Raw genomic sequence first — 144,179 nt, forward strand, 5'->3', positions numbered from 1 at the left:
CATATATAACTTATTAAGGTAAAATTGATATTAAAATATGCTCTTTCAAAATCCATTTTCCCACTCATAATCAAACATTTTCAGGAAGGATATGATAGCCCCCCAACTCCAAACTCATGGGGTCCATGAGAAGATCATTGCCTCATACACTCAGTCCCAGGAGCATTTGCTGGGTCTTAGGAGCAAACTTTAGTTTGAATTTAAGAAGTTTCAATCGTGATTTGTAGGCCCTAAGAAATATCTGGTGGAGAGCAATAAGGATTTCCTAAGAATTTAGCTTTAAAACCATCAGAAGAAAATTAAGATGAAGAGATGAATAAAACCAAGTCTTCTGAGAAGACCAAGCAGAGCTCTGTGTTTGTTACTGCCAGGTCACAGCCGAAGCTCAATTATCCAAGGGTGACAGCACCATACAGAGGCTGTCCACTGGGTCCCTGGCAGCTTTCAGTGGTCTGCTCCCTAGGCCAGCACTTCAGTCATATCACTTCTCCTAAACATTTATCAAAAGAATGAAGTGGAAGCCAATGAGAAGGAACTAATTACTAACTGTAATAATTACAGCTAATCTTTATAGAACACCTACCATAAGTTAGATGTTGTAACTGCTTTGCATATATTAATTTATTTCATCATTACAGCAGCCCTATGAAGTAAATGGTATTATCATTATTTTCTGTTTTATAGATAAATTGATCAAATGCTGAGACTTTAAATCACTTGCCCAAGATCACACAGAAAGTGATGGTGTGCTAAGTGATGGTGTTGAAATTGGGATACAAATCTTCCTCCACTGCTTGATATTCCTAAAGCAGGTAAATGATAGGTAACTATCATCTGGAATCTATTCCCTTAATGCTTCAGGAGGGATGCTGAAAGTAAACTAACAGTCATTTCTGGTGTCTCAACCTGAAGCAGTGGGCAGCAGGACATCCGTTTTGATTCCCCATTGTCCAGGATATGTTCAAAAGAATTGTGTTTTGCTCACAGTATACTTGCCTGAAATATAATTTCAGGACTTACCACTACAACTGATAATGCAATATGAGGAGATGGTAGCTTCTTGGTCCCCAGAAGTTCCTGTGCTAGGAACTTCTTACTCATCTAGCCTTCCCCGAATCTCATGCTCTGAGACAGTATTTTATGAATTCAGAACAGAAAGAATAACCCTTCTTCTGAAAATAAAACAGAAGGCCTTTCAGGACTTAAGCCTAACAGTGTTGAAAGATCTTTGTGGGAGCTAGCTGTTCTCCAGCCTGAGATTCACCTTCCAGGTGGTGTTTTTCCTTTCTGTCACTAATTTTAATGGAACAAAAATATCCAAGAATTCAAGAATCATCCATATAACCCAGTTCACAAGCTCTGGTGTTCTGCTTCTACAACAAATGATTTTTCAACCACAAGGGTCTGGTTGAACTTCTCACTTTTCCCTTCTCCCTGCTCTGCCATTCTTTCAGCTAGAACTTAATTTCTAGATACTTTAACTCCTGGTATGAGCTAGGAAAGCAGAGAATACAAAGCTACACGAGCCCTTTGGGATTCAAAGGTGAATATTTTAAGGTACCAGAATTATACTGTGGGGAAAGGAAGAGGAATCTGACATTGGCAGTGTCTATACCATCAGTAGTCTGCATAAATCATCTCCTTTAGAAACACAGCCAGCATTGTCTGAATATTTATATTGAGTTGGGAGCTTTACTTAATGTTACTTCATTTCATTGTCACAACAACTCTTTGGGATGGTACTAGTAGTATCACCTTTTTTAACAGATAAAAAAAAATGAGGTTCACTAATTCATACATGCAATAAATATTTAATTGCTTTTTATGTGCAATAGACACTGGGGATATACCAGCGAGCAAAACAGAAAGAACAAGAAAGTTGTCCAAGATCACACAGCCAGGAAATTAATGCTGTACTTTGAAAGCCTGCTTATTGTTATGTCCTTTTTATTTATTTGGATTATTATTCTATTCTTTTCATCCTTCAGCACTTGGAGGTTACATTCAAATGAAAATGAAACAAATTAATACCCCACCTCCTCCAATAAGTCACATTAGTTAAATAAAGAGAAGTAATGATTCTAGACAGTCACCATGAAAGATGGATTCTCTATAGCAGGTTGAACAGTTTCCACATCCTACCCCTTTCCCAATCCCCTCAAACAAGCGAGTGTATACACACACACTCACACAGAGACAATGTACAACTACAGGTTACATGCCAACTTACACATATCAAGGGTGACCCTAGGATCTGGTTTGCTTAGTGCACTCACGGTTTGCACCTGCTAATTATTTTGAGAGCCCCTTTCACTGGTAAAAACTACCGCAGCCCTGTTGCACATTGTATGGTCACCCTCCTCACACTCTCCAGTGAAGTTCCAGACTTGTTCATTCCTGGATGTTGGGACCTTAGCTCTTCCACATTCATATTAGTTTACTCTACTATTAAAAGGGGAAGAGCTACCATGCCTCCCCAGATTGAAAAAGATCATGATGTAGGGAGTTGGAGGGATCTAGAGATATTGTAGGGTGGGGGCTTTATAAATAAAAGATGATTAAAGCAGAATTGGGAAAAGTAAGGTGAGTGAGGAGAGGTTGAAAAAAGAGACTAACACAGAACCTCTCTTTACCCCATCCTGAGACCCCGTGAAAAAATATCCTCAGGCTCAGCCCCCTGACATTCAGCCCCCACTCCTTCCACCTCCCCCAGCTGAATCCAGAATTGAGGAGCTCAAATCTAGCTTTAAGGGTGGAAGCTGTTTATTCCCCCAGGCTAGAAAGGATTTAATGTCTTTAAAGGCTAAATTAAGGTTCTGAATATTTTCTGTGGATACCAGCTGAGGCCAGGCTAAAACCTCTGCACTATCCGCTAGGACCCTTCTATGGTAATTTGTGGGGAGAGTTGCCACCTATTAAGTGTTCTGGTGAAGTCTTTTCCTAGATTTATTTCCCTCTGCAGACAGGTACTTACCTGTGGTATGAGAATTTAGTCTTGCTTAGATTTGAAAAAAATTGAAAGGCCCATCCAAGTTCCCTGAGGTCTTGGGATATTATGACTCTCTGACCCTCCCAGCCCATATCATCCCCTCACTCCCTGACTGTTCCAGAAAAATGCCAGCCCCCCAAAAGGTGGCTTCCTTTTCCGTTTTCTCTCCATAACTCCCTGTGGTCTCTCTTCTTTAGGCTCTAAGGGGTTTCCATCTCATCTCTCAGCCCCCTCCCCGCTTCCCCTCCCACTTTCCCCTTCTTTAGTGCACATGTTCCTCGATTTGATTTACTTCTGTACATTGTGTAGCTTTGCAACGGTTGGTCCTTAGAGAGCCCTCAAAGGGAGCACTCCATCTGTCAGCCTTTCTCCATCCCTTTCTGGCCTCCAGCCATCGCCCCTCCCTTTCCCTTCCTGTGGGCAGTTGCTGCAGGAGCTGTGGGAGATTTAGGCAAACTCCTCTTATCCCACTTCTTCCCACCTCAGCCCTCCCTTGAGGGTTTTCTTTTTTCTGCTTTCCCCACCCTCACTCAACTTCATTCCTGCCACCCCTCAAGAAAAACCTTTGAAGTCACAGAAGTCAGCGGGAGTGTGCAGTCCGGGGAAGGCGCTGTATGCCCGCTCTCCTCCTGGGATGCCCGATGTAATATAATTAAGACTTGCTGATCTAACAGTATATTGGGTTATCAGTAAATTCAGGATTAGGCACACCAACGATAGGGAGCAATGGTGCAGAAAATCGCAAACTGCAGATAATCCAAAATTATACCCCATTCAACAACTATCTATTTGTTCAAATTCTATGAGGTGCTGGAGACACAAACATGAATAAAATAGGAAGCACTCCAGGGATTACAGGGACGCACAGTTTGATGGAGGCTATTCACACATATGAATGATTTTAATCAGGAAAACGGTGATGAGTGCGAAGTGTGCTCCAGGACTCCAGCCGAAAATATCTCGTCGCTCAGGGAATGGTTCCAGTAGGAGATGGAATTTGAGCTGCACCTCGAGACAAGTGTGGCTGTTCAGTGTATTCCTATTAACTCATCACCAAATAGAAACTGGGCATTTTGGGGCATTTTTCTCTAAAGTTTCACAATAATCCATTTTATATACTGTGTATAAGTGAACTCACGGGGTTTTCTGTGTTTAAGGTGAAAACACAAGGGTGTCTTGTTTCTTTGTTTTGTTTGTAAGTGCTAAAGAGAATCAGCAGATTCACTCATCATCTTGACTGGTCGGGGTGGGTAACTCAGTAACTCTTTTCTGGGAGATGTGTCACATGACAGTCCCAGTTTTTAAGATTCTGACAGTTTAGAGCCATAGAGAATAGCAAGCCCGTATTTGCAGAGTGCTCTAAAAACCTGCCTTGTTTTTATTCCCTTAGGCAGAAAGTATGAATTATTTTGTGCATGGGGGAAAGACAAGATAAAATACCCATAGGGAGAGTGACTTGAATGCGGTTACCAACCAAGATGGCTTGACTTACGTGACTGGAGCTTATCTGGAAATGACCGAAAAAAAATCAAAAAGCAATTACCACCACTTCAGTGTTAAGATGTAACCCCAATCCTTTGATCACATCATTTCACCTCAAATGATCTATCTAAAGGAAACCACGCCAAATTCATCCCTCTGTTATTTATATAAGTTAAGAGGAAATAACTGAAATGGACTCAGTAGAATAATTAATTCAATGTCAGTGAGCTCCTGAGATAAAACTGCAGCTTTTACATTTACAGAAGATTTCTAAGACATTAAAAAATGATGTAAAGTAAATTTAGAAAACAATATACAAAATTCTGTGTATAATGTGATCTCAATTACCTACAATGTAGTCTAAGAACTGAATTATTCTATACCCATACAGCTTACTGTCCACAGTAACCTAGCTTCCCTACTCAGGAAACTTTTGCCCAGGAAAAACTTTACTGTTTATTTCAGGAATTTTTATTTTTTAAAAAATCAAACAAAAAACATTTAAATATACATTGAATGATAGAATGAATCAAATGACTGTTTATCATCCAAAACTCAAAATCTCTCACCTCATGACCCTTTTCCTGCTTTCTTTCCCAGTCTTAAATTATTATACCATTATTTTTAATCTATTTCTCTTCACTCCTCACATTGAAAGATCCTTCTTACACTATATGCACTATAGCTCCACTTTATAAATACCCTACAACCAATCCTCCAAAAAAAAAAACTTCTCACAACTGTAGGAATACAGTGATGTCCCTTGCCATGAAAAACAAGAACTAAGTTTTGTCTTATAAACAGGTTATATGAGTAGAATTTTTTAGGAATCCAGCATTTTCAAATATTTAAAGAAACAAGGCAGAAAAGAAATAAAATGACTTTTTTATTATTAATTTATTTTTTTACAAATGTTTCTCCTTTTTTGCCCCATTGACACCCTCCTCCCCATCACCCCCACCCCGTCCCCAGCTTTGTTGTCCAAGTCCATCGGTTATGCATACGTGCATGTAAGTTCTGTGGTTAATCTCTTCCCTCCTCACAGAACCCCTCCTCTGCGGGTTGTCAGTCTGTACCCTACTTCTACATCTCTGGGTCTACCCTGTTCCTCAGACTATTATGTTCATTATATTCCACAAATAAGTGAGATCATGTAATATTTGTCTTTCTCTGCTTGGCTTGTTTCACTTAGGATAATACTCTCCAGGTCCCTTCATGTCATCTCAAAAAATAAGAGATCTTTCTTTCTTAGGGCTGCATAGTATTCCATTGTGTATATGTACCACTGCTTTTTTATCCATTCATCTACTGATGGACACTTGGGCTGTTTCCAGATCTTAGCTATTATATAGTGCTGCTATGAACATGGGGGTACATATATTCTTTATGATTGCTGTTTCAGGCTTCTTAGGGTATATTTCTAGAAGTGGGATCACCGGGTGAAATAGCAGTTCAATTTTTAACTTTTTGAGGTAACACCATACTGTTTTTAATAGTGGCCACACAAGTCTGCATTCCCACCAGCAGTGCACTAGAGTCCCCTTTTCTCCACACCCTCACCAACACTTGTTATTTGATGATTTGTTGATGGCGGTCATTCTACAAGTGTGAAGTGATACCTCATTGTTGTTTAATTTGCATCTCTCTGATGATTAATGATGTTGAGCATTTCTTCATATGTCTCTTAGCCATTTGTATGTCTTGTTTGGAGAGGTGTCTATTTAGCTCCTCTGCCCATTTTTTAATTGGGTTCCTTGTCTTCCTTTTGTTGAGTTGTATGAGTACTCTATATGTTTTGGAAATTAACCCCTTATCTGATGTATCATTGGCAATTATGGTCACCCATACAGTGGATTGCCTTTCCATTTTGATGGTTGTTTCTTTTGCTGTGCAGAGCTTTTGAGGTTGATGTAGTCCCATGTGTTCATTTTCTCCTTTGTTTCTGTTGCCTTAGGTAATACATCAGTGAAAATTCTGCTGTGTATGATGTCTGAAATTTTGTTACCTATATTTTCTTCTAGTATTTTTATGGATTGATGGGTCACATTTAAGTCTTCTATTCATTTTGAGTTTATTCTTATGTATGGTGTAAGTTGAGGGTCTAGTTTCATTTTTTTGCATGTAGCTGTCCAGTTTTCCCAACATCATTTAATAAAGAGGCGACCTTTACTCCATTTTATGCTCTTGCCACCTTTGTCAAATATTAATTGAGCATAATGTCTTGGGTTCATTTCTGGGTTCTCTGTTCTGTTCCACTGGCCTATATGCTGTTCTTGTGCCAGTACGAGACTGTTTTGATTACAGTAGCTTTGTAGTATAATCTGATATCTGGTATTGTGATCCCACCTACTTTGTCCTTCTTTTTCAAGATCGCTGTAGCTATTTGGGGTCTTTTTTGGTTCCACATGAACTTTTAAAGTACTTGTTCTAGTTCTGTGAAATATGTCATTGGTATTTTGATGGGAATTGTATTGAATCTATAGATTGCTTTGGGTAATATGGACATTTTAATGATGTTAATTCTTCCAATCCATGAACAAGGTATGTGCTTCCACTTTTTTATATCTTCCTCTATTTCTTTTTTCAATATCCTGTAGTTTTCTGCAAATAGGTCCTTTACTTCTTTGGTTAAGTTTATTCCTAGGTATCTTAAATTTTTTGCTGTGATGGTAAATGGGATTGTTTCTTTAGTTTCTCTTTATGTGACTTCATTATTGGTGTATAAGAATGGTGTCTATTTCTTGATGTTAATTTTGTATCCTGCTACTTTGACAAATTCATTTATTAAGTCTAGTAGATTTTTGATGGAGTCTTTAGGGTTTTCTATGTATGATATTATATCATCCGTGAATAATGACAATTTTATTTCCTCCTTTCCAATTTCGATCCCTTTTATTTTTCCTTCATGTTTGATTGCTGTGGCTAAGACTTTCAGTACTATGTTGAATAAGAGTGGCGAAAGTGGGCATCCTTGCCTTGTTCCTATTCTTAAGGGAAATGCTTTAAGTTTTTGCCCATTGAGTCTGATGTTGGCTGTAGGTCTTTCATATATGGCCTTTTTTATGTCAAGATATGATCCCTCTATTCCCACATTGCTGAGCGTTTTTATCAGAAATGCATGCTGAATTTTGTCAAATGCTTTTTCAGCATCTATTGATATGTTAATGTGGTTTTGATCTTTCATTTTATGTGGTGTATCACATTAATTGATTTGTAAATATTGTACCAGCCCACTTGGTCATAGTGAATAATTTTTTTTGAAGTATTGCTGGGTCTCATTTGCTAGTGTTTTGTTAAGGATTTTCGCACCTATGTTTTGTTAAGGATTTTGGCACCTATGTTCATCAGAGATGTTGGCCTTTCTTTCTTTGTAGTGTTGTTTTAGGTTTTGAAATTAAAATTATGCTGGCCTCATAAAATGAGTTTGGAAATCTTTCTTCATTTTGAATTTTTTAAAATAGTTTGAGGAGAATGGGTGTTAGTTCTTCTTTGAATGTTTGGTAAAACTCCCCCGTGAAGCCATCAGGGCCTGGGCTTTTGTATGTTGGGAGAATCTTGATTACCTCCTCAATTTCCTTAGTTGTTATTGGTCTGTTCAAGTTTTCTATCTCTTCCTGGTCCAGTTTTGGGAGACTATGTGTTTCTAGAAATTTGTCTATTTCACTTAGATTGTCAAATTTGTTGCCATATAATTGTCATAGTATTTGTTAATGATCCTTTGTATTTCTGTGGTGTCAGATCTTACTTCTCCTCTTTTATATCTGATTTTGTGTATTTGGGATCTCTTTCTTTGTTTCTTGGTGAGTCTAGCTAAGGGTCCATCAATCTTGTTTATCTTTTCGAAAAACCAGCTCTTTGTTTCATTGATCCTTTGAATTGTTTTTTGGTCTCCATGTCATTTACTTCTGCTCTGATTTTTATTATTTCCTCCCGTCTATTTGCTTTGGGGTTTTCTTTTTGTTTACTTTCTAGTTCTTTAAGTTGTGAGGTTAGTCTATTCGGAATGTTTCTTGTTTCTTGAGGTAGGCCTGTAGTGCGATGAACTTCCCTGTCAGAACTGCTTTCGCTGCAGTCCCATAGATTTTGTGTTGTTGCGTGTTCATTTTCAGGAAGTTTTTAATTTCTTCCTTGATCTCCTCGGTAACCCATTCATTGTTTAATAACATGCTGTTTAGCCTCCATCTGTTCAAATATCTTTGCATGTTCTTGTTGCAATTGATTTCTAGTTTCATGCCATTGTGATCTGAGAAGATACTTGATATGATTTCAATCTTCTTGAACTTGTAGAGACTTGGCTTGTGTCCTAACATGGGGTCTATCTTTGAGAATGTCCCATGTGCACTTGAGAAGAATGTGAATTCTGTAGTTTTGGGGTGTAATTCTCTGTAGATATCATTAAATCCATTTGGTCTAGTGCTTCATTTAGAGTCTCTGTTTCCTTGCTAAGTTTTTGTCTAGAGTATTATCCAGTGATGTCAATGGGGTATTGAAGTCCCCTGCTATGATTGTATTGCTGTCGATTTCTCCTTTGAATTCTTTCAGAAGATTTTTAATATATTTTGGTGCTCCTATATTGAGTGCATATATGTTTATCAAGGTTATATCTTCCTGTTGGATAGATCTTTTCAATATTATGTAGTGGCCTTTGTTGTCTCTAGTTGTGGCCTTCATTTTGAAATCTATTTTATCAGATATGAGTGTTGCTACACCAGCTTTTTTTTTCCCTTTCCGTTTGCTTGGAAGATTTTTTCCCATTCCTTCACTTTTAACCTATGTGAGTCTTTTGTTGTGAGGTGGGTCTCTTGTAAACAACATATAGCTGAGTCATGCCTTCTTATCCAACTAGCTACTCTGTCTTTTTATTGGAGCATTTAATCCATTTACATTTGAGGTGATTATTGATATGTACTTATTTATTGCCATTTTTGTTTAGTTTGTTATATTTTTTTTCTTATTTCTGCTACTAATTACAGCAATTTTTTTAACATTTCTTGTAGTGCTGATTTGGTGCTAATGTATTCCCTTAGCCTTTTTTTTTTGTCTGGGAAGCTCTTTATTTGACCTTCTGTTTTGAATGATAGCCATTCTGGATAGAGTAGTCTTGGATTCAGATCCTTGTTTTTCATGACCTTGATTACTTCATACCACTCTCTTCTGGCCTGTAGTGTTTCTTGTGAGAAGTCAGCTGAGAGCCTTATGGGGTTTCCTTTGTAGGTAACCTGTTGCTTATCTCTTGCTGCTTTTAGGATTCTGTCTTTGTCTTTAATTTTTAGCATTTTAATTACTCTATGTCTTGGTGTGGGCCTGTTTGGATTCTTCGTACTTGGGGCTCTCTGTGCTTCTTGAACTTGAATGCCTTCTTCCTTCACCAAATTAGGGAAGTTGTCTGTCACTATTTCTTCAAATATATTCTCTAACCCTTGCTCATTTTCTTCTTCTTCGGGGACTCCTATGATGCGAATATTATTATGTTTCCAGTTGTCCCACAGTTCTCTTAAGTTATCTTCCTGTTTTTTACTTGTTTTTTCCTTTTGGTTTTCTGATTGGTTGATTTTTTCTACCCTGTCTTCTAATTCACTGATCCGGTCCTCAGCTTCCTCTACTCTGCTGGTTAGTCCTTCCAATGTGTTCTTAGTTTCTGCTATGTCATTCTTCATTTATTCTTGGTGGTTTTTCATTTTTAATTAGTTGATTTTCAATGTTTTTATGTCTTTACTCATAGTGTTGATGTCCTTACTCATGCTGTTGAGTTTCCTCAAGATCGTGGCTATGAATTCTAGTTCTGTTAACTTGCTTAAGTGCATTTCATGGATCTCTTCTTCAGTAGAGGTCTCTTGTTCTCTCATTTGGAATTTGTTTTTGTTTCACTGTTTTGGCTATCTCAGTGGGTTTTTGAGCCTGCCAAATTTTCCCTGTGGGTGTTGGTGTTCTGCTGTTTGTGGCTCCCTCTACTGGGATTGGATGAATGTGGGAGGACCATGTTAAACACCACTGTCAAGTCTTACTTTCCTAGGTAGAGTTACTAGCCCAGGAATGGTTCAGTTATCCTCTAGTTTTTGCCTGGAGGCTGTTAGTCATGGTTACTTGAAGAGCCTTGGTTTTTCATTGAATGAAAAACTCCCTCAGGTGTTCAGTGTAAGGGGATTTCCCGAAGGTGGGGCAGATACTGGGTGTTAATGAGTCTCAATTTGCATTTCAATGACCCACCTGGGTGGGGTTGAATCTCCGAGGGAGGGGCCGCCACCTCTCCCCAGAGCCCTGGGAAGCAGCAAGATGGCCACCGTCCTGCATAGCCACAACTTAACAAAAGCTCTGAGCTCCCTCCAAATCCCGAGTGTCCCCACACTGTTCCAGTTCAGTCCACCCTCCCTCTGCCAGAGCCCAAGGTGAATGGCTGTGGCTATTTTAGTGCTGTGTCTCGGCTCTCCGTGCTGTGGAGCAGGCTTGGGAGTTTAACCCCTAGGGCACTGCTCGCAGCTAAGACTGCTGTTGTCGGTGGGCTCCCAGCCCTGCTCTCGAGCTTCTGCAATCCTACCAGGATCTATTCAGTGACCCTGCTTATATGGTCCTTGCAGGCTGCTTTTCTGTTGCTTTTTCCTGATGATTTGTCTTTATTTTAGTTGTAATTCTAGTTTGGTCCTGGGAGGTGGTCTGTGTGGCTTCCATCACTCTGCCACCATTTTCATGTATTTGAATCTGATCTTTTCACAAAGATAATTTCCATTGTTTTATCCTAACAAACTGGAGAATAAAGAAGTTGTAAACAATCTTCAGACTATCCCTAGAATTAGAAAAAAAAATCTACAACAGACTTTTGTAATTGAACTTAATGGGGTGACATTGGTTAATAAAATTATATAGGTTTCAGGTGTACAATTCTATAAAACATCATCTGTATATTGTATATTGTATATTGTGTTCACCACCTCAAGTCTTCTTCCATCATCATTTATCCTCATTTTACCCTCTTCTACTTCCTCCAACCCCCCTTCCCCTCTGGCAATCACCATGCTGTGTTCTGTGTCTATGAGTTCTTTTTATTTTTGGTGTGGTTTTTTGTTTTGTTTTGTTTTGCTTAATCCCTTCCAGTGGTTGTCACTTAGGCAGTAGGCTATTTTGGTTTTTATTTTCTTAATTTTTATGTTAACAAAAAGTATGTTTTTCCAGTTTAAAATAAGTCAGTAGTCAAATGTATAATTCTAAAGAAGTCCCTACAGGTTTCTTCAGATGCATTCACACCATTAGGGCACAGATAATAGAAAATCATTTTGAAAGCAATCCAACAGGGTGGTTCAGAGAACAGACTTTGAAATCCCAATGCTTTCTATCTTTCTTCTATAATTTACTTTTCTGACTCTTTACTAACTCTTCTAATACTAACCTTCTGCATCTAACTCTATATGATTATACTCTAAAGCCATCTTTGCAAAAGTGATGATACCTAAATATATATTTATTGTCATATGCTGCATTATCATGATTCATACTGTTTGTTCATTTTTTCTATACAGTACATGCTCTTCTCATGCTGAAAACTTATCTTACTTTTCAATGTCATCTCTGAAGCACAAAACATAGTCTATTTATTACATTTGTTGAACAGAACTGGAAGAGGTTATCTCAAGAATCACCCAATATGGGTAGGACAACCTGACACCATTGCATACATTTCTAAGGAGTACCTATGATTGCCAGATGCTGATCTAAGCACTGGGATATAGTGGAGAATTAGAGTGACAAGTTTCTTTCCACTTACATGATAGTATTTATATTTAAATACAAACTAGAAAATTTAATTTCACAAGTGTTCTCAGGAATAATCTCCTGAAGTTTAAAGTCGGGATGTTCTATCTTGGTTTCAATAATCCTAGAGTCCTCCAGCTATGAGAGAAATGCTATTTCAATTTTCCAATGAAGAAATCCTTGTTGAAAATTCTCTACTCAAAACAAATATCTTGTTTCAGGCCTCAATGACCTTATGACTATAAAATGCTTAAAACACTGTACAGACTATTGGAATAAATGTTTTATAAAATATAACATGTGTGGCAAGAGGAAATAGTGAAGTGAGATGTTAAGAACCCACCAAGGCAGTGAGTTTAGAATGCAAAAAGAAGAAATCAGAATGGCTTAAAGTAGGGAAAAAAATGTAGACGAGGAGGTGAAGTGAGTCCTTCCCTCTCTGCCCTTATCCAGAATCACTCCATCTAGTTCTCCTTGCTTTTCCTGGATGTTTTCTTCTCTTCTGAACTAAATTAGTCCAAGATCTGGGTATCTCTCTGGTGCCCAAGCTATACTCCACAACAGGAGTGTGTGTGTGTTAGAAAGAGAGAGAGAGAGAAAAGGACTTTGACCTGAAAGAGTTCCTCTTCCTATTTACTGGGGTCGTAGTGATTGAAATACCGTAGATAAATTTATTTTAAAACACACCCACACAGAACGTCAGTAAAATAAACTTATTCACCAGTATGTATCTGGCTCAAGTCCTGGCCTCGTTACTGTCAATACCTCCTTTTCATTCTCTAAAGTGTCTCAATTTAGGCAATACATATATAATACCCTACTTTTTATGGGAATCACTTGAGGAATAGCAGGAGAAGCAGGAGAAGAACAGAGAGAGGCAATGTTTGTTTTCATTGGGTTCCCAACCTCATAGAAAGAACCAAACAAACATAAGCAAAAAAAGATCAATAAAGTTCACCTTTTTGTTTGTTTTTTTACAGAGAGTGGGAGGAAGGGGAGAGAGAGAGAGAGGTTGATATGAGAGAGACACATCAATTGGTTGCCTCCCGCATGGCCCTGACCAGGGCCGGGATCAAACCTGCAACCCAGGTATGTGCCCTTGACCAGAACCAAACCTAAGATCTTTCAGTCCACAGGTCAACGCTCTAACTGCTGAGCCAAACCGGCCAAGGCTCAGGTTTTTTTAATGCACTAACTGGAAGCCAAAGTCTTGGGGTTTCAGGTCTGAATTTGTCAATAACTCACCCTGTGACCTCTCTGAGCCTCATCTATGAGTAAGGGTCATAAACTAGGTGATCACTATTCTCCCATATCTAACTTAACTTTCTAAGATCACAGTAAGAGGACACTAATCAAAGACATTTCAAAAATATGTCACATTATAAAAGGCAGGCTTAAGAGTTAAACCACAGAACTTATATTCATGTATGGGTAATCAACAGACATAGACAACAAAGCTAGGGATGGAGCAGGCGGGAGGTGTCAATGGGGGAAAAAGGAGAAACATCTGTAACAAAAATAAATTAATAAAAATAATTTTAAAAAGAAAAGAAAGGCAGGCTTCATGGAAGAGGTAATGTAGCAGGTCCAACAGGAATGTGAGTGGGACCAGGCGAGGCCAGGCCGGTTGGAGGTCAACCTTTTCTATCGACAATCCTCTCCAGGCCTTGCTCCTGGGCGACTCGTCCTTTGCCTTGGTTGACATATGGGTGGGGGTGGAAAGGTTCCTGAAAACAGCAGCAGGGAGATACAAAGGAGCACTGACAGGAGAGCATGTCTAGTAAACTGCAGAGGTCTCCAGCCTTTTCAAAGTTAGGAAGAGATAAATTCTGTGTTCCTCTCCCCTATTCTGAAGGGAGTACTGTTAACTGAACACTTAATAAGTTGTATAGTTTTGCAATTTTTTCTCAATGTTGTTGAAAGAAGCTATAATAATCATTAGCACTGTAAGATATTTTCTTGTGAAAATATATTTAAACTGCTTTTAGCTTATCTACAAGCAAATTGTTGTATGCCTGATCTGACTCAGGTCCTGGGAAAATAGTTACAAAAAACTCTTATGTATCATCTTTCCTCAAAGGAAATGAGAAAGAAAACTGGCATGTCTCTAGGTAATTTCACACCATTTTCTGATTTAATATTTGTCATGGCTAATTTTATGTGTCAACTTGACTGGGCTAAGGGATGCCCCACTAGCCTGTAAAGTGTTATTTTGGGGTGTGACTGTCAGGATGTTTCTAGAAGAGATTAGCACTTGAACCAGTAGACTGATTGAAGAAGACAGTCCTCACCAATGCAGCTGGACATCATCCAGTCTGTTGAGCATCTGAATAGAACAAAAAGGTATCAGAAGGGCAAATTTGCTCTCTCTAGCTGAGCTGCGATATCCAACTTCTTTTGCCCTCAGATATCAGTACTCCTGGTTCCTGGTCTTTTGGAATTGGACTCAGACTTATCTCATCATCTACCCTTGTTCTCAAGCCTGTAGACTTGGACTGCATTACACTATCCTGGTCCTACAGCTTGCAGACAGAAGATGGTAGAACTTCTTGACCTCCATAATCATGTGAGCCAATTCCTATGATAAGATAGATAGATGATGATGATGATGATGATGATGATGATAGATAGATAGATAGATAGATAGATAGATAGATAGATAGATGATAGATAGATAGATGATAGGTAGATGATAGATAGATAGATAGATAGATAGATAGATAGATAGATAGATAGATAACCTTTCAGTTTTGTTTCTCTGGAGAACCTTGACTGATACAATTTTCAAAAAAAATGTGAAGAAACATTTTGTCTTTTGCAGATAAAGACTGAGGAGTTAAGAGGACTGTAAATAACCAAGATGTGCTTGTCTGTTAAATGCCTTGGCAAGACTCTAATCCATATTTACCTCACTGCGAAGTTCATAATCGTTTGCTTACTCAGAGTGTTTGAGGAGGTAAATAAGGCCCAGGTGTGAAGGAAAGTATGAAAAGCAGCATAAAAAATGTGAATAAGTCCATACAAGGCACGTGTTGAGAAAGTGGCAGAATCCTCAAGGACTATGAAATTTCAGACCTAGATCTGATAATCAATTGCTTATTCTGAAGTAGGGTCTTAAAAACAAGTGTCTGCTTGGCCCACTGTCCCTTTCTGAGAACAGTGGTTTATTCTTCCTAAATTTTTAATTTAGGCTTTATCTAAAAATTAAAAACCAACAATGGAGTCAATTGGACCAAGGGTCAGAGGCAGACCTTGTGTAGGTTACATGTGAAGGAAACCACTTTATTTCAGATGTTGGTGAGGAGACCTAATCAAATCCACTCTCGGGAAATGCAAACAGGTACACACAGGAGATGATTTTGTTGGGCTCAACTTGCTTCCTTAATTATCTCTTTCTCCCTCTCTGTGCATCACTGTCCTGACATTCCTGGGACTCAGAATAATTGGGTGGCTGCTGCTATGTGCTCTCATGCTACTTTACTTCCCACAGAGCCTTATAGTAAGCCTGGATTGCTAAAGGAGATTTCTGTGAGTCTTTCTTTATAACCTGAAAGACCCTTTGCCCCTCCATGAAACAGCTGTAAAGATAGCTAAGCAGAGAGGAATGAAGTGGAAACCAGGATGAGTAAATGGCATGAGCCTCAACAGGGCCTGCTAAAAGTTTAATGCTCTAAATCTACTTCTCTACCTACCCATTCATTCAGCCCATCTAAATTTAGCACACACAGTGTCAGTTGTTGTGCAGAGACCTGGGAATATACAGATGTGTAAGACAGGCTTTTTCCTTTGGAATTTGTATTTCATAGCTCTAGGAGGGCAGGAGGGCAAGAGGGCATTAAGAGGGCCATTTCTGCCACTCAGGAAGAGCCATCTACTACTTTCCTTTAATCATATCACACATACTAACAACTCAGGCCCCCATTTTTCTGTGGTCAGAGGAGTAAAGCACAAGTCTAAAAGTAAGACATAACATCTCATGACACCAGGAAAAAGCATACACATCTTAGCACCTGTCACTATCTGATCCCAGCACACTTCTCACACCCATCATTCACTGCTTCATTTCTGACTGTTCTATTCTATAGCTACAGGAAATTCTTCACATGTGCCCTTTCTATACCTTCGTGCCTCTTCCAATGTCATTTCTTCTATAAGAAAATCTTTCCCCAAATCACTCTTTTGACTAATTCTTATTTGATTTTCTGGAATCAAATCTTGGGAAGAGTTGGGTACCTGATACAAATTTAATTGTATTCCCTCCAAATAAGATGCATTTTCTTAACCCTTAGTACCTTAGAATATGATTCTATTAAGAAATAGGGTCATTGAAGATGTAATTAGGTAAGCTAAAATGAGGTCATACTGGAGTGACTAGGTCCCTATCCAATGTGACTGGTGTCCTTATAGGAGGACACCCATATGAAGACAGACACACAGGGAGAATGCCATGTGAAGAGAGAGAAGTGGAGAGATGCTGGTACAGGCCGAAGATTGCTAACAAACTATTGAAAGGTGGGAAGAGAGAAGGAAGGATTCCGCTATTGGGTTCAGGAGAGCTGACCCAGCTGACTTCTTTTGGACTTCAAGCTTCCAGAACTGTGAGACAATAAATGTCTGTTGTATTAAGCTACCCAGTTTTCCATACTTTGTTACTGCCCTAGGAACCAATACAGGGCTCTTTTGTGCTCTCATTACCTTCTTTTTCATTATCTATGTATTACTCTATTCTTCTCTGGACTGAATTCCTCAAAGGGAAGGACTCTCTGAATCATTTGTGCTGGATTATCTCTAGAATAGTGCTTGATATAGAAAAGGTCCTGAAAAAAAATATGTGCTGAATTAACAAATAATGAATGAAGAGGTAGAAGAGTTTGGTGACTATATGGAAAAATATTCAAGATCCAGTGAGAAGTTTTTGTTTTGCTTTGTTTTTGTTTAATTTTTTTTTAATGATGACTTAAAACATTTTATTTTAATGATAATATTTTGCATTTCGATATATTTTCTTCCTTTTTTCCAAACATACGGTTTGGGCATTTTTTTCTTTAAGGTGTGCACTTTATTGACCTGGTCTCAAGTCAGGAGAGAAGAGGTTGTGGTGGAGTCACCTGTGGGGCTATCAGGACAAGCACAGTGAACAGGTAAGGTTGTTAGGGATAAAGTTCTACTTTTCCACTGACAGAGAGGGCAGGCCCAGGACAGGGACCGAGCCCTTGCAAAAGGACATGAGCTTGCCCAGGCTGGTTTGGCTCAATGGTAGAGCGTCCGTCTGCAGACCAATGAGTCGCGGGTTCGATTCTGGTCAACGGCATGTACCTCCATTGCCCCAGCCCTGGTCCTGTCCTGCAGGAGGCAAGCAGTCTATGTGTCCCTCTCACGTGGATGTTTCTCTCTCTCCCTTCTTCTCTGTCCTAAGATAAACAGAAAAATATCCTCAGGTGAGGATTTTTTTTTTATTAATTAATTTTTGTTACAGATGTTTCTTCTTTTTCCCCCACTGATTCCCCCTCCCCCTCCCTCCTGCCCTTTCCCCAGTTTGTTGTTTTTAACAATTCTCCTGCTACAATGTTTTTCTTCAGTTCTTTTTTATTAATCCTCACCTGAGGATATTTTTCCATTTATCTTCAGATAGAGTGGGAGGGAAGGAGAGGGAGAGGAAGAGAGAGAGAAACATAAATATGAGAGAGATACATCGACTGGTTGCCTCCCGCACGACCACTATCAGAGCCAGGGATGAACCGCAACCGAGGTACGTGCCCTTGACTGGAATCGAACCTGCGACTCTTTGGTCTGTGGGCTGATGCTCTAACTACTGAGTGAAACCAGCCAGGGCTCCCTTCAGTTCTTTAAAAATATTAGCTTTTTGCTTAAATTCACCTCCAAAGAAAATAGTCACATGAGAAAAGGACAATTATTGTAGGAGGGATTATTACAAGGAAATTTGAGGAGGAACAGTGATAGCAAAGGAAAGAGCCCTGAGGTAGCTCAGGTCTTTGAGAAGTGGAGTTGTTCTTCCAGAGCTAAAAATGACAAGAATCAAGGGCTCTGAAAAATCCAGATATAAAACATTTCTCTAATGTCAAGACTCATCCTTCTGGCTACTTTTTTTTGTCTCATCCCTTATGCTTGCAGGTCATGAAATTGCTTTGCCTTTCTTGCCTTTCTATCTCTGATCTCTCTTCCCAGAATGCCTGTCCTAAGTTTAATGGTTTTCTGAACAGTTTTTTAAAACTTCTCTCAAGGATCACCTTCTTCAATGATGTCTTTTCGGAGTCCCTCTCAAAGCCTCTTGTGCCAGCGCGGTATCCCGCACAGGTTCCTGAGGGCCTGTCTGCACATCTGTGCAGAGTTACACTAGTCATGAGGCCTTGACCTTCCTGAAAGCAGGACTTACAGCTGTGCATTCTTTAACATCCACCTCCCCATGAGGCATGTGGTAAGTGCACAATAAATGGTAGTGAAATAAAGAAATTAAGGACTGGCGAACTTTGCCTTTAGGCAAACTGAAACATTTTATGAATAAGACAAAGTGGGAATATAGTCGGTGAAACCGTATTCTGGAAAGGGAGTAGCATTCTTTTTCCCATGAGACAGAAGTAAACTATTTCAGCAACGACCATTGACGGACAAGTGGCAATCAATATCTGGAGTTGGGAAGAGTGGATGGACCCACAAATGTAGCAGTAGAATCCTATTCTTTATTCCTCGACCTGATGATGGTGGCCAGGCACAGCTGAGCTAGCCAGCAGGAGAATGGGTGGGATTTAGGAAGGCCCTTTGAGTAAAATTCTCTTCGCTCATTCTGGTCTAATCTAATTCAAGAGGCCCAGATTGGTTGGGGAGGACAAAACCACCAGGCAAAAAGAGTCAAATATCCTCGGCAAATATTGGCTGTGCTCATTTACTCTTCATTGGCCCAGTACCACAAAGGTGGGGGAAGAGAATTCCAGGCCAGAAAATATAATTAGTCAGCCTGCTGGTTTGGGCTCTAATTTAATCTGGGCAGCTGTGCCAGGAGCCTGTATTAGCATGACACTGGGAGGTGGAGAATATAATTACTGAGCAATGAAGAAGGGGAGGAGAAGTGGGATGGTGACCCGTTTGTGCCTGTGTTGGAGGATGGGGTAGGGGGAGGCTGATGTCAATGGAGAATGAGGATTCCCCTGGGAGAAGAGAATAGGAAAAAAGGCTTCTGTCAGTGGATGGAAGGTGACTTTAATTTGGCTTTTGAGAAATTATGTGTGTGGTGTGCAGAATGTGTGTGTGTGTGTGTGTGTGTGTGTGTGTGTTTGGGGAGAGGGGGCTTTGTGGCTAGGGGCTAGTCCACTCTGCATGACAAAGGTAAGATTGAGAGTTGATGGATGGGCCTTGTTGGTTACTGTCTAGGAAAGGGTGAGGGAGTGTTGGAGCAGGTTATATCCAAATTCTGGACAAATATTCTTAGATACTTTTTCAGTGGGCCTGTCTAAAAAGGGAAAGCAGAGTAAGGTTTTTAAATTTGCACACTCATTATCTACTTTTTGTCATCGGCAAAGAAATATGATTAAAAGGATACTTCTTAGGTGATTTTATATATACCCAAAAGCTACCAGCTACTAATTTTATTTCCAGGGTGCTTACTCTGTGCTGGGGGCTCTGCATTAAGCAGCTTATACTTAATTGTTTCAAATAGTCTTTATGAATACCTCAATGAGGTGCTTGGTATTATAATCCTTACTTAACAGCTGAGGAAACTGCAGCTCATAGAGGTTAAATACAATGTCCACAGTCATATAGGTAGAAAGTGTTGAAGGTATGATTCAAATCAGGCCTGTCTGACCCTAAACTCTAATGCTATTAACAGCAACCCAAAATAGTCATCATCCTCTCCATTTATATATGGGGGAAACTGAGGCTCTGAGTAGTGACATATTTGCATTAGCTCAAAATGTGAGTTAATATCACAACTGGAAATAGAACTCAGATCTCCCACAGTACTGCTTTTCCCCATAAAGAGCATATAGGGGGAAAAAGAACATTTATTGGCCAGGGTAAAAACTGGATATCTTGAAAGAAACAAATAAAAACCAGCTTTCCTCTCGCTCAACCCAATGCTCTTTTCACTAGAAGTAAGAAGCGTGTGACTAACAGCTAAATGTTTTGCTCACTATGTTCTAGGTGACATACTAAGCTTTACAAGCCCACACTCTCAAAACAGCACTGAGAAGGGCACTATTATTGTCCCCCGTTATGTGAGAAGACTACGGTGTCAAGGTTATGTAGCTTGCCCAAACTCAAATACCTGGTTAATGACCGAGCCGGGATTCCGATCCAGGCAGCCCATCTCTTAATCGCTGATTCCCTGTGAAGCACTCTGTCCCTTCAGGCATCATGACATCCTTTCCACTACCTGCAAGATGCATCTGTGAGGTTATCCACCCCCTAAAGTGACATCCAACTTCAGAGTCACAGAAATCTTTTTCAAGCCTATGCCAATCCCACTCAAAATTCAGCCTGTCGCTTTGGGTAATGGGAAGACATATAACTATATGGGAGATCGTTGCATTTATTCTCAAAGTCAACTTTCCCTGTGGCTTTTAACCTTCCCTCTCCTGCAAAATTATTTGTTCTCTGTCCTATCCCGGGGCCTCTTGTCTTAGAAGAAACTACAGAGGAGAAGTCTGGTTCTGCCTCTTCTTTTGTACTTTGAGGTTTTGTTACTCCTTCAGCTCTCTTTTTCCCAGGCAAAGACCTCCCTCTGGAAATAAGAAGGGGGGGAAGCCAGCTTTCTCCTCCCAAAGGAGGAGGAGAGGGAGAGTGTGCTCACAGGGCCTCTGGAAAACCTAGCTAACAGAAGGAGCTGGCCAGCCCTGCCTGCCTACCCCTGCCTGCTCAGCTGGTCAGCACGTGCCTACACCCAAGAGCGGATCTTCTCTGGGGTCCATGCCAATCTCCCGGGTCCTAGCAAAAGAAGCCAAAATTTTTAAAAAACCCACAGATGTGTCCTGCATCCTGAAGCCTGCAGGCACCACTTGATGGCTCCACAGCCCTGTCCAGGAAGCCAGAGAGGCATCTTGATTTCATAGGTCCCCTACCCTGGACCTTCCCCAGCCCTTATTCCTTATGTCTTCTCCCTCATTCTCCCAAACCCTCCCCACCTCCTCAGAAGAACACACATGCTATAATTAGAAAGAGCTTTCAATTGAATGTCCAGAAGTTTGGTTTTGCCACTAGTCATGTGGGCAACATCATCTATAAAATGAGACAAATAATATCTGCTCTATATTTCCAACAAAGTTGTGAGAATGGGAGGAAAATGCGTATCGGTAATCTGGTTATCAGTCACCCAGTCAATGACAAGTGTTGCTCTCAGTGCTGTTGTCACAGTGAATGGAGTTATAAAGCAATTGACATGCCCTGACCTGTGTGGCTCAGCAGTTAGAGCATCGACCTGCACACCAAAGGGTCATGGGTTCAAGTTTGGTGAAGGGCAGGTACCTGGATTGCGGGTTCATTCCCCAGCCCCATTGGAGTGCATTCAAGAGGCAACCAATGGATGTGTCTCTCTCACATCAATGTATCTCTCTCTTTCTCCTCAATCCCTACCTCCCTTCTGCTCTCTCTAAAAAATAAAAAAATATAATCAGTCAAAAAAATATCCTCAGGTGAGGATTAACAAAAAACAGACAAATAAATAAATAAATAAATAAAGCAGATCAAGGATGAAACCCTGGCCTTCTGCTAAGACTAGAACTCATTTTCCTCACCAGTCCTTGAAGGGCTGCTGTAGATTTAAGTGAGGCGATGTATACTGGAACACTAAAAGAGAGGTAGTTGGGTAGTGAGAGCTTAATACATATTTGTCCTCTCCCAGATCTAATGCTCCCCAAATCCAATCCAGAGCTGCAGGCCCCTGGGCTTACGGTTGTGCTGGTTGTGCCTTGGACAAGGGTGCCTGGCCAAGGGAGCAAATACTACTGGGGTGTGCACTCTGAGACCAGGCTGTTTGCCCTCCGAACTACCAAGATTATTATGTGCTGGACTCAAGGGTAAAGATTTCCAGAAGCAGGTTGGGACTCTAGTACCAGGTTTTAGGCAGGAGGAGTTCAATGTATAGGAGTTAGAGATAGTAACATCACACACATACACACACACACACACACACACACACACTACGTGCACACACTTACGCACACAAACACACACATACTTATACGCACATATGCACACACGCAGGTTTCAGAGTGGGACTTCTAAACATGTCTCTGAATACACTCTGCCCTACTCAATATAGTTTTGATATGTTTGATCTCCATCACTGAAAAAAAAAAAATACTAAAACTAGTAGGTGAAAGTTGAAAATTTGGTAAGGAATAAGATAGTTACATGGTTGCAGAATATTATAAAGCCCTTATTATTTAAAAAGAAAAATGATAATTTTACAGTAAAAGATAAAAGAATAATAAGAATTCCACCTTAGGTAACTAATAAGAAAACTGACACCATGTGCAGCCTGCTGTGGTGCGCTGAGAGGGATGCAACATCTCATTTACCACCCAGAAAACATCGACTAACCCAAATTTCATCACATGGAACTGCGAACAAACCAAACTGAGGGACACTTTACAGCACGGAATGACTGTGCTTTTCAAAAACACCAGTGTCAAGAAGATAACGGAAAGCTGAGGAGCAGTTCCAGATAAAAGGAAACGAGACGCGAAATCCAAGTGCAGTGTGGGATTCTGCACATTACTGGGAAAACACATTTGAATAAGATCTGTAGATTAGATAGTAACATTGTATCTACATTACATTTCCTGATTTTGATCATTGTACTGTAACTGTGACAATGATTGTCCTTGTTTTTAGATAAAGGGTAAAGGGGCATAAGATCTACAAATTATTCTCAAAAGTTCAGGAAAAAAAAAAGAGAGAGAGACAGTGTTATAAAGCAAAATATAACAAAGTTAAATCAGAGTAAAAGGTGTACCAGAGTTCTCTTTACTCTTCTTGCAGTTCTCCCATAACTTTGGAATTATTTCAAAACAAGAATTTAGAAAATAAAACAAAGTTCAAACCCCGAAATAAGACATTCAAGGATTTCTTAGATCTAACCTCAAGCTATCTTAACAATCTATGTTCCACTTATTCCTTATCATAAAACTCACATTATAGCCACATTGAGCTACTTGGTTTTTCCCAAACATACAAGCATCCCCTCTGTTTTCCACCCTGTTATTTGGGCTCATTCAGATCTCCTCTGCCAGGACAGCAGGATTTTACTCCTTAACTTTTTAAAATCCTATTCAACCCTGAACTTCCGTAATAAAAATTACCCAATCTAAGGGAGAAACCCTCGTTTACTCAGCCCCTACATCCATCCAGTCTCCTGGGTTAATTCATCAATTTGGGTTAGGTCAGCCTTCAGAGCTGTGGGCTAGTCTCAGCCTCCGCCTCAGTGACCACAAGCAGAACTCAGAGAATAAGTATAGCCTGCCACCTGGTGGTATTTAGGAACACACTTGTTTGAAGAGCGTCTGTGAGCGCAGACGTTTGCAGAAAAAACTCAGGACACGCCCATTCTGTTCATTGAATTCACCTGCAGGTTATAATGTCCACTTTACAAAATGTTTTGAGGACTAGAGTTAAGATATAGTATTGTTGCCCTGGCCAGTTTGGCTTGGCGGTTAGAGCATCGTCCCGCGGAACAGAAAGATAATATTATTGTTTTCACAGAATATTCACTCAATAAATGGTAGCTAGTATTATTAGAAACATAAAATACTATACTGGAAAGAAACTTGAAGACTATTTATTTTCATTTTATCATTTTATAGTCAAGGAACCTGTAATCCAGGAGAAATGCAGGGCAAGTCCTAAAGGATAGGGATTTGGGCTCCTTGCTCCTTTCCCTAACGTAGGACAGAAGAAACAAGTTCGAAGTGAGTATAACAAAAATGATAGTATGTAATTGTAGAACATGTAAATCTCATCCACACCCACCCTCCCGTTCACTCCAGCTTTCTAAGGTAAGCCTGCAAGCTGCTGGTCCCAAGAAGGTCAGGGCAGGAGAGGACTCCCAGGGAGGACAGTGTTCCCTCGGTGAAGGGAGGGAGTCTGGCTGAGGCAGGGGCAGGTGTCTGCAAAAATGAAATGCTTCCTCCCACGAGGTAGACCGATTTGCCTTTCATAGTTTGGGTGGTTACACTTCAGTTTCACTTTTTCTTGCACATGAATCACTTCCTTTCAGCTTCTCTCCCTGTGCATCACTCTTGTTCAGTCTCTCTTCCTTCTTCTCCTCCATCTCTTTCTTTCTTTTTCTCTGAGCCAAACAAAGAGAACTCTCCTTGGAGCCGGGACTCCTGTGCAGACCAAGCACTGGGGTTGACTGCGTGTACCATTTCCCCTTCCTGCCGCATTCCCTCTGAACTGATCAGAAGGCGACAGTTACCCCACTTCCTCTGATTAACTGACACAACACTGATGAAACATTTTAACATCTTTCTAGAAATCCTAGTTTGTTGTTCTCCAGTCCATCACTGGGTTCTGCTCACACCCTCTCCTGCCCTGTGTTCACTCTACCCAGCAGAGTCCCCAGCCCACTGTGGCTGGGAATGATGTCTTACTTTGGTGGGAGGGCCTCAGAGCTTCAAGGTTCCCTTTTGTAGAGTTGAGAGACGAATATAGGCTTAAAAAAGGCCCACCCCCCTCCTCATTGTAACCCAAGTCCTCATGTTCTGCCTCTAAACCCTGACCCCACACTCAATGCACATTTTTTCCCCTTATACCAACTCTATAGCAACCTCCAAATTCTACCCGCTGCTGTGGCTTTTATTGCCACCCTTTTTAAGAAATCAGGGTGCTGGACCTAAAGACCCTGGTTTTAAATGTTTCCCAAATCCATGAGGTCACTAATTCCCTGGCACTTGCTACATTGTTTCTCCAAGGTTCAACCTACTTTAAATGCTCTTTCATCCAAAAATTTGTATTGCTTTTCTGTCACCCCCCACTTTCTTTCCCACCACCAATTACACCTTTGTTATGAGTGTTTACTTTGATCTAGGTACCTGGTGTAAAAAGGAAGCCTACTTGAAGTCCTCTTTTCTTCTAGATAAAGAGACTAAGCTAAAAATTATTCCACATGTCTTGTTCCCCAAGTCCATGGGATTGTCCTAGATCAAGTCCATGGGGTTTTCCTAGATCAAGTCCATGGGGTTGTCCTAGCCCCAAAAGGCCTCTGACTCCCATCCTACTAAATCCCCAGATCCCTCCTCCGCCACTGAACTTACACTCACATCCTCTGGGGCCCAGGCTCTGTCTACCTCAATTGTTATATAAAATGCTAAGCCCTCACTACGTGAATCACATGTAAGATACCAAAGAGGTACTGCACTTCTAAAGTAAACACCTGATCAGAAGAGAGAACATAGGCTCACCAGGCAGTCAAAAAATGCCGTGTTCAAACCATCTGAGAATGATGACATGAAAATCATTATTTAATCTAGAGAAGATATGACTGAAATGGCTGTAGTGGAAGACAATATTCCCAAAAGTAATTTTCTTGAGATGACCCTCAAAAAAAAATAGACTAATACAGTTGTGAAATACAAACTTTCTCCTTCTAGTAGAGTCATGATTCATATCATCTTGTTAAAAGTTTCAAGAAGTTGTACCTTAAAGAATCAGGTGTGTTTTCCTGTTAGAATGGCTATTATCAACAAGACAAGTAATAAGTGTTGGAGAGGTTGTGGAGAAAAAGGAACCCTCATTCACTGCTGGTGGGACTGTAAATGGTACAGCCACTAAGGAAAACAGTATGGAGGTTCTTTAAAAAATTAAGAATAGAGTTACCATATGACCCAGCAACTCCTCTTCTGGGAATCTACCCAAAAACCTTGAAAACATTTATTCACAAAGATATATGTACCCCTATGTTCATTGCAGCATCATTCATGATGGCCAAGTCATGGAAACAACGGAAGTGTCCTTTGATAGAGGATTGGATAGAGAAGTTATGGTACATGTATACAATGGAATACTACTCAGCCATAAGAAATGATAAAATGTTGCCATTGTGACAACATAGATGAACCTTGAGAACATTATGCTACATGAAATGTCAGACAGAAAAAGTTAAGAACCATATAATTTCACTCATATGTGGGATATAAAACTGAAAGCAACAAATTAACAAACAAAAACTCTTAGACAGAGATAACAGGATTGTGGTTACCAGAGGAAAGGAGTGTCAAATATATGGCAACAGATTATTTAACTTTGGGTGGTGGGCACACAATGTGATATACAGATCATATCTCATAAAAATGTACAGTTGTACCCTATATAATCTTATTAACCAATATTACCCTCAATTAATTTAAATTTTAAAAAAATTAAACCAATGTTTGAAAACAAATGATGGGTAAGGAAACATTGGGAATAAAGTTAGCAAAACTGGGAGTGGGGGAAATCATCAGGTGTGTTTTTTAACCATGTATTTACCAAAATTGTTTGTTCACATTAAGCGTAAGCCCTCTAAGAGATAGCATTTTATATGGTTTCTCTGTATATCCCCTGGATCTAGTTTATTTCTGGCACTTAGTACCCAATAAAGTACAATTTGAATATAATTATCATTTCAAATCTCTAAAGGAATACCCTCTGCAGAGGCCTGTGACAGATTGCTCTTCAGCTCTGCTGAACTTACAAATCAAGAAGACAGAGCAAAACAGAAGGAAGAACTTTTCAGCAATTCAGTTGAACGAATCAGGAGAGTGCATGTGTTAGAAATGTTAGCAAGCCCCATCTCTTGGAATTACTTACTTCCAGAATATAGAAGCAGAGAGGAGAACAGGGTGACTTTGGTGGACCCTTTTCTGTCTGTAGAAAGTTCAGAAACTGTTGATTAGTTAAGCCACCACCGAATTCTCCTTTAGGATTCTATCTACTCTCTCCCTACTTTTGAGCTTTTGATGCAGGAAGGAAACAAACTCTCTTGAACTTTCCCATCAGCAATTTGAAGGAACAGACTCAGTGAAAAATGGGTGTTTGCAAACCCCAGGGTCTGTGAAAGGACAGAGCTGAGAACTGAAATGGAAGCAGACCATTGTACCCGGGCCTGGGCAGAGGGCCCAGGTGCTCAGCTCCGAGCAGAGGCTGTGAGCAGCAGCTTCCCTATCATGGGGCAGCCCCTCTGGGCAGCTGTCCTGGCTCTGCCCCAGATCTGGCTGGGCAACCTGCCAGCTCAGCTCTCACTTCTGTCGTTTCAGAACTCATGACCAACACAGCTTACCTGTTTGATGGACACATTCATGTTCAGAAACTGTTCTCGTCAGTGTTATCAGGTTACACGTCTGGAGGATAATATCACTCAAAAGCAATTTTTATTTGACTTTTCAATGGGCAGAGTTTTTTCTAATGCCTTCTTTATTACATTTTTTTTTTTTTTTGTATCCTCACTCGAAGACATTTTCCCATTTTTTTGTTCAGGTAGAGTGGGAGGGAGAGAGAGGAACACAGAGAGAGAGAGAAACATCGATGTGAAAGAAACACATCGAGTGGCTGCCACCCGCACGACCGACCAGGGCCAGGGACAAACCAACCGAGGTACATGCCCTTAGCGGGAACCGAACCCAGGTCTCTCAGGACTGCAGGCGGACGCTCTAACCGCTGAGCCAAACCGGCCAGGGCTCTTTATTACATTTATAATAATTTTTTTACCAAAGATCTGTCACTTAATATTTTCATTTTCCATAACAAAGCATACATAGTTACTAGAGAGGAGAGAAAATAGTGTGTATATATATTATAGATTTCTAAAAGCAAGAGAATATTACAAGACATTTCTCTGTTTATCAGAAGAGGAAACAAAATATCAGTGAAATTAAGTAACTATCATAAAGCAAGTGTTAAAAGTCAGAAGGCTCTCTTACTCCCAGTTCAGTGTTTTATCAAATTCTGTAAAGTGCAAGGGCAGGCTCCATAGAAAGACAAACTGGCCATGGATGAGGCACTAAGCTGCTGAATCAAATAGGCAGTAGAGAGCTAACTCATCCTCTCTTTCAGTATAACAGTTTTTATTTTTAACTTGCAGGAGGTGGTAACCAGGGGGATGAACAGAGTCTTAAAACCTTCTGGAATTCTGAGCTGTGTTTGCCCAAAAAGAGCAACTGGTTAAGTTCTCAGGACGCATGTGGAATATATGATGAGACATATACAATGTCAGCAATATAAAAGCACCTACTTTTTTCCAAGGATGGACGAAGGGTAGATGGGGGTGAAAAAGAGAGAGAAAGTCTCTACAACTGAGGAAGACAAACTCAGAACAACCTGGACTTCCTTTTCTACCTAGGAATCATACATGTAGACTTCATCCTTGTCTTCAGCAACTATTTATAAAGAAGAAAACATTTCTTTTTTAAAAATTATAAATCAAAATGGTAATTTTTAAATTCAAATCTCAAGAAATTTGCTTGTGAAATGCTTCTTTACTGAATGAGGTCATTTTGATATACAGCATGCTGAGAAATGGACAGCACTATATTAAAGAGCCTACAAAAGTTGCTGTATTTGTTGTGCATTTGTCATGAGTTAGGCCCTGGACTAAAACTCTGCATTCCTTTATTCTATGGCTTTCAACCCTTCCTTTAGGTAGATTATCCCCATTTTGCAGACAAGAAAGTTGAGGCCTGGAGATGTTGGTTAATGTGTCTACAACTACAGAGTCACCTAGCACCAGAGTCTGATTCCAAAGTCTACTCTGTAGGAATATCTTTTAATATTCTCTTGCTACAAAGTCTACTATGAACCTACCTATGCTTCATAAAATGTTGGCTTTTTTTTTTTTTGTCCAGAACAAAATTCTTTCTTATGCTGAACAGTCCCATACCTTCGGAGACATGCAGCATCTCTGGCCCTCAAGCACAAAATAGCAGGAGTATCTTCCTACCACCCCAAAAACTAAAATGCCCTCACATATTGACAAACCCTTCTAGAGATGGTTCTCTCTCTAACCCCAACACATTGAAAATAACTGTTAAGGAAAATACTGAATTTCAGAAACTTAGGGTTTTAAAAAATTCAAGCATTCCATTAGTTTAGTGTTTGTAGTTAACTTGTACATTAAAGAATAGTGATAAAGATACCAAAAAAGAGCTATGTTTGATTTTTTTACTTGCTGACTTTGAGCTAATTCTCCCCCCTCCCAAAAAGCATATATTTAGCACCTAATATATACTGGAAAATATGTTAGACATGTAAATGAATGTAAAGTGTATGTGTGTTACAGAGAGAATGAGACAGAGAGAATGATTATTTTACTCATGTTATCCTTGAAGAAAACAATATTTAGAAAACTTAACTTGCCAAGCAGGAATTTTATTTAGGCTTCTTTCCACCATACCAGAGCTATAGTGTGGATATTCAATGAAGATGTCCTATTAGCAATTGGAAATGGGATTTGGAGACATGCTAAAAAGATATCCAACTGTAGTTATAACCAAAAAATTAGAAAGGAAAGAATGAACATGTGAAAATCAGTCACATTTAGCACATTAGAGGTATGCCTTGAACAAGTAATATTGTGATAAGTATTTGTAAGGAAATGATACAGGGGCCTGGCCGGTGTGGCTCAGTGGTTGAGCTTTGACCCATGCATGAAGAGGTCTCTGGTTCAATTCCAATTCAGGGCACATGCCCAGGTTGTGGGCCAGATCCCCAATGGGGGACTTGCAGGAGGCTGCCAATCATGTGTCTCTCTCACATCAATGTTTCTATCTCTCCCTCTCCCTCTTTCTTTCTTTCTCTCTAAAAATCAATAAAGTATGAAAAAGAAAGAAAGAAAGAAAGAAAGAAAGAAAGAAAGAAAGAAAGAAAGAAAGAAAGAAAGAAAGGAAGGAAGGATACCGGAAAGGAAACCGAGTAAGATCAGGATAGAGAAATAAGAGGAAGATGGAATGGTACAACATCAGAAAAAGAAGAAATTGTATTAGCAAATATTGGAGAGGTGGGGAAGAAGCCAGTCAATCCTGCTGAATTAGTCAGGGTGGAAGTGATTGAGGATTGAGGGAAACCTTTTGGAGTTTAATAAGGCTTCTTGGAATTGTAAGCCAATAAATTGAAGAGATTTTCGGGAGGTGATGGATTTTTTTTTTAATTCAACTTTAAAATTCCTTGAAAAGGCAATTGTTTCTTTAAAAAGAGAGAGAGGGGGGAATTTGAAGTGGTTTGAACATAAAAACCAGGTGCTAAGAAGTCAACCCAGAAAGAAAGTGGCTTACGATGGTGCGCAGTATTTGAAGACAAGCTTCAGGGGGATTTACCAGAGGGTGAAAGTCTTGAAAGCAGATCCATTTTGGCATTGAGCTCTCTCAAGTGTGTGACAGGGCTGTAACAATCTTCTCTACGACAAATGTAAGATAATTTTCCAGAGAGAGCTTTATTATCATATTTAGATACCTCCCCTCCTGGGCACAGAGAGCTTCGTTTGTGGCAGTGGGATTCTAGTTACATGGTAAAAAGACTTTCCTGTAAACACATCATTAAATGGTCTGTACCTTTCCCTTAATAGGAAAAGATCTGATGTTTTGGAAAGACCAACGCAGCTCTCTGACGAGAAGGGCTCACTAGTGGTGAGCTCAGTACTTTGTCAGATACTTTGTTCTTTAGTCAGCCTCCTGAGCTAGAGCGAAGGATGTGGCTAGGGTAGGAGGCGGAGACTGCATGTGTGTGCATGTGTGCGTGTGTGTTTTCTCATTTCCGCTTCCCCTTTCAAGCGGGCAACAGCCGTTTAATGAGGACAGAGAGAAAGGTGCAATATGCAATATGATACTTTCTCACTGTCTTCACTGCAATCCCCATACCTGGGAAACGGTGGGCCCAGCTTTGAAAACTGCGTTGCTTCAAACCCAGCTCTCTACCAGCAGACAGGTGAGTGCAACTTCCACTTCGATTTTAAGACTATACTGATCTAAAATGATGCTGGGAGACAGGAGGAAACAGGTCAAAGAAAAATCAGACCGAGAAGAAAAGAGAAAAATCAGGAGAAAATCGTGCACACCCTTGAATCCAAACTTTAAAAATTCATCATTGTGCCCTGGCCGGTTTGGCTCAGCGGTTAGAGCGTTGGCCTGCGGTCTGGAGAGACCCGGGTTCAGTTCCCGCTAAGGGCACTTACCTCGGTTGCAGTTTGTCCCCGGCCCTGGTTGGTCGTGCGGTGGCAGCCACTCGATGTGTCCCTTTCACATCGATGTTTCTCTCTCTTTCTCTCACCCTTCCCCTCTATCTGAACAAAATATCGTAAGATGTCCTCAGGTGAGGATAAAAAAAAAAAAAATTCATCATTGTGCCTCTTGGTACAAGAGATTCCTTTTACATTCATTTTTCCTCCCATTACCAGAGAGGTACTCTTTCTAGGGTCATGAGACGTGGATTCCTTTGATGCTCTGAATTAATATTTAGGAATTTTTTACCTTTCTCACCTGAGAAGTTTATATCTATGTCGGGTTGTACTCACTTTTGCTGTAAATTCAAGTAATTCTAACTCTGAAAGATTCTCCAGGAGCAAAGTTTCTCAGCTTCATTGCAGGTCCCATTCTAGTGTCCATAACTCTGACTATTGAGACTACCTGGCCTGAATCAATTTTGTTTTTTTGTGGGTATGAACTTTCTTCAGAAGTCATGGAACAAAGCTGTTGAGGAATAAACTACAGCAAGACAGATTGGGGTTACATATGAAGTTACACAATTGGACAAGAACAGGCCAAATTAACTGGGAAGCTCATGATTTTCAGCTGTACATGTCAAGAGGGATAGATGAATATGTTGACTAGTTAATGACCTACAAAATCCTGGGGGAAGCGGAATGGATTCTATGCTTCTCCAACATCCTTGTCTTAGTGGTAGCCAAGCTGAACATGTCACCACCTACATGTATTTTGGGGAGGGTAGAGGAGTGGAAAGATCCACTGCACTGGGGTTTTCCCGCACCCCTGCCATGCTACTGAGCTCACCAGTGGGTAAAGGAGAAAAGGTAGGTCCCCCGTGCAGAACAAGTACAAGATAAAAGAGCCCTCCAGGTGTGGTTTGATAAGACCATGAGGGTTTGGAACAGATACCCAGGGAAGTAACAGTGACTCCATCTACCACAAACGGCCTTGCATAGAGAGGCCCAGGGACTTTCTACATGGCAGTGCCAAGGATAGGAGGTCGGAGGTTGGAAGCTTTCAGCTTGCGTATTAAAGTTTTAGACCTCACAGTTATCAGGCTTAAGTGATTAAAGATAAAGATCTGGTGTGATGTATCTCTTCTCATCACCCCTCCCCCTGAGATCTGTCAGTCTGTTCCATGCCTCCATGCCTCAAGACTTATTTTGTTGGTCAATTTATTTTATTCATGAGATTCCACAAATAAGTGAGATCCTGTGATATTTGTCTTTCTCTAATTGGCTTATTTTTACTTAGTATGATAATCTCCAGGTCCAGAGGGGGGTAAAATGAGAGAGGGGAGTGGGGACATCTGTAATAGAAGGTCAGGTGTGATGGTGTGATTTTCCTGTAATGTGAAGCATTATTAGGAAGAGGGTAAGCCAGGTTTATTATCTGTTTCTACATATTATCAGAGATAACAAGCTGAAGATATAACAAAGGGGACAGAAAGAGATCTAACAAGTGATTTCTTATTCACAGGCACCCCAGGGAGCTTAGAAATTCTCTACAACCATTCTAAGAACATTTTCTCATAACTCCTTCAGCCCTCTGAAAGTTAGATGGGATCCAGTGATGAAGCATTATGTAGTGGCCATAGAGACCCAACATAGTCATTTTCAGTTCAAGGTTTATGATTCTTATTCTAATAGAGAATGGAGAGAAAGTCTGGTCCCAGTTCAGATCATGATTCACAAGGTCCACTCTGGACTCCAGTAAAGAAAAGAGATCAGACATTTATTTCCATTTGATAACTGACAACTGTTCTGTTTTCCACCTGAAAGACAAGACCAAAGTGGGTATCCTGATACCCACTGTACTCTGTGCCCTGCCCATCCCAGGCCTAGGCAGAAAGGCTTAAACATAGCTTTTGAGGAGAAGAGTAAGTTCAGATATTGTGAAAGAAAAAAAAGGAAAGATAAAAATTAGTACATGAGGGAAAGAGCTTCATTACCAAGGAAATAGGACTGAAGAATTCAAGGTATGAATTCACAGAACGCAATGATCAAGAAATCTGCTCATTCTCCCTCATCTCTAGACTAAGCTGTCTGTAAACCAGTCCAGTTGAACTAATGTTTCTTTTTTTAAAAAATATTTGTGTGGTTTTTATTACATTTATTGGAGTAACATTGGCTAATAATATTATATAAGTTTCAAGTGTATATTTCTGTGATGCATGATCTATATATTCATTGTGTGCCCACCACCCAAAGTCAAATCATCTTCTGTCACCGTATATTTGACCCCCTTTACCCTTTACTATTCCCACTCCCCTGCTTTCTGGTAACCACCAAATTGTTGTCAGTGTCTATGAGTTTTTGTTTGTTCATTTCTCACTTTCAGTTTTCTGTCTAACTTGTTTCCCTTAGCATGATATTCTTAAGGTTCATTCATGTTATTGCAAATGGCAGTATTTCATCTTTTCTTATGGCTCAATACTTAGTATTCCATTGTATATATGTACCACATCTTCTTTATCCCATCATCTATTGAAGGGCATATCTTGGCCACCATGAATAATGCTGCAATGGACACAGGGGTGCATATATCTTTGCAAATAAATATTTTCATTTTGGGGGTAGATATCCAGAAGAGGGTTGCTGGGTCGTATGGTAACTCTATTCTTAATTCTTTGAGGAACCTCCATACTGTTTTCCATAATGGCTGTTTATATTCCCATCAGCAGTGAATAAGGTTTTTTTTTGTCTCCACAACCTCTCCAACACTTGATATCTTATTCTTGATGTCTTTAGAGCCTATCTAGATAAATAAAATTTAGACTTGCCCAACACTGAGCGCACAAGATTACTTTTTTTCAAATGTGCAACTTTAATATTTCCTGTAGCAGCTTGCAAGCCTTTTATAAAACTCATCAACCTCACTGAAGTAAGAAAGAAGGGGAAGGAGAGAAAAAGAGGTCTTAGGTGTCTTATTTTAGTATTTATTCAGCTAAACTTATTTTGAGGGAGAAAGGATGAAAGGAGGAGAAGAGTTATATTGATGAACTGACACTTTTCTTGGTATTATTCATCAGATAACATCTCCCCTTTTCCCTGAAATAGATTGAACTGCTCTCTTAGACCATAGAAGTCTCAGAATGCTCAAATGCTATTTTCAGTAATTTTTGTTCTGATAATCTTACAAACTGCAGTGGCATGAAAGAGGATTTGAAATTAGGAAGATATTTCCTATCTATGAAGGCATGTGAGAGGATGTTGAATTAGGTTGTGTAGAGGAGGTAGTCAATCTAGCTTGAGGTAAAGTGTGTCCCATCCAGAAACAAAGAAATGTTGACTTTCCCGGGATGTCCCACAGCCCTTTCCAATAGAGCTGATGTTTGTCTTGGTTGTGAAAGCGGATAAGATGCAGAAGGTCTTATGGGCACCATCATGGAAACTCCATTTCCTTTTTTTCTCCTCCCACGCTTGTTTTCATTCTCGGTCCCAGTTCACAGACACTGTTTGAGATGGAGGAACAAATCAGACAGAAGAGAAGAGAGATCTGTCTGATACGTGTCCCTGGGAGGAGGCTCAGAGAGTTAAACTGAGGCAGGAACTTGCAAACCAAGAATGGCGGGAGGAAGTCTATCTGATATAGAGGAAGAAAACATACACCTGGGACTCAGAACTTATAAGTGTGAGTTCCATTTATAACCATTAATAGTCTATCTCTCTCTTAATCTATCCCTATCTATCTCTTTTTCTTTCCCTTTCAGTTTCCTCAACTTCAAAATGAGGGGCCAACATTAGATGATCTCTCAGATTCCTTTGGATACTGAGAATGAAAGACTCAGTCATTGCATACTTTTTATCTGTGCTTGACAGCAGCATACCTCCCTCACCATCTGGACTTTACACACTCTATACCCCCTGCTGCCTACTCTTTCCTTATTTCCTTGTGCCTGAAAATGTTCCAACTTTAGTAAATGGTTTAGGCTGAGGGAAGGTTAATAATAATAAGAATAATAACTGCTATCATTTATTAAGCACCTCCTTTATACATCAGGGACTTAATATGCTGGGTGGGCAAAAGTAGATTTACAGTTGTGAGTACACAAAACAGTTTTTTTATTTATTTATTTATTTTTTAATCCTCATCCGAGGACACTTTTCCATTTTTTGTACAGAGTGGGAGGGAGAGAGGGAAACATCGATGTGAAAGGGACACATCGAGTGGCTGCCACCCGCACGACCAACCAGGGCCGGGGACAAACTGCAACCGAGGTACATGCCCCCAGCGGGAACCGAACCCGGGCCTCTCCGGACCGCAGGCGGACGCTCTAACCGCTGAGCCAAACCGGCCAGGGCCAAAACAGTTTATTTTTGTATTATTAATTAATTTTTGTATTATTTTCCATAAGAACAAATGTAAACCTACTTTTGCCCTACTATGTATATTATCCGATTTTAACCCCCAATAGCCCAACAAGTTTGAAACATTATCTGTCTTACATATGACAAAACTTAGGTTTAGAGGGGATAAGTGATTTTATGAAGGACACATGCAGTTAGTAGACAGAATTGTGATTCCAAGCAAAACTTATTCTGATTCCATGGCCCATGCTTTCTACAGTTTTCCTTCTCAAGAGCTGACCATTGTTCCTGAGCCTTTTTTTTTTTTTAAGTCCTCACTCAAGAATATGTTTAATGATATTTTTTAAAAAAAATTTTTTTAGAGAGAGAGAGAAAGATCTATGTGAGATAGAAACATCAATTGGTTGCCTTCCATAAGTTCCCCAACTGGGGATCATACCCACAACCTAAGTATGTGCTCTGACTGGGAATTGAACCCGCAATCTTTCGGTGTATGGAATGATGCTCCAACCAACTCAACAACCTAGCCAAGGCTTTTCCTGAGCCTTTTGAAACATTCCCACAGAGAGATAACTGTAAGCAAAGCTGATACATAATTAGCAGGTACAAATTGGTAGGCTCATACTAATTGTTAAATATTAAAATATGTCCACACCAAATTATGATAAATACCCACTGTTCCAAGCCCTCAAAGTGCCCATGACCAACCCTGATTTCCCAGCCCTTCCCACAAGATTCCCAAGACTGGCACCAAAAACTCAGTGCACATGTAGGACTCGGCCACAGGATTGTTTCTGCTGTCAACTCTGATTGATCTATACTATTATGAAATGTTCTGAATGCTGCAACAATCTACAAGTAATGTGGATTTCCAGACAAACTTTCTACTCTCAATTAGAACCTAGTTGGGCCCTTGCTGCTAATCTACTCCATAAGGCCGAGGAAGGCAACATTGCTACATAATCATCTAGCTGGAGTCAAGAAAGAACACTATGCTAATAAACAAAGCAACATTTTCCTCACCAAGACTGTCACAAAGCCAAATATAAATTACTTTTGGTTTATGCTTCCTATTCTATACTAGGCTGTAGAATGGAGAGTTTACATAATGTGAAATGAAGATTTTACTAAAATAGTTTCTCCTTTATCCCAAATTACATTTACCACTCACATCTAAATGGTGATCTAATTCTATTTTTTTAATTCTATTAGTAGAAAGACTGTTCCTCAAGTCAAACCAATCTGAGCTTAAATCTCAACACTATAAGATCCTAAATATATTACCTTGGACAAGTTACATTCGATTTGATCTTCAGATAACAATAATTGTCTCAAAGGTGATTGTCAAGATTAAGTGAGGTAGTTTGTGGGAAGGTTTTATGAATAAATATAAGGTACTGAATACATCTTATGATGTATTATGAGTTATTTTGAATACCCATTATTTTGTCTTGCCCAGGTTAATATGTAGAAGAGCTCAGACCCTTAGAAAACAAAGACTGGAAGTATGTGATGTTTTCAGTGTACTAATAATAACATACCCATAAAGGTTTTCTCTGCTACTAAAATTACCACTTCTGGTGATGACTTTTGTTCAAACTTCATTTCAAAGTTCTTAAACCACTCCCTGGTAATAAACCACTAGAGGTGATTCCTCTTGTCTAACTTCAACCCTATCGGCTACAATTTCAGCTTTTGCCAATAACATCCTCAGAACAGAGAGTTCTCTCTTAACTCTACATGCTTGTGGTCATATTCAGAACACTTGACAGATGGTGGATACATATTTGGGGAGTGAGCCTTTCTAGAAATGTAGGGAAGAGGAAAGGACAAAGGACTGGTAATGATAGTGGAGGGCAAAAATAAGACTTTGGAGTGATTCAAGCAAGTAGATATAGAACCAGTGTAGAGGTTTTTTGTTGTTTTCTGGAGGGATGGTTATTGGGGATGTCAAAGAAAAGATATCAGCAGGGCCTGGCCAGTGTGGCTGAGTGGTTGAGCATCGACCCATGCATCAAGAGGTTCAATTCCCGGTCAGGGCACATGCCCAGGTTATGGGCCCGATCCCCAGTGGGAGTATGTAGGAAACAGCCAGTCAATGTTGTCTCTCATTGATGTTCTCTTTTTTTTTTTTCAATTTTATTTTTGTTACAGATGTTTCTCCTTTTTTACCCCATTGATACTCTCCTCCCCATCCCCCCCACCCCATCCCCAGTTTTGTTGACCATGTCCATTGGTTATACATACAGAAATATAAGTTCTGTGGTTTATCTCTTCCCTCCCCCACCACCCACTCTTCTGAGGGTTGTCAGTCTGTACCCTACTTCCATGTTTTTGGGTCTACCCATGTTTCGTCTACACTATTCCTCAGACTGTTATGTTCATTATATTCCATAAATAAGTGAGATCATGTGGTATTTGTCTTTGTCTGCTTGGCTTGTTTCACTTAGGATAATACATTCCAGGTCCCTCCATGTCGTCTCAAAGGATAAGAGATCTTTCTTTCTTACAGCTGCATAGTACTCCATTGTGTATATGTACCACTGCTTTTTTATCTACTCATCTACTGATAGACACTTGGGCTGTTCCCAGATCTTAGCTATTGTAAATAGTGCTGCTATGAACATAGGGGTCCATATATTCTTTCTGATTGGTGTTTCAGGCTTTTTAGGGTATATTCCTAGAAGTGAAATCACTGGGTAAAATGACAATTCAATTTTTAATTTTTTTAGATACCACCGTATTGTTTTCCATAGTGGCCGCACCAGTCTGCGTTCCCACCAGCAGTATACTCTAGTCCCCTTTTCTCCATACCCTCGCCAACACTTGTTGTTTGATGATTTATTGATGGCAGCTGTTCTGACAGGTGTGAGGTGATACCTCATTGTTGTTTTAATTTGCATCTCTCTGATGATTAGTGATGTTGAGCATTTCTTCATATGTCTCTTGGCCATTTGTATGTCCTGTTTGGAGAAGTGTCTATTCATCTTCTCCGCCCATTTTTTAATTGGGTTCTTTGTCTTTCTTTTGTTGAGTTGTATGAATACTCTATAAATTTTGGAAATTCACCCCTTATCCAATGTATCATTGGCAATGATGTTCTCCTATACAGTGGGTTGCCTTTCCATTTTGATGGTTGTTTCTTTTGCTACGCAGAAGCTTTTTAGTTTGATATAGTCCCATGTGTTCATTTTTTCCTTTGTTTCCGTTACCTTAGGTGATGTATCAGTGAAAATTCTGCTGCGTATGATGTCTGAAATTTTGTTGCCTACATTTTCTTCTAGAATTTTACTGGATTCACAGGTCACATTTAAGTCTTTTATCCATTTTGAGTTTATTTTTGTGTATGGTGTAAGTTGATGGTCTAGTTTCATTTTTTTTTTTTTTTTTTTTTGCATGTAGCTGTCCAATTTTCCCAACACCATTTATTAAAGAAGCTGACTTTACTCCACTGTGTGCTCCTGCCACCTTTGTCAAATATTAATTGAGCATAATGTCTTGGGTCCATTTCTAAGTTCTCCGTTTCGTTCCACTTATATGCCTGTTCCTGTGCCAGAACGAGGCTGTTTTGATTACAGTCGCTTTGTAGTATATCCTGATATCTGGCATTGTAATCCCATCTACTTTGTCCTTCTTTTTCAAGATTGCTGTGGCTATTCAGGGTCTTTTTTGGTTCCATATGAACTTTTAAAGTATTTGTTCTAGTTCTGTAAAATATGTCGTTGCTATTTTGATAGGGATTGCATTGAATCTATAGATTGCTTTGGGTAACATGGACATGTTAATGATGTTAATTCTTCCAATTCATGAATAAGTTTTGTGTTTCCACTTATTTATATCTTCCTCTATTTCTTTTTTCAATATCTTGTAGTTTTCTGCAAATAGGTCCTTTACTTCTTTGGTTAAGTTTATTCCTAGGTATCTTAATTTTTTTGCCGCAATGGTAAATGGGATTGTTTTTCAGTTTCTCTTTTTGTGAGTTCATCATTGGTGTATAAGAATGCCGTCGATTTCTTGATGTTAATTTTGTATCCTGCTACTTTGCCAAATTCATTTATTAAGTGTAGTAGATTGTTGATGGAGTATTTAGAGTTTTCTCTGTGTGATATCATGTCATCTGCAAATAATGACAGTTTCACTTCCTCCTTTCCAATTTGGATCCCTTTTATTTTTTCTTCATGTCTGATTGCTGTGGCTAAGACTTCCAGTACTATATTAAATAAGAGTGGTGAAAGTGGACATCCCTGTCTTGTTCATGATCTTAAGGGAAATGCTTTTAGTTTCTGCCCATTGAGCATGATGTTGGCTGTAGGTCTTTCATATATGGCCTTTGTTATGTCAAGATATGATCCCTCTATTCTCACATTGCTGAGTGTTTTTATCAGAAATGGATGGTGGATTTTGTCGAATGCTTTTTTGGCATCTATTGATATGATCATGTGGTTTTTGTTCTTCATTTTGTTTATGTGGTGTATCACATTTATTGATTTGCAGATATTGTACCAGCCTTGCATCCCTGGGATAAATCCCACTTGGTCATGGTGAATAATTTTTTTGATATATTGCTGGATCCAATTTGCTGGTATTTTGTTCATTATTATGGTGTCTATGTTCATCAGGGTTATTGGCCTGTAGTTTTCTTTCTCTGTAATGTCTTTTTCTGGTTTTGGAATTAGAATTATGCTGTCCTCATACAATGAGTTTGGAAGTCTTCCTTCTTCTTGAATTTTTTGAAATAGTTTGAGGAGAATCGGTGTTAGTTCTTTTTTGAATGTTTGGTAAAACTCCCCCGTAAAGCCATTCAGGCCTGGGTTTTGTTTGCTGGGAGGGTCTTGATTACCTCTTCAATTTCCTTAGTTGTTATTGGTCTGTTCAAGTTTTCTATCTCTTCCTGGTCCAGTTTTGGGAGACTGTGTGTTTCTAGAAATTTGTCCATTTCACTTAGATTGTCGAATTTGTTGCCATATAATTGTTCATAGTAGCTGTTAATGATCTTTTGTATTTCTGTGGTGTCAGTTGTTACTTCTCCTCTTTCATTTCTGATTTTGTGTATTTGGGTTCTCTCTCCTTGTTTCTTGGTGGGTCTAGCTAAGGGTCCATCAATCTTGTTTACCTTTTCAAAAAACCAGCTCTTTGTTTCATTGATCCTTTGAATTGCTTTTTTGGTCTCCTTGTCATTTATTTCTGCTCTGATCTTTACTATTTCCTTCCTTCTACTTGCTCTGGGGTTTTCCTTTTGTTTGCTTTCTAATTCTTTAAGTTGTGAGGTTAGACAGTCAATTAGAAATTTTTCGTGTTTCTTGAGGTAGGCCTGTAGTGATATGAACTTCCCTCTCAGAACTGCTTTTGCTGCATCTCGTGGATTTTGTGTTGTTGTTTGTTTATTTTCATTGGTTTCCAGGAAGTTTTTAATTTCTTCCTTGATCTCTATGGTAACCCATTCATTGTTTAATAACATGCTCTTTAGCCTCCATGTGTTCAAATGTCTTTGCATGTTTTTGTTGCAATTGATTTCTAGTTTCATGCCATTGTGATCTGAGAAGATGCTTGATATGATTTCAATCTTCTTGAACTTGTAGAGATTTAGTTTTTGTCCTAACATGTGGTCTGTCTTTGAGAATGTCCCATGTGCACTTGAGAAGACTGTGAGTTCTGTAGTTTGAGGTGTAATTCTCTGTAGATATCTACTAAATCCATTTGGTCTAGTGTTTCATTTAGAGTTTCTGTTTCCTTGCTAACTTTTTTCCTAGAGGATCTATCTAGTGGTGTCAGTGGGGTGTTGAAGTCCCCTGCTGTGATTCTGTTGTTGTCGATTCCTCCTTTGAAGTCCTCCAGAAGATTTTTAATATATTTTGGTGCTCATATATTGGGTGCATATATGTTTACCAAGGTTATATCTTCTTGTTGGATAGATCCTTTCAATATTATGTAGTGGCCTTCGTTGTCTCCAGTAATGGTCTTCATTTTGAAATCTATTTTATCAGATATGAGCATTGCTACCCCAGCTTTTCTTTCTCTTTCCGTTTGCTTGGAAGATTTTTTTTCCATCCCTTCACTTTCCACCTATGTTAGTCTTTTGTTGTGAGGTGGGTCTCTTGTAAACAACATATAGATGAGTCATGCTTTTTTATCCAATCAGATACTCTGTGTCTTTTTATCGGAGCATTTAGTTCATTTACATTTGAGGTGACTATTGATATGTACTTATTTATTGCCATTTTTGTTTAGTTTGGTTATATTTTTCTTCCTATTTCTTCCACTAATTACAGCAGTTTGTTTTTTTTAACATTTCTTGCAGTGCTGGTTTGGTGCTAATGTATTCCCTTACCCCCCTTTTTTTTTTTTTTTTTTTGTCTGGGAAGCTCTTTATTTGACCTTCTGTTTTGAATGATAGCCTTGCTGGGTAGAGTAGTCTTGGATTCAGATCCTTGTTTTTCATGACCTTGATTACTTCATGCCACTTCCTTCTGGCCTGTAATGTTTCTTTTGAGAAGTCAGCTGATAGCCTTATGGGGTTTCCTTTGTAGGTACCCTGTTACTTATCTCTTGTTGCTTTTAGGATTCTCTCTTTGTCTTTAATTTTTGGCATTTTGATTACCATGTGTCTTGGTGTGGGCCTGTTTGGGTTCTTCTTACTTAGGGCTCTTTGTGCTTCTTGAATGAATGCCTTTTTCCTTCACCAAATTAGGGAAGTTTTCTGTCACCATTTCTTCAAATATATTCTCTAACCCTTGCTCATTTTCTTCCTCTTTGGGGACTCCTATGATGTGAATATTATTACGTTTCCAGTTGTCCCACAGTTCTCTTAAGCTGTCTTCCTGTTTTTTTTTCATTGTTTTTTTCCTTTTGGTTTTCTAATTGGTTGATTTTTTCTACCCTATCTTCTGTTTCACTGATATGCTTCCTCTACTCTGCTGTTTAGACCTTCCAATGTGTTCTTTATTTCTGATGTGTCATTCTTGATTTCTTCTTGGTGGTTTTTAATTTTCCATTCATTGATTTTCAACATCTCTATGTTCTTACTAATGCTGTTGAGATTTCTCAAGATCATGGCTCTGAATTCTAGCTCTTTTAACTTGCCTAACAGCTCCACATTTATCTCATCTTTGGTAGAGGTCTCTTGTTCTTTCATTTGGCTTTTGTTTCTGTGTTTCACCATTTTGGTTATCACAGTGGGCTTTGGAGCCTGCCAAATTTTCCCTGTGGGTGTTGGTGTTCTGCTGTTTGTGGCTCCCTCTCCTGGGTTTGGATGAGCGAGGGAGGACCCACGGTAAACATCACTGTCAAGTCTTACTTTCTTGGTTAGAGTTGCTAGCCCAGGAATGGTACAATTATCCTCTAGGTTTTTGCCTGGAGGCTGTTAGTAGTGGTTATTTGAAGAGTTTTGGGTTGTCAGTTGAATGAAAAACTCCCTCAGGTGCTCAGCATAAGGAGATTTCCTGAGGGTGTGGCAGATGATGATTGTTAATGAGCCTCAATTTTCATTTCTATGACCCTCCTGGGTGGGGTTGAATCTCTGAGGGAGGGGCCACTGCTTCTCCCCAGAGCCCTGGGAAGGAGCAAGATGGCCACCATCCTGCGTGGCTGCAACTCAGCAAAAGCTCTGAGCCCCTTTCAAATTTCGAGTGTCCCCACACAGTTCCAGTCCAGTCTGCCCCCCCTCTTACAGAGCCCAAGGTGAGTGGCTGTGGCTGTTTTAGCATCTGTCCTGGCTCTGCACTGTGGGGCCACTTGGGAGTTTAACCCAAGGGCACTGCTCACAGCTAAGGCCGCTGCTGTCTGTGGGCTCCCAGTCCCCCTCTTGCGCCTCTGCAATCCTACCAGGATCGAGTCAGTGTCCCAGGTTATATGATCCTTGCAAGCTGCTTTTCTTTTGCTATTTCTTGTCGATTTGTCTGTGTTTTAGTTGTAATTCCAGTTTGGTCCTGGGAGATGGTCTGTGTAGTTTCCATTCACTCCACCACCATTTTGGAATCCCTCATCGATGTTTTCATCTCTCTCTCTCTCTCCCCCTTTCTCTCTCTCTAAAATCAATAAAGAAAAAAAATTTTTTAAGATATCAGTAGGCTTCAGATTTCCAACACCATAGGAGATTGATTAAATATAACATTATAACATAAACCAGCATTGAGAAAGATGATACGCAAATTCCAGAAAGAAATTTTGACCAAGAAATAAAAACTTAGAATGCATAATTCTAGAAAACTTTTTTAAGATAGGAAAATTTGATAGTTTAAGCTTATAAATTCAGTCACATTAGTGTGACTCTTATATCAACAGCATATTGGCTTGACTATGCCCCAAGCCTTTTTCCTCTGAAATACAAGGTACACAAAATATATAAATTAGGAGTTGAGACCATAGAGAAAGTCAGGAGCACCTGTCCTATGACATATAAGAATAATTTTTCAGTACCAGTGTGATTCTTGCTCCTCTACAGGTACAGCATTTACTGAGCTCTTTCTGTTGTAAGGTACTATGCTATGCCCTGAAATAAGATATAGGGAACAGGCCACAAGAATTGGTGGATAATGAAGAGAAAGATTGACTATACTATAATATTTGTGCTAGTTGTTAGAGGTGGGTGATAAGCAGATGACTTGATTAGGCCTTCAAAGGGTAGACAGAATTTATATGGATAGAGAGGAAGGTGGATGAAGCTGTACAAGCTAAAGCAAAAGAACAGAAAAATTCAAGTGCTGGAGGTCGGTGAGCAACACCTGACCGAATCACACACATTTGGGTTCCTTCTTAGCCTCCTTCAACAGGCTCATCGCATTCCTGGGTCAGTGAATATCGGAAATTCAGAAACCTCGTAAGTCAGTGTTAATTTGAAAGGAAATTTGCTAAATGGTAAGTAACTTCAGAGGCTACTGGGTTATTTTTTAATTCTTATGGGGAAAACTATACAAATGCATTTTTACAGATATCATTTCTACAAATATTTCAAACTCAATTAGAATAATTTAATAAACATTGGGATTGGTAGCAAACTTACACAACATCGAGTCCCACCAATTCATTTTTTAGAGGCTAAAACCAACATCCAAATAGAAAATCTAGAGTGACTCAACAATCCCATCCAGAGCCACATTTATTGTGGGGGCAGTGAACCAACTGCAAGGAACATTTCACAGACAAGCCAGTTGGCATTCAAGAATAAGGCTCTTGGCTTAGAGTTCAAGATGGTGAAGTAGGAAGATCCTGAGCTCATCTCTTCTCATTGACACCAAAACTACAACTACATATAGAATAGCTTTCTCTGAGAATGACCTGAAGACTAGCAGAACAGATTTTCCACATTGAGACAGGTAGGAGAGATAGAGACTAAGTCTACCCAACACTCCTCATGTATTGACTGACAATTGGGGGGGAGATATCACATCTGCAGAGGTTGTCCCTCAGACTGAGGTGTCTGAGCCCTAGCCTGGGTGACCTGCACCAGAAGGAGGAGCCTCCGTAACATCTGGTTTTGTAAACCAGCAGGGCTTATGTCTGGGAGAGCCAAAGGGCTGTAGGAAGCCCAGGTTGTACTCTTTTTAGTCCTTGCACAGAGACAGCTGTTTGAAAAACATCTAGGTCTTAGATGAAGGTGATACATAAACTAATTTTAGGGTGTGTGCTGGGGGAACAGGGGTCTGTTGGAACTTTCTTCTGAGTCAGAAGTGCTGGGGGCAGCTTTTATTTCCCTTTCTTTATTCTCCTTCCACCAAGCTAGTCTGAGGCTGGCAGGCACCATTTCTGACCCTCTCCATGAACCTTGCTAACACTATTTGCCCCACTTTGGTATTTTCCTGAGGACTTATCTGGGCTATCTCTCCTCCAAAGTGCCTCCTGCCCTGCCACACCCACTAAGCAGTGTCTGTCATCACCAGCACACAGCAGTGTGTCTGCAACAGTGTGGCTGGGCCTCACAGCCAGCCACAACAAAAGCTTGCCCTGCACACCAGTATGTCCACCACAGTTGTGGCCAGACTTCACAACCAGCAGGCCAGGCACTAGCTTCACCTGTCAGTGTGTCCATAGAAGTTGTGGCCCAACCTCAACAGGAGGCCACACTAGTCCATTCAGGGAACCTCTGAAGCACCTGGCTCTGGTGACAAGGGGGATTCCACCACTGGGCCCCTCAGGACACTTTCTAAATAAGGCCACATTTTCAAGACCAGGAGACATAACTGACCTACCTAATACAGAGAAACAAATGTTCAAAATGAGAAGAGAAAAAAATATGTTCCAAGCAAAAGAAAACAATTAACAAAACACCAGAAAAACAACTAAATGAAACTGAGGTAAGCTGTCTACTAGATAAAGAGTTCAAAGAAATAGTCATAAAGATGCTTGTCAAACTCTGCAGACAAGTGGATAAACTCAGTAAGAACTTCAACAAATATATAAAAATTATTTTTAAAAGTACCTATCAGAACTGAAGGATGTAATAACTGAAATGAAAGATATACTGCAGGGAATCAACAGCAGGTCAGATGACACAGAAGAATGGCTCAGCAATCAGGAAAACAGGATAGTTGGAAGTTACCTGGTTGGAAAAGAAAAATGAATTTAAAAGAATGAGGATAGCATAATGGAATTTTGGGACAACATCAAGCATACTAATCTTAGAATCATAGGGGTCCCAGAAGGAGAAGAGAGATAAAGGGATGGAAAACCTATTTGAAAAATAAGGGTTGAAAACTTCCCTAACCTGGAGAAGAAAATAGACATTCAAGTCCAGAAGGCACAGAGAGTTCCAAAGGAATAAACCCAAAGAGACCCAAACCAAGACACATTGTAATTAAATTGTTAAAAGATAAAAATAAAGAGAGAATCTTGAAAGCAGCAAGAGAAAAACAACTAGTTATATGCAAGGGAAAGCCCATAAGACTATATGCTGACTTTTCAATAAAAGCTTTGTAGGCCAGAAGGGAGCAGCATAATATATTCAACATGATGAAAAGAAACAACCTACAACCAAGAATACTGGTGAGGTTATCTCTCAGAATGGGAGGAAAGATCAAGATTTTCCCAGACAAAGAAAAACTAAAAAAGTTTATCATCAAACCAGCATTACAAGAAATGTTAAAGGGAATTCTTTAAGTGGAAAAGAAAAGGCCAAAACTAGAAATAAGAAAATATATGAAAGAAAAAATAATCTCATTGGTAAAGGCAAATATATAGTAAAGCTAGTAGACCAAGCACTTACAAATCTAGTATGAAAATAATTAAAATTGCAATAAGTATATACCTATCAATAATAACTTTAAATGTAAGTGGACTGAGTGGTCCATTCAAAACACATAGGGTGACTGAATAGATTAAAAAAAAAAAAAAAAAAAAAAAAAAGACCCTTACATATGCTGCCTTTATGAGACTCACATCAGGTCAAAAGACACACACAGACTGAAAATAAAAGGATAGAAAAAGGCGTTTGATGAAAATGGAAATGAAAGGGGGAAAAAAAGCTGAGATAGCAATATTTGTATCAGATGAAATAGAGTTTAAAACAAAGGCTATAAAAAGAGACAAAGAAGGACCCAGCAATTATACTTCTGGGCACTTATCTGAAGAAATACAAAACACAATTTGAAAAAATATATGTACTCCTGTTCACTGCAGCATTATTTACAATAGCCATAATATGCAAGCAACATAGGTGTTTATCAGTAGATAAGTAAAGAGTAATCGTATGTATGTGTATGTGTGTACACACACACACACAGAGGAATATTACTCAGCCATGAAAAAGAATAAAATCTTGCCATTGCATAACATGGATAGACTTAGAGAGTATTATGCTATGTGAAATAAGTCAGAGAAAGACAAATACTGTATCATTTCACTTATACTTAGAATCTAAAAAACTAAAAAAATGAACAAAGAAAACATAGATACAGAATAACTGATAGTTGCCAGAGGGGTGAGAGGATGGGCAAAAAGGTAAAGTGAATTAAAAGGTAAAAATGTATAGTTATAAATAAGTAATGAGGATGTAAAGTAGAGCAGGGAGAACACAATAACTGTATGGTGACAGGTGAATAGTGTGGTGATCACATTGTAAGGTATATAAATGCCAAATCACTATGTAATACATCTGAAACCAATATAATATTGCATGTCAACCATACTTTAAAAAGAAATTTACCTTCCAGAATGAAAAGGGAAATCTAATTGACTTTCCAGAAGTCAATTAGTTAGATATAAACATTGGAAGGATACCCAAGTTTCCTGATTCCTAGTTAGTGCTCTTTTCACTGCACCAAACTCTATTGTACATATAGGTATATGTTTTCGTATGACTTGTTTGGAAAAAATATCCCCATGCCCTTCTCTTTACTACAAGGGGCCCAAGGCCTTCAAAGGTGCCAATTTGATAGCTGTGTGCACCCCCAGCCTTCAATTCTTTCTAACATTCTCACTACTGATATGCTTGTCTGATAATCATTTGCTACTTCCTCCAGATTTCCACAAAGAATAGCCACTTTATTATCTCCCAGCAACACAGCTTCCTCCTGTTACCACTATCTAGACAAATTTATTTCTCCCTGGCTCATAATATCACTGTACTCATAGTGTTCCCATATAACACCACATGAACAGGTCTCTATAACCCAAGGGTGGCAGAGATTGAGGTAATTCAATTCCCTGGTCCTGTGTCCAGTTTGCCACAATTGAAAAGGTTAGCTTAGATATACCTTGCATCTGTTATTTCAGACTTGAGATCATTATTGCTTTTACAAGAGAGGAAATTGCTCAGTTCTCACCCAAATTGCTTAGATAATGGCCATAATTCTCAATAGTCCTTAACTTGTCCAGCCTTCTTGTTGTCATACTATTGTATTTATTTGTAAGCCTTTCCTTTATTTTAAATATGTTTTTATTGATTTTTTTAGAGAGAGAAGGGAGAGAGATATAGAAACATTGATGTGAAACAATCAGCTGCCTCCTGCACGACCCCTATAGGGGATCAAGCCTGTAACCTGGGCATGTGCCCCAACTGGGAATTGAACTGGGACCTTTCAGTCCATGGGACAAGGCTAAATCCACTGAGCCACACTAGCTGGGCTGTAAGCCTTTCTTTGGAACTCTTAAGCATTGAAGGTTCTTTCTCCATAGGATTTTTTTTTTTTTTTTAGTTGTTTACATTAAGTAACATTTTTCTAGAGAATAACAAATAGAAATAGTTAAGAAAATACAACTTCTGTTTGCAAATCTATGAACTCCAAGAGTAGAAACAAGCATAGAATAACCCTCAAATTCATCTCTTTTTTCCATCTTCTAGCCCAAAACATTTTTATACGCTTAGTAAACATGTAAGTGTAAGCTTATTGTCACAGTTTTTAAGCTGTTCTCCCTCCATATGTTTATGATGACTCTGTAAGACACTGGGCTTCCTTTGGGGAAGGAAAAATTATTTATTCATTTAGAGAATAAGAATTTATTAAGAAACTGCTATGAGTTAGGTTCTATTTTAGACATTAGGGACACAACAGTGAATGACCCAGACAAAAATCTCTGTCCTCATGGAACTTATATCCTAATTAGACAAGTAAACAATAAATTAGCTTAACAAATAAAATATGAAGTATTTTAGTGATAACAATGAAGAAGAAAACCAAGCAGGAAAGAAACTCAGTGAAAACTGACTATTGTAGGCTCTAGAAGCCAGGCCTGACTTCTCGGAGCAAGGTGGTTAAGACCTGAGCTTTGCAGGTTAAGTATGCCAAAGACTGAGGGACAAGAGTAGGGGAGGGAGTAAAGAACATGAGAAAAACCTAGGATTAATTTTAAAAAAAAATAGAATAAAAAGATAAGCATTTTCAGGGGGCAGAGGGAAAATTAGCCTAGATGAGTATGATGTAGTTTCAAACATGTGGGAAGAATATAGAGCAGATTCATATCACAGAGGATGTTGAAACTTGAGTAGAGGCCTCCATCTACCATCTCTATTAGTGATCCTGGCACTGTGCTAAGCTCCAGTGTCCTGACTGAGAAACTGAGACCAGAAAGAGAGATTGAATTTCCCAATGTTATACCATTAGCAAGTGGCAGAACAAAATGTGGGCATCAAGTATTCCTCCCTCCCTCCTTCCTTCTCTCTCTCTCTCTCTCTTTCTCTCTTTCTTCTCTCTCCCTCTTTTTCCTCTTTCTGCCCTCCTATTTTCCTGCCTTCCTTTTAAAGTCCCCTAATCCCCAAAAACATTCTTCCCGTGAGCTGAAACGTTCTCACGATTTAGGTGAAGTCCCACTTATGGGACCTTAGAAAAGCTGTTCAGACTTTGAGGTCTGAGGCTTCCTCATACACCTTCATGAAGATCAAATAAAGTGAATTTTATAAATGGCAAATTTATAGATATTTTAATGTCAGTGGGAGATTTTGAGACAAAAATCCTTAAGGATTAAAGAAAAATGTTTTCTGATACACCATTTCAGCTGTCATGAGAAGCAGCGATTCTTTAAGTAGGAAGAGCTCTTTCAGTGCCCCTTAAATCACATGGTGCTTGAAGTTTCCAGACTTACTGATCTGAAAGATTTGCCCTGGGGTTTGGGTTGTTCAGAGCATTTCTTTTGTTTTGTTTTGTTTTGTTTTGTTTTGTTTTGTTTTCGAAGATGAAGGCAGGGCTAGGTCTCCCTCCTCCTCCCAAATGGGCAGCAGGGTAGGGCTCCTTCGCGCAGATCTGGAAAGATGGGGGGTCGGGAGACGCCCTCAGGATGGTAGTTTCTGGATAGAGGATGAGGAAGTATCACTGTGCTTCACCTCTCAGGGCAGCATCACCGTGGCAGGAGACTCTGAAGTCTGAACCAGGGCCATGGAGGGCTCTGTGCTGAGCCCCACGTCCTGGGAGAAGCGACGGGCCTGGCTCCGTCAGAGCCGGCACTGGCAGACCCAGGTCCTGGAAGAGGAGGCTGCAGCTGCCCTGCAGGATGTCCCAGATCCTGAGCCTTCCAGCCTGGATGACGTTTTCCAGGAAGGTGAGAAGCAGTTAGACGGCAAACAGACTTCCACATTGTCTCTGGTAGGGAATATGTGGCAACAGGCATAGACCTGCATAGTGTGGGCAGGAGGAGGCTCATTTTGACTGGTTTAAATAAGTTTAAGGGGAGAAGGGTAAAGTAATACAAAATATAAATTATGTGAAACAGAGACGGGCATGAGATTAGCAAACAGGAAGAGGCACATTTTCGGTCATCCTGAGAAGCAGTACGTAGGACCTGAGGCCAGGATTCTCTGTGAATGCTTTGGGGTGTTTCTACTTTGTCTGTGTAACAAGGTCACACAACCCGAATGTCTGGACTCTGGCCACAGCTCTGTCACTAACAAGCTGTGTGACCTTTGGCGAGTCATTCACCTAAGACATATTTGTCTCATTTAAATAGTATTAGGACCTTTTCTGAATGCTTCTCAGAGCTTCTTTGGGTTTCAAATGAGACTATAGCTACAAATGGAGAAAAAAATCTTATATAAATAAACCCATTCCAGTTTATTTAGTAGGAAACAAATATCACAAGTGCAATATTGTGCTGTTTTTGTTTTTTTCCCTTATTTAAGAGGAAGGAACCACCCTTATTTTCTAAACTTGGGGGAAAGAGAGTAGTGGGCTTGACATCCTGGGCATTTTTCAGGTTCCTGAAGTACAGGGGAGCAGAGAGAGAATAAATATCCACTATTTTTATACATGAGTATAATCCTCTCCTATATTAAAGAAAAGTTTTAGCCCTGGCCAGTTTGGCTCAGCGGTAGAGCGTCGGCCTGCGGTCCAGAGAGACCCGGGTTCGGTTCCCGCTAAGGGCACGTACCTCGGTTGCAGTTTGGCCCCGGCCCTGGTTGGGTTGTGTGGGTGGCGGCCACTCGATGTGTCCCTTTCACGTCGATGTTTCTCTCTCTCTCTCTCTGTCCCTCCCACTCTATCTGAACAAAAAATAGAAAATGTCCTCGGGTGAGGATTTAAAAAAAAAAAAAAAAAGAAAAGTTTTAGAGAGGGGAAAAGGATTCGTGACATGGCTTATATAAAGATAAGCTTGAGAATGGGGTGAAGTGCAGGGAGGGGTCTGATTTCCTTCTGTTCTCACAGTGATCTGGTGTCTGACTTTCCTAGGGAATCCAATCACTAAGATTGAAGACTGGCTGCAGGACTGTGGGTAAGTGCTGGAGATGCAATGGATTGAACACAACTGATGGTTGGTTATTGCTAGCAGGCACTAACTTGTGGAGACTCAGAAACAGGAAAATGGGTTTGAATTGGGCCTAAAGTTTAAAAGTGAGATTGACAAGGGGGGAGGGGAGTAAAAGTTTGGGGTGAGTGTGGTCACTGGGACTGTGAATCAAGTGCAGTTCTAGGATGAGACTAATTTAGGGTGGAGGTCTGGAAATACAGGCTGGATTTGGTCTAAAGCCAAGAACGATGGAAATCTGCAGCTTTGGGGAATGGCTGGGCTGAGTTCCAGGTCCCTACTCTACTGCTTTCCCTTCAGACCAGACTCTAACACTGTGTAACAAACGAGGTTAGAAACCTAATTGTTCTTATAATCAGAGTAATTCATCACTATGTTGTTTATTTCTACTGCAGAACACAGGACATGGGGCTAAGGGTTTACACCAGTCATTCAAGGTAGTGAAGAAGGCAAAATGTAGTATCTGTTTCCTCAGAAACACTTTGAAAAATGAGACCCCACACCCCATAAGCCTGTACCATTTTAGGTTCAGTCTATGCAGAGACAGAGGGAAAGCTTCTGTGACCTATTTAAGCTTGATCATTTGTGTGATAATAGAGTCTCAGAATTCATAACTTCTGCCTGCTCCTTATTTCTCCTCTAGGAATGGCTCAAGCTTTATATAGCCTTTAATCTAAACTCATCTATTAACATATACATAAACCCACCCTTGCTTATTTGGTAGGAAATAAATAGCAATGCATAATCCAACTTTGTTTATTTCAACTATGACCCAGAGAATAATGCCAGGAAGGATTTATTTTTGTTGTTGTTGTTGTTGTTTACAAAACATATCATCCTTATAGTCCTAATCTGGTTCACAATTCAATGACTTCAAAGTTAATGAAAGGTAATCAAAATATAGGGAAGTAAAGTGAATGCAGTGGGAACATTTGCAAGTTTTGGTATGTCCTAGGATTCAAAATGCTTCACCAGATTTGTAAAAGAGAACCAGTTGTCTCAGTTAATGTCTTTAGCTCATTAACTACTCTTGAGTTTTGTCAATTCACATCAGCAATTATTAACTGTGCATTTGCTGTCTGATTGTCTAAATGGTCTAAAAGTGTGCCAAATAGTTTCAAATATGCTCCTTGGCTTCAAACATACTGTATTCTATTTGAAAAGAATAAAGTCACAGAAATATAAGATTACAAACTTCAGAAATCACCTTTCGTCACCTGTATGCTGCAAAGATAAACCCTGATACCAAATCTATATTGAAAATGTAGCTGGTAAGTGAAAAGACTCCAAGATTGGAGCCTAATTATTTTGCTAACTATCTGTGTAAACAGCTATAAACAAACAACTGAAATTCTTTCTATCTCAGATTCCTCACCTATAAAGTGGAGAACTAGAATAATAGTTTCAAAAGTTTTCAAAGATTTAAATGATATGATGTATGTACAAGTGCTGTATGCTTTGTAGTAATACATGAGGGGTAAGGTTTATAAAGTAGGGGCTTTATGCTACTTTTAAATTTCACAAACTAAGTCTATCATCTATCTATCTATCTATCTATCTATCTATCTATCTATCTATATCTATCTCTTTATCAAAAAGTATGTCTGGAAGTGATATGCACCAACTCCTAGATAGTGGTTACTTCTAGGAAGGAAGAAAATAGAAAGGAATGGGAATAAAATGAGATTTTAGTTATATCTTTAATATTTTATTTTATTTTATTTTTTTATTAACAGAGATCTGAAGCAAATATGACAAAATATTTGCATGTGTGAAAATAGGGCGGCAAGTGCAAGAGTATCTTTCATATTTTCTTTACTTTTCTGTGGTTGACAAAATTTAAACTTCAAAAAGGCCACAAGGAAATCTATTAGTATGTTTACATTTGTCATTGGAAAAGGAATTATTAGTGTCAAAAAATATTTTAAAGTTTCTCAATTGTCTAATCCTCCTGGATAAGTATGTAGTACTTTTTAATTATATGGGGAAATCAGAAAAATTAAAGGATGATTATTGATGATAGTGAGAGAATAGTTTATTTTAATAATAGACGAGAAAGAAATGTATTCTAAATATGACCTTCTGAGTTACCACCATCCTTGATTCTAAGGCTACCAAGACCTCAGAGGAAAAGACGGACAAGAAACCCACATTCACTGATTATATGTCCATTCTGTTGGCAAGTGCCCTGGGAGGCACTTTTCAAATTTGATTTCAAGACCATATAATTTTCATTTTCTTCTCAATGCCAAATGCCTTCTGGTAGCAAGAGGGCTTTGTTTTATGACAAGCTTTCCAAGAAAGTCCACCAACTTCCTTGCTAATCTAGTGTCATTGTATCTTGGGGTAATCGAATCTAGTAGCAAACCCTCCTGCTGCAGGTTTAGATGGTGTACATGTTTACAAACTATGCCTCTCCTTTTCCTTTCTCCTCTTAAGCTTTCAGAGGATTTCCTAGGGAATGAATGTGATACTAGTGAATCATCAGAGGTAGGGTCAGGAGTCCAAAAATCATCTGTGTGGACTTCAGTTTAAAATATCTGCACACAGAATCTATGGAAATTGCTAGAAGCAGCTAAAAGTAGCCGCATGCTTCTCCTCATAATCCAATCCACCTCCTTACTCCTTCTTTATGAGCTGGATATACAAACGAACAGTACCTTGGCTTTTGTACTTCAAACTTGAAATATGCTAAGCGACCTTTCAATGAAAAGGTGGAGAGAGAGGTACAATTATATATCTAGTCCCCAATCATTGATATGTCTTAAGCAATAATTCATGAAAGGTCTGGAACTTAGGTAATGGACGTGAAGATTCAAATCAACATGCTCATTGAGAAGGTATCAATAAATCCAGGCCCCCATCCATGCTTCTCTGGTAGACCCCACATACATATAGAAAAGCCTGCTGTCCCAAGGGTCATTCTGGGCTGGTCTGCATATAGAGAATATGGGCATGCCTTCCAGGGCACAATGAGAGAAGAGAAATATCGGGGGAACACCCAACAAACATTTGTATGTAATGAATAATAGCAAATTTTCCTTTGGACAGACTAGGAACTTTATCAGTAATATTTTTTAGTGTAAATTTTATTGAAGTGTAGCATACATATTAGTAGCATTTCTCTTTTTAATATAAATTGTAATACAACTCAATGACAATACATTTTAGTTATGCTAGACAAGTAAGTTCTAGATATCCACTGTACAGCATAGTGCCTATAGTTAACAATATGGTATTGGACACTTCAAAATTTGTTAACAGGGTAGATCGCATGTTAAGTGTTTTTACTTAAAAAACACACACACACAGGGGAAGAAGAAAACTGGGAGTTGTTGGATATGTCTGTTATCTTAATTGGTGATAGTACCACAGGTGTTTGCATATGTCCAAACTCATCACATTGTATACATTAAATATGTGCAGTTCTTTATATATCAATTATACCTCAGTACAGCTGTTAAAATGATAATAATATAAATTATATTAAAGTATAAAGTGTTTACTGAAAAATAAACGAGTATTAAATAGATAGTTCAAGGAATTTTCTCAAAGGGAATATACCTATAAACCCTGCAGCGGATCCTTACCAGCCCTCCAGAAGCTCCTCTCCATCCCTTTCCATGCATTATCCTGCTTCAAGGGAACCAGTAAGCTGACTTATAGCATCATAGATAAATTTTTCAGTTTTTTAACTTTATATAAATAGAAACATACAACATGTACTGTTTTATGTGTGCTTCTTATGTGCAGCATTATGTTTGCGATGTTTACCCATGTTTTGTAAGCAACAATAGGTCATACATTTTATTGTTGTGTAGCAATAAATTGTATATTTATCCTATAATTTATCCATTTTACAATAATTAGAGACTTTGGTCTTCCAATTTTGAGTTACTATGAAAATCATTTCTTTTGGTGATCATATGCAGGCACTTCCTTTGAATACACACCCAGAAGTATGATAGTAGTGTATTTTTATTGTAGTTATAATAGTTTCTTTAGTAGCTGCATTACTGTATAGCTACAAAACAAGCATTCAATCAATAGTAAATTTCAGTATTCTAGTAGTAGACTATATTAGTTATCATAGTGTTTTAGTAATAATAGTAAATATTAATTTATACTAACATTTGTAGTATTATATTAAAATATATTTATGTAATAATGTTATATGTAAAATAAAATAATGTTTTATATATAATATTATATATTAGAAAGTAAAGTATACATTTATAGTTCAAGTTGTAGTATTAGAGTTACTGATTATTAATTGGCTTAGGTATATCATTTCACATTTTATATCATACCTTGGTTTTTTATAAGGACATATAAAAAGAGGAATTGGAAAACAGAGTTAATGTTTTTTCACTATTGAAAGCAAAGTATCAGTAAAATATATCTATATAGATAGATATACATATATCTATCTATATAGATATATGAATTGATTTATTTTATAAAATTTAAACACTAATCTACACATATTCAATTAGTAAGCCTATTGCCATCATTAAACATTTTATGAAGTGATGCTCTAATAGCCTGAGATTTATTTGAATCACTGGAGGTAAAGGAGAAGGCTCATTAAAGACAACACCAGTGAAATGGATGCACCCCAGTCCATTTCCCGGAACTCACTTTAACAAGCCTTCTCTGCTCCAGCCTCCATATGAGATTACATTCAAAGAATCATATGCAACCTCTTTGGAAAGAAAACTCTGTAAAACTCACAACACATCAGTGCTTGAAGAGGACTTAGATAATAATAATATTTAGACATTTAATCCCTGTGCAAACTTTGAGAACATAGCAGTATCAAGAAGCCAGGATTGGAATCCAGGTGCTCTGGTCGCAATTCAAAGTTTTTCTACAGGCTGCTTGTTTTAGACAGAGAATTTCTTCCTTGTTTATAAATCTCATTACTATTTATGCTGATTTCCATCTGTTTTTCTTCTGGAAATGGTAAATGTTTGATAAGCCTATGCCTCAAAATGTAAAAATATAATCTCTAACCAAGAGGCAGTTTCTGCTACTCTCTGAAAGACATGCTGTTCTGCAAGAGTATGACTCAGAGAGAAGGGGGTGTAAGTAGATAAGATGACCTCCTAAAAGCTTTTTTTAAATCTCTATATTTGCTTTTGTGATGTGGAAATTGTGCATTCCAAACCCCTGCTTCTGTAAATATATTTCTCTGGTTTTGCTTCTATATTCTTTACCTAGGATTTAGCTGGAAAATTGTTGCTAACTTTAGACAGTGTGGTCAGTACAGCGGCAGCACTGCAGTCCCAGCTCCCACTGACTCCCTCCATGAATTTGTCAGTCAAATAACTGCTCTGTCTTGTTTTCTTCAATATAAAAATCGTTTTAAATACTACTGACTCTCATGGGAAAATTATGTGAAACTATGGCACATATTTGAGGAAAAGCCCCTTGGAAAATGTAGTGATTTTAACCCATAAGATTATGTTTGGTTTTTAGATACTCTGAAGAAGGGTTTTTTGAGGAAGTCGGACATTCAATCTATAATGGTGAGTATAGGCTCTATTCTTTCTTCTATTGTTCTTTTACCTGGATAGTGATAGGGCTGTGTGTGTGTGTGTGTGTGTGTGTGTGAATGTATATGTATATGCACGTGCATATGCATCCATAAGAAAGCTGACTCACTCGTAACTGTCTGAAATACACCTATTAGTGGTCACAGGCAGTCAGGAAGGTCCAGAATATACAGTAAGCATTGGTTTAGAGCCCACAGGCTCACCAGCACTCCAAGGTTATCTTCCATTAGTGGTTGCTCAGCTAAAAATCACTGCTATGGGAAAAGAGCTTTATAAAATGTGTGTTTATGTGTGTGAGTACACACCTGCATGTGCTTACTATTTGGCAGAGGATTGTGTACGTCACTATGTGATATAGGGAACAGGTTAATTATATATGAGTGTCTATGTGATTCTTTCATTCCTCTTTCTTTTTTTTTTTTTTTTGTTAATCCTCACCTCAGGATATTTTTCCATTAATTTTAGGTAGAATGGAAGAGAGGGAGGGAGGAAGGGAAACATTACGTGAGAGAGACACATCGATAGGTTGCTTCCCACACGACCCTAGTCCATGGATCAAACCTGCAGCTCAGGTACATGCCCTTAACTGGAATCAAGCCTGAGACCCTTCAGTCCACAGGCCAGTGCTCCAACCACTGAGCCAAACTGGCCAGGGCTATGTGATTTTGTCTGAGTCAAAATATGAACGTGATTTCTGAGGTAGTATATGTATGTACAGCTTGGGGTAGTTTGCAAACACGTGGATGTTTGATATGACTGTGTGGTTGTGTGTGTGTATGTGTGTGTGTGTGTGTGTGTGTGTGTGTGTAAGCTTGATTTTCTGTGACCTTTGCCTTATTATTTGACAGGGTGCCCCAGCCATGGAACCAGCTTTGAAGATGATTTGACCCTTGGAGCAGAGGGTAAGTGACACAGCTCTCTGGGATTGAAATTGATTAAGAAACTATACATAGGATTTATTAAGGATAGAATGGAAGATAATAACTGCAGAAGGAAGTAGTCCATCCCTGGGGTCTTATCCATAGGGAAAGAACAGTCTCAACAGGATTTAATGTGAAACTCAGAAAGCATGACATTCCCAGAAATACTTCTGCACTAACCTATCAGGATGTCTACTGGTCCATCACTGGAGTTTTTCACTGGACCCTGGGAAGATAAAATATACAATCATGATACTATTGGCTGCCCAGACATCTTTGAAATGGTTTTCTGTGTAGGAAACCCAAAGCAGCCTCAGTACTGAGTGTGAGAAAGATTGCATTGCAGGAAGATAAGGGCTTGAATAAAAGATAGAGTATAGCAACCTACTAGTGTCTCCTGGGACCCGAAGAGACGCAGGACAGAGGAACTCTTGCCTAGAAACCAGTCATGGTTTAGAAGTTCAGAGGCTCAGGGCCAGTTGTCCACCTTCCAGGTCTGTGTTTGACAGCTGTTAGATACACCCATAAAGAGTGGAGTTCACGGGCTTCAGCTATCCTATAGTAGTGGCAGAGAGGAACAGAGGAGCCTAAATTTTAAGTTCAGAGGGGCAGCTTAGGTGATTTTTATTTTCCCTTCTAACTTTTTCTTTGCCTTTTTGTTTTTTGTCTAGCCACACTGTTGGCCACCAACGGCAAACTCTTCTCCAGGTAAGTGTAAGGTCAGCCAGGCTAAATGGTCTCTCCTTCAGAAGCTACTGAATTGGGGTAAGTGTCAGAGTCAAAGAAATTAAAAACAAAGAGCTAAAAATTTACAATAGAGTGAGATTTTTCCAATGAGGAATGAAGTGATAGACTGAGTTTTCACAGTAGATAATTCCAAGTTACCCAGCAGGGAATGACTATGCCCAGAAGGGGTGTCTTGGAGCCAGGATGAAGATTGCTTGCAAGATTAGTATGACGTCATCTCTGATTCTTGCAGGAGTTTCCTAGAGACAGCCCGACCCTACCAGCTACTAGATCTTGGCTGCAGTTTGGCTTCCAGCAGCATGACTGGTGGGACCAACAAGACTAGTTCAAGGTAGGTACCAAGCTTGGCAGGGGTAGAGGGATGGGGAAGATGAGAGGCATAAAAGAATGGAAGTGAGAACCACTGCCCATTTTTCTGGGATATCTCTCTGGAGCTTTCATGCCATCATATACTCAAGAAATATGACCATATTTGCTTCAAGAATAGTGGGGGATACAAAGAAATCTACTGCTGAGATCCGGATGCTATGTGAAAATAACAGGTGTCTTTCCACTGAACTTTATACACCAGGATGTGTAATATTGGTATCATCACAATTCTTGGACTTATACTAAGTGGTCAATAAGCAATCAATAAATGTTTTGATGAACTGATTGATTTGTTGATTGACTGAAACAATAAAATAGGAATTCATTCAGGCAATTTTATATCCTCTAATGCAGGCCAGGCAATGACTGTATGGAATTTGAAAATATTTGAAGAAGACAAAGAACTTGCCCCCAGGAGTTCAACAATCCAATAGAGTGAATGATTAACATGCAAATATCTTTAAAATAAGATGGAAAGTGATTAAAACTAATGTGCTATAATTATAAGTGTATGGAATTTCAAGTCAAAGTTTGAATTTGAGACTTATTAGCTATCTAACTATCTTTAGTGACTTGTCCTTACAGAGCCCTAATCCTGGCCACACTCTGGTTCGATTAAATCAGCATGTCTTGAGATAAGACTCGGTTCTCTTTATTTTTTAAAGTCCCTCCAAAGTGATTTTAATATGCAGCCATGGTTGAGAAACAATGATCCAGACTTAGGCCCACAATTCAGATATGGAAATAAAATCTACACTTAGGTAACAAACATAAAAGTAGAGCGAGGGATTCCAATTATCCAGCTATTAAACAAGATGGTACCTATTTGGATCAAAAAGCCCAGCATCTTTTCTGAAGAGAGTGACAGTGATTATTCAAAGTCTCAATAATCCACAGCCCCCTCACCCCCACTGTTGTTTGGGATGTGTCGTTATTGAGCTCTGTGTCACCCAGCCTGGTGGAACACAGATTCAGATATAGATACAAGTTGGTGCCATAAAGAGAGAGTACTTGATCTTCTGTAATGCAGAGTTTCTGTACTAAAAATGGTGCCACAAAGGGGTCTACCTCTCAAAATCAGGTTTTGGACATACCTATACAGCAAGTCCTCAAATAACAATGTTTTGTTCAACACCATTTTGTTACAACATTGATGGGATGCCATAGGAACTTAACAGTTGTTTATAACAATTAGTCTATGATAAATTTTTTGTTTTGCTTAAAGTCACAGAACCTCTTAATGACATTAAGTGAGGACCTACCATATTGAAAAATTTTTACCCTCTGAGTGAGAATAAAATAGATTTTATATTCTCTACATACACATTCTCTAGTTTCCCAAACAACTGCTAAGGGCAAACTGGGAGGCAAGTTGCAAAGCACTTGGCAGAAGTGCTTATTTATGTCATAATACGCATGTGCAAGTGGGAACTGACTGGTTAATAGCACAACCACAGATTCCTTTGCAACTGTACTGATTTTGATTGTTCAAATCCGTTTGTAGTACATTTTAATTCACTGTAACCATTTATTCAAAGTACTATGATAGAATTTCATTCTGTTTTTAAACCAGAGCTGTATTATAATTTCCATGTTTAAGACAGATAGTTTATGTTCAGGAAAATAAAAGCTTTTCTCAAAGTCAAAGATACTTGGATTACCCTGTGCTTCAAAATTGCCCCTACTTACCCAAACTCCCTTTTCCAGCATCTCTGAGATTCTGGACAAGGTGCAAGAAGATGCTGAAGATGTCCTCTTCAGTCTGGGCTTTGGTCAGGAGGACCACAAAGACACTTCTCGGATTCCTGCCCGATTTTTCGCTAACCCCTCCCAAGCCAGAGGCATTGATTTCCAGCTCTTTCTGAAGGCCCAGGTGCAGAGGATCGAAATGGAGGACCCTTGCCTCATGCTGGCCAGTGAGTGTTCCCAAAGATCTGTGCTCCACTTCTCCCCGAGCCTCCAGACAGGGATCAATGGATCCAAATTCTACTTTCTCTTGATTAGCTTCACTTGATCCTTTGTCTCTTATGCCTATTTTCTCTTATGTAGTCTTCAGTGAAGATGGAGAACTTTGACAATTGTTTCTCTGTCTTGAAATACCCTTCAAGAGACCTCATATTACCATTGCTTTCTATAGCCCTTCTCAAATCAGAACAATATCTTTAAATCTCATCCCTGTTTTCTATTTCTCAGTAGAAATTGTCAAATTTTCCCATTTACAGCCACTACATTAAAATAATTTCCATTTAGGACAGTGGTTCTCAAAGTTCAGTATGTTAAATTATGCAGGGAGTTTGCAAAGCATTCATATTCATACTTTTTTTCCTCCAGAGAAAGAGGGGCTCAGGGATATTTATTATAAACAAGCACACAGATGATTCTTATGCATAATCCTTAGACCTCATCTAGGGAGACAATGATTTGTTGTACTGGTTTCATACTAAGGGAAGGTATGAGAGGGCTTCTCTACCTTGATGAGGTATAAAGAACTCTATTTGATTCTATATGTTAAGATATATTTCTAATTCTATTCTGCTACACCCAAAACATGATAACATGATGGTGTTTCTGACAGTGTTGTTTCAGATTCTTCTTCTTTTTTTTTTTTTTGTATCAGATTCAATGTAAAAGCTTGGTAAAATGAGACTCCTGAGTGCCACCTGCCGAAACCAGAATTTTGAATTGAAGTATTTTCATACCTTAGATGTTTCTTAGTCACACTCTCTTGAGAATGATTTATTGAATTTATTGTATGTGCCAGGAACACAATTAGGTGTTAAATTCTAGAATAACAATAGGTAGATAAGAGGAACATAATTCTTGCCTTCCAGAAGGTTATAGTTCAATGGATATATGGTTTATCACAGTGCTTTTCAAATGTGGATATGCATATGAATTACCAAAGGATATTGTTAAAATGTTTGGGATATAGTCTGAGATTCTGCATTTATAACAAGTTGCCACACAATGCCAATACTACTGGACTCCTGGCCGCACTTTGAGAAGCAAAGATCTAATGGAAATTATAGAGTCCATCTAAACTCTACTCCAGTCCTCTGCCTAGTCATTGCTATCTCTCAAATCTGTTTCTATCAGGAAGCTTTCTATAACCCGAAAGTTTTGTTACAAACAAATAATGTTGATTTTGTTTCTTATCATGTTTTTTATCTTAAAGCAAACACCATGATGGAGATCATTGTTTAGAATACACTGACAGAGAAAGATATGCTAACTCAGGATATAGAAATGTTTCTCATCCCATATAGAATTAATTTTGGGGCTAAAGTAAAATAGCTCCTAGGGCCCAGCCTTGTGGCTCAGTGGATTGAGTGTTGTCCCATGGACTGAGAGGTCCCAGTTCAGTTCCTGTTCAGCACACGTGCCCTGGTTACAGGCTCAATCCCCACTAGGGGGAGTGCAGGAAGCAGCCAATTGATGTTTCTCTTTCACATCCATGTTTCTCTCTCTCCCTCCCTCTCTCTCTCTAAAAAATTAATTTTAAAAAATAGCTACTTGGTATGAGAAGTCAAGAAAATGGAAGGATACTTGATTTTGGATGATGAACACACAATGCAATATACAAATGACTTATTATAGAATTATACACTTAAAACCTATATAATTTCATTAACCAATGTCACTCCAATAAATTCAATAAAAATCAAAGAAAACAAATCAAGAAAGTCAAGAAAAGGGATCTTGGGTGTCAGAAATCTAAGTGGGAGAAACACTAGTGGGGAAACTGGCACCTTCTTTCTAGATTTTAAGTTAAGGAAGGCTATTGAAGGGAGAAATTCAAGAAATAATTTGCTAGTAGCTCCCCAGACTCACCATCTTCAACCTTTGTACCCAGGCAGGTTTAAGCAGGTGCAAACATTGGCTGTCACTGCTGATGCTTTCTTCTGTCTCTACTCCTATGTGTCTAAGACACCTGTCCAAAAGTTCACACCATCACACATGTTCTGGAATTGCAACCCCACCGATGTGCCATCCATCAAGATTCTGGCCCCGGAACCTGAACTTCACTCACCCAGAGAGCGCCTCCGGAAAGCCATCTCCAAAATGTGCCTGTATACATGCCCCCGAGTTCGGTTATCACCACCCCACCATACCCCCAAAAGAAACAGTTTGGACCAAGTGGTGTGGGAAGTGATGGACAGAGTGAGAGGAGAGAAGCTGGTTCTTCACCAAGACCCTGAGTTTGGGCCAGGTTCACAGAAAGGTCCTGTGCACCCCATCAGAGGTACAACGCTGCCTACTTCTTCTTGTTCATGTGACCTCTGCCCTAAAGAGGAAACACAGCAGGGGATGTCCACAGAGCATGCGCCATCACAAATTCTGTACTCTAACCCCAAGACACCCTGTTGCACACATTCTATGCCCAGAGCAGATCTACAGTTGAGCACAGAACCTGCACAGGTAAAGAGAGAGTGGTGGGGCCTACAGGCCACCAATAAGGAAGTCCACTTGGTCAAGGATGAGACTTTCTGGCAAAGGAAAAGCAAAGCAAGAAAGAGCCTCTTTCAGAACAATCCCACAGTCAGGAAAGTTAAATCATTGGATCTGTCCATCATCCAGCAGAAGTGGAAGCAGAGCCAACAGAGGCCGGCACTGCACCGATCTCTAACCCAGCAGCTGCGGGACACTTTTGACTTGGAGGAGGTGAGTAGATTGGAGGAGAGGGAGATGCTGGCAGAGAAAAGCTCTGAACTCTTGTCCTTGGGTAAAGGGAATCCAGGCTCCCTGTCCTCATTCAATATACCAATTCTTAAATTACATTCAGAAACTTTTGGGAGTGAGTTAATATAGAAGAAAAAAAAAAAAAGAAATAGGCCCAGTTTCTTAAGAGCTTCCAGGTTTCCAGAACTGCTTTTCGAATTCCTCATCTGATCTGGTCTTGAAGCTTTTCGCGAGGCACCCCTGCCCCTGTCATTTGTGGGATCCACATAAGGGTAGAGGTAAGTTATACACTAAGCTAAACACTATTAAATAAAATGTTCTCTCTTCTACCTTGACAAATATGTGACCATAAAGACCTGGAAGTCTGAGTTCACATCTAGAATTCTCAGACTCTTAGGACTTCTATACAAGAACATAGCAGTGTGGGCAGAGCCATTCCCCAGCCCCTGGCCTGTCCCCTTCTCTTCCATGCCACGATCTGTCCTGAACCATCAAGGATTTCATACACAAGTGTTTGAACAGCCCAGCCTGCAAATCCGAATGCCTCATACCCATTCCCCACACAAATAGCCACCCACTGGCCATCACTCAGGCCTGGGAGAGCACACGAGTAGAGAAGATGGCCCGTGAGAGAACAGAGACCAGGCAAAACCAGTGTAGTTCAAAGCAGGCTCGGGGCCTTTTGAGCAGCATATTTGGGATTCTAGGTGACCAGAGCATGGTCTAGAAGGGGTACTGTGTGATCCAGCTGGGCACTTCTCCTAGGTCCACCAACTCTTTATCCCACAGATCCTCAAAAACTCAGGACTCCTCTTGCCAAGGTCTATAGTACTGCCACCAAGAGCAAGGGTCTCCTGGAAAAGCTCTCAAGTTGTGGTGATTCGAAATATCCTTTGCCTGTGTGACAACTCTCACTGAATGTAGAGCTGCACCTCAGCTCCTGCCTTCCTCACTACCGGGTTCCTGACACAGGAGAAGATGCCAAGTCCCTCAAGTACACTCAGTCTCCTTCCCCTACAGCTGCCTGCCATCCTGCACCTTTCCCCACCACTGGCTCTGACTAGTTCTGCTGGGATCTTGGTTGCAGGTGCAAAGCAACAGTGAGGAGGAAGAGACCCGCTGGGCCAGCAGACCCAGGCCCCCTGATCTCTACCAGACTCTTACAGGCAAAGACACAAGAAGTAAGTACCTCTCTCTCTCTCTCTCTCTCTCTCTCTCCCCCTCTCTCTTCCTCTCTCTTTCTCTGGCAGTGGTTATCAAACGTGGTTGCACATCATAATCAAATGGGAATATTTTTTTAAATACTTACAATGAAGGGTCTCATATCCTGAAATTCGGATTAAATAGGAATGCATGGAAACCAGGAGCTGATATTTTCTTTTTAAGCTCCTATGCTAATTCTAATATGGCTAGATACATACTCCTCTAGATCAGTGGTTCTCAGACATTAGCATCAGAATCATCCCAAGAACCTGTAAAATACAGATGGTTTGGCTCCAACTCCCAGAGTCTCTGATTAAATAGGTCTAGACAGGGTCCAAGAATTTGCATTTCTAACAAGTGCCCAGTTAATGCTCATATTGCTGGTCTGGTGATCACGGTCTGAGAACTGCTATTCTAGGGGAAATTCTGTATGACCTTAATATTCAAAATGTAGTCTGCAGGCCAGAGGCATTAACATCACTTGGAATTTTGTTAGAAATTTGGAATCCCAGCTCTTACACCAGACCTGGTGAATCACCACTGTGTCAAGATCCTTAGTGATTCTTTTACACATTGAAATTTGAGAAGCATTGTAGAGTTTTCTAATAGATGAGGACCGATCATGGAGATTTATACCTACTTTTTCAGCTATTTTCTAAACAGCCCACATCATGGGACTTAGGGAAGACTCCTCAGGGTTATCTCACAGCTTTGTTCATTTAGGCTCTGAGCTCCTTTTTGCAACAAGGGTCTGATATATGTAGGTCTCCTTCCCCTCCAAAGGACAACAAAACTCACATACATAGTTACTACTGCTAAAATGTCTTTCCTCTTGATGTGAGTTTTGAATATTAACTCTGTCAGAGGCATACCCTTTATGTTTGAACATTTTGTCTGAAGATTTATTATTTATTTAAACTAAGTGAAAAGTAATCTCCTGTAGTTTTTACCACCGATATCCTAGAACCACAGAGAAGATAGCATCAGGGATAATGATTTTTCCAAGACAGTAGGAATTGAAACCTTTCTTTAAGTAAATGAATCAAGATTTCAGCTGGCTTAGAGTTCCCTTCATTTTGCATATCTTAGTACTATTTATTGCACTTCCTGGCACAATAGCTTTTTTTGGTTAATACTCCAAAATTTCAGTGTTACTACTCCTTAATCACAAAGATCTTTACAATTCTAACTCTTTTAATTCTAATCATCTGTGGTTTTAGAGCCCTAATAGTGCTTCTTTCCCTCTTACCCATTACCTTTATCACCAAATATACAGATTATATGTATACAGTTAGTCACTCACAAAAGAGGTAAATATCAGAAGGCAATAATATGTTATATGTAGTTGAAAAAGTTTAAGATGTGGAGCCAAATGATATACCTCATACTAGTTCTTGCAAAAATCACTTTAATTTTGTCCTACAAAATAGGAGAATAGTACACACACACACACACACACACACACACACACACAGAGTAGCCCCACCCTTATACATGGGAGAGATGTTCCAAGACCCACAATGGATGCCTGAAATAACAGATATTACTGAACCTTTTATATACTATGTTTTTCTAATAATAAATGTATATAATAAAGTTTATAAATTAGGCACAGTAAGAGATTATCAACAACTAATAATAAAATAGAACAATTATAACAATATACTGTAATAAAAATTATGGGCCCTGGACGGTTTGGTTTAGTTGTTAGAGTGTCAGCCCATGAATCGAAGGGTTGATTCCTGGTCAAGGGCATGTACCTGGGCTGCGGGTTCCTTCCCCAGCGTGGGTTGGGCTTGTGTGGGAAGCAACCAATTGATGTGTCTCTCTCACATCGATGTCTCTCTCGCTCTCTCCCCCCCTCCCTCCCTCCCTCCCTTCCAACTCTAAAAAAGAAAGAAAGAAAGAAATTGTGGGACAGTGGTACTATTAAGTAAAATAAGAGTGACTTGTAAACAAGCTCTGACAGTTGATCTGATAACTGAGATGGCTACTAAGTGACTAGTGAGCAGGCAACATTTAAAGTGTGGAGACTCTGGACAAAGGGATGATTCATACTCCGAGTGGACAGAGCAAGACAGTGAGAGACTTCACCATGCAACTCAGAACAGCGTACAATTTAAAACTTATGATTTATTTATTTCTGAAATGTTTCATTGACCATGGGTAACTGAAAAGATAGAAAGCCAAACCACGGATTGCAGGGGACTACTGTACAGAGCTTTGCACATGTACTACTTGTCCAGCAGATGTCACCCTTGCACAAGAAAATACCAAGATGTCCCGCAGAGCAGGCCTTCTGCAGGATTTCTCTAGTTAAGCCAGGGAGGAAGTGCCTCTAGGAGTTACATATTCCAAATGAGTTGCTAGATGCCATTTTTTTGCCACAGTGGTGCGATTTCACTACAGCAAAAGAGGTTGCACTTAGAAATGCTGTATTTCACTTATTCTAAGGCCTACATTTTTTCACACTTTAATCTCTCAAATAGGATGGGTCTTAATAATTGTCATTGTCTAAATTTTGCCTCCTGAGTGTAATATAAAATAATTATAAGTCTTACCAATGCTGGCTTATCAGATTCAATGAACACTGTAACTTTATTTTTTTTTTTTTTTTTTATTTTTTTTATCCTCACTCGAGGACATTTTTCCATTTTTTGTTCAGGTAGAGTGGGAGGGAGAGAGAGGAACAGAGAGAGAGAGAGAAACATCGATGCGAAAGGAACACATCGAGTGGCTGCCACCCTCACGACCAACCAGGGCCGGGGACAAACTGCAACCGAGGTACATGCCCTTAGCGGGAACCGAACCCGGGTCTCTCAGGACCGCAGGCCGACACTCTAACCGCTGAGCCAAACCGGCCAGGGCAACACTGTAACTTTAAACATTAAATGCACTTAGTCTCTCAGGTAAACGAGGAAGTGATTTTATAGATTTTTCCTCTTATGCCTCGCTAGAAAAATGAGAGATCTCTTCGATACAGTCTTTGGCTGAGATGAGGATCACAGTGGTTCTCAAATATTTCCAATTCTCTGTGAGTTTGTTTAATCATCTTTTCACAAAGCTATGAACTATCTCTCTCAATCCAGTTCTCTAACACTCGTTAAGAGATCACAGGAAGGAGAGGATAGCCATAAAAACAGCTCATACTGCCAAGAAATATGGAGCAGGAAATTCACTTACCACCATCAAAGGCAGAGATAGGTGGGGTAGTCCCTTGGATCTATTGAAAAACAACCCTACTCTGCTTCTTCCAGGGTCTGTAATTATCTCCTAGAGATGAATTATTTCCCAGGATCTTTGCATCAAGTCCCAGAAGTTAATCTACTACTGATTATTTGGCCTGGGGGAGGGGTGTGAACATGGGTGGGAAGTGGTAGCAGCACCCATTCAGCCACTGTGTCCAGTTTGTATAGTCCTCACATTGCACAAAGACATCCACTTAAAGAGGCAAACACAGTTCAAATCCAGCACTATGCCACTTACCACCCAAAACCTCAAGGGTCTTCACCTTCTAAGACAGAGTTCCTTTTTTCTTTTAATTCATCTACATAATGTGAGTGCCTTTCTGTAATTATCACAAGAGCACCTTTTCTGTTAAAAGAGGACCTGGTCCCCAGCTATTAGCTTTCTTTTCTCCTATTCTACCATTTAGTCTGTAGCAAAGAAGTCTTGCCCTGGCCGGTTTGGATCAGCAGTTAGAGCATTGGCCTGCGGACTGCAGAGACCCAGGTTCGGTTCTGCTAAGGGCACGTACCTCAGTTGCAGTTTGTCCCTGGCCCCGGTTGGGGTCGTGTGGGTGGCAACCAGTCAATGTGTCTCTCTCACATCGATATTTCTCTTTCTCTCTTCCTCCCTTTCTCCTTCCCGCTCTATCTGAAGATAAATGCAAAGTGTCCTCGAATGAGGATTAAAAAAAAAAAAGAAGTTTTACTCTTCCTGCAAGTTTCTGGGAAAGGATGACCTTCATCATTCCTCATCATTTGCACCATGCTCAAAAATTTCAAATTCACAGCCCTTTTATTGGTGCCCCATTGCAGAAATTTAAACCATTTTATCTTGACCACATTTATAAAAGGCAGGGCCAAGGAAGTTTTTAATTTTTATTGTTTGTTCCTTTTACCAGATCTGAGGTAGCACAGGCCAATAGATATTCTATTTGGAGATTGGAGGTTTCATTTTATGGTCAGCTTTTCTGGTGGTAGTGAGAGAAGAGACAGGAAAGTTTGTGTAGAAAGGCTGGTACAGAGTATAGGATAAAGAAGATAACTAGTGCCTGGTCGGTGTGGCTCAGTGATTGAGCATCGACCCATGCACCAAAAGGTCATAGGTTCAATTCCCAGTCAGGGCACATGCCCAGACTGTGGACCTTATCCCCAGTGGGGGGCATGCAAAAGGTGGTCCATCGATGTTCTCTCTCATCAATGTTTCTATCTCTCTCTAGCTCTCCCTTCCCCTCTCTAAAACCAATTTTAATTTTTTTTTAAAAGAGGTAACTAGTGTGACATAATCCCATAGGGGGTTCCTCAATGTGCTATCTGTTTGTACTTCTTGGAACCTATGTGGGCCAGGTAACTACAGACTTCCTCTTCGATGTAAGATTTTTTTTATAAGATAATATTAACAATAACAAATATATATAGGGCTCACTAATATCCTTAGCACTTTATGGGAATCAAATCACTTAATCTTATTGTGTTTGATTTTTATTGTTTCCCATTTTATAGGTGATGACACTGGACAGTTATTTTTATACCAAAATAAATTCTGGAGAGGAACTACTGGACAGGAAGTACAGGGAGAAATGGGAAAAGGGAGAGGGAAGAGAGAGAGGATATCGTGAGAATGTGACAATTATTTTTCTGCCTCATTATAATTCTTACCAAGGTTGTTTTGTGCCTGTTGGGGAAATGTAATTAAAAACAAAATCTTTTTCTGCCCCAGAAAACCTCTCCAGAAAGGTATAAGACAAAGAAAACGGTTTTATTTTTAAATAAGCATTAAAGCAGAATATGATGTACATCATAGAAAATCCACAGACAAGATTGCAAAGACAGAAAAAAATCTCACTTCTTACATAGCCAAGAAAATGCAATTTATTACATATATGTCAAAATAAACAGTAACTAGTCCTCAAGTGAGAGGACTTGACAGCACCATCTGTCACACATAGTTCATCCTGCGTTGACCTGGTAACTGGGATGGCCACCTATGTTAGCTGATTGCCTTTATCCAAAGGAATAATAAAACTTCTATCTTTATGACAGAAAGTAGTTTTGTAAGTTGGAGCCAGGCACCTAAGTTAGACTCCTACCCTGCCATGAAGACTGGGAGGTAGAGGCACCATGATGATTACATTTCAAAGCAATGGCTTCCTTTGAGAAAGACATTTCTGACTTGTAAAGGTGGCAAGCGGTTTAGTTAACCTTTTTAAAAGATTTACATATATTTCAAAGAGACAAAGAACTTAGAGGTTTTCTAAAGAAACATGCTTTAAGGAAAGTTGGGGGAAGAGAGAAGGCTCTTTCACAATAGGAAAAATTAAGCTTATTTTTTTATTTGTATTTGCCATGTCACCTCTGCGCATCTTCCCTTCTCTTTTTTGGCCTTCCCTTTGTCTGTCTGGCCCCATTCTTCTTTAGAGCTATGAAACGCAGAAGGATAATCTCTGCATTCATAATGCTCATTTTCTGAGTGATTCATTTCAAGTGTTTCAGTCAATTACCAAGGCTATGTTCCAAGTCTGTAGAGCCACACGACTTTGGGTCAGTATTCACATGGACTGCAGTGTAAGCATTGCACCTGGAGATGTGCAGAGCAGAGGCCCTGGCTCCATCCACACTATCTTACCTAGCCCTTCAGGTAGAAAGTAACTTCAAGTGAGTACATAGCACTTTCAGAGATATTCTCTCATGTAAGTCTTAGAATTATATAGACTATTTGAGAAGAAAAAGCACTTAACAAGATCATGTAACTAGTTAGTTAATATCAAAATCAGTACAAGAATTCAGGTCTCCTGACCCTCAAACCTATGTTCTTTTCATTAGGACACACTGCCCTGAATATGCAAGAGTTCAGACTGTGGCTGTGGGTCAGAGCAAACCTCACTTCCCGTGCTTGATCTGCCCTACCCCTTTGAGCTTTGCCACCACCGGTTTTGTTGCCTTCTTATAAATCCACTAGCAAGAGGGGGATTATACAGATTAAGCAGGAGCACTCACAGGATACTTGCAGCTCATAGTTTAGTGAAAGACATGACAGGAAAATCAACAATTACTTCAATAATTTCATTAGATGTCACGGGCACATAGAAAAATTAAGTTCCCAGAGGATGACATTTCCAGGTGAGTCTGAACAGACAAGTAAAGGTAGTGTGAGGACATATAAGAAGAAGCAGGACATTGATATCCTTGTTAGAGAGATAACATATTGAAAGGCAGAGAGGAATGGAAAGTCACAATGTTGTCAGAAATCACACCTTGTGCCTAGTGGGAGAAAGGGGATATGTGGGAGAAGATTAACATTAAGACTAGGAAAGATTAATAGAAATCAGATTATGAAACCAAGTCTTATATGTTATTTTAAGTATTTTTTATTCAGTCTAGGAAGACAGGGTACCACTTAAAATTTTACAAAGAAATGATATGATTAGATTTATCTTTTAGAAAAATCTGACAGAGGTATGAGAAATGGACAGAATAGGAAGCCAGTGGAGGAAGGGAAATCATTCAAGAGTCTACCACAGAAGACTGAGAAGAAATATGATGACCAGAAATAAAATGAGAGTACTGGGAATGGAGGGGAAGAAGAGTGAGATTTTGAGACTTTTAATATATACAGTGGCTAAAACTAGGACCAATAGACTTGTGTTTAGGAGGTGGGAGGTGAGGAAAAGAAAGAAAGAAACAGAAATTTCCAGGTTCCTTTCTTGGGTTGGAAGGCAACTGTTTTAAAGTATAAACCTGTTCAGAGATTTTATTCATTAATTAATAAGGGTAATAGTAATATGTTTGAACTGGTCCAGAGAGTATTTGAGAAGCAGTTAATATCCAACAATGCCATAAACTCTAATCTCAGGGGATACTGATCACACTAGAAATAAATTATTTGCATCTCTACTCAACATAAATTTTCAAGGTAACTTCTGCCCCTACAGAGTTGGAAAATAGCCCTGCAAATAGAAACTCAAGACTAACCCTGTACTGAAATCTTGTTTGCCTATTTTCAAGTTTAGAACAATTTGATGAGTTCAGATTTGGATATGATGAGTTGGGGGACTTCTGAAATATTAAAATAGAGAAGTCCACATGGCAGCTGAATATTTTAATTTAAGGAGAGTTTCTTGGAATTCAATGCTTACTTATAATAGGTGAAGTCATGAAAATAATATTTCACCTAGAGAAAGCACAGTCAGGAGTTGGAATAAAATAGAAACCCTTAAGAACATTAATATTTAGGGATTTATCAAACAAAAGATGTTCATAAAGGAGTGGCCATATTGATTGAAGGAAGAAAGTTTCAAAAAGAAGCCAAATGAAGTGGGTTTCAAGAAGGAGGGTGCAGCCCTGGCCAGTTTGGCTCAGGGGTTAGAGCATCAACCTGCGGTCCAGAGAGACCCAGGTTTGGTTCTCACTAAGGGCACGTGCCTCGGTTGCAGTTTGTCCCTGGCCCTGGCTGGGTTGTGCAGGTGGCAACCACTCGATGTGTCCCTTTCACGTCGATGTTTCTCTCTCTCTCTCTCTCTCTCTCTCTCTCTCTCTCTCTCCCCCTCCCTCCTTCCCTCCCTCCCTCCCACTCTATCTGAACAAAAGATAGAAAAAATATCCTTAGGTGAGGATAAAAAAAAAAAAAGGACAGTGTGGTCCTCAGTAACATATGTCATAAAACATCCCATGGGAATGAGAATACAAAGATACTATTGGATTTGCAACTAGATAATGATTAGGAACCTTGATAAGACTATTTTTATTAGTGTGACGGGGCTTTAAAATATCAATGAAAGTGAATAGGAAATTATACAAATAAGGTAGGTAAAGTGGTCAAGAGACTTTAACAAGTGTTTTTTTTGCTTTTTGTTGTTTGTTTGTTTGTTTTTTAGAATGGGGAAGATTTAAGCATGTGTATTTTCTGAAGGGGAAGAATCAATAGGGTGGGAGAGACTATGGTTCAGGAGGGAGAATGATGATCTGAGTTCACTGGAGAATTAGAAGGAGTTGAGAACCAGAATACTTTGGGGTGGAGAGTGGGTTAGCCATGAACTAGAGGTGCAGATCTTTGTCTGAGATTAGAGGAAAGGAAAAAGGACAGGTGTGAATAGTTACATTGGTCCTTTGGAGAAGGAGCCAAGAAATGTCTACCTATTGGTTTCTCCCTTTGTGTCATCACTAAAAGTGTAATGCAGGGAATATCAGAAAGATAGTAAAGATTTGATTCATCACTATGGAGAAAGGGTAAGAGAAATATTTATTAATAGAAATTTGTATTAACAATTGAATAGATGAATAATGTTGTGGCTCAGCTCAAGGTGCAGAACATGGGTTGGCAATGGTTTTGTAATTTTCTATAGCAGTGCTCAACAATATATATAAGAAAATAAGAATAAAGTATACTTTTTAAGTATTTTTTCTTTATTGATTTTAGAGAGAGAGTAAGGGAGACGAAGAGAGAGATAGAAAAATGGATGAGAGAGAACATAGATTTTACACCTCCTTCATGCCCTCCACTGGAGATAGGGCCCACAACTGGGCATGTGCCCTGACCAGGAATCGAACCAGCGACCTCTTGGTGCATGGGTCAACACTCAACCACTGAGCCACACTGGCCGAGCAGTATAGGTATACTTTTATAAGTATAAAAAATAAGAGGTGAGTGCTTCCAGAAATCTCACTTCATGGTAAGAACCGCAGAAAGCCTGTCTGCTGCTGCTAATAACGTTAAGTAATACTTAGAGTGGTAAGAAACATCTCCACGGGTGCAGTATGAACATTTCTACCAGCGCCAATACCCAAAGTTACCTCAAAAATGCCTGATGTGTTTCTTTTTCATTCCCATTACAGGCTTTTTGCACCATCACAACAGCACATGTTCTGACAGCAGTGGCTTCATAGAAGAGCCAAATTCCCATCTCTTTTTGCAGGAGGTGGTACTGCCTCCAATATCCAGCTCCTGCTCCCAAGCCCTACAAACTCCTGAACTCAGTAGGGAAAAGGCAGCATGGTACGCTGAAAAGCAGAGCAGGCTGAGAGACTTGGAATCTACATCCTGATGTTGTCATAAGCTGCATGCCCAGAGAAAAACCTTAGGCAAGTCTCTTCATTTCTCTTCGTGTTTGTTTCTCTGCTATGTGAGTGTTGGAATATATGACATGGACAATGGTAAACTGGACAAAGACTTAATTTTATCCCAAGCTTTGACACAGTTAGAGGGTCAAAGGATGATGAAGTTTGAGAAACAAGGGTTGCTGCTGGAATGCTCTCAAAGGGCTCAAGCTAAGTGAGGAAGGAAAAATCCCACTTTCAGACTCTGAAACCGTGGTGCAACCTGCAGTGAGATTCCCTTTGAGCTTCTCCTCATCTTGATGTGCTCCCAATTAAACGCCAGAATGTCTTCCACAACATCAGAATCCTGTTTTTCTTCTTGAGGCCTCGTCCAAGGAGATCCACTTGCAGCCTCCCCTTAAAACCAGCTTCTCCCTCTATCCCAAATTTTGATTCTTCAGAGGAAGAGATGAGTGGGATTCAGTCTCTCTTCTTGACCACTGCAAACAAATTTACGGTGTTTTCTGCTGGCAGAAAACAATACAAATAAAAAATACTTTACAACCTTTCCATGTTTTTAGAGAACTAACAGTCATGGTTTGTGTTGGATGGAATATGTTGACAAAAGTTTTCAATAACCAGAGCTTGAGCACATACAGTGCTCCACCAGGAAGTATGTGGTACAATGTAGATACATTGCTCCCCTAAGAATATTTTAGTGAAGTGGGAGAGGTCACACACACACACACACACACACACACACTTCCAGTAATGTACTACTTGGTTGCCTAATAAGTTGCAAAATAGCAAAGACCAGAAGAGAGGGATTTGAGGGAAACCATAACCATGATGAGTGTTAAAGAAAAAAAATCACACCGCATACAATGAGCTGCCCGAGGTTGATTTTATTCTGGTATAATTGCCAGCAACAGGGGAGAGAGCAGAGATGACATCTGATGCCTGGCTGGGTGGAAACAACAGGCTGTGAGTTTTTAGAGCTGGGATGGGGAGTCTTAGACATCTGTGTTTGGTAACTGGCCTTAACGAAAGGAAAAGTAAACTTTTGATATCTTCATGACAGGAGGTAGTTTCACAACTTGGAGCTAGGGCTTTCCCAACCCCCAACACTGAAATTAAGCTCCTGCCCTTCCACAGAAACTGGGATATAGGGCACTATATTTCCTGATGTTTACATTGTAGACACACAGTTCCCAGGTTCTTTCCTGGGTTGTTAAACTGGAATGAGGCAGGGAGAAGATTTGCATCTCCAAGGGACAAAGAAAGAATTTACAGTAAAATTCTCTAAAGCAAAGGCTCTATGAAAAGAGGTCAGGGGCTAGTGTCAGGAAAAAGCCTGCCCAAACTTCAGTCAAGCCGAGGCCACCCTCGGGTCATACTGGTAGTGAGAAAGACTAGGAGGACCTGCTATCATGTCATTTAAAGAGCCTAAGAGACTAACAGTACATTTGACCCCATCTCGTGGAGGAATTGGGTTGGGACTACGGAACGAGGCAATCCCTACCGTCAGCTTCGCCAGAAGCTACTATTAGATATAGGAATGAATAATTTAAGGCTTCTAAGGGTGCGTCTGGCGGGAGGTGAGGACAGCATTCTGGAGGTAGAGTATGGGCCCGGATAACCTCCTTTGCTCCCTTCTTCAGTGCGCACAGCCCTTGAGGAGTAACATGAATCCGCACAGGCGATACCAAGAAGGGAGGAAAAGAATGCAACCTGTCTCCACAACCCCTCCCAGGCAGATTTGGAAGAAATCTGACGGTGAATCAGAATCATTTGCAGAAGGTTCTATTATTATCCCCGGGAACAAAAGCTTCCCTGCTCCTCTCTCGCTCCAGCACGTGCCTGGGCTCCACCTCCTCCCAAGGAGAGCCAGGCTCCTCGGCCAGCTTCCCAGCCACAAACTGCCCCTGTCGTGACTGGGGCGTTTGAGACAGAGCTCCCCAGCAGCTCGCCACCACACAACAGTTCATCGTCCCCAGGCCGGTCAGCAGTGCCCGCCTTGTTGGCGCCTGGGTGTGTGTGGGCGAGGTGGAGGGCAGAGCGTGCAGCGTTTAGGAACAATGGATGCGACTCGTGGCGGGCGGTGCTCATTCAGCGAAGCGCAGCCACTGCGGTCCTCGGTCCTCGGAAAGCTCCGAGATTCGGGCTCTGCTCTGCTTGACAAGCATGCTTCCCCTAAGGACAGCCGCGCTCCCTGTGAGCCCGGCAGGGACGGGTTAAGTACCTCCATTCCCGCCTGGAACAGAGGCCTGACAATCCCAGAATATCACAGTTTGAAAGGACTAGTCCAATGGTCTGCTTGCAAAGGGGAGAAAGGCACAGAGAAAGGAAATGAACGTGACCAAAATCAAATGCCTGCAACCAGAGCGAGAGATCGGGTCACCACCTGAGTGGGGAGCTTTTTCTGTTAGATCTGTTCTCTTGTTGTCAAAGTGTTTCCACACTATCCTCTTTCACCAACACCCTTTCAGTGGTGCTTTATCTCTGCCACGACTGTTCCTACCTACTCCACCCCGCCGCCCCCATTGCCACCCCCGGTTATTTGAGAAGCTCTGTGAACGCAAGAGAAGCCAATTTGGGAGACAGAACACCCGCAGGAAACAGGCTGGAGCTCATACGTGTGGCCTCACAGGGCAAAATGACAGGTGTCCATCTATAAATTGGAGTTCCTAAGGGGTTCTAAGAGGCTGGGGAAAGGTAGGGCCCACACGGGGAGCTGGTTCAAAGGAAAGCAATGTGGGTGGAAAGGGCTTTTCTGAACTACAGAAGGGGCTCTGCTGGCTGCTGGTTGAAGACGGGAGTTGGAGGACTGTTGGAACAGGAAGGAAGGGGTCACAGGTACTTACCTGCCTGGGGAGGGCACTGCTTCCAGAGTTGGGTGGGAGTTAGCCCTTCCCACCTATCTGGTTCTAGTTAGAGTCACAGCTCAAGGGTGCAGTGAGGATTAAACCCTAAACCTTGGGGCCCTAAACTCATGGGAACAAATATATTAATTTGAATCATTCACTAGCCAGCTGTGTGATTTAGGCAAGGTGTTTAACCTCCCTAAATTCTCAATTATAAAGGAAAGATACAAAAATACCTGTTCTGCCTAGTATATTGAGTTGGAACAAATAAAGCAATGGCATACAAGTGCTTTTAACGCAGTAATGTTTATTCTAGGGAGAACTCAAAGAAAGCCCTGACTGACAGCATCACTTTGTCAGTAAAATGAGGAGATAGGTCTAGAATCCCACTCACTAATGTATGACCTTGGGCAAGCTACTCGCTTTTTCTGTGCCTTAGATTCTTTTGTTGTTGTTGTTACAGATTTTAATCCTTTTTTACCCCCATTGGCACCCCCCTCCCCATCCCACCCCCGCCTAGTCCCCGGCTTAGTTGTCCATGTTCATTGGTCATGCATTCATGTATATAAGTTCTGTGATTTATCTCTTCCCACCCTCCCAACCCCCTCTTCTGAGGGATGTCAGTCTGTGCCCTACTTCCATGTTTCTGGGTCTACCGTATTCCTCAGACTGTTATGTTCATTATATTCCGTATATAAGTGAGATCATGTGGTATTTGTCTTTTTCTGCTTGGCTTATTTCACTTACGATAATACTTTCCAGGTCCTTCCATGTTGTCTCAAGGGATAAGAGATCTTTCTTTCTTACCGCTGCATAGTACTCCACTGTGTATATGTACCACTGCTTTTTTAGCCATTCGTCTACTGATGGACAATTGGGCTGTTTCCAGATCTTAGCTATTGTAAATAGTGCTGCTATGAACATGGGGGTACATATATTCTTCCTGATTGGTGTTTCGGGCTTCTTAGGGTATATTCCTAGAAGCGGGATCACTGGGTTAAATGGAAGTTCAATTTTTAATTTTTTGAGGTAACATCATAGTGTTTTCCATAGTGGCTGCACCAGTCTGCATTCCCACCAGCAGTGTATTAGAGTCCCCTTTTCTCCACACCCTCGCCAACACTTGTTGTTTGATGATTTGTTGAGGGCGGCCATTCTGACAGGTGTGAGGTGATACCTCATTGTTGTTTTAATTTGCATCTCTCTGATGATTAGTGATGTTGAGCATTTCTTCATATGTCTCTTGGCCATTAGTATGTCCTGTTTGGAGAGGTGTCTATTCAGCTCCTCTGCCCATTTTTTAATTGGGTTCTTTGTCTTCCTTTTGTTGCATTGTGTGAGCACTCTATATATATTGGAAATTAACCCCTTATCTGATACATCATTTGTGCCTTAGATTCTTAGTCAATAAACTGTGGATAATGTCAAAGTAAAAATTGCACCAAAGTTCAACAGGCAAGAAAGACTTTATTCATGGCTATTGCAATAGGGGAGAGAGGCCAGAATTAAGTATGAACTCATCTCTGCTGAAGCAAGGGTGATAGAATTTTTAAGAGCTGGAATGAGGTAATGGAAAAGTACTGAGGATCTTAGGAGGGATTATAGGCCATACCTGTATTTGCTAATTGGCTCTATCCAAAGGAATTTCTCTCGTATCTTTATTACAGGAGATAGTTTTGCAACTAGAAGTTAGGCATGTTCAGATGTTAGGCTCCTAGCCTCCCATAGAATTTGGGAGATAAAAGTGCTAATCTTTGAGGATTACATTTCAAAGAGATGACTCCCTGTACTTGAGAAAAACATCCCAGAGTTGTAAAACTGGCAAGAGACTAGGGGCAGATTTATATCTCAAAGGGGCAAAGGAACAATTTACAATGGCAAGTTTTCTAAAGTAAATGTTCTATAAAAATGGAGGTCAAAGGCCTAGAGTCAGAAAGAAGCCTAACTAAAGTTAAATTGAAGGGAATATTAAGGTCATCTTGTTTATAATAATAATAATAATATTCATTTCATGAACTTCCTGTGAGCATTAAATGAGTTCTATGTAAAGAGCAGAGTGCCTTGCACTTATTAATCACTAAAGCATTTAAAATTATTAATGTTACAAATTATATCTCAGATTTCTTCCATTTCTGAGGTTCATTAATTCTTCTTTAGTTCAGGTAAACAATATTTTCTCATGAAGCAAATGTAAGCATCAATTACCTAGATACCAGTTTTCCAAGGTGAACTTTCAATCTGCAGCCACCTTCTTGCCCTTGCTCAGCATAAATTCTGCTGACTGTTCTAAAACATGCACAGTCACTAAGGTCTCAGAAAATATAAACTGACTTCATAGTCTTTATAAACCAAACCAAATTAAATACGTGAATCTTCTAGGGGTGGAGAAGGCTGATGTTGGGTGCTTGTTAAGATCTAATTCAAAATGACTTGTATTGACTGCTGACTGACATGACTAGTTCCCCTATAACCACCTCTTTATTGATGCAAAGATGGGACTTAATAGTATGGAGGTGGCCAGGAAAGACACCTCTGTTTGATCCATCTTTCCATAGTCTTATTTCCAGGGGACATGCTTCCATATAGGGCTATGACAGAACACCTACACTTGGATTGCAACAGACTCCAGACAATTCCAGTGAAACTTCTGTAACAATATTCTATCATAAGAAAATTTCTTTCTCAGGTGCATGATAAAGTTACTATTCCTTAATACAACCTTCTCTTCCATACACATTACTATGACTATGCTTCATAACCTATCAATCGAGGCAAGCAGGTGATTTCTGTGCATGAAACAAACAGGCAACATAGCTGATGAGATAACACCCTAAGGCACATTGTCTTGTGCACACATACTACCTCAGTCAGGCTGATTAAGGGAGAGTAACTTAGTCCCAGCCACAGAGGCTATTCACCATTGTGTAAACTTGATCAAGTGAATTTTGTGAAAGGGGTTCTATGGAAAGTAAACTCACAGGGTGATCTTGTTGCTGGTGAAAATGGGGTCCTTCCACCGAGTCACAAGAAAAGCATTTCGAGGACCCATGTATGGGAGGATGAGATGTAGTGGTAAGATTTATTGGGATAGAAATAAAAGACTGCCCCCAGGTTACTGATGTCTCATCTCCATCCATCCTGCTGTGGGGAAAGTCCAGCCTTGTCTTCACCAGCCCAGAAAGGGACAGGATCCAGAAATTCTGTGCCATTGGTTCAGTCCATGCCAATTCTTAGTCTAACTCAGTCTCAGTCCCCATCAAGTTTAGCTTAGTCTCTGTTCCTGGCTGCACTCTGGCCAGCTGAGTTGCTGTACCCAGGCTTGTGTCTGGAGCCGACACCTGGGCCCATGCAGCTGCTAGGCCTGCACGGCTGCTATGGGGGGAACACGTGAACAAACGGCACGCGCACAACGAACGTGTGATACCAAGCGAGAGGCCTTTGTTAGGCTTTGATTATATTACCTGGGGCTTTCTAATTGAGCAATCTCTTTCCCAATCCTTCCCAGGTTTGTGCTGGGCCCTCCCCCTAACCAATCTGGTCTTATTCCCAGATTAGACATCTCCCCTTTGTGGTTACCGTTTTAGCTTCTACTGCGCATGCCTCATGGAAGGGCATCCCCCTGCACCATCTTGCCTTCTACTGCGCAGGTGCCCAGCAAAGGAATTTACTCTGATTTTTTTTTATCCCTCCCCCTCAGTAATCACTGCTAATGGCCAGTAACAGATCCTTCTAGCCTGCTTCAAGGATTAGATCCTGAGGTCTGAGGATGCAGCAGTCCCCTGGGGAGCCTATGAATGCTGCACCTTCCTAGTGAGGCAGGGTTAATGTCCTGTTTCAGCTCCCTAGGAGATTATGTTTAATGTCTGATTCTCTTTGCTCCCTTCCTTTATTAGTGACTAGCTAACTACCTACCCTAACAATCTGATCATAAATTCCTAACAGGGCAGGTCCTGGTGAGTTGTCACACCCCAGACATGTAACTCTTTTAGTAAAAGGCTTAACTGCCTTAAACAAAGCTTGTGCATCCAAGTTAACACCTTTGAAATGCCCCTTTCAGACAGACCTCCCCCCGCCCTCTTTCCAAAACTTGACCACCCTCAAGAGAGCAATAATCTTAACTAGCCTATAATCTAATCCCATTTTGCTTTCTCCCACCCTCATGTAATTTTCTTTATTCCATACTTCATTTCAAATGCATAAAGGAAACTGTTATTCTTGGGAGCGTTTGAGATCTTGCTCCTGGGCATGTCGTCAGTTTGGCTCAAATAAACTCTTTAAAAAGTTCTCTGCAGATTTGGACCTTTATTTCCTTGTGAAGGGAACCAAAGTTTTACCACTCTGGAGCTGTTGTTGTTTGTTTGTTTGTTTTGTTTTGTTTTGTTTTGTTTTTCGGGATATTGATTTTAAGCTGTTTATTAAGAAAAGACTCAGAAAGAATCTTTGACCCTCCTGCCTTTCCTGCCCAAGAGATTTAGACAGAGAAACCCTGCTTCAGGAAGGAAATTTTAGGATGTCACCTAAGCCTAATTTGAATTAATTATGGTAAATAGAGGGCTTCAGGCACTGTCTGTTAGCTAGGTACCCACTATGTGCCATTGTTTCCTAGTTGCCTAGCAAGGATTTTTCTGCCAGTGTACTTTCTCTTCCTCAACCACCTGTAAATCGCCCATTTTCATTTATAAAATCTGATACCCTGGTCCTCCCTTCTTTCTCCTTTGTCCAAAAATGTCTTATATACACAATGTTGTTTCACTGTCTTTGGAATTTTCATGCCTATGTGGGTTCCCCACATGTATGTATTAAAACTTTTATTTTCTCCTGTTAACCTCCATGAATTTGATTATTAGCCCAGTCAGAAAAACTTAGGAGAAGGTGGGAGGAAAAGTATACATATATATAATTTTTCCCACACACTTGACAATTTTACCACTTAATCTCTATGGGCCACAGTATCTTCATTTATTAAAAACGGGGGATAGCCCTGGCTGTTTTGCTCAGCGGTTACAGCATCAACCTGCAGACCAAAGAGTTGCAGGTTCGATTCCAGTTAAGGGCACGTACCTTGGTTTTGAATCGATCCTTGACCCTGGTTGGGGTTGTGCAGGAAGCAACCAATCCATGTCTCTCTCTCACATAGATGTTTCTGTATCTCTCTCTCTCCCTCCCTCCCTCCCACTCTATCTGAAAATCAATGGAAAAATATCCACACACACACACACAAAAGAAAAAAATGGTGAATAATAATATGAAAGAAAGCTGCTTTACTCTCAGGTTATTGTTGTGAAAATTGGATAAAAGAATAAGAGAGTGCTTTGTAAATTGTAAATTATACATATTATAAGCATTCTATTATTTCTTTTTACAAGATGCAGTTGAAGGCACAGCTACTTTCTTTACATATCCTACCACTCCCCAACTTTACCTGTAAATTTAATTTTTTTTTTTTTTTTTTTTTTTTTTATCCTCACCGAAGGACATTTTTCCATGTTTTACTCAGATAGAGCGGGAAGGAGAGAGAGGAAGAGAGAGAAACATCGATGTGAAAGGAACACATCGAGTGGCCGCCACCCACACGACCCAACCAGGGCCGGGGACAAACTGCAGCCAAGGTACATGCCCTTAGCGGGAACCGAACCCGGGTCTCTGTGGACCGCAGGCTGACGCTCTAACCGCTGAGCCAAACCGGCCAGGGCTAATTTTTATTCTATAATCAAAATCAAGGTTAATGTATCTATATGTTAAGAAAATATACATTGCTCAGAATTTTTCCCTGTAACTCTCATCAATGTAAGTCGGGATGCAGTAACCTTTATAAGGGTGTCTCTGACCTTGAGATACACAGGAGGAACAGAGGAATGAATACAGGACTAACAAGAAACCTTTGTTCTGACCAGCTACCCAATCCTGGACAAGTCTTTTTCTATCTCTCAGCCTCTGTATCCGCATTGACTTCCTGTTATACCTTTAGCAGCCCCCAAAATTCATATCCCCCTTTTCTGCTATAAGTTTATCTACAAAACTTATACTATTTAACATTCTATGTTTACTTATTTGTTTATTGCCTCTCTTTTTTTGTCTGTTTTGTTTAAAACTATATCTGCAAGGCTAGAGAAGTACCTGATGAATATGGGGGTTCTAAGCAAGTCACCCCTAGATGTGCCTCTGTAGTATGTGGATATTTATATATTTGTTTTTTGTTTGTTTGTTTGTTTATTTTAGTAAAGACAACTTTAGCCCCAGGCTCAAGAGAAACTTCTGTCCCTCCCTTAACTGCCCAGAAGATGAATTAGGGGCCTTGCTCATAATAAGATTATCAGAGATAACCTCTTTTGACCTACCTATATGGCAGAGAAAACTACTAATTATTGAACATGTGCTCTCCCTGCAATAACCTTCTGAAACTGCAGGCACCTTAACTCATCCCTAGCTCAGATGTCTTATATAGGCAAGTCATAAGATATTTCATCCTTTGGTTTCATTCTACCTTGTATCATTCTCCCCAAATGAACTGTAATAAATGTGTTCATTATCTCATAAACTTTCTCATATAGTTAAAATAAATTTTATGTTAGCTCTTACACCAGAAATGGCTCCCAATTTATGCCATTTAAATAAAATTTATCTCCCAATGTATACTTAAACTACTAAAAAAACAGGCACTGGGACTTTCTCTTTATCCAAACACCCAAATAAAGAAGGCAAGCAATTTAAAAGTATGGCTTTAGTGACTATCTGAAGGAGCAATGTTAGGGAAGCCTGGGACTCATTCCCTCTCTCTGGGGATTCTGTTAGCGGCGAGCGGCACCAGAATGTTACTGGTGATTGGAGCCTCAATACTTGCGTTCTGGCTAGGAAAGAATTCAGAGTCAAGACTCTAATACAAGTAAATATTTATTTAGAAAGTCACAGAGGTAGAAGTGAGTCATAGAAGAAGTTAGCCAGCTGAGCTGCATGTGCTCAGGAAACAAGTTACAGAGGCAAAAGAAGAACCCTTGGAGCTTAAGAAAGGCAAAGGTAACGCGCTTCAGGGAAGAAGAAAGGGAAAGGCACAGACTTGTTCCAGAGATAGATCATGGGCTGGGTTCTTCATCTTGAGGGATTTTATCCCCTCTCTAAAGGCAAGGATCTTAGGGTAGGTTCCAGGAGAGGATCTCAATAAAATATTCAACAACTTTTCTAGGTGTGTCCTTTCAGGGTCATGGTCTCCACTGATTGGTTGATGCTAGGGGAAGGGGCCATTAGTCATTGCATCTGATCCTGATGTCAGCCATGGCATCGTTCCACCTGGTTTTGCTGCTTTTCTGGGCCTGGAGCCTACATTTTCTCTCTAGTTTCACCAAACTCTGTCTCTGTGGTCAACCAACCTGAGACCTTGTTCCTAAGATTATTTGATATAGGTCAGAACCTTATTGTCTTGAGGACTTAATGCTTAAGGGAGTGGTCGTGCAAGGGCTTATATGAGAGTCATATGAGGGAGGCTTACTCCAGCCCCCTTGTTCCTCCTCTGTAGGGGTCTACCACCTGACTGGCAACAATACTAAAAGTCGAAAGGTCAAGGAAGGGTCTGAACTGCATGACCAGCAATATGAAAGGTCAAGGGGTCTAAACCTCATGACGAACAATATCCTAAGGGACAAGGTTACCCTGGGGGCAAGGTTTTTGTTTTCAGTTTTGCCCGGTGCTAGGCACCCAGAGCTTTTTTGCCCTGGTGACCTTCCATAGTTGGCCTATTGTCTTTGCTCTTCTCATGCCTATCTAACTGCCTACCACAATTCTAATTCTTCAAAAGAATAAAGGATATTGATTTGCCTGGCAGGAAGTGATTCTGCCCAGATGCAGAGATGGATGAGATGATTTTTTTTTTAAGTTTTCTGTTGTCAAAAGTGCCTTAAGAATAGACTGGACAGTTTCGATCTGTCCAGGGGGCATTAGGATGATTCAGCTGAAGAAAGAGCAGACTAAGAATTGAGTCAGTGCTTAAATGTCTAAGCCACATTGTTACCTACAGAAAATAGGCAAGAATTGTTCTTCCCTGCTGAAAGCTAGGAAGAAGAAATGAGCCAAGCCTTCAGCAGAAAGAAGTTATGACTAAACCCAAGGGGGGACTTAACTGTAATAATCATAAAGCAATATGGCGAGGATGACTAAGCAAGGTGCTTGGTCAATAAATTTCTGCTTTGGAACCCTTTCAAATAAAAACAAGCAAAAAAATCTCCATAGAATTCAAATTGTTGTGATCTCAGAAAAATTTCAAAGATTCATGGCAATTGAGAAATGTCGTTAAAGAGCACATATGCTTGTAGGCAAGGAGAAGTATTGGGATTAGAAAGGTGTGATTAATCCCAGGTGACCAATTTTCCTCAATGTGACTGTACCCCTTTAGGGCTCCTATAAAGAAGCTGAACTATGAGAGAAGGTTTTAAATGGTGAATAAGGGAAGCATGGGTTGTCTAAATGTCAAAGGGAACAAGTTCAAGAGTCAGGGGTCTATTCATGTTCTATTGAGATATGAACTGTGCATTTGTAGGTGTTGGCAATAAAAACATAAGTGATCACTCTTTTTATTGCTATATTAAACTACTGTTATTGTGGGGGCTAAAGTAATATTAATATTTTTTCTCCTGATTTCTAAATTCTTCCAGGCTTGGCTAATAGCCAAATTAACAGAGACAGATTAACAAGAGAAAAACAAAGTTTAATGCATGCTGTCAACATAAGAAACATTCAGACCTGTGAAGAATTTTGTGGGTTTATTTGAGCCAAATGTTGACAAAATCTCAATGGATTGATATAATGCTCCAGAGAATGGCAGTTTTGCACCTTATTTTATACGTTATAATCAAAAGAGAAAATGCAAGTGAGTTACCTGAAATCCATTGTGATATATTAAGGAGGTGGGAGAAAGCAAAGTGAGGAAAACTCCGGGATTGGATGAAAAGTAAAATGATAGACACACACATCTTTTACATAGGTGAGTACAGGATAGTTAACAGTCAACAATGAACTCAGTAACAATGAAGGGATTTGTGGTCTCTGCAGAGTGTGGTGCCTGTGCTTTGAGGGGTCTGGGAAAAGAAAAATTACTTTGACATTCTGAAGATATGTTATTGTAGATGCAAAAAAGACAATAGATAAGCTCAGTTAAGGTAAAGATTGACCTTTGTCAGGGAAGATGCTGGCCTAGGATATCACTATCTGCCATAAACTTCTTTAAGTTAAAAAAAAATTTATTTCAGGTCATCCTTTATGGTTACTTTAGGTCTTTGAGTTTGCAAGACTGCCACCCAGGCCTCCCCTGAGCTTGTTGGGTTAGCACGTGGCCCCTTTTTATTCACACAACGCATGGGGAATTCACATAGGCAGGATAATTTCATAAAAATTCCAAAGATAATAAGGCATTATGGGTATGTAAAACATTTTTTTGGACATAGAAGAAAGGGGGAGAATAGGGTATTAGATTTCATGAGTGAGAACAGACGATTTGCAGGTAGTGGAGGAAGAGCAACACATGGCAGAAACACCCTTGCTGGGTGATTCAGAGACCATGGGACACTGTGGGATCTAGCCAACAGGCACCTGCCTGAAGCCCTCTGGTTTACTATACTAATTCTAATTAAGCTAAGGGGACATGCTGAATTCTCCTTCCTGAAGCAGGCTCCTCTGTCTGAATTTTTGGGGAAGGAACAAGTGAAGCTCAAAGTTTCTTTCTGAGTCAATATCCCAAAAAGCAGCTTTGGGGTAGCAGAATTTTGGTCCCTTCATTATATATAACAATAATTAAATAGTGTTATTAATACAAAAACATTTTAAGACAAATGCACTTATCATGTGTCAGCCACTATTCTACATTCTGATTGGTAGTTTTTTAAATGTTTTATGTTTGTACAATATTGTATTGGTAGAAATGCTTTAATTTTATATGCAGGGGGGGATCTCAAACTATCTAAAATAATAATGGAAACATTTTGCCTCATATGCCTGGGTTATTCAGATAGAGAGAGGTTTTTACATGAGGCTTGAGCTTATCATTCACATGATGTTACCAAAAACAGTTTAGTTTTTCTATTTATTATCTCTGCTTCTTTAATGATGATTCTATTTTCAGTAGTGTTCCCTGCTGCCACTCAATCTTGGGCTAAATACTTACTTAAGTACATATTAAAGAGTGAATCTCTTTCCCCTATGTCAATTCAAGAGCTTTGGGCTTCAGTCTGATTTGTTCAACCTGGTCATGTACCACTCATTCATCCCTCCATTACTGAATGATAAACTTTGGGGATTTAAGATATGCTGGTTTAGCTTTCAGCCACATGCTTCACCCTCTAGAGTCCTGGGTAGTCTCAGATTCCCCAGAAGCACAAGGAGCAGATGGATATTCGAGTGTAAATCCAGATAGTCTTAACACAAAAAGGGGGGATACTAGCACATATTTACTTAAGACATTTCATGCATTTCAAAGTATTTCCCTAACATTTATATAATGAGATTTTCCTAACAACGCTGTGAGTTAGGTTTTATTAATTTCACATTTTTTTAAAAAAGAAAATGAAATTAGAAATATTGTGTGACACGTCTCGGACCTCACAGTTAGGAGGGTTCAAGAGCTCCCAACTTCAACTAGCCACACCTATGCCTATGAATGTTTTCCAGAACTGACTATTCAACATGAATTTTTTTAGAAGTATCCAGTGCTATTTATATAGTTTTATTAAAATATAATGAACATATAACATCATATAAGTTTAAGGTATACAACATGACTTGGTATATGTATATATTGTGAAATGATTACTACAATAATTTTAGGTAACAACTATCACCTCACAGAGTTTTAATATTTTTTCTTGTGATGTAAACTTTTAAGATCTCTCTTGGTAGCTTTCAAGCATGCAATACAGTGTTGTTAACTATAGTCATCATATTGTACATTACAACCCCAGAACTTACTCATCTTATAACTAGAATTTTTTACATTTTGACCATTTTCAACCATTTTACCCAGTCCCCACCCCCGATCTCTTGCAACCAACAAACCTGTTCTCTGTTTTTATAATTTCAGTGCTATTTAAATGGGGGGAGGTGGGGGACAGAAATATCATTCATTGTGAATTTCAGACACTTTCTTGGGAGAAAAAGAACAACTTTGGGACTGCTATATTTTTTAAATGAAGCACAATACGAATATGAACTTTTGTCTTTATAAATATCATTGATTGCATTCATGAGCATATACCTCAAAGAACATCATAGCTGATCAGAAGCAGAAAAAAATAATATAGAAAGGCTATATAGAAAGGCTAATGTTTGCAGAGATAGTTGATTTTCCCAGAGACATTCAGATGTGGTACCTCATAATGAAATGTGTGTGTGTGTGTGTGTGTGTATAAATGACTATAAAAGTTACAGAGTTACTAAAAATGTGCTGGCTTAATAAAATCTATGGCTTCAGGAATAAAGAAAGAGGTAATTGTGTCAAGAAGCTGACTCTAGAGTAGTGGTTCTCAACCTTCCTAATGCTGCTACCCTTTAATACAGTTCCTCATGTTGTATGAGAGTATATCTGCATGTGGGCGGAGCCGCCTGGAGACAGATAAATGAGCGGTGTCTCCATTCCTAAGACCATAGGAAATATGTGTTTTCCGATGGTCTTAGGCAACTCCTGTGAAAGGGTCATTCGACCCCCAAAGGGTTCGCGACCCACAGGTTGAGAACCGCTGCTCTAGAGACAAGGATTTGCAGAAAGAGTATAAAACACGTTCACTCTTTCTCCTTTATGTTCTTGCTCTTGCAACTTACAGTCCACAGCCCAAAGACTACTCAGGTAGTGAGGTTTTAACAAACTTTTGCTACAGAAAATATTTTAGTGTGTCTGTACAATGTTTTTGCCCACATTGTAGACTTAATAGCTAGCAATGCAAGTGCCTTTCAGATGTTACTTGCCATAAGGTGATTGTTTCCAAAATCATCTACTTTTTCCCACACACAAATTATCTGCATTTGTATATGTGCCATCTGACTACTTTTCATCAATATGATGGAAGTAGAAATGATGTGTGTTACCTCTGGACCAGGGTGATTAAATGCCCCTTCTCCACACTGTCTCTCCTCTCTTGTCTTTTCACCAGAGGCACAATGTTTAGTACACAACTCTCCCCAGCTAATATTGAAGTGACTAGATGAAAAGAGACTGTGTATCTTTTTGTTGTTGTTGTTCAGATAGAGAGGGAGGGAGAGAGAGAGAGAGAGAAACATCGACGTGAAAGGTACAGATCGAGTGACTGCCACCCACACGACCCAACCAGGGCCGGGGACAAACTGCAGCCAGGTACGTACCCTTAGCGGGAACCGAACCCCGGTCTCTTCAGACCGCAGGCCGACGCTCTAACCGTTGAGCCAAACCGGCCAGGGCAAGACTGTGTATCTTATTAATGCCCCATTTACTGGTATTTATTGATCTGTGATGTAAGCATTATACCGTTTTTATTGTGTTAAGCTTCTGAGATTGAAGAGTTCATCTGTTACAACAGCTACAATTATTTACCCTAGCTAACATTGGTACCATTGCTATCTTTTTTTTTTTTTTTTTTTGTAGATACTTTCACCATCTTTTCTCTTAATACAATATAAAATTTTATTCTTTAGCCAATGGAAGAGTTAGTGGGAAGCAATATCTAGTACTCATAGTACTTGTTCAGTATAATTGACCCTCCACCTATTTAGTTTATATCTTCAAGGTACCAAAAGTAGATTGATTCAAAACTGGAAAAGAGACAACAAAATCTCTTGGGGCATGAGGCAGTGGACCAGAAAAGATACCAAGTACCATTCTTCTAAGACCACAAACACTGGCTTACCACCCTGCCTATTTCCACCTTTCAACAACTTCTGAGGCTTAGCAGGTAAAACACATGATGTGGACACCAGTCAAAGCATGCAGAGGGGAGGAATATATCACACAAACTGCAGACTTGGGAATTAGGGCAAGGATCATAGCAAGTGCCTATTTGTTGATTTTAATGAAACTGAAAGTGTCAAATATAAATTACCAAGAATCTGGATGTGTGGGAGAGGAAAATTAAGACCTAGAATCTGCAACTGTAAGGAGGAACTGTACTAGGTGACTCAGCAAACAAAAAGATGGTTCAAGTTCAATGTGAGTTAGAAATGGAGAATAACAAGAAAAAGGTAAGGCATTTTCTAATCCATAAAGAAAATCTATGCTCGTCTAAAGAGAAGGGCAAGATTCTAGTGTTACCTCTCTTAGGCAGTTTTGGGGGTTGTGGAGGGATAGTAAATACTGCTGTATATAAAGAACCCAAACACAAAGAGGTAATTAGTCCGAATTAAATGTGGTACTTTATTGTCTAGCAAGGCTCTTAGAATTACAGGTATATTGTGGAGATAGTGTAGGTTTGATTCCAGACCACCACAATAAAGCAAATACCACAATAAAGTGAGTCACACATTTTATGGTTCCCCAGTGCATATAAAACTTACATTTACAGTATACTATAGTCTATGAAGAGTGCAATAGCTTATGTCTAAAAAACAATGTACATTACTTAATTTAAAAATACCTATTGCTAAAAAATGCTAACCATCACCTGCACCTTCAGTGAGTCATAATCTTTTTGCTGGAAGGGTCTTGCCTCATTGTTGATGGCTGTTGACTGATCAGGGTGGCAGTTGCTGAACATTGGGGTGGCTGTGCCAATTTCTTTAAAAAAGACAATGAAACCCTGGCAGGTTTGGCTCAGCAGTTGGAGCATCGGCCTACGGACCAGAGAGTCCCAGGTTCGGTTCCCACTAGGGGCGTGTACCAAAAATAATAAATAAATAAATAAATAAATAAATAAATAAGACAATGAAGTGTGCCACATCAATGGACTCTTTTTTTCACAAATGATTTCTCTGTGGCACGTGATGTTGATAGCATTTTACCAAGAAAAGAATGTCTTTCAAAGTTGGAGTCAATCCTTTCAAACCTGGCCACTGCTTTATGAATGAAGTTTATGTAATCTTCTAAATCCTTTGTTGTCATTTCAACAGTCTTTACAGCATCTTCACAGAAGTACATTCCATCTCAAGAAACCACTTTCTTTTTTCATTGATAAGAAGCAACTCCTTATCCATTAAAGTTTGCTCATGAGATTGTAACAATTCAGTCACATCAGTGGCTGCACTTCTAATCATAGTTATTTTGCTATTTTCAATACATCTGCAGTTACTTCCTCCACCAAAGTCTTGAACCCCTCAAGGTCATCCAAGAGGATTGTAGTCAACTTCTTCCCAACTCCTGTTAATGTTGATATTTCTACCTCTTCCCATGAATTATTAATGTTTTTTATGTCATTGAGAATGGTGAATCCATTATAGAGGATTTTTAATTTATTTTTCCCAGATCCATCAGAGGAATCATTATCTATGGCAGCTATAGCCTTATGAAATGTATTTATTATATAATAAAACCTGAAAGTTGAAATTACTTCTTGATCCATGGGCTACAGAGTGAATGTTGTGTTAGCAAGCATAAAAACAACATTAATCTCATTGTACAGCTCCATAAGAGCTCTGGGTGACCAAGTGCATTGTCAATGAGAAATAATATTTTGAAAGGTGTTTTTTTTTTTTCTTTTTTTCTGGGCAGTAAGTCTTAACAGTGGGCTTAAAATATGCAGTAAACCATTGTAAACACATGTGCTATCATCCAGGCTTTACTGTTCCATTTATAGAGCACAAGTAGATTTATAGAGCACAGTAGATTTAGCATAATTCTTAAGGGCCCTAGGATTTTCAGAATGTAAAATGAGCACTGGCCTCAACTTATAGTCACCAGCTGCATCAGCCTTTAACCGAAGAGTCAGCCTGTCCTTTGAAGTTTTGAGCCAGGTATTGATTTTTTTTAAATTTATTTTTATTGTTGAAAGTATTACAGATGTCCTCCTGTTTTCCCCATTGACCACCCCCCCCCCAATCATTTCTCTTCTCTAGCAATGAAAGTTCTAGATGGCATCTTCTTCCAATAAATCTGTTTCATCTACAATAAAATATGTTGCTTAGTGTAGCTGCTTTTATTAACTATCTTAGCTAGATCTTCTGGGTAACTTGCTGTAGCCTCTACATCAGCATTTTCTGCTTCACCTTGCACTTTTCTATTATGGAGATGGCTTCTTTTCTTAAACCTCGTGCACCAACTACTGCTAACTTCCAATTTTTCTTCTGTAGCTTCCTCGCCTCTCTCAAACTTCACAGAATTGAAGAGAGTTAGGGTATTGCTTTGGATTAGGATTTGGCTTAAGAGAATGCTGTGGCTGGTTTGATCTTCTATCCAGAGCACTAAAACTTTCTCCATATCAGCAATCAGGCTGTCTCACTTTCTTATCATTTGTGTGTTCACTGGAATAGCACTTTTTATATCCTCACCAGAGGACATTTTTGCACTTATCTTCTGATAGAGCAGGAGGGAAAGAGGGAGGAAGAGAGAAACATCAATGTGAGAGAAACATGGAGTGGTTGCCACCCACATGGCCCCGGGGACAAAAGGCAGCTGAGGTACATGCCCTTAGCAGGAACCGAACCCAGGATTCTCTGGTCCACAGTTTGACACTCTAACCACTGAGCCAAACCGGCCAGGGCTGGAGTAGCACTTTTAATTTCCTTCAAGAACTTTTCCTTTGCATTCACAATTTGGCTAACTGTTTGGTGCCAGGCTCCTAGCTTCCCATCTATCTCAGCTTTTGACATGCTTTCCTCACCAAGTTTAATCATTTCTAATTTTTACTTTAAAGTGAGAGACATGTGACTCTTCTTTTTACTTAAACACTTATAAGCCATTGTTGGGTTATTAACTGGCCAAATTTTAACATTGTTGTCTCAGAGAATAAGGAGGCCCTAAGAGAGGAATAGAGACTGAGGAACAGCCAGTAGACAGAACGGTCAGACTACATACAAGATTTATCAATTAAAGCTCACCATCTTATATGGGTACAGTTCAGAGCACCCCAAAACAATTACAATAGTAACATCAAAGATCACTGATTACAGATCATCACAAAAAAATCATAATAGTTAAAAAGTTTGAAATACTGTGAGAATTATCAAAATGTGACATAGAGATACAAAGGGAGCAAATGCTGTTAGAAAAATGATACTGAAAGACTTGCTCAGGGCTTCCACAAACCTTCAATTTGTAAAAAAAAAAAAAAAAAAAAAAAAAGGACAGTATCTGTGAAGTACAATAAAATGAGGTATACCTATAGTTTATTTTTTATTTTACCTTCCATAAAATAGGAAAGTTGTTCTAAAAAAATGAGATGTAAAACAAGAAAACTGTAGAGATGGCAAACACGTTAGTGATTGCCAGGACTAAGAAATGGTGGGAGAGGGAAGTTGATGTGTTGGATATTACTAAATTTAGTAGCAAGTTTTTAAATGGTGGACACAGGGTAAGCATGCTATGACTCGGTATTATAAGATCTCGATTTGTTATTTCCAGTTTCATTTATTTTATTCCTTAACTTCACAGTATCATTTGGGAATTGTATAGAACCCCTGTTTATTTTTTCTAACACTGACACCTCGCTTTTTCTCTAGGGAAAAAAATACTGTTCTAATTTATCAGATTTCATAATAAGTGTAAAGATGGGTTTTTTAATGGGTAAAGGCAATGGGAAAATCTTCACTTTGGCTCTTTCTCCTCTAACATTTGGAGGTGTAAACTCTTCATTCCATTTGAGTAGAAACTTCCAAGATTCAATTTTGGGCCATGTAGGACTGAAGTCAAGGAAGATACCCATGTGGTCTAGTCAAGTGACTCCTACAGATTTTACCTACAAGCATAAAAATATACTAAGATAAAGTTCTTGGAAAAACTATATACTCTCTCACACATTCTTTTTTCAATATATTTTTATTGATTTTTTTTTATAGAGAGAGGAAGAGAAAGAGAAATAGAAACATCAATGTGAGAGAGATACATCAATTGGCTTCCTCCTGCACATCCCCTATTGGGGATTGAGCTCACAACCCAGGCATGTGCCCTGACTAGGAATGGAACTGCTACATCTCAGTCCATGGGATGACGTTCAATCCACTGAGCCACACCAGCCGGGCACCTTCTCACACATTCTTAAATTGACTTTTAAGACTTTTAAAGAAATTATTTAAGTTCAAATAGTTACAAGTGATATAACTTTCAGCACATTATAATATTGACATTTTAAATAAAACTGTTACTTCGCTCTTTTAAATGCATCCAATGAGATCTAAATGCCATAGCTATTTGACACCCACTGTCAAATATTTTTAAAAGACAAGATGTTTTTAAAGTTAAAATTTTTACACAGTTTCTTTTCCTCTTTAACCTATTTTTATACTCTATTCCCCCACAGAACTTTATCCTAATATATTTTTATACTAGAAAGTATTTTATTGATAATTTTATTATATTCCTCTGCCAAAAAAAAAAAAAAGTATATAATTTAAATCTTTTCTGTAGTCATAAAATTCCTAGTCCTAAAATTTTACTTCTCTCCCAGCTGAGTGGCTCAGTTGGTAGGAGCATCGTCAACTACACCAAAAAGGTTTCAGGTTGAGGGTACATACCTAGGTTGTGGATTTGATTCCCCAGTCAGGGCACCAATCAATGTCTCTCTCTCACATTGCTGTTTCTCTCTCTCTCTCTCTCTCTCTCTCTCTCTCTCTCTCTCTCTCCTTGTGTCTCTAAAAATAAATTGAAGCATATCCTCAAATGAGGATTTAAAAAATTTACTTCTGAATTTATATTACAAATTGTGTTTATTCACTATTGATAAAAAAAGTACATGTAAATTAAAAATCTTGAAAAAATCAAACATAAAAATATATTATTGGAAATGCGTTTCATAGATGGACTTTTTCCAATTAGTTCGTGTGTCAAAAAAATGAATGTTATTTAATGTTACAGGGTTCAACATCAATACCGTTTCTCTTTTTATTTTTATTTCTGAGCACTGATGAAATATTTTCAAATATACTAGCTGGTAGAAAAAGATAAACCTTTCTTTTATTTTTATTTTTTTAATTTAATTTAATTTTTAAAATTTTATTTTTGTTAAAGATGTTTCTCCTTTTTTACCCCACTGGCACCCTCCTCCCCATCCCCCCCTCCACCCTGTTCCCGGCTTTGTTGTCCATGTCCATTGATTATGCATACATGCATATAAGTTCTGTGGTTTATCTCTTCCCTCCCCCCATCACCCCCTTTTCTGAGGGTTATCAGTCTGTACCCTACTTCCACGTCTCTGGGTCTACCGTATTCCTCAGACGATTATGTTCATTATTTTCTGTATATAAGTGAGATTGTGTGGTATTTGTCTTTTTCTGCTTGGCTTGTTTCACTTAGGATAATACTTTCTAGGTCCCTCCATGTCACCTCAAAGGATAAGAGATCTTTCTTTCTTACAGCTGCATAGTGCTCCATTGTGTATATGTACCACTGCTTTTTATCCATTCGTCTACTGATGGACAATTTGGCTGTTTCCAGATCTTAGCTATTGTAAATAGTGCTGCTGTGAACATGGGGGTACATATATTCTTTCTGATTGGTGTTTCAGTCTTCTTAGGGTATATTCCTAGAAGAGGGATCACTGGGTCAAATGGAAGTTCAATTTTTAATGTTTTGAGGTAACACCATAGTGTTTTCCACAGTGGCTGCACCAGTCTGCATTCCCACCAGCAGTGTATTAGAGTCCCCTTTTCTCCACACCCTCGCCAACACTTGTTTTTTGATGATTTGTTGATGACAGCCATTCTGACAGGTGTGAGGTGATACCTCAGAGTTGTTTTAATTTCATCTCTCTGATGATTAGTGATGTTGAGCATTTCTTTATATGTCTCTTGGCCATTTGTATGTCCTGTTTGGAGAGGTGTCTATTCAGCTCCTCTGCCCATTTTTTAATTGGGTTCTTTGTCTTCCTTTTGTTGAGTTGTATGAGTACTCTATATATTTTGGAAATTAACCCCTTATCTAATGTATCATTGGCAATGATGTTCTCCCATACAGTGGGTTGCCTTTTCATTTTGATGATTGTTTCTTTTGCTGTGAAGAAGCTTTTGAGTTTGATGTAGTCCCATGTTTTCAATTTTTCCTTTGTTTCTGTGGCCTTATGTGATGTATCAGTGAAAATTCTGCTGCACATGATGTCTGAAATTTCGATGCCTACGTTTTCTTCTAGAATTTTTATGGATTCACGGGTCACATTTAAGTCTTTTATCCATTTTGAGTTTATTTTTGTGTATGGAGTAAGTTGATGGTCTAGTTTCATTTTTTTTGCATGTAGCTGTCCAATTTTCCCAACACCATTTATTAAAGAGGCTGTCTTTACTCCACTGTATGCTCTTGCCACCTTTGTCAAATATTAATTGAGCATATTGCCTTGGGTCCATTTCTGGGTTCTCTGTTCTGTTCCACTGGTCTATATGCCTGTTCTTGTGCCAGTACCAGGCTGTTTTGATTACAGTCACTTTGTAGTATAACCTGATATCTGGTATTGTGATCCTACTTACTTTCTCCTTCTTTTTCAAAATTGCTGTGGCTATTTGGGAACTTATTGGTTCCATATGAACTTTTGAAGTATTTGCTTTAATTCTGTGAAATATGTCGTTGGTATTTTGATGGGGATTGCATTGAATCTAAAAATTGCTTTGGGTAGTATGAACATTTTAATGATGTTAATTCTTCCAGTCCATGAACAAGATATGTGCTTCCACTCTTTTATATCTTCCTCTATTTCTTTTATCAATGTCCTGTAGTTTTCTGCACATAGGTCCTTTACTTCTTTGATTAAGTTTGTTCCTAGGTATCTTAATTTTTTTTGCCACAATGGTAAATGGGATTGTTTTTTCAGATTCTCTTTCTATGACTTCATCATTGGTGTATACGAATGTCGTTGATTTCTTTGTGTTGATTTTGTATCCTGCTACTTTGCCAAAAGCATTTATTAAGTCTAGTAGATTTTTTATGGAGTTTTCAGTTGTCAATATAAACATCATGTCATCTGCAAATAATGACAGTTTCACTTCCTCCTTTCCAATTTGGATCCCTTTTATTTTTTTCTTCATGTCTGATTGTTGTGGCTAAGACTTCCAGTACTATGTTAAATAAGAGTGGCAAAAGTGGACATCCCTGTCTTGTTTCTGTTCTTAAGGGAAATGTTTTAGTTTCTTCCCATTGAGTATGATGTTGGCTATAGGTCTTTCATATATGGCCTTTATTATGTCAAGATATGATCCCTCTATTCCCACATTGCTGAGCGTTTTTATCAGAAATGGATGGTGGATTTTGTCGAATGCTTTTTCAGCATCTATTGATATGATCATGTGATTTTTATTCTTCATTTTGTTTATGTGGTGTATCACATTTATTGATTTGCAGATATTGTACCAACCTTGCATCCCTGGAATGGATCCCACTTGATCATGGTGAATAATTTTTATGATGTATTGCTGAATCTTATCTGCTAGCATTTTGTTCAGGATTTTGGCATCTATGTTCATCCGGGATATTGGCCTGTAGTTTTCTTTCTTTGTAGTGTCTTTTTCTGGTTTTGGAATTAGAATTATGCTGGCTTCATAAAACAAGTTTGGAAGTCTTCCTTCTTCTTGAATTTTTGAAATAGTTTGAGGAGAATGGGTGTTAGTTCTTCTTTGAATGTTCAGTAAAACTCCCCTGTGAAGCCATCCGGGCCTGGGCTTTTGTTTGCTGGGCTTTTTTTTTTTTATTATATCTTCAATTTCCTTAGTTGTTATTGGTCTGTTCAAGTTTTCTATCTCTTTCCGGTCCAGTTTTGGGAGACTGTGTGTTTCTAGAAATTTGTCCATTTCACTTAGATTGTCGAATCTGTTGCCATATAGTTGTTCATAGTAGCTGTTAATGATCTTTTGTATTTCTGTGGTGTCAGTTGTTACTTCTCCTCTTTCATTTCTGATTTTGTGTGTTTGGGTTCTCTCTCTTTGTTTCTTGGTGAGTCTAGGTAAAGGTCCATCAATATTTAAACCTTTCTTTTAATGATGTCACTCAATTTTTATAATTCCTTGGAAGTTATGTGTTTAAAAACATCATGTAACTGAGATCCAAAATGTGGCAGACTGTGTAGATTTTATACTTACCTCCTCCCAAATTGAAATTACAACTAAAATATGGAACAATCAACCCAAATAACCAACTGAAAAGTAGCTGAATAGAAGTTTTATAACCAAGGATTTACAGTAGAAGCCCCATCGAGATTACTCCTAACAGGTTGCTCAGAGCAAGTCACAAGCAGTATCTATCACTGATCTGCACCAGATCCCTCCCAAGAGGTCCCTGAACCAATACACCTGCTGGACAGCTTCAGACAACATCAGAGCAGGGTCCAGTTAGATTCACAAGGGGCATATCCAAAGGGAGATCTCAGCAGGCACCAGACCCTGCTGAGGCAAATTCTGCTTTGTGTGGTCAGCACCTGCATAGCAGCTCATACACTGTGGTTGGGGTTGATTCTCACAGTCAGCCAGCCTGAGGGTTGACCCAACACATGAACAGACCAATAACAATCAAGACTCAATTACAATATAAGCTACACAAGGGACATTCTTGGAGCTTCCAGATCAGGTGATCAAGAAGACTGCATTTCACCCCAAAGCAGCAGAATATCCATTATTTTCAAGTGCACATAAAACATTATCTAGGATAGACCACATGTTAGAAAACAAAACAAGTCTCAGCAAATTTAAGAAGACTGAAATCATATCAAGCATCTTCTCTGATTATAATAGTATGAAACTAGAAATCAATCACTGGGTACCACAGGACACCTACTACATAAGGCCACCCTACCAAGACTGAGAATCATGGCAGATCCATCTAATAGATAAAAATAAACACAAAGAGGCAGCCGAAATTGGGAATCAAAGAAACATGCCCCAAATGAAACAACAGGATAAATCTCCAGGGGGAAAAAAAAAAAACCTAAATAAAATGGAGGCAAGCAATTTATAAGATATAGATATTTTTTAATAGCTATAAAGATGCTCAAGGAGCTTAGTAAAACTTCAACACAGAGATAGAATAAGAAGCAAAGAAAAACACAGAAACCATAAAAAAGAACCAGTCAGAAATGAAGAATACAATATGTGAAATGAAGAATACCATAGAAGAAATAAAACATTAGGTTGGATAAAGCAGAGGACCAAATCATAATTTGGAAGATAATGTACCAGAAAATACCCAGTCAGGGCAACAAAAAAAGAAAGAATCTTAAAACATGAAAATAGTTTAAGGGACCTTTGTTACAACATGAAGCATAACAACATCTGCATCATAGAGGTACCAGAAGAAAAAGAGAAGGAGCAAGGGACTAAGAACCTATTTGAAGAAATAATGACTGAAAACTTCCCTAACCTTGTGGGGGGGAAAAAGACACACAAGTTCAGGAAGCACAGAGATTCCCAAACAAGATGAGTCCAAAGAAGTCCATACCAAGACACATTATGATTTAAATGGAAAGGGTTAAAAACAAAGAGAGAATATTAAAAGCAGTAAATTACCTACAGAGAGCTCCCATTAGACTGTCAGTTGATGCTTTGCCAGTGTGGCTCAGTGGTTGAGCACTGACCCATGCACCAAGAGGTCGCTGGTTCGATTCCCAGTGAGGGCACATGTCCAGGTTGTGGGCCCAATCCCCAGTGCGGGGCATGCAGGAGGTGGCCAATTGGTGTTCTCTCTCATCGATGTTTCAATCTCTCGCTCCCTCCTCCTTCCTCTCTAAAAGTCAATACAGAAAATAATTAGAAAAAAAAGAAGTAGTCAGTTGATTTCTTAATACAAATATTTCAGATGAGATAGGTAGGAAATATACAAAGTGATGAAAAACAAAAAACTACAACCAAGACTACTTTACCCAGCAAGACTATCATTTAAAATGGAAAAAGATGGAGAGCTTCCACGAAACCAGTATTACAATAAATGTTAAGGGCCTTCAAGAAGAATAAGGAGAAGGAAAAGGAGAAGAAGAAGAAGAAAAAGAAGGAGAAGAAACAGAGGAATGTAGTTAAAATAATAAAATGGCAATAAATATGTACTTATCAATAATCCCTTTAAATGTAAATGGCTTAAATGCTCCAATGAAAAAACATGGTGTTGGCTGAATGGATAAGAAAGCTTGACCCACATATATGCTGTCACAAGAGACCTGCCTCAAAACAAAAGATCCACACAGGATGAAAGTGAAGGGATGGAGAAAATATTCCATGCAAATGAATAGGAATAAAATCTGGGTTAGCAATACTTATAACTGACAAAATAGACTTCAACACAAAGGCCATAACAAGACACAAAAAAGGTCCCTACATAATACTAAAGGGGTCAATCCAACAAGAGGATATAACCCTTGTAAACGTGTATGCACCCAACATAGGAGCACCTAACCATATAAAGCAAATCTTGATGAACAGAAAGGGAGAGATTGACAGTAATAGAGTCATAGTGGGAGATTTTAACACCTCATTGACATCAATGCATAGATCTTCCAGACAGAAAATCAACAAGGAAACAGTGGCCTTAAATAACACACTAGATCACATAGGTTTAATTTATATTTTCAGAGCATTTCACCCCAAAGCAGCAGAATATCCATTATTTTCAAGTGCACATAAAACATTATCTAGGATAGACCACATGTTAGAAAACAAAACAAGTCTCAGCAAATTTAAGAAGACTGAAATCATATCAAGCATCTTCTCTGATTATAATAGTATGAAACTAGAAATCAATCACACACAAAAAAGCCCTGAAAAACACATAAAGACATGGAGCCTAAATAACATGTAACTAAACAATAAATGGGTTAACAATTTCATTAAAAAGAAATCAAGCCCAGCCGGTGTGGCTCGGTGGTTGAGCATTAACTCTGGTACCAAGAGGTCACAGGTTTAGTCAGGGCACATGCCCAGGCTGTGGGCCCACTTTCCAGTGGGGAGCATGCAGGATGTGACCAATCAATGGTTCTCTCTCACATCGATGTTTCTATCTCTCTCTCCCTCTCCCTTCCTCTCTCTCTCTCAAACCAATAAAGAAAAAAAATTTTTTTTAATTCCCAACAAACAAAAGTCCTGAACTGCATGGCTTTACAGGTGAATCTTACCAAACATTCAAAGAAAAACTAACACCTATTCTGATCAAACTATTCCAAGGAATTCAAGAGGAGGGAAGACTGCCAAGCTTGTTTTTTGTGGCCAGATTATCCTAACCCCAAAACCAGATGAAGACTCTACAAAGAAAGAAAATGATAGGCCAATATCCCTGATGAACACAAATGTGAAAATCCTCAACAAAATTTTACCAAACTGGATCCTGCAATACATTAAAAAGATCATACACAAGGATCAAATGGAATTTATTCCAAGGATGCAAGATTGGTACAATACCCTCAAATAAATAAATGTTATACACAACATAAACAAAATGAAGGACAAAAACTACATAATCATATCAATCAATGCAGAAAAAAGCATTCACTAAAATCCAGCAATCATGTATGATGAAAACTCTCAGCAAATGGGAATAGAGGGAACATACTTCAACATAACAAAGTCTATATATTACAAACCCACAGCCAACATTATACTCAATGGGCAAAAACTACAAGCATTCCATTAAGATTGGTAACAAAACAGGGATGTTCACTTTCACCACTCTGATATAATACAGTATTGGAAGTCCTAGTCACAGCACTCAGACAGAAGAAGAAATAAAAGGCATTCTAATAGGAAAGAAAGAAGTAAAACTCCTTATTTGCAGATGACATAATTCTGTATATAGAGAACCCTAAAGATTACACCAAAAAAACTACTAGAACTGATAAATAAATTCAGTAAGTTAGCCAGATACGCAACAAATATTCAGAAATCAGTTGTATTTTTAGACACAAATAATGAACTATCAGAAAGGGAAACTAAGAAAAAAATCCCATTTACAATTGCATTTTAAAAAATACCTAGGAATAAATTTAGTCTAGGATGTGAAAGACCTATACTCAGAAAATTATAAGACACTAAAGAAAGAAACTGAAGAGTATATAAACAAGTGGAAGCATATATCATGTTAATGGATAGGAAGAATGAACATAATTTAAATATTCATACATACTACCCAAAACAGTCTATAGATTTAACACAACTCCTATCAAGATACCAATGGTGTATTTCACAGAACTGGAACAAATATTCCAAAAATATATATGGAACCATGTAAGACCCCAAATAGCCACTGTAATCTTGAAAAAGAAGAACAAAGTTGGAGAAATCATGCTACCTAATATCAAACTATGCTACAATGCCATCGTAATCAAAACAGCATGGGCCTGGCATAAACACAGACATATAGATCAATGGAAGAGAATAAAAATCCCAGTAATAAACCTACATCATTATGATCAATCAATATTTGACAAAGGAGGCAAGAACATACATTGGGGTAAAGATAGTCTGTTCAATAAATGGTGTTGGAAAAATTGGACAGATACATACAAAAAAATGAAACTAGATCATCTTCTTACACTACATACAACAATAAATTCAAAATGATTAAAGACTTAAATATTGGACTCAAAACCATAAAAATCCTAGAAAAAGACTGAAGCAGTAAAATCTCAAATATTTCTTGTAGCAATATTTTTTCTGATATGTCTCCTCGGACAAGGGAAAGAAAACAAAAGATAAACAAACAGGACTACATCAAACTAAAAAGTTTTGCACAGCAAAGGAAACCATTAACATAATGAAAAGACAACCCACTGAATGGGAGAACATATTCGTCAATGATACATCTGATAAGGGGTTAATATCCAAAGTTTATAAAAAACTTATACACCTCAACACCAAAAATCAAAAATCCAATTAAAAAGTGGGCAAATGACCTGAATAGACACTTCTCCAAAGAAGACATACAGATGGCCACTAGACATATGAAAATGTGTTTAATGTCACTAATCATCAAAGAAATACAAATTAAAATTAAAATGAGATATCACTTCACACCTGTCAGAATGGCTATTATCAAGAAATCAACAAACAGCAAGTATTGGCAAGAAAATGGAGAAAAGGGAACCCTCATTCACTGTTGGTGGTAATGTATATTGGTGCAGTCATTGTGCAAAATAGTATGTACTTTTCTCAAAAAATTAAAAATGGAGCTGCCTATGATCCAGCAATTCCACCTCTGAGAATATATTCAAAGGAACACCATACACTGATTCAAAAAATATATAAGCACCCCTATGTTCATTAAAGCATTACTTACAATAGCCAAGATTTGGAAGTAGCCCAAGTGTCCATCAGCAGATGAATGGGTAAAAAAGTCATGGTACATTTACACAATGAAATACTACTCAGCCATAAAAAAGAAGGAAATCTTACCTTTTGTGACAGTATGGATGGACCTGGAGAGTATTATGCTAGGTGAAATAAGCCAGTCAGAAAAAAAAAAAAAAAACTACTTTCTGATTTCACTTATTTGCTGAATCTAATGAACAAAATTAACTAACAAACAAAATAGAAACAGACTCATAGATACCAAAAACAGACTGAGAGCTATTAAAGGAGAGGGTGGTTCAGGGCTGTGTGAAAAAGATGAAGGTATTAAGAAAAAAAAAAAAAATCAAACTCATAAACACAGACAACACTATGGTGATTACCAGAGGGAAAGGGGTGTGAGGGCAGATAAAAAATGGTAAAAGGGGAGATAAATTACAATGGAAGGAGACTTGACTTAGGGTGGTGAACACACAATACAATATATAGATGATGTACTATAGAATTGTATAACTGAAACCTATATATTTTTATTAACCAATACCACCCCAATAAATTCAATAAAAATTTAAAAAATAAAAACATTACATAATCATCTATTAGTCAAATATTAATCCATTAGATGACAAAAATTTAGAAACTACTTGATTTGCAAAACGATTGATTATTCATCAATTAAAGTCATTCACTTTCTTAGCACTGGCACTGTATTTCAAATATCCTTCTGTTTGAAGACTAGGAGACAAGTACAAGCTAACAGTCTTTTCAGTCTAATTCATAATTGCTTAGTAATTGAGTACTAAGTAACAGCTTGTAAAAATGTACAGCAAAAAACAAGAAGTCTATGCTGTGGGTGCTTCCAGAGTGAGGAAATTAAAAGGCTATAAAAGAGCCCTGGCCAGTGTGGCTCAATTGGTTAAGAACCGTCCTGTGCCCCAAAAGGTTGCCGATTCAAGGGGGCACTCATGAGGCAGCTGATTGATGTTTTGCTCTCACATCAGTGTTTTTCTCTGTCTCTCCCTCTTCCTTATTTTCTATCTAAAATAAATAATTTTTAAAGGCTATAAAAGGACAAATAGAGGTAGAAACATGGGATGATGGTATCAGGACTTAAATTAAGCAGGATGACTATGAGCAAATACTGATGTCTTCACCATGTGACAGGGAAGTCTAAAAATGGGGAAGGTGAAAGCTGGTACAGGTAAGTGAACATAAAACATGGTATCATGAGTAGCTTCCACTTTGAGGATCCCAAAAATATAAGTATTCACAAGAGAGAGCCAGGTCTTCATGAAGGCAAGAAAGTAGGGGAAACATGTCTTAGGCACGAAGAACTTTTTTACGTATATTTGTAATTGAATGTATTGGAGTTACATTCATTAATTAAATAGGTTTCAAGTATACAATTCTGTAATACATCATCTGTATATTGCATTGTGTGTTCACCATCCATAGCCTAGTCTTCAAGAAATTTCTTAATCATGTACCAAAACCCTTGTATTTTGCTTTTCTTGACTCCTTTGTAGTCTTATATCTCCCTAAGAAGCTTTGCTTAGAAGAAAGGTGGCTTGGCCAAGGCAGAATATTCTTAGGTTCCTCTGGCATAGAAGCCCTTCTTGGAGGCCATGGCAGCTGTCATACATAACAGGAGAAGCTTAAATATTCCCAAGGTTCTTCAGGGAGTGGAGAAACAGGATGCGCAGGACAGACTGTAGGTGAGGTGAGACCACAGTGGGGTCCACAGACAATACCACATTAATTTCAGCGTCCAAATGTCAGGAGTCCTGGAACCAGAGAAAAAGAGAAAAGCCAGCATTGGAAAATCCCTGAGGGTGCAAAATAATATTAGTGTATCAGATGCAATCCTTTGGAAAATGAAACATTGTATTCTCCCAATAGTTGGATGTGTTTTACCAATAAGCTTCTGATGTAGATGCTGGGAGTGAAAACATAACCAGCAGAAGAAGCCTAGGCCATGCAGCAGTCACAGGGGAAGCCACCCAGGGTACACCCAGGCCACTGGAAACATTCACAAGGCCATAATTGAGAAAAGGGGAAGTACATAGTATTGACACTTAATATTTCTGTGGGATCAAGGGACAGAATATTCAATTTAGAAACATTTTTATATGGAGGCATGACAATGGGAGGAAAACAAGACTAATACAGGGCATTTTAAATTACTGGCACTGCACAGTCGGCCCTCGTTTATCGGGGTTAATCAGTTCCGGACTCTACCACGATAAATGAATTTCTGTAAAGTAGGATTCTTTATTTATAAATCAAATATTTTTGCAATTAGAGCATAGAAAACCTGTTTATGACCTTCTAAGTACATTTTTAACATTATTAGAGCCCTCTAGACATAAAATAACACCCTTTAGTCACCATTACACTCATTACCCAATATATTAGACAAAATAAGAGAAAATAAGACAGACGTTACAAATATATTATTATTGTACATTTAATTACACACACACAATTCTTTTTTTTAATCTTATTTTTGTTACAGATGTTTCTTTTTTTTTTTTTTACCCCATTGACACCCTCCTTCCCATCCCCCCCACCCCATCCCCAGCTTTGTTGTCTATGTCCATTGGTTATGCATACATGCATATAAGTTCTGTGGTTTATCTCTTCCCTTCCCCCACCACCCCTTCTTCTGAGGGTTGTCAATCTGTACTCTACTTCCACGTCTCTGGGTCTACCCTATTCCTCAGACTGTTATGTTCATTACATTCCACTAATAAGTGAGATCATGTGGTATTCATCTTTTTCTGCTTGGCTTGTTTCGCTTAAGATAATACTTTGCAGTTCCCTCCATGTCATCTCAAAGCATAAGAGATCTTTCTTTCTTACCTCTGCATAGTACTCCACTGTGTATGTGTACCACTGCTTTTTTATCCATTCGTCTACTGATGGACAATTGGGCTGTTTCCAGATCTTAGCTATTGTAAATAGTGCTGCTATGAACATGGGGGTACATATATTCTTTCTGATTGGTATTTCAGGCTTCTTACGGTATATTCCTAGAAGTGGGATCACTGGGTCAAATGGAAGTTCAATTTTTAATTTTTTGAGGTAACACCATATAGTGTTTTCCACAGTGGCTGCACCAGTCTGTATTCCCACCAGCAGTATGCTAGAGTCCCTTTTTCTCCACACCCTCACCAACAGTTGTTTGATGATTTGTTGATGGCCCCGTTCTAACAGGTGTGAGGTGATACCCCATTGTTGTTTTAATTTGCATCTCTCTGATGATTAGTGATGTTGAGCATTTCTTCATATGTCTCTTGGCCATTTGTATGTCCTGTTTAGAGAGGTGTCTATTCAGCTCCTCTGCCCATTTTTTAATTGGGTTCTTTGTCTTCTTTTTGTTGAGTTATATGAGTACGCTATATATTTTGGAAATTAACCCCTTATCTGATGTATCATTGACAATGGTGCTCTTCCATACAGGGGGTTGCCTTTCCATTTTGGTGGTTGTTTCTTTTGCTGTGCAGAAGCTTTTTAGTTTGATGTAGTCCCATGTGTTCATTTTTTCCTTTGTTTCTGTCACCTTAGGTGATATATCAGTGAAAATTCTGCTGCATATGATGTCCGAAATTTTGTTACCTACACTTTCTTCTAGAATTTTTATGGATTTACGGGTCACATTCAAGTCTTTTATCCATTTTGAGTTTATTTTTGTGTATAGTGTAAGTTGATGGTCTAGTTTCTTTTCTTTTTTTTGCATGTAGCTGTCCAAATTTCCCAACACCATTTATTAAAGGGGCTGTATGCTCTTGTTTCCTTTGTCAAATATTAATTGAGCATAATATCTTGGGTCCATTTCTGAGTTCTCTGTTCTGTTCCACTGGTCTATATGCCTGTTCTTGTGCCAGTACCAGGCTGTTTTGATTACAGTAGCTTTGTAGTATAACCTGATATCTGGTATTGTGATCCTACCTACTTTCTCCTTCTTTTTCAAGATTGCTGTGGCTATTTGAGGTCTTTTTTGGTTCCATATGAACTTTTAAAGTATTTGTTCTAGTTCTGTGAAGTATGTTGTTGGTATTTTGATGGGGATTGCATTGAATCTATAGATTGCTTTGGGTAGTATGAACGTTTTAATGATGTTAATTATTCCAATCCATGAACAAGGTATGTACATCCACTCTTTTATATCTTCTTCTATTTCTTTTTTCAATGTCCTGTAGTTTTCTGCGAATAGGTCCTTTACTTCTTTGGTTAAGTTTATTCCTATGTATCTTAATATTTTTTGTTTTTTTGTTGCAATGGTAAATGAGATTGTTTTTTCAGTTTTTGTTTCTGTGAGTTCATCATTGGTATATAATGCTGTCGATTTCTTGACATTAATTTTGTATTCTGCTACTTTGCCAAATTTATTTATTAAGTCTAGTAGATTTTTGATGGAGTCTTTAGGGTTTTCTATGTATAATATTATGTCATCTGCAAATAATGACAGTTTCACTTCCTTCTTTCCAATTTGGATCCCTTTTATTTTTTCTTCCTGTCTGATTGCTCTGGCTAAGACTTCCAGTATTATGTTAAATAAGAGTGGCTAAAGTGGACATCCCTGTCTTGTTTCTGTTCTTAAGAGAAATGCTTTTAGTTTTTGCCCATTGAGTATGATGTTGGCTGTCAGTCTTTCATATATGGTCTTTATTATGTCGAGATATGATCCCTCTATTCCCTCATTGCTGAGCGTGTTTATCAGAAAAAGATGGTGGATTTTGTCGAATGATTTTTCAGCATCTATTGATATGATCATGTGGTTTTTATTCTTTATTTTATTTATGTGGTCTATCACATTTATTTATTTGCAAATATTGTACCAGCCTTGCATCCCTGGGATGAATCCCACTTGGTCATGGTAAATAATTTTTTCGATGTATGGCTGAATTTGATTTGCTAGTATTTTATTCAGGAACACATGCAGTTCTTACACACAACCACTAACCTATGAAAATATTGCAGCTTGTTCGATAATGAAGTGATGAAGATGACGAGATGTACTGCACATCAAAAAAGAGCAAGGCTACTGCTCCTCTGAAGGCACGACCTCAGTAGGAGAGTCTTCAGGTGGTGCAGTATCTTCAGCAGGTGCATCATCGTCTTCTGCTGAAGGAGTACTAGGAGTAGGCAGTGGGTGTCTGGGTGCCAGACTGAAGAACATTGTAATAGGCAGTTGCTGGTGCTGTCTTTTCATATGTGTGAGGAGGTTCTGTAGGGTTCTATTGCTCCATCAAGTGCATTCCAGAACCGCAATGCACACATCATTTGTGGGTCCCATTCATCAATCATGTCCTGTACTACCTTAATAGTTCTCATGACTTGCGAGAGACACTCAAGTGTAAGGCCAGCTTCCTCCTCCTGACCCCCACGAACCTCTGGCTGCTCTTTCTCCTCCTCACTCACAGACTGTCATCTGCACCAGATCCTCATCAGTTAAAGGATCTGAATGTGTCTCCAGCAGCTCATCCACATCATCACAAGTCATATCTGTGAAACCTTCTTCTCTGAGCATCCGGGCTAGCCTAACTGCCTTATCCACTGCCAAGTTGCTTATATCCTCTGGGGTGAATTCTCTGTAGTCATGGACAATTTCAGGCCACAACATCTTCCAGCTGGCCTTCATGGTCTCCATTTTTATGTCCTTCAATGGGGCCTGGATGTTCTTCAGACAGGTTGTGATGGTATAGTGCCACCAGTACTCCTTCAGCAAGAAGTTCTCCTCAAGGTCCATGCCTTCGACGAGGTGATGCAGGGTGTTTCATGTGTAGAGGGCCTTGAACGCGTGAATAACACCTTGATCCATGGGCTGGATCAGCAAAGTGGTATTTGGAGGAAAGAACTTGATTCGCACACCGTCATAGAATAAGTCTTGAGCAAGACTTCCAGCATTGTCCATGAGGAGAAGGACATTAAACCAAGTCCCTTCTCCATGAGATACAGCTTGACTTGGGGGATGAAGTACACATGGAACCAGTCTGATGACAGCTGCTTCATGATCCAGCCCTTGTCGTTGTGTATCCAATACACTGGCAGCAGGTTCTTGTTTTTATTCTTCAGGGCCCTAGGGTTCTTGGCCTTGTAGATAAGGGCAGGCTTGAGCAAAAATCCCTCAGCATTTCCACACATAACAATAGTCACGCGATCCTAATATGCCTTGAAGCCAAGACTTTGGCCTCATGAATGTCTGGGAAGGCATTCTTTTCCAGAACAGTCCTGTTTCGTCCATATTGAACACCTGTTCTGGATGATACTCGCCCTCCTCAAGGATCTTCTGGAACGTGTTGTTCACATAGTCCTCTGCTGCAGGCTGGTCAGCAGAGGCAGCTTCTTGGTGGAGAACGACACTCTTCAGATGATACCTCTTCTGGAACTTCTGGAACCAACTCTTGCTCGCTGTGAAGTCCATGAACGTTGCAGAAGAGGGTCCTGGATGAGGTTCATCTGCCATAAGGCGCCGATAGAGCTGCCTCACCTTGTCCCTGATGACCAGTGAATCCAATGGAATGTTTTTTTTTTTTTGCATCTGTCACTGATCCAAACAGCTAGGGCAGACTCCGCTTTCACTATGAAGTTATTACGACTTGTCACAACACGCTTTGCTTTCTTGTTGAAAGAGACAGTAACCGTTGCACAGATGTTCTTTTCATCTTTATGGATGGAGCTAATGGTAGACTCATTCAAGTCATAATGGCAGGCAACCTTCACGATTTTCGTGCCATCTTTGATTATTTCCAAGAGTTTCACCTTCTCCTGGATGGTAAGCATCTTCCTCTGGCGTTTAGTTTCATCGTCAGAAGGCTTAGAAGGAGCAGCATGTTTAGGAGCCATCATGGGGCTTAGGTAAAAGTTCTCAGAAATCGAAAATACTCACAAGAGCAAAGATGCTTTTGATGTGTAGCGATGTAGAAGCGTGTATGAGAGAAACGAACTTGCATGAGGCTGCCCAATCAGTGGCCAGGATAGGAAGAGTATAAGATAGCCAATCAGTGAACAGATGCTCTGATTGGCTTGGTTTCATCACACCTGATTTTTGGAAAAAAGTTATTGCCCACACACAAGGAGTGGTCAAGCGGTTGCACCTGGCGTTGAAAGATGTGCGGGGGGGGGTGCTTGAATACATAGGCCTACAGTCCATACGTACAGTAATTTTAATTGTAATTGTAATACAGGGGTATATAATTCACTCAGACAACCAAGTGTGCGTGCTACTACTTTACTGTCTTGATCAACTTTTTAATGAATATATTTGAAAAAACCGCAATAGAGTGAAGCCAAGAAAGTCAAAGCATGAAGTGTCAAGGGATGACTGTACTTGTATTACACTGCCATCTGGTGGTCACTATAAAACCATGCAGTGACCAACGTTTAGACACTGCATCCAAACGTAAAAACAGTTAAGGGGGAAGAAGCAGAGATGCTTCTTATTGCATTGTACCAAAACTAACTGAATTAAATTCTACCCTAACACAATTCATAAGTTTCTCTGGCAACATCAAAGCAGCTGTATGGTCAATTGCTTTTGTCTCAGGTGGGCATGTATGTGATATATCACTGATTTTCCACAGCACAAACAACTTGACCGTCAGGCTCTAAAATCAGGTTGCCTGCATTTGAATACCAACGTGGCCCCTGGAAGACCTTAGGCAAGTTATTTAATTTCTCTGGATTCCAATTTCCATCTGAAGAATGAGGTTACTAACAGCACCTAATTTAGAGGGTAAGTTTGAGAATCAAGTTAAATCATAAATGTACATTGTTTAGAACAGTGCCTGGCACATGGTAAGCTAATCATAGGTTTTTTAAACTCTAGGTGAAGAAATAAAGTTAAATAGTCTCTACTTCTTCTTTAATCTCATCAAGAAAAGAGGAATATGGTTATTATTGGTCAAATTTTAGGATGCCAACTGGATCTAATAGCTAATACTGTAGACCAAAAAAAAAATGAAAATAAATAGGCCTCTTCTGGTAAGTGTCACTAAATTCAATTTCTACTGGTTATTTGGGGTATAGTTTTGCATCATCAGAGTCCTTAATGTGTGGCTTTGGGCTTATGGAGAAACCACCTGAGAAACCTCCAATGGCTTCTCATTTCTCACAAGCCCCAGATGACCTAGTTTCCAGCCACTCTTCTGATCTTATTCATTCCCACTAGCCCCCTTTCTCACCTGTCCCCAGCCACACTGACCTCCTTGTTCTTTCTCACACAGAAGAGACATGTTCTGCTCCAGGGAGTTTATGTTCCTTTTCTTTCTGCCTGGATCACTCCCTCACTTCCTTCAGATCATTCCTTACATGTCATCTCAGAGAATTCTTCCTTTAGCACACCATTATAAAGAAAAATGTCACACTGTATTTGCTTCTGCCTTTCTTCAAAGCACCTAACCATCTGATATATTATATATTTATACGTTTGTGAGTTTGGCTGTCTGTCTTCCTCCACTAGAATGCACTCTCGGTGAGGGCAGGAGCTTTGCTCTGTTCATTCAACAAGGCCAACACAGATGTTTCTCCTTTTGCCCAACCTGCTAACAAAACTAGACTCAGATCCTCCAACTTCCTTGTGTGCCCCCAAATACTATCTAACCACAGAGGAACACGTTTTCTACTCATATTACTGATTGGACTTCCCTGCTTTCAAAACACTTCAACTGTAAATCACCCCATCTGCAACTTGTTTCCCCCTCCCTGTAACATCTAAGGCAGAACACCCTGCTGACCCTCATCTTCAAACAGGGTGGGGGGCTCTCATTGCAATAGCCTGAGTAAAATCAGTCTCCTTAATTGGCTTCTGTTTATGACACTTCCTACATCTCCATCATACCAAGTTCTCCATATGATCCCGCCTAACTTACTGGAACCCTTGAACTGGAATTTGCCACCAAGGTCCTGGTTAAATATAAAGAAATGCTTTAATGTTCATTGTGTTTTTATGTTGCTTTTCTTCTCTTGTGTACATATAGCCCCTTAGGATCTCTAAGGACTGCAGGAGTGACTGGGTTGCAATAGGATTCTGGTTTTTCTGGTCCTCCTAATATAATATCATCTTAATAATACCTCATTATGTCACCATTTCAGGAAGGCCAACCCACCTAAAGGAAAGAGAAAAGGATTTTTTTTTTTTTTTCCATATTTTTTTTATTGATTAATTTTTGTTACAGATGATTCTCCTTTTTTCCCCCACTGATTCCCCCCTCTCCCTCCCCTCCTTGCCCCTTCCCCAGATTGTTGTCCATGTCCACTGTTCATGCATACATGCGTATAAGTTCTGTGGTTCATCCCTCCCCCACCTCCCCACTCCTTAGGGGATTGTCAGTCTGTACCCCGCTTCCGCGTCTCTGGGACTACCCCATTCCTCAAACTGTTATGTTCATTAGGATTTTAAATATTCCAGTAGATATACATGGATAAGGGCATATGTGCCTGTTAAATACTTACACAGGCCTTTAGGACTTAACTCCTGAGGACTTAGCACTGGGACTGAAGAGCAGGAGGAAGATGCAACTATGGAATCTATAAAAACTGAGAACTCAACATCAAAATTACAACTAAACTACAGAACAATCATCATTCAAAACCCCCTGGAACCAAGCTGAATGGAAGTCCTACAACTACAAAATTAAAGAAGAGGCCACATCGAGACTGGTAGGAGAGGCTGAAGCACAGACGGGCTGGTCCCACACCCACGTATGGCGGATAAGAATCAGGAGGCTACCTCGGCTGTGAAGTTTCTCCCTGAGGAGAGAGGGGTCCCCCTCCCACACCAGGCCACCAGCTCAGGGTCCAGTGCCAGGAAGAGAAGTCCCCATAACTTCTCGCTGCAAAAACCAGTGGGAACTGAAGCTGAGGGAGGCTGAGGCTGCTGAAGACCCAGGCAGCTCATCTTAAAGGGCCCACTCCTTCCTAGGACTTGCTCTTTCAGAGTTCCAGCATGGAGGAGGCAGCTCCAAAGGCACCAGAGACATACAGGAAATAAATTAGTTGTCTGGCATTGGGGTGAGGGCTGGAGAGGCAGCTTTCTCCTGGACAAATGTGCTTTCAGAGGCCTTTGTTCCTTCGGTGAGCCCTTCCCGCACAAGGCCAGCAGATGGATGCCATGTCTGACTCCAGCAACCTGGCTCACACTGTTTGCCCCACCCTGGTGATTCCCTGAGGCCCTGCCCCACCCAACTTTCAGGCCCACCCAAGCTGTTCCCAGTGGTTTTACCAGAGAATTGGCCTGTCTTGGGTCCTGCTTTAGATTGTTCTAAATTCTCTCAAACAAGCAGCATCTGGCCTCGGTGAGCCCCATAACTCTCACTAAGTGGCCCCAGGCCTGGCACTAGAAGCAGCAGCCTTGGTTCACAACTTGGTTGTTCCTGGGCACCTCCAAGCCCAGCACAAGAAGCAGCCATTGGCAGACTGCTTTGTAGCTTATGCCTGGTGGCCCTGGGTAGAACACAGGCAGTGATCTTGCCCCAGAGCCACACACCCAGTGGGCAGCTTCAGAACACGGCAAAGCACCACCACCCAACCACCTTTACCAGTGATACCCTCAAGGAATGGACTCAGTGGATACCACAGCCTTGCTGAAGTAAGTCTTGCTCGGTGTGGTGGGCCTCTGCACAACTGATTATCCAAGGTAATCAAAGGTCAGTAGATAGTGGGCACAGCCAGTCCATGCAGCTGATAAGCCGAGTAAAACCCTCTCATTGATGTGCCAACAGCAATCAAGACTCAATTACAACAAAAGGGTGTAAAGTTCACATGAGGAGTGCACCTCAAGGGCCCAGCTAGGGTGATCAGGGAGGCTGTGTAACTGGACCCTACAGGACACAGACAACAATAGGCCACCCTAGAAAGCCCGGGAGACATAACAACTCTACCTAATACATAGAAACAAACAGAGAGAAACAGCCAAAATGAGGAGTCAAAGAAACATGTCCCAAATAAAATAACAGAATAAAACTCCAGGAAAAGAACTAAATGAAATAAAAATGAGCAATCTAACAGATGCAGAGTTAAAAACACTGCTTATCAAGATGCTCAATGGGAGATTCCAAAATGGCAGCGGAGTGAATGGAAGCTACACAGATGGTCTCCTAGGACCAAACTCGAATTACAACTAATATAAAGACAAATCATTGGGAAAAAGCAACAGAAGAGCAGCTTGCGAGGATTATATAACCAGGGACACACTCAATCCTGATACGATTGTAGAGGTGGGAAAGGGGGGTTGGGAGCCCACAGACAGCAGCAGCCTTAACAGTGAGCAGCACACTCGGGTTAAACTCCCAAGCGGCTATACAGCACAGAGCTGGAACAGGCGCTAAAATAGCCACAGCCACTCACCTTGGGCTCCGGCTGAAGGAGGGCGGACTGGACTGGAACTCAGAGACACTCAGGATATGGAGGGTGCTCAGAGCTTTTGCTGAGTTGCAGCCACACAGGACAGTGGCCATCTTACTCTTTCCCAGGGTTCTGGAGAGAGGCGGTGGCCCCTCCCTGGAAGATTCGACCCCACCGAGGTGGACCATTAAAATGCAAATTGAGGGTCATTAACAACCAGCATCTGCCCCACCATCTTAAAATCCCCTTACACTGAGCACCTGAGGGAGTTTTTCATGCAACTAAAAACCCAAGGCTCTTCAAGTAACTGCCACTGATAGCCTCCAGGAAAAAAGCTAGAGGATCACTGAACCATTCCTGGGCTAGCAACTCTAACCAGGAAAGTAAGACTTAACAGTGGTGTTGAACGTGGGTCCTCCCTCACCCATCCAAATTCAGGAGAGGGAGCCACAAACAGCAGAACACCAATACCCACAGAGAAAATTTGGCAGGCTCCAAAGCCAACTGTGATAGCCAAAATGGTGAAACACAGAAATAAAAGCCAAATGAAAGAACAAGAGACCTCTACTGAAAATGAGATAAATGAAATGCACTTAAGCAAGGTAACGGAGCTAGAATTCAGAGCCAGGATCTTGAGGAAGCTCAACAGCATGAGTAAGGACATCAACACCATGAGTAAAGACATAGAAATGTTGAAAATCAACCAACTGGAAATTAAAAAGTACCAAGAAGAAATGAAGTATGTCATATCAGAAATAAAGAACACATTGGAAGGTTAAACAGCAGAGTAGAGGAAGCTGAGGACCGAATCAGTGAATTAGAAGATAGGGTAGGAAATAAAACCAATCAGAAAACCAAAAGGAAAAAACAATTAAAAAACAGGAAGACAGCTTAAGAGAACGGTGGGACAACTGGAAACATAATAATATTCACATCATAGGAGTCCCCGAAGAAAACAATAAGCAAGGGTTAGAGAATATATTTGAAGAAATAGTGACAGAAACTTTCCTAACTTGGCGAAGGAAGAAGGCATTCAAGTTCAAGAAGCAGAGAGAGCCCCAAGTACGAAGAACCCAAACAGGCCCACACCAAGACACAGAGTAATTAAAATGCCAAAAATTAAAGACAAAGAGAGAATCCTAAAAGCAGCAAGAGAGAAGCAACAGGTTACCTACAAAGAAAACCCCATAAGGCTCTCAACTGACTTCTCAACAGAAACACTACAGGCCAGAAGAGAATGGCATGAAGTAATCAAGGTCACGAAACACAAGGATCTGAATCCAAGACTAACGTACCAGTAAAGCTATCATTCAAAATAGAAGGTCAAATAAAGAGCTTCCCAGACAAAAAATAAAAGGTTAAGGGAATACATTAGCACCAAACTAGCACTGCAAGAAATGTTAAAAAGACTGCTGTAATTAGTGGAAGAAATAGGAAGAAAAATATAACCACACTAAACAAAAATGGCAATAAATAAGTACATGTCAATAATCACCTTAAATGTAAATGGACTGAATGCTCCAATAGAAAGACACAGAGTAGCTGATTGGATAGAAAGCAATGACTCATTTATATGTTGTTTACAAGAGACCCACCTCACAACAAAAGACTCACACAGGTTGAAAGTGAAGGAATAGGAAAAAATCTTTCAAGCAAACAAAAAGGTAAAAAAAGCTGGGGTAGCAATGTTCATATCTGATCAATTAAATTTCAAAATGAAGGCCATAACTAGAGAAAAAAGGACTTCAAATGAGAAATCAACAGCAATACAATCATAGCAGGGAATTTCAACACCCCATTGACATCACTGGATAAAACTCTAGACAAAAACTTAGCAAGGAAACAGAGACTCTAAATGAAGCACTAGACCAAATGGATTTAATAGATATCTACAGAGAATTACACCCCAAAACTACAGAATTCACATTCTTCTCAAGTGCACATGGGACATTCTCAAAGATAGACCACATGTTAGGGCACAAACTAAGTCTATACAAGTTCAAGAAGATTGAAATCATATCAAGCATCTTCTCAGATCACAATGGCATGAAACTAGAAATCAATTGCAACAAAAACATGCAAAGACATTTGAACACATGAAGGCTAAATAGCATGTTATTAAACAATGAATGGGTTATCAAGGAGATCAAGGAAGAAATTAAAAATTCCTGGAAACCAATGAAAATGAACACACAACAACATAAAATCTATGGAATGCAGCGAAAACAGTTTTGAGAAGGAAGTTCATAGCACTACAGGCCTACCTCAAGAAACAAGAAAAATTTCTAATAGAACATCTAACCTCATAACTTAAAGAATTAGAAAACAAACAAAAGGAAAACCCCAGAGCAAGTAGAAGGAAGAAAATAGTAAAGATCAGAGCAGAAATAAATGACATAGAGACCAAAAATACAATTCAAAGGGTAAATGAAACAAAGAGCTAGTTCTTTGAAAAGATAAACAAGATTGATGAACCCTTAGCTAGACTAATGAAGAAACAAAGAGAGCCCAAATACACAAAATCAGAAGTGAAAGAGGAGAAGTAACAACTGACACCACAGAAATACAAAAGATCGTTAACAACTACTATGAACAACTATATGGCAACAAATTCAACAATCTAAGTGAAATAGACAAATTTCTAGAAACACAAAGTCGCCCAAAACTGGACCGGGAAGAAATAAAAACTTGAACAGACCAATAGCAACTAAGGAAATTGAAGATGTAATAATGACTCTCCCAGCACACAAAACCCAGGCTCAGATGGCTTCATGGGGGAGTTTTACTGAACATTCAGAAAAGAACTAACACCCTTTCTCCTCAAACGATTTCAAAAAATTTAAGAAGGAGGAAGATTTCCAAACTCGTTTTATAGGCCAGCATAATTCTAATCCCAAAATCAGAAAAAAGACACTACAAAGAAAGAAAACTACAGGCCAATATCCCTGATGAACATAGACGCCAAAATCCTGAACAAAATACTAGCAAATCGGATCCAGCAATACATCAAAAAATTATTCACCCTGACCAAGTGGGATTCATTCCAGGAATGCAAGGCTGATACAATATTCGCAAATCAATAAATGTGATACACCACATAAACAAAATGAAGATTTAAAACGGCATGATCACATCAATAGATGCCAAAAGAGCCTTCGACAAAATCCGGCAACCATATGGCCAAGAGACATATGAAGAAATGCTCAAGATCACTAATCATCAGAGAGATGCAAATTAAAACAACAATGGGGTATCACCTCACACCTGTCAGAATGGCAGCCATCAACAAATCATCAAACAACAAGTGTTGGTGAGGGTGTGGAGAAAAGGGGACTCTAGTACACTGCTGGTGGGAATACAGACTGGTGCAGCCACTATGGAAAACACTATGGTGTTACCTCAAAAAATTAAACTGCCATTTGACCCAGTGACCCCACTTCTAGGAATATACCCTAAGAAGCCTGAAATACCAACCAGAAAGAATATATGTACCTCCATGTTCATAGCAGCACTATTTACAATAGCTAAGATCTGGAAACAGCCCAAGTGTCCATCAGTAGATGAACGGATAAAAAAAAGCAGTGGTACATATACACAATGGAGTACTACGCAGCTGTAAAAAAAGAAAGATCTCTTATATTTTGAGATCACATGGAGGGACCTGGAAAGTAAGCAAAACAAGCCAAGCAGAAAAAGATGAATACCACATGACCTCACTTATTAGTGGAATATAATGAACATAACAGTTTGAGGAATAGGGCAGACCCAGAGACATGGAAGTAGGGTACAGACTGACAACCCTCAGAAGAGGGGGTGGTGGAGGGGGGGAGATAAACCACAGAACTTATATGCATGTGTGCATAACCAATGGACATGGACAACAAAGCCTGGGAAGGGGTGGAGGGTTCTAATGGGATAAAAAAGAAGAAACATCTGTAACAAAAATAAAATTTTTTTAAAAAGAATGCTCAATAAACTTAGTGAGAACTTCAATGAACTTAGTGAGGTCCTCAAGAGCATAAAAAAAGAACCAGTCAGAAATGAAGGAGGCACTAACTGAAATAAAGAATAATTTACAGAGATTCATTAGTAGAATAGGTAAAGCCAAGAAGCAAACGATCAATTTGGAATCTAAGGAAGCAAAAAACACACAATCAGAACAGCAAAAAGAAAAAGAATCCAAAAAAATGAGGATAGGGTAAGGAGCCTCTGGAACAACTTCAAGTGTACCAACATTCACATCATGGTGGTGCCAGAAGGAGAAGAAAGAGAACATAAAATTGAAAACCTATTTGAAATAATAATGACCGAAAACTTCCCTATCTTGATGAAGAAAACAGACATACAAGTCCAGGAAGCATAGAAAATCCCAAACAAGATGAACCTAAAGAGGCCCACACCAAGACACATCATCATCAAAATGCAAAAGTTTAAAGACAAAGAAAGAATCTTAAAAGCAGTTTGTTACCTACAAGGGAGCTCCCATAAGATTGTCAGCTGATTTCTCAAAAGAAACTTTACAGGCCGGAAGGGAGTGTCAAGAAATATTCCGAGTGATGAAAAGCAAGGACCTACAACCAAGATTATTCTATCCTGCAAAGCTATCATTTAGAACTGATGGACATATAGAGTTTCCCAGACAAGAAAAAGCTAAAGGAATTTATCACCACCGAACCATTATTATATGAAATGTTGAAGGGTCTTCTTGAAGAAAAAGACCAAAAATATGAACACACAAAATGGCAATAAATACATATTTATCGACTATTGAATCTACAAACAAAATGAACAAGCAGAACAGACACATTCTCATAGATACAGAGAACATTTTGTTGGTTTCCCAATGGAAAGGGGATTGGGGGAACAGACGAAAAAAGTGAACAGATAGAAGTACAAATTGGTTGTTAGACTGACAAACCTCAAAGGGAATGGGGTGGGGTGTGGGAAGAAATAAACCAAAGAACGTATATGCATACATTCCTTGCACGCAGGAACCAATAGACACAGACAACAGTGGGAAGGCAGAGGCAGGGGGGCGGCAAGAATGGAGAGGAGGAGGTCAATAGGGAAACAAGGAGAAACATCTGTAATACATTCAACAATAAAGATAAGTTTAAAAGAAAACTGAGGACTCCTCCTCTGTCTTTGAATCTGCTCTTCCACTTTGACTTCAACCTCAGCTTTTATCTAAATACTTCCATTTCGGACATTACTGAACCTCACATGACCAATGACTGGATTGTCTCATAGGTATCTTCACAGCTAATAACCTAACAACCTCAGTAATACAAACAAGCTGTGTCATGTCAGAGGCATTGCTGTCATGTATGCATTCTGTTGAAAGAATAAATTCTGCAAGTGTGCAATGAAAGGTTAACTCAGCAGGTTTGGGGTGTTCAAACCCTGCAAAACCCAAAGAAAGGACTGGCCCTTGACTGGTTCTTGGGAGATAACCTCCAAGACCTTGGAATATCCTGGAAACTTGGGCCATGTCAACAGTTTTTACTAGCAATGTGATTTGTGGTGAGCACCTGTTTCTATTCATTTGGGGCCCTAGGCCACACTGCATCAGTTAGGTCTCTGCAGAAGCTAGAGACCAAGTATCTTAGGTCAGTTATACAGTTCTCCATGCCTACATGACTGACTCCCAATAAAAATTGCATCAGTTCAATCTGTGGGCTTGCTGGAAATTAATAGTTAAGGTCAGTCACATGCATGTGCCATTTCTATATGACTGACTTCCAATAAAACCCTTGACATCAAGGCTCAGGTTAGCTTCCCTGGTTGGCAAAAGTCCACGTATGTTGTCACATGTCATTGCTGGAGAATTAAGCACTGTCTGCACAACTGCATCGGGAGAGGATGGCTTGAAGCTCATGGCTGGTTTCTCCTGGATTCTACCCTATGTAATGTTTTCTCTTTTCTGACTTCAATTGGTATAATATTGTTACAATAAACTGTAGCCATGAGCATAATAACACCTTTTCTAAGTCCTTCTAACAAGTCATTGAACCTACCTCTGACACAGCATGGATTAACAATAATTATAACATCCATTAATTTTATGTATAAAAATCATTCTTAAGGACTTTTAAATAGTTAAATAAATTAATTGTCAATTAATGCAAATATGAAAAGAATGCATTAATCTGGCATATGAACTTAGAAAGAACATCATATTCTTTTAAGCCAAAAATTTTTATAAGATATATTTTAACCAATAATAAAAGGAATACTAATCAATATTTCTATTTGTAGAATTGTTTGATGTACAAATACATAGTAAACAAAATAACCTTTAAGAACTATGCTCATTTTTTATATAATTGCAGCCAAACTATCAATCTTTCATGAGAAAAAAAATCTTATTGGAAAATTCTTCACATCATATAAGGATGAATTATAAGCAGAATGTCAACTTTCTCACCTCAAAATTTTATGGAAGAACTTATAAGCCTTGCTTCAACTATTTATCAGATACATCTACATTCACACACAAACCAGTTTTTCTTTTTTTCTAGGACCAATCAAGCCAATATAAAGAAAAAGGGAATGACTAAAACAAGAAAATGATGGAGGAACAGTTTGTGAAATATTGGAAAAACACATTGTATTCTCTCTAATCAAACTTTAAATCAATAGGCTTTACAATAATAGTTTATGAAGATAATGCTTTGAGTCCAAGTTAAAAATTTAAGTAAAAAGCTCATTGAAATTATTACTATAGACTGATAACCATTTTCAGTTGCTGAAAAAGAAGGATGTTTTATATTTTTCCAAACTCAAAACTAGATACAAAGTTTTTTCTATAAAAATATATCACTGGATTCTATTTTACTGATGCTATTTATTGTTCTGCTTTAGTATCTTATACCATCAGACACCTAGACAGCAAGGTAATCCATGACAATTTCACTTTGCTCTTCTTTGCTTGCTTTCAGAGAGACTTCTGGGTCTTGCCTAGCTATAGTGAAGTTGGCTGAAGAAATATTTACAGACTGTAAAAGCAGTAAGGCAATTCATTCAATTATAATAATCATGTCTGGTTCATGCCCTTCTATTAAGTATTCAAAAAGTAATAAAGCACAGTGTAATTAAAATTACTGGCTAAAAATGAGAAAATAATGAGCCACTTTCACCATTTTTCTGTTTGATGTAGGAGATATTTTAGAAGTTCATTGTCATGTAATTATGTTTGAACAAAATGGAATAGCAGCTCTTACTTGTTCTGTTTTGTTTTGTTTTATTTGGGGGTTTCTTTGCACCTAATAATGGTTTTTATTTTTTATTGAATTTTTTGGAGTGGCATTGCTTAATAAAATTATGTAGGTTTTAGGTGTACAATTCTATAATACATCATCTGTATATTGTATTGTGTGTTCACCACCCCAAGTCGAGTCTCCTTCCATCATCATTTATCCCCCCCTTTACCCTCTTCTACCTTCCCCCAACCTCCTTTCACGCTGGTAATCACCATACCATTGTCTGTGTCTATGAGGGGTGTTTTATTTTTGTTTTTTGCTTAATTCCTTTGCCCCCCAAGGCCCCTCCCTCTGACAGCTGTCAGTCTGTTCTCTGTATCTATTTTGCTTGTTAATTTACTTTGTTTATTAGATTCCACATATATGAAATCATATGGCACTTGTCTTTCTCTGACTCACAGCCAACATCATACTCAATGGGCAAAAACAAAAAGTGTTTCCCTTAAGATTGGGAACAAGACAGGGATGTCCACTTTCACCACTCTTATTCAACATAGTACTGGAAGTCTTAGCCACAGTGATCAGACAAGAAGAAGAAATAAAAGGCATCCAAATTGGAAAGGAAGAAGTAAAATTCTAATTATTTGCAGATGGCATGATATTATATATAGAGAACACTAAATATTCCACCAAAAACTACTAGAACTAATAAATGAATTCAGTAAAGTAGCAGGATACAAAACAAATATCCAGAAATTAGTTGCATTTTTATGCACCAATAATTAACTATCAGAAAGGGAAACTAAGAAAACAATCCCATTTACAATAGCCTCAAATATATATATATATATATATATATATATATATATATATATATATATATCACACCTAGGAATAAATTTTACCTAGGATGTAAAAGATCTGTACTCTAAAGAAAGAAATTGAAGAGGATACAAACAAGTGAAAGCATATACCATGTTCATGTATAGGAAGAAGTAACATCATTAAAATGTCCATACTACCCAAAGCAATCTATGGATTCAGTGCAAATCCTGTCAAGATACCAATGGCATATTTCACAGAACTAGAACAAATATTCCAAAATTTTATGTGGAACCACAAAAGACCCCCAAATAGCCACAGCAACCTTGAGAAAAAAGAATGAAGTTGGAGGAATCATGCTACCTGATTTCAAACTGTAGTGCAAGTCCACAGTCATCAAAACAACATGGTATTGACATAAAGACAGACATATAGATCAATGGAACAGAACAGTTTTACTTGTTTATAAATGGACAAGGACTGAGAAGGTGGGAGTGGTAAAGGGCACAGGAAAAGTGAATGATGAACTCTGTATTGGAGATGTGTATTTTGAAATGCCTTACAAATGTGGAGTAGGGAAATGGTAAATGCCTGGATAAATTTATGTGATACTCATGAATTCAGTGAGACCCACTCACTGATTGTGGGTCTTTCTCCTGAGCAGCAAATAACATGTCATTTGCTCCTCCACCAGGCTGTCTCGCAGTCACAGCAGACACCAGACTTACCAGGAGCTGTCAGAGCATCCCCTATCAGGTGAATGGAGCAGATTAAATCCTGAGAGAGTAGTACTCAAAAATAAGAGTAGACAGCAGACTTTCCTCATCTCTGACACCAGCTTGGGTGGGAGGAAGAGATGTCACTCCCATGAAGAGCAAGCTGGAGCAGGAAACTAGCGCTGTGTGGATCTTTTTCACCATTGTATCCACAGAGCACAGAACAGAGCTCATAGAAGTTTTTAAAAAGGACTACAGGTTGAAACAGCAACAAAGAAGAAGTTAAATATGTTTGGGAATTAAAAGTAAAGAATTAAGAAAGATTATCTGAAACTTGGAAATAAGACACAAAGATTATTGTGTACCCTTTCCAAGTCACAGTAGGATGTTGTCTAACAAGCCCACCTACGGGTTATCTGATTCTCTAGGAAATACAGTGTTCCCTACTATTTATTATTAAGTAGGGCCCAGACTCTATAAAGTTATATGTTAATTTGGAGAAGTTTGGTAAATTGTAAATGATTTTTCTGTTCTATCATAAAGATAACCTCAAAGCTTGAGTCCTGTAAGATATTAACCAGTTTTGTATCTAATTTTGAATCTCATCTCACCATTTTCTTTGATTTAACAAATCTACTTTTTCCTTCTATCTAGCTTCACTGATGAGTTAAATAAATCTTTTATATATACTCATACTATATTGTATGAGAGTCATGTTTTTTTCTAACTTTTTGGAAAAGTATAGTTTGATGAAAGTAAAGAAGGAAAAAGGAAGAAAGAAATTTTCTTAGTTTACTTTCAGTAAAGAATAACCATGGCACTTTTCCTCCCCTTCCTTACCTCTCCTCTTCCTTTTCCACCCCTCCGCCATTTGCAAGCTCTTTCTAGTAAATCCACCAAACAAATTAAAGAGCAACAAAAGGCACTTTCTGTCATAACACTACAGAACTCCTAAGACTGAGGCTCACTGCCTAATGGAGTGAAATGAAACAAAGTGGTAGTATAATCCGAAAACCATAACTTCCCTTCTGGGCTGTAATCACCTCCCATGTTAACTGACAGCATAAAACTAGATAGGTTGTTGCCTAACTGCACCCCACAGACCCTGGACAATCCCCTGGGCCCCCTGAAGGAGCACAGGCCAGGACTGGGGTGTATAGGCAGAATTCTGGGTCCCTCACCCACCAGAGCTTGCAAAGAAACTCAACTTTCAGCTTTTTCATATACTACATTTCAGAGTAAAATTTAATTTGAAACAAAAGATATTATGGGGTTTTATATCCATATATATTTTAAATGTTTATGACATTTAAATGCTTCAAATATTATTTTTTTAACACTGGGCTTTTCAACGTGGTGTAATAATTCCATTTGAATAATGTATTCTATATAGAGTATTTTTAATATACATAGAATATTAGACACATCTATAATTAAAATGGCCAGCATCAGATTGTTGTTATCACATCTATTGTTATATAGTATCATAACTGGACGAATAATAGCAAGTTGTTTAAAATACTTTCCCTTTATGTGACATTTATGTGGCATCTAAATTATTATGTGCTGCCATATAACACTGAATCAAACTATTTTTCCTGTTTATTAATGCAATATATGCCTGGTGTTGAAGAAAAGAAAAGCTTACTTATAACAAATATCACACACTGGAGAAAATGTACATCACTGGGGACAGATCAAGCCAGTCTCAGGGAAACAGGCCTGCTGTGTAGCTGCCAGTCAAGTTGCAAAGAAACTCCTCTCCGAAATCCCAGACAATAGATCAAGTGCTTTAACTCAAATAAGATGGCCTCTGAGAGAAAAGAAAACATAGCTTTGTTATCGCTCTTGATAGTCAAATTGAACACTAAACCATATTCAAGTCCTTACTTTCACTTCCTAAATGTTTTCCTCTCCAAATTGGTTCCTTTGGATGTTGGTGGTGAAGATGCTGGTGGTAGTTGGTTGTTGGGTCATTTATTAAAATCCTACAGTGGGCATTTTTTTTTTTTATCCTCACCCGAGGACATTTTTCCATCTTTTGTTCAGGTAGAGTGGGAGGGAGAGAGAGGAACAGAGAGAAACATCGATGTGAAAGGGACACATCGAGTGGCTGCCACCCTCACAACCAACCAGGGCCGGGGACAAACTGCAACCAAGGTACGCGCCCTTAGCGGGAACTGAACCCAGGTCTCTCAGGACCGCAGGCCGACGCTCTAACCGCTGAGCCAAACCGGCCAGGGCTACAGTGGGCTTTTTAATAATTATGTATATTCATGAAAAATATACATTAGTCAGGACTAGATCCAAAAATAAATTTTTCTCTAGGCTAAGCATGACTATACAGGGCTGCATCATTACCAGTAACCCAGCTATCTATCTTGCTACACTACCATCCGCATCCTGTGGGTGCTACATTACCTCTTGCTGGAAGCTCTCTCTCCCACGTCCAGCTGACATGCCTCCATTTGGCCTGTAGGAAGGAGGGGAAAAGAGCACTTTCAGTTTCCCCTCTAAGGACATTGTGCACCAACCACTTCCATGTATATGCTCTTGGCCGGAACTTGGTCTTATGGTCATAATAGCAGCAATGGCAGCTGGCAAATCACCTTTAGGTCCAGCAACCAGGAGTCCAGCTAACACTGAAGGTTCCATGGCTGAGGAAGAAGGGAAGAATGGATGTTAGGGAGTGACTTGCTGTCTCTACTACCATCTGCCCCTTTGGCCACCCAACTACCTGTGTACACTCTTTCTCTGCCTAAAAAGTACACACACACACTCTCCTCAAAAAAGACAACAGTCGAGTCCAACTAGGCACAGCCTCTGGATCAAAGTCCAACATTTCTGGATGGGTGGTGAACTTTTTTAGTTTGAGGCTAGGTATGGCTCTCTGTGCTCTGGTGACCTGTGAGCTACAGGGCCTCATCTTCCCCAAACATACCCAGGAGGCAATGAAAGAGTAAAAACTAGGTTAACTACAATTACATTTATGATTTGGTAAAAAGGAGGAATCACTGGTCCAACAATTAACTCACTCCATTGCTCTTTGGTAGTAGAGTAAGTCCTTATTTTTTTTTATCCTCACCTGAGGACATTTTTCCTTTTTTTTTTTTTTTTTTTGTTCAGATAGAGCAGGAAGGAGGGAGAGGAAAAGAGAGAAACATCAACGTGAAAGGGACACATCGAGTGGCTGCCACCCTCACGACCCAACCAGGGCTGGGGACAAACTGCAACCTAGGTATGCACCCTTAGCGGGAATCGAACCCAGGTCTCTCTGGACCGCAGGCCGACTCTCTAACCACTCAGCCAAACTGGCCAGGGCAGTAAGTCCTTATTTTGATCACCTGACTTTTCTAGGTCTGCTCTTTTGGAGTAACTCCCTGGTCCACTGTCCTATTCAGCCTTGTTCTTCCTTGCTCATCATCTTCCATAGCCAAAACCAAGGAACACATTAGAAAGTACATTTATGCACTGCTTAACGAAGGGGATTCTTTCTGAAAACTACATTATTAGGTAATTTTGTCCTTGTGCGAGCATTGTAGAATGCACACCTGGGCTATATGGTACAGCCTATTGGTTCTAGGCTACAAGCCTGTACAGCATAGTACTGTACCAAACAACACAAGCACACAAGAAAAGTATGCATTCAAGAGATGCAGAAAACACAAGATGCATAAGGCTGCTGCAAGCATAACATGGCACACTGTTTTACAGCAAAAATGTTTTATTAGTAGAAAGAGTACAATCTAAAATAATAAAAAGTATAGTGTGGTAAATGCATAAACCAATAACATAGTCATCTATTATCATTATCAAGCATTATGTACTGTATATAATTGTATGTGCTATAATTTTATATGACTGGTAGTGCAGTAGGTTTCTTTACATCGGTATCATGTGAATCCTACACATAATGATGACTATGATGTCACTAGGTGATAGGACTTACTCAGCTCCATTATAATCTTATAGGGACCACTGTTGTATGTGCAGTCGGTTATTGACCAAACGTCATTATGCAGATCATGACTGTATTGCCTTCTTGGGTGCTACGTGACTTCCCATTATTTGTGGGCTTTATGGATGGAATCAACATAATAACTTCAAAAATTTAGTAGAGATGTGATCTGTTTGTATCAGGTAGGTTCCAGATATCTCACATGCCAATATCCCACAAACAAGCATGGCTACACATAGTTTTTAAATATGAAGACTCTGGTCTGTACTCACTGGCCTCTCTTCTCTACCTGTGCTTCTCTCTAGCAAGCTAATGGCAGCTACCTAGAAGTCTTCAGAAAAAGAAAAAGTTTTAGCATAAAAGCAGCATCCTTCATCTGATCTTTGCTGCTGCACTGGGTCCAACTGTCTGGCAGAAAACCTTAATAGAGGTGCTTTTAATAAAGGCTTGGGGGCACATCTCCTGCATATAACTGCTTCATTTGGGGATGCCATAGTGATTATCTTTTGCAAACTTCAAGACTCCTAATCCCAGACTTCAGTCAATTTAAATGAGAAGCCTCAGGCAGAGAGTATCTCCCAGAGAGCTGCACCTCTTCTCTCTGTTTGCAGAATGATGAGCTCTAGCCTGAATCCATCTCTCTCCTAGGACTTTGATGAAAGTGGCAAGCAGCACCTCACCTACAGTAATACTGCATTTCCCCCATCGTTTTCATTAATACCACATCCTTGGTTGGCAGGTGGTTAGCTTCCCAACTGTGACAGTTTTTCTTTTCAAATGTGTTGTCATTGAATAACAATAATCACCCGACTTTCTCCTTGCAAAATTCAGGTCCTTGCTGCCCAGTGGTCAATCATCAAGCCAATGTCATATTTTTAGTGTCTATCTGATGCATCTTCCCATTTCCAAGTACCAAAACATAAATTAGTTAGGATTGGACCCAGCAGTAAATAAACAAATAAATAAGTAAATAAAAGACAGTGGTTTAAACATGACCTTTATGCCCCCCCCTCATTTGCATCATCAACCTTCCATCATAATAGACCCAGGGTTTTTTGTTGTTGTTTATCCTCACCCAAGATAAAGTGCGGGAGAGAGGGAGGAAAAGAGAGAAAGAAACATAGATGTGAGAGAGACACATCAACTGGTTGCCACCCACACGACCCCAACCAGGGCCAGGGACAAACTGCAACCGAGGTATGTGCCCTTAGCTGGAACCGAGACCAGGTCTCTCTGGTCTACAGGCCAACACTGTAACCACTGAGCCAAATCAGGCAGGGCAGACCCAGGGTTTTTTTTTATCCTGTTGCCCTACTGTCCTCATCATGCACTTAGGGACTAATTTGCAGTCCCTAAGATGACCATTCTGTCCTCAATTATCATACCCACATTATAAACAACAAGAAGAAAATAAAGAAGAAGAACATGCTCCATCTTTTTTTTTTATCCTCGCTCGAGGACATTTTCCCATTTTTTGTTCAGACAGAGTGGAGTGGGGAGAAAAACATCGACATGAAAGGGACACATCGAGTGGCTGCCACCCGCACGACCCAACCAGGGTGGGGGACAAACTGCAACTGAGGTACATGCCCTTAGCAGGAACCGAACCTGGGTCTCTCTGGACCACAGGCCGACACTCTAACCGCTGAACCAAACTGGCCAGGGCCATGCTCCATCTTTTTATTTATTTATGTTTTAATTAATTTATTTATTTTTGTTACAAATATTTCTCCTTTTTCCCTCACTGATTCCCCCTCCCCCTCCCTCCCCGCCCTGTCCCCAGCTTTGTTGTCCATGTCCATTGTTCATGCATACATGCATATAAGTTCTGTGGTTTATCTCCCCACCACCACCCCCTCTTCTGGGGATTGTTAGTCTGTACCCCACTTCCACGTCTCTGGGACTGCCCCCATTCCTCAGACTGTTACAATGGAGTACTATGCAGCTGTAAGAAAGAAAGATCTCTTATCCTTTGAGACGACATAGAGGGACCTGGAAAGTATTATCCTAAGCAAAATAAGCCAAACAGAGAAAGACAAGTATCATATGACCCCATGCTCCATCTTTTAAGGAAACTATTTACAAGTTGCACAATACCTCTTCCACTTACTTCACACTGGTCACATTTACCACATAGACACACCTTCCAGGGAGATTGAGAAATGTAACTTTTCTTCTGGGCAGCCAGGGGCTCAGCTATGTTTAGGAGTTCTAAGAAAGAAGGAAAGACTGGATATTGGGAACACCTAGCACAAGGAAGAATGTTCCCTTCCTGTGTCTGCAGTTTCCTCTGGATGGATAAGGTTCTGCCTGGTCAACATCCCCGGCCTTTCATAGCACTCATGTTCTCCGGGGCTGGGTGGGGTGACTCCGCTTCATTTGTGAGTTTGCAATGTGTAACAGGGTGTGTTTAACCTTCCTCCCTCCTTCTTTTCACCTCTTTCTTGAAATTAAGTTGCTTGCATAAAATGCACAATAAACTCTGCCCCTTTGTGTACCAAATTTTGTGACAGTATTCCACAACATGAAGACCCATGAGAGTTCAATGTTGCCTTTGATTGGTGTAAATCTGTCTAATCCTGGAGATCAAAATTAGGAAGTCCATTTGCCTCTGTGTGTATGGGTGTGTGGGTGTGGGCGGAGGGTGACATATTCCCATATCAACTTTATGAGTAAGAAATCTGCCCTGGCTGGTGTGGCTCATTTGGTTGAGCATTGTCCTGTGCACCAAAAGGTCACCATTTCAATTCCTGGTCAAGGCACAAGCCCAGGTTGTGGGTCTGGCCCCCAGTTGGTAGAAGGTAACTGATCAATGTTTCTCTGTCTCTCTCTCTCTCTTTCTCTCTCCCTTCCTCTCTCTAAAAATCAAGCTCCCTGATGTTCTTCAATGCAAACTGTTCTTGTTCCTAAAGAAACAACAGCAACAAAAAAAAAAAAAACTAAGTGTGTTCCCCCCAAATAGAGTCAGCTTATTTATCCTGAAGGACAGCAAGTGAAATGAATAGCCACTTTCAAGTGAAATCAAAATTATTCCATAATCTCTGAAAATCAAAAAATAGCTTTTTCAGTTGATCTGCAGCCTCAAAACCCAAAAGATTCAATCACTGTCTTTTTGGGGAGAACATAAGCAACCACATAAGATACACCTAAAACACTCAACAACTATGATTACACTATATTAAAACAGAGTACTTTTCAAAGATCAATTTATAATGTCTAGTCCAAGTGGCTTAACCACAGGACACAAGTTTTTAAGTGAATTAGCTCTAAGTAAAAATTGCTAGGTTAAAACTGGAAAGGCTGATTTTTCATCTAATAAAGTATGAAAATAAAAAATTATAATGTTTTTATAAAACTAATTAATTAATTAAGCTGATAATGTCATCTCCATATGTCTTATCTTTTCATGTCTTGTCTCTCTCTTAATTGGTTTAGAATCTATGCCTACGAAACAATAGTACTATTTATTTGACCCATTTTCAAGGCAGCATGAATAATAGATGTTCACTGTGAAGATTTCTATCGATATAAGCAAGAATAAGAAAGAAATTAAAGATCAACAAAAATCCCAATTCTACCATTTAAGATTGCCATCATTTTCATTTTTATAACCATATTTCATATACGTCTTTATGCACATGTATATATGTATATATGTATTATAATTTCACACAAATGGACTATCATGCCGTATTTATTTGATCATCTTTTTTTTAAGTAACCTATTTAAAAATCACCCTGGACAGCCCTGGCCGGTTTGGCTCAGCGGTTGGAGCGTCGGCCTGCGGTACAGAGAGACCCGGGTTTGGTTCCCGCTAAGGGCACGTACCTCGGTTGCAGTTTGTCTCCCGCCCTGGTTGGTCGTGCGGGTGGCAGCCACTCGATGTGTCCCTTCACGTAGATGTTTCTCTCTCTCTCTCCCTTCCTCTCTCTCCCTCCCGCTCTACCTGAACAAAAGATGGAAAAATGTCCTCGGGTGAGGATAAAAAAAAAAAAAAATCACCCTGGACAAAGTTAAATGGGCAAGGATGACTTTATTTAAGACTATTGCAATAAGATAGAAAGGTTAGAACTCAGTCTGAGCTCAATCTACTGAAACAAAGCCTAGAAAAATGTTAAGGGCTGGATGAGAGAGGTTACAGGCCATCTATGTGTTTGTTAACTGACCTTACCCAGGAAAGAAGTAAGCTTTCTCACAGAGACAGGGAGATAGGGGCTCTGTCTTCCTTGATGATTACATTTCAAAGGTGTGGTTATCAAGTCCTTGACAAAAGAAAGTCCTGGCTTGTAAAACTGACAAAAACTTTTTTTTAAAATGTACACCTAAAATGTGCAGAAAGAACTTGTAACTGTAAAAATTACACGTTTTTCTAAAGTCATGCTCTAAGAAAACGGAGCTCAGGGGCTTGGAGTCAAGAAGCCTGTCTATGAACGTTGTCAACAATATGGCCAAATAAGACAGCTCCCTCTCGTAGCCCCTCTCAACAACAATAACTTGTCATCCATCTATGCCTTTGTGGGAGCTTTAGGATCCAGTTAGTTGGCTATGAAACTCCAGTGCTGTTCAAGACCTAGGAGAGCCATTTTAAGAACAAAGGCCCACACCTGGGGGGCTGACTTTCCAACCATGGTCCTGGCTCCAGAACCAGAAACAGCTTTATATCCCTGAGCAGTCTGCTATAGCCCCATTTGACTTGGTTTTGTCACCAGCACCGTACACCAAAGAACCCCAGAGGAGTCACCAGTACTCATAGGTTGGGTAATAGGCATACAGAACTGGGACCTGGCTGTGGATCCTGACGTGGTCCATGAACCAGCTCCAGCCCTTCTCCACCAGGCTGTGCAAGCCCCTAGAGGTAAGCCACCAAACTGAGTTGGACTGTAGATTCTGAAAGGGCCCTATAACTGGGCTCCAACCTTTCCCAGTCCCAGTCCGCAAGCAATCTTTTTGGCACAGGGACCCAGCAGGAGACACTCCTGTCTATGCTCCCGGAGATCCATATTCAGTTCCAAACTTTCTAGCCGTGATCAAGAGGCAGTCCAGCCCACCTAGCAACCCGGTAAGGGACAAGCCCATCCGTGCACCTGAGCCGGGTCTGAAGACCTCAACCATGTCTGCGGGACCTGAAACAGCCTGGGTCTCAGGTCCAGTCCCTTCCAGGCACAGTACAAGATCAGTTCTACCCACCCAGGGACCTACCCAGTGGTGACTAATAATTGAGGAAATGTCACCTCACACCTGCTAGAGTGGCTATTATCTAACATACAAGAGATTACATGTGTTGGCGAGGATCAGAGAAAATGTCTTTTGAAGAGAGATTGAAAAGTATAAATAAAATGAGCAGGTATAAGATGATGAATTCTAGAAATCTGCTGGACATTTTTGCCTTTAGTTAACAATACTGTATTATACTCTTTAAATTTTGTTAACAAAGTAGATATGTTAAGTGCTTTTATCACAATAAAAGGTTTAATTTAATTAAAAAAAAGAAATTCACAGGAGAAATGCAAATGGCCAATAGACATGAAAAAAAGCTCATCCTCACCAATAGCTAGAGAAATGCAAATTAAAAGAATGAAAAGCCACTTTTATATTCATCATATTTGCCACTGTTTAAAATAATTTTTATTAATTTTAGAGAGTGAGGAAGAGAGATACAGACATCGATGAGAGAGAACATTGATTGGCCGTCTCCTGCATGCCCCCCACTGGGGATCAGGCCCACAACCAGGGCATATGCCCTGATCAAGAATCAAACTGGTGACCTCTTGGTGCATGGGTTGCGATGTTCAACCACTGAGCCAAATAGCTGGGCATATTTGCAAAATTTTAAAAGTCTGATAATGTTGAGTGTTGGAGCAATGAGAAAAATCAAACACCTGTGGATACTACCACTGCAGAGCATTTGGCTCCACTGGACATTGTGGCTCCACAGCTCCGCGGTGCACATTAACATTAAAGATGCTCATGCCACACAACCCTACAGTCCTAACCCATGTACACAAGGAGACAGGAACAAAAATAGCCTGATGGTATTCTGAGTAAGAGAAAGAAATGGAAAGCCAGGTATCCACCAGCAGGGGAATAGAAATAGATTGGCGATGTTCATACAATGGAACCCTGGGCAGCAGTTTAAATAATAAACTAGAGGTACATTCATCACCAGAGATAAGTCACAAAAATATAATGTAAAGTTGAAAAAAGCAAGTTTCAGAAGGAAACAAAAGTGTGAGACCTTTCATATAAAATTTGAAATCTGTAAAGCAATATTTTATAATATAATAATAGACACATGATTATATAATAAAAAGGCTAAAATTATGTAAGGGAGGGCTAAACATTAAATTATTGGTAGTGGCTAGTTTGGGGTGGAAAGGGAGAGCATTCAAGGTACAATTAAACTTTATTTATTGTTTAATTAGATACAGATGCTATTAATATTTGATCTAGCTGGGCAGTGGCTATGTGACTTGAGTATTTACTATATTATTCTATTCTTATCTATTTATTTGAAGTATTTCACAAACTATATTAATCACAGTTTTAAATACCTAACAATTATCAAAAATGAAATTCGAGAGAGAAGATGGCGACAGGCAGGACCTGAGGGAGGGTGAGTGTGTGAGAGAGTGAGCGAGCTTATGAGACAGTGTGAGTGGACGTGAAGGTGGACGACCAAACCCGTGCAGTGCAAAAACACAGAGTAGAAAGTTCCTGTACTGTGGACAGGAGTAGCCGGCTACTGCAGTAAGTGCACTCCTGCCTGTGCTGCGGGGAGGTCCCACCATTTTGGAAGATCCCGGGTCTTCCCTGGGAGGAGACAGTGGGAGCGGCTAGGGCCCAGCAACCTGAGCCACCAGCGCACCTGGCACCATCAGACCAGGGGACACCCTGTCAACACAGACCAGTGCACAGTAGTGGAGCTTCCAAGGTGCTGGTCGCAGAAGCCGCAGACAGCCTGGAGCCCAGCACCATCCCCCACAGTAGCAGCCTGATCAGAGTCCAGATATACCCCCAGCAACAGAGGCTGGGGAGCAGACATCCATCCCCAGGCAACAGAAGCACAGACCAGCAGATGAGACCCATCCCCAAAATCTACAGCAAAAGCTCAGCAGGAGCTGAGCCCCACAGGGCAGCAGCACTCCCCAGCCACCAGCGGCGGGACCTGGGGCTCCACAGAGGCCTGTGTGGTCCAGTAGCTCACCAGAGCAGTGGGAAGCCAGAGCCCTAGAGAGACTGGTGCGATCCAGCTGCCCGCCCACGGGACCTGCAGGATGCAGGGGCACCAGAGAGGCCTGTGCGACCCAGCTGCACACAAGATAAGCATAGAGGATGTGGAAAATGAAGGCAGAGTGAATAGAAGCTACGCAGACGATCTCCTAGGACCAAACGGGAATTACAACTAAAATACAGACAAATCCTCAAAAAAAAGCAACAGAAAAGCAGCAGGACAGGATCATATAACCAGAGACGCTGGTAGGATATGCAGAGGCACAAGAGGGTGGTGGGCTGGGAGTCCACAGACAGCAGCAGTCTTAGCTGTGAGCAGTGCCCTTGGGAAATAAAGACCAAGCCTGCTCCACAGTGCAGAGAGCCTGGACAGAGCACTAAAATAGCCACAGCCACTCACATGGGGACTACGGCAGAGGGAGGTCAGACTGGGCTGGAACTCTGTGGGGACACCCGGGATTTGGAGGGGACTCAGAGTTTTTGCTGAGTTGCAGCCACAAAGGAAGGTGGCCAGTGTGCTCCTTCCCAGAACTGTGGGGTAAAGCAGCAGCCCCCACCCCCACCCCCTTGGAGATTCAACCTTTCCCAGGTGAGGCAAAGAAATAAAAATTGAGGCTCATTAATAACCAGCACCTATCCCACCCTCTGGAAACCCTCTTATGCAGAACACCAGGACACCAGGCACTGAGTAACTGAGACTACTGGCCACCAGGAAAAAGCTAGAGGATAAATGAACCTTTCCTGGGCTTGAAAATCTACCCAGGAAAGTAAGATTTGAAAGTACTGTTTAACGTGGTCCCACCCAGGCTCATCCAAACCCAATAGAGGAAGCCACAAACAACAGAACACCAACACACACAAGAAAAATTTGGCAGGCTCCAAAACCCACTGAAATAGCCAAAATGGTGAAACAAAGAAACAAATCCCAAATGAAAGAAACAGAGAACTCTATTGAAGATGAGATAAATGAAATGCAGTTAAGCAAATTATCAGAGGTACAGTTCAGAGCCATGATCTTGAGGAAGCTCAACAGCATGAGTAAGGACATCAACACCATGACTAAAGATATAGAAACATTGAAAACCAACCAAGTGGAAATGAAGAATGACATAGTAGAAATTAAGAACACATTGAAAGGACTAACCAGCAGAGTAGAGGAAGCTGAGGACTGATCAGTGAATTAGAACACAGGGAGGAAAAAATCAACCAATCAGAAAACCAAAAGGAAAAAAAAACACTTAAAAAACAGGAAGACAGCTTAAGAAAACTGTGGGACAACTGGAAACATAATAACATTTGCATCATAGGAATCCCCGAAGAGGAAGAAAATGAGCAAGGGTTAGAGAATATATTTGAAGAAATAGTGACAGAAAACTTCCCTAATTTGGTGAAGGAAGAAGGCATTAAGTTCAAGAAGCACAGAGAGCCCCAAGTAAAAAGAACCCAAACAGGCCCACACCAAGACACATAGTAATTAAAATTCCCAAAATTAAAGACATAGAGAGAATCCTAAAGGCAGAAAGAGAAAAGCAACAAGTTACCTACAAAGGAAACCCCATAAGTCTCTCAGCTGACTTCTCAACAGAAACACTACAGGCCAGAAGGGAGTGGCATGAAGTAATCAAGGTCATGAAAAACAAGGATCTGAATCCAAAACTACTTTATCCAGCAAGGCTATCATTCAAAATAGAAAATCAAATAAAGAGCTTTCCAGACAAAAAAAGGCTAAGGGAATATGTTAACACCAAACCAGCACTGCGAGATATGCTAAAAGGACTATTGTAATTAGTAGAAGATATAAGAAGAAAAATAGAACCACACTAAACAAAAATGGCAATAAATAAGTACATATCAATTATCATTTTAAATGTGAATGGTTTGAATGCTCTGATAAAAAAGCATGATTCACATATATGTTGTTTACAAGAAGCCCACCTCACAACAAATGACTCACATAGGTTGAAAGTGAAGGGATGAAAATAAATCTTTCAAGCAAAAAAAAGCTTGGGTAGCAATATTCATATCTGATCAAGTAGATTTCAAAATGAAGGCCATAACTAGAGACAAAGAAGGCCACTACATAATATTGAAAGGATCTATCCAACAGGATGATATACCTTGGAAAACATATATGCAACCAATATAGGAGCACCAACATATATTAAAAATCTTTTGGAGGACTTCAAAGGAAAAATTGACAGCAATACAATCATAGCAGTGGCCTTCAATACCCCGCTGACATCATTGGATAGACCTTCTAGACAAAAAATTAACAAGGAAACACAGACTCTAAATGAAGCGCTAGATCAAATGGATTTAATAAATATCTACAAAGATTTACACCCCAAAACTGCAGAATTCACATTCTTCTCAAGTGCACATGGGACACTCTCAAAGATAGACCAAATGTTAGGGCACAAACTAAGTCTCTACAAGTTCAAGAAGGTTAAAATCATATCAAGCATCTTCTCAGATGGCATGAAACTAGAAATCAATTGCACCAAGAACATGCAAAGACATTTGAAAATATGGAGGCTCCTAGCATGTTATTGAACAATGAATGGGTTACCATGGAGATCAAGGAAGAAATTAAAAACTTCCTGGACACCAATGAAAGTGAACACACAACAACACAAACTCTATGGGACACAGCAAAAACAGTTGTGAGAGGGAAGTCCATAGTATTAGAGGCCTACCTCAAGAAACAAGAAAAATGTCTAATAGACTATCTAACCTCACAACTTAAAGAACTAGAAAGAAAACTCCAGAACAAGTAGAAGGAAAGAAATAGTAAAGATCAGAGCAGAAATAAATGACATGGAGACAAAAAAAAAAAAAAACAATTCAAAGGATCAATGTAAAAAAAGATCTGGTTCTTTCAAAAGATAAACAAGATTGATGGACCCTTAGCTAGACTCACCAAGAAACAAAGAGAGAGAACCCAAATACACAAAATCAGAAATGAAAGAGGAGAAATAATAACTGACACCACAAAAATACAAAGGATTGTTAACAGATATTATGAACAATTATACGACAACAAATTCGACAATCTAAGCGAAAAGGACAAATTTCTAGAAACATTCTGGAGACTTCACATGAGAAATCGACAGCAATACAATCATAGCAGGGGACTTCAATATCCACTTGACACCAATGGATAGATCCTCTAGACAAAAAATTAGCAAGGAAAGAGAGACTCTAAATGAAGCACTAGACCAAATGGATTTAATTGATATCTACAGAGAATTAAACCCCAAAACTGCAGAATTTACATTCTTCTCAAGTGCACATGGGACATTCTCAAAGATAGACCACCTGATAGGACACAAACTAAATCTCTACAAGTTCAAGAAGATTGAAATCATATCAAGCATCTTCTCAGATCACAATGGCATTAAACTAGAAATCAATTGCAACAAAAACATGCAAAGACATTTGAACACATGGAGGCTAAATAGCATGTTGTTAAACAATAAATAGGTTACCAAGGAGATCAAGGAAGAAGTTAAAAACTTCCTGGAAACCAATGAAAGTTAACACACAACAACAAAAAATCTATGGGATGCAGCAAAAGCAGTTGTGAGAGGGAAGTTTATAGCACTACAGGCCTACCTCAATAAATAAGAAAAATTTCTAATTGACTGTCTAACCTCACAACTGAAAGAATTAGAAAGCAAAGAAAAAGAAAACCCCAGAGGAAGTAGAAGGAAGGAAATAGTAAAGATCAGAGCAGAAATAAATGACATGGAGACAAAAAAAAAACAAAAACAAAAAACAATTTAAAGGATCATTGAAAAAAAGAGCTGGTTCTTTCAAAAGACAAACAAGATTGATGGACCCTTAGCTAGATTCGCCAAGAAACAAAGAGAGAGAACCCAAATACACGAAATCAGAAATGAATGAGGAGAAGTAACAACTGACCCCACAGAAATACAAAAGATCGTTAACAGCTACTATGAACAATTATGTGGCAAAAAATTCCACAATCTAAGCAAAATGGACAAATTTCTAGAAACTCACAGTCTCCTAAAACTGGACCGGGAAGAGATAGGGAACTTGAACAGACCAATAGCAACTAAGGAAATTGAAGAGGTAATCAAGACTCTCCCAGCAAACAAAAGCCCAGGCCCGGATGGCTTCACAGGGGAGTTTTACCAAACATTCAAAAAGGAACTAATACCCATTCTCCTAAACTATTTCAAAAAATTCAAGAAGAAGGAAGACTTCCAATCTTGTTTTATGAGGCCAGCATAATTCTAATCCCAAAACCAGAAAAAGGCACTACAAAGAAAGAAAACTACAGGCCAATATCCCTGATGAACATAGTGGCCAAAATCCTTAACAAAATACTAGCAAATCGGATCCAGCAATACATCAAAAAAATTATTCACCACGACCAAGTGGGATTCATTCCAGGGATGCAAGACTGGTACAATATTTGCAAATCAATAAATGTGATACACCACATAAACAAAATGAAGAATAAAAACCACATGATCATATCAATAGATGCTGAAAAAGCATTCGACAAAATCCAGCATCCACTTCTGATAAAAACATTCAGCAATCTGGGAATAGAGGGATCATATCTAGACATAATAAAGGCCATATATAAAAGACCTACAGCCAACATCATACTCAATGGGCAGAAACTAAAAACATTTCCCTTAAGAACAGGAACAAGACAGGGATACCTATTTTCACTACTCTTATTTAACATAGTACTGGAAGTCTTAGCCACAGCAATCAGACATGAAGAAAAAATAAAAGGGATCCAAATTGGAAAGGAGGAAGTAAAACTGTCATTATTTGCAAATGACATGATATTTGTTATACATAGAAAACTCTGAAAACTCCATCAAAAATCTACTAGACTTAATAAATGAATTTGGCAAAGTAGCAGGATACAATGATGAACTCACAGAAAGAGAAACTGAAAAAAACAATCTCATTTATCATCACACACAAAAAAAAATTAAGATACCTAGGAATAAACTTAACCAAAAAGTAAAGGACCTATTTGCAGAAAACTACAGGACACTGAAAAAAATAAATAGAGGAAGATATAGAAAAGTGGAAGCACATACCTTGTTCATGGATTGAAAGAATTAACATCATTAAAATATCCATATTACCCAAAGCAACCTATAGATTCAATGCAATCCCCATCAAAATACCAACAACATATTTCACAGGACTAGAACAAATACTTCAAAAATGTATATGGAACCAAAAAAGACCCTGAATAGCCACAAAAATCTTGAAAAATAAGAACATAGTTGGAGGTATCACATTACCAGATTTCAGGTTATACTGCAAAACCACTGGAATCAAAACAGCCTGGTACTGGCACAAGAACAGGCATATAGACCAGTGGAACAGAATGGAGAACCCAGAAATTTCCCAAGACATTATGCTCAATTAATATTTGACAAAGGAAGGAAGAACATACGGTAAAGTAAAGACAGCCTCTTTAACAAATGGTGTTGGGAAAATTGGACAGCTAGATGCAAAACATGAAACTAGACCATCCACTTACACCATACACAAGAATAAACTCAAAATGGATAAAAGGCTTAAATATGACTCATGAATCCATAAAAATCTAGAAGAAAATGTAGACATCAAAATTTCAGACATCATACGCAGCAGAATTTTCACTGCTACATCACCTAAGGCAACAGAAACAAAGGAGAAAATGAACACATGGGACTACATCAAACTCAAAAGCTTCTACATAGCAAAAGATACAACCATCAAAATGGAAGGGCAACCCACTGTATGGGAGAGCATAATTGCCAATGATATATGAGGTAAGGAGTTAATTTCCAATATATAGAGAGTGCTCATACAACTCAAGAAATGAAAGACAAAGAACCCAATTAGAAAATGGGCAGAGGAACTAAATAGACACCTCTTCAAACAGGAAATACAAATGGCTAAGAGACATATAAAGGAATGCTCAACATCACTAATCATCAGATAGATGCAAATTAAAACAACAATGAGGTATCACCTCACACCTGTCAGAACGGCTGCCATCAACAAATCATCAAACAAGAGTTGGCGAGGGTGTGGAAAAAGGGGACTCTAGTACACTGCTGGTGGGAATGCAGACTGGTGCAGCCACTATGGAAAACAATATGATGTTACCTCAAAAAATTAAAAATTGAACTTCCATTTGACCCAGTGATCCCACTTCTAGAAATAAAAAAGCTGTGGTACATATACACAATGGAGTACTATGCAGCTGTAAGAAAGGGAGTTCTCTTATCCTTTGAGACGACATGGAGGGACCTGGAAAGTATTATTCTAAGCAAAACAAGCCAAATAGAGAAAAACAAATATCACATGATCTCACTTATTTTTGGAATATAATGAACATAAAAGTCTGAGGAATTGGGTAGTCCCAGAGACGTGGAAGTGGGGTACAGACTAACACCCAGAAGAGGGTGTGGAGGGGGAGAGATAAACCACAGAACTTAATATGCATGTATGCATGAACAATGGATATGGACAACATAGCCGGGGACAGGGCGGGGAGGCAGGCGGAGGGGGGGAATCAGTGGAGGAAAAAGGAGAAACATTTGTAACAAAAATAAATAAATTAAGTAATAAAAGAAATAAATAATGAAATTTCCACAGCCATTCAGTTCACACATGAACTTTTAGCTGTCCATCAGCGCCCTCTGCTGTTCCAAATAGGCTATGGCAAGAATTTGCCGCAAAATCAGCACCGGGAAAATAAAAACGTCAGCACTGAGGAAGCCAGAGAGGATCCCCACACACTCCCCCCACTTCTATTCCAGCAGGAAGCAGCCTCTACACCAGAAGCATCATGTTTTGGGATCCGAGAAATATACGAAAAACATACAGTTTGTGGATAATATTCTATACGGGGCGTTTCTCTCAGTCCAATGAGGAGCCAGGAGCTTGAGGAAAGTTGTCTGTGTAAGGCACACATCTGGAAAGAAGCCTGACTCGGGACCTCTGTGTGTCAGTATGTCTAAGGCAAGAGAATGCAGTGATGGGGATGGGGTAGAGCAGGACGCTGACTGACTGAAGGTCAAGGCCAGGATCTAAGCTGCCAATGGCCTGAGAGACATCTGAGCCAATCTATTTACAAATGAAGAGTTTGTGCTTCAAAGAGCAAGAGTACCTCTTCCTGGGCCACCCAGTGACTTCAAGCCACATGAAAAAGAGCACTCAGAAAAAGGATGGTGCTCTGTCCTTGTGCGTGAGCCATAATCGACCTCCCTTATCGCTTCCATGATGCTGCATTCAGGTCCAACTAATATGCTCCCTTTTTTCACCATCCTCACCATTACCGACCTCATGTGCACCATGGGGCTATAACAGAATTGTCCTCCCATATTAGCTGGAAACTCAGAACTGTTTATGGTTTTGCCCTAGAAAAGAGAGGCAGACAAAGTAGTCTGCCAATGAGACCAGCCCCAGTGTATGTTTCCTATTACTGCTATAACAAATGACTGCAAATTTAGTGGCATAAAACAGCACAGATCTTACAGTTTAGAGATCCGGTGTCTGAAATGGGTCTCACTGGGTAAAATCAAGGCATCTGCAGATCCAAATTCCTTCTGGAAGCTCTAGAGGAGAATCAATTTCCTTGCCATTCCCAGCTTCTAGAGACTGCCCACATTCCTTGGCCATGGTAAGGTTGGAGGCATTCACGTCACTCCAACCTTACTTCTCACCTTTTTCTCTGATTCTGACTCCCCTCTTTCCTCTTTCACTTATAAGGACCCTTATCATTACACTAGGTCCATCCACCCAGATAATCCAGGACAACATCCCCAACTCAGTGTCAGATGATTAGCAAATTTAACTACCTGCAATTTTAATCCCCCTTGCCATGTAGCATAACATATTCACAAATTCTGGGGATTAAAATGTGGATATTTTGGAAGGAGGGAGGTGAAAAAAAGAGATCAAAGCCCGACAGAGAAAGACAAATATCACATGACCTCACTTATATGTGGACTCTAATGAACAAAATAAGTCCAGAGGCACGGAAATAGGAAACAGATTGATGAATCTCAGAGGGAAGGAGGTTGGGGGGCGGGGTGCAGCAGGAAGGGATTAACCAAAGAATGTTTATGCATTGCCCATGGACCCAGAGAGTAATGCAGTGAAGGTCTGGGGTGGGGTGGGAGCCAGGTGGAGGGAGGCAATGGAAGAAAAATATGGGTGGACATCTGGATTACTCTCAACAATAATGATTTTTTTTAAAAAGAAAGAAGAGCCCTGGCCGGTTTGGCTTAGCGGTTAGAGCGTCGGCCTGCGGTCCGGAGAGACCTGGGTTCAGTTCCCGCTAAGGGCACGTACCTCGGCTGCAGTTTGTCCCCGGCCCTGGTCGGTTGTGCGGGTGGCAGCCACTCGATGTGTTCCTTTCACATCGACGTTTCTCTCTCTCTCTCTCTGTTCCTCTCTCTCCCTCCCACTCTACCTGAACAAAAAATGGAAAAATGTCCTCGGGTGAGGATAAAAAAAATAAAAATAAAATAAATAAAATAAAAAAGAAAGAAGAGATAAAAAGGAAATACCTATGTCAGAGACTTAGAAATAGGAAGTTGTGGTCAGGGAAGGGGGTTATTCCAACCAAGAATTTCATAAATGGACCTAATTCATTACCTAAATGTGCGGCGAAAGCAGTTAAGATGAAACTTGTTAGAAATGAGGAGGTCAAAGAACTGGGAGTCTCCAGAAAAATGAAAATTCTCTAGGATGTTGGCAGGATGTAGGATGGAAAGCAAGACTGCGATCCAGGAGCCAGAGTCTTAAATGAAGGAAAGGGGTCACTGGGAGGGGAGTCAATAAAGCCTTATGGGAGCAAGGGTGTTATCGAGCTACAAGGTCTGGAAATAAAGTTCAGACCAAGAGGCCAGCAGCCCTCCGGGTTCCACAGCACAGCAGGCTGCCCAGCAGCTGCCTCCCAGGAGAGAGGTGCGCCTAAGAACCATGGGTCGTTCTGTGGGCAGTTTTCCATAAATGATTTCTGCTTTTGTATCTACTAATTCCTTCCAACTTTCTTTGGGTTTATTTGGCTTTTATAGTCTAGTCCCTGAAGTTAAATGTTTCATTC

The 144,179-nt window shown here is 39.6% G+C and overlaps 1 protein-coding gene across 6 annotated transcripts; it reads left to right on the top strand.

The window, feature by feature from the left end:
• Window positions 1-30,942: 30,942 nt before the first annotated feature.
• Window positions 30,943-111,463, top strand: TESPA1 (thymocyte expressed, positive selection associated 1). 6 transcript variants are annotated; one of them, XM_036251355.1, is made up of 12 exons: window positions 30,943-31,120; window positions 50,465-50,672; window positions 51,797-51,839; window positions 57,354-57,403; window positions 58,279-58,332; window positions 59,022-59,058; window positions 59,330-59,428; window positions 61,174-61,382; window positions 63,320-64,128; window positions 65,234-65,327; window positions 74,406-74,651; window positions 111,385-111,463. In XM_036251355.1, exons 2-11 carry the CDS (start codon window positions 50,510-50,512, stop codon window positions 74,612-74,614), a joined length of 1,767 nt encoding a protein of 588 aa, XP_036107248.1. In that variant the 5' UTR covers window positions 30,943-31,120; window positions 50,465-50,509; the 3' UTR covers window positions 74,615-74,651; window positions 111,385-111,463. The 6 variants fall into 6 exon arrangements, with proteins under 6 accessions (XP_036107248.1, XP_036107249.1, XP_036107247.1 ...); XM_036251356.1 differs by lacking the exon at window positions 111,385-111,463 and adding an exon at window positions 76,268-76,444; XM_036251357.1 differs by lacking the exon at window positions 111,385-111,463 and adding an exon at window positions 44,464-44,561 and having other exon boundaries at window positions 30,962-31,120; window positions 74,406-75,133.
• The last annotated feature ends 32,716 nt before the right edge of the window (window positions 111,464-144,179 follow it).

The sequence above is a fragment of the Molossus molossus genome, unplaced genomic scaffold (genome assembly GCF_014108415.1).
Source record: "Molossus molossus isolate mMolMol1 unplaced genomic scaffold, mMolMol1.p scaffold_m16_p_10, whole genome shotgun sequence".
NCBI classification, from domain to species: domain Eukaryota; kingdom Metazoa; phylum Chordata; class Mammalia; order Chiroptera; family Molossidae; genus Molossus; species Molossus molossus.

What these genes read in the sequence shown, in the direction of transcription:
- TESPA1 (XM_036251355.1), top strand. Translation starts at nt 50,510, where the DNA reads ATGGAGGGCTCTGTGCTGAGCCCCACGTCCTGGGAGAAGCGACGGGCC. An exon ending in AACGGCAAACTCTTCTCCAG is followed by an intron (nt 59,059 to 59,329) that starts GTAAGTGTAAGG and finishes TGATTCTTGCAG; the next exon opens with GAGTTTCCTAGAGACAGCCC. An exon ending in TACAGGCAAAGACACAAGAA is followed by an intron (nt 65,328 to 74,405) that starts GTAAGTACCTCT and finishes TTCCCATTACAG; the next exon opens with GCTTTTTGCACCATCACAAC.